A 144,179-nucleotide genomic window follows, 5' to 3' on the forward strand; every position below is an offset into this window, starting at 1 on the left:
AATTTAGGAGTAATTCTTCCAGGCTAATGGAGGGCATCCTACACCCTCAGGCCTCAATGCAAACCAACTTCCCACTCCTCCGGGCCACAAAGTTTGACATTAGGTATCTTTGGTCTATCATAGGGTATGGCTGGTTTGCAAAAGCTCTGGCCTGGATAACCAAGGGGGGTGGGGAGGGGATGGACAGGACTGCCAGGCATGGCGCAGGCTCTTATGCACCCACGGCCACAGTACAAAGAGAAGGGCAAAACCTCCCAGGGAGCAGGCTGACCCAACACTTAGAGACTTGGGTATGATGAAAGAATGGGAGCCAAGCCACGAATGTTCCTGTTCTTGATGATGTTGAGTCACCAGCTCTTTGAGGGCAGGAGCAACTTCTTTATCCCACTCATTGCTTTGTACTCGATACAGGCTGTATAAATATTGGACTGTCCATGCCTTGGCCTAAGGACCTTCTGAAACCTGGGGCAATTTGGCACCTGCCCTTTCATGTGGCAAGTTTGTTTTCCTACACTCCACCTGGTAATGCGATCCCCAGTGGGCTCAGAAACATCTTAAGGCCAAAAGCTTTGCCTAAGAAACTGGCTACATGGGGAGGTGTTGTGGTGGAGGCTTAAAATGACTATTAGAAACTATGGGCTCTAGCAATTCCTCAGTGAGGTAGGGCATTAAAAGTGGTTCAAACCAGGCCCCAGCTCCCCCCTCTCAGCCTGGGACAATGGCAAAGTCACCAAACAGCAGAGATTTTGAGTGAACATTTTGTGAAGGCCTGTTTTGCCAAGCAGTGATCCTAAAACTCAGATTTTCCAAAGATTTGGTGGCACTATGAGCTGTGGTTTTTACATGCCCGCCTTTTTTTTTTCATGTCTGCCTTTTGGGCTAGCATTTGGCCTGTGACCAACTGCCACATGTGATCATGGGATGAAGAGAGTAGAAACCTAAATTATGTGAGAGGGTCACCTGTTGCCCTGGAAGGGCCATGCACATTTTGCTAACATCGGAAGAGGAAAAGCCATGGGCACTGGGGAGAAGGCACCCCTGGATTCAAGTCTCAACTTGGTCATGATCTGGATGAAACCGGGCATTCGATTTCACCCCATGTACCTCAACCACCTCTTCACAGCTCGGGGCTGGTCCTATGCACCTTATAGGGTTGTCTTGAGAGTTAAGTTAAGAGGGAGTTTAAGCACCAGTGACCTGCCTGGAGCTTGGCACAGAGTTCTAACTGTGGTCTTGGGCATTTACTGCGAGCGTAACCTCAGGGGAGTTCTGCATATGCTGTATCAATTGCTCACAGAATGGTGGCCACAGGGCTGGATGCTATAAAGCTAAGTCCTCAGGCAAGGACAGCTAGGGGGAGCCCCCGGCCACCAGGTCCCCCTACTTCCAGCTGCCTGTATAAGTGCCCACCACTGTGGCACATGGAGCCGGAGAGGGGTGTCCTCAGGCCATATAAGTGTCCTGAGCAAAGAACGGTGAACAGAGAGAAACGTGGTTTCAGTACCTTCAGTTCACGTCAGAATAATAATAAAAATAATAAAAATAATAAAAATGCAAGTTCTTTCATTTGCAGGAACACTTTTGCCCACAGAAAGGTGGAAGTAGTCCACTCCCACCCGGCTGACCTTCAGCATGAGGGAATGAGGCCAAAGATAAACCCTTTGGGTGGAAGCAGCAAAAAAACCCATAGCTTTCAGAGCCAGGCATGGAGCCACGTGTACCCTGGTCTTACCCAGCGCCAAGCACGTGGTAGGCGCTCACAAAACACTTGAAAAGGTCAAAGAAAGCAGAGAGAAAATCAGAGAAAAAAAGGCTGAGTTCTGTCTTTTGAAATGTAGTCAAATCCTGCATAACAGCTTCATAAAAGCTGTTTCAGCCAAAGTGGGTCAAAAACTCTGGAAAACATGCTATGGGCTTCGTTCCAAGTGAGGGTACCTCAAAGATGTGGGTGGCCCTCTCCCAGCCTCCCTTCTTCCCGGACTGCTATCCTCCACTACGGTTCTGGGCACAGGGCCATGGGGCAAGTGCACACTGCCAGGAGCACCTCGGGTCCCTGCCCCCAAAATCCTTGGGGATGAGGCTTACACACTACACTGCCTGAGGGAAGGAATAAAGATGCTACTGTGAATCAGAGAACACTCCTTCTCCTGTAGAAGCATCCAGAGCCCATGTGGCCTTGGGGAGAAGGGAGAGCAGAGGAGGGCCATTTACACAGAAATCTTTGGCACTGCAGGCGGACAGTGGGTGTCCCCAGGAAAGCTGGCCCTGCGGTCCCCAAAGCATCACAGCAGGTAAACACTGAGTTGGAGATCTCTGAGCTGGATCCTCTTCCGCAGGGTGGGGTGGGCTGACAAGCGGGTTTGCCCTCTTACCCACCAGGGCAGCCTGGTCCACGGGCAAGAACTCTGGGCTGGGCCGGGAGCCAGAAACCCGGGGTTCTGATTCTAATTCTGCAATGTTGCTGTGCCTCTACCTGCCTTAGTGAACACATCTGTCCAAATGGAAGGGAGATGACAGGGAGAGTGCTCGTATAAAACAGAGAGAAGTACTCTGCGAATCCCAGAGAGGAGCAGGAAGCAGCAGCAGAGAGGGCTGGGAGGTCTCTGCCTGTGGCAATCCAGCTGCTGGTCCTTGGCCATCCACGACATCCCCCACCCCGGCCAACAGGCTGTCATGCGAGACCACCTCAGCTCCACAAGCTTTATCTCCCAGAGGGGGCCCCAGCACAGCAGCAGGAAATGGGGCCCTGTGGCAACTGCCAGAGCCCCAGGCATTCCTCTGCCATGGAGGAGGAGCTGTGGAGGGTGCGGGCAGCCTCCAGTGTCAGCTGCACCAGGTCGGAGGGGTGGTGGGTGTGGGAGCAGCCACTAACGCCCCCCACCCACACCACAAGCAAGCCACTTGGCCACCTGCTTCTGGCAGTTAGCTTCTTCCTGTGCCCCTGCCTGATGAGCCTCCTACGGGTACAGGCATCGAAGTCGGGCCAGTTCAATTCAAATCCTCTTTCCTCTTCTCCTAGCTAGTGTGCCCTTGGCACGTTGAGTTCGAGGTTCTTTGTCCATAAAATAGGCATAATTACACAGGAGAGGATTGATTTGAGGGATAAAACAGGAATGTAAAGGGCCAAGGACAGAGCCTGGCACCTACTAGCTATTCAGCAATGGGATGCTCATGAGGGACATGGATTGTGAGTGGCTCCTTTCTTTCTTTCTTTCTTTTTTTTCTTTTTTGAGTGGCTCCTTTCAAACAAACTTTGAGGTTCTTGCTCTGTGGAGATGAAAGTGGAATGGCCCAAGGTGGGGTGGAGGTTCCTATTTAAAAAGCCCTGCGCAGGTAAATGAAGCACCCCTTTAGGATCTGTCAGGGTCCCAAGACAGACGATGGGAGGCAGAATGGCTCAGTGGACCTTCTGGCCCACTCTTGGGGCAGTTGAGACACTCATGGGCCCAGAGCCTCGAGGAGGACATCTCCCTACGACTGGCGGTAGAGCCAACTTCCAGGGGATGGAGTTCTTTCTGGTACCAACAAGCATTTTGGAAACTCAGGAAATCAAGTCACTGGACTTTGAGAAACATGGAGAGGCTGGAGCCAGCCATCAGGCTGGGTGGGGTGCCGGCAGTGAGACTATTTCTGCAGTTTCCAGACAATGGGTTCTGGTCTTGGAGAGTCATGGTCCCGCTGCAGGGCAGCCTACAGAGGGTGGCAGTGCCACTGGCCTTAAGGCAGGGATGCTGACTTGGAGAGGAAGCAGGAGGTTGGCCTCTGGGCTGCCAGGGGATGCTGTGATGGGAGGGAAGAAACCACAGTATTCCAGACTCTTTCTTCCTTCGAAGCTGCATGAAGGATGATAAATTAAGAGGCATATTAAATACGTGGGTAAGCCAGCAGGGATGTGCGGGACCTCCAGGCAGGGAAGGAGGCTACGGCTTCTTTTTGAGATAGTTGGAAGGGATCCACCCTTCCCAGGAAGGCGCCCCGCTCAGCACTTGGCAGAACCACCAGCCACTGCTGCTCTTTTCCCGGACCTCGAACACCGTCCCCTCCTGGAAGCTGCTGGTATCTTTGTCTCCTTCAAAGTTGGCCACTGCCACGTATAAAGAGTCCTTCGAGCCGTCAGCACTGGGGAAGGGGGCGGCAGCTACTTTCTCCCTGTTTTCTCCTATTTTGCCCACCAGCCATGGTCCCAGACCACCTTTGCCTCGCATGTCATCGTGGCTGCCTGAGGAGTTGGAAAGAAAAGGTTTGGCTTTAGGAGGGACCAGCAGGGCCCGGCCTGGAGCAGGAGCTGCCTTGCCTTCACTCGCTTCCCGCTGTGGCCCTCTGACCTCCGGGAGGGGCCTGGAAGATGAGGTTTTTTTGGGGGGTGGTGGTCTCCGGGGCAGGACCACGGGTCGCTGTGGGGAAGCCTCTTGGAGAGGGGTGGGCACATTCTTAGGCACAGGATCTGCGGTCTTGACCGGCTTCGGAGGGGCTCTGCAGGGCACCTCCTTTGGGCTGAGCCCGTCCTGTTTGCCCGTCCTGTCCTGGGTGCGGCCAGGCCCTTCACCCGGGAGGAAGCTCCGGCTGCAGGCCACATCTTGGCTGCCCTCTCCATCCAGTAAGGGCTTCTCTTGGGACTTGGCAGGTCTCAGCTTACTCCTGAGGTTGCAGATGTCCACTTGGTCTTCACCCTGAGGTGGTTCTGTCCTGGGGGAAGGAGCTGGTTTGGGCCTAACCTGAGGTTTGGATTTCAAGAAGGGATTCTGAGGAATCCCTTCTGGCTTCTCCTCTGGCAGATCAGCTTTGGATTTGGAGATGGGTCGGAGGTTGGGCTTCTTCACTTCTTTGGCCAATACCTTGTGGCCACACTCCAGCCCCATCTCATTTTTCAGCTGGAGCAACTTGCCTTTGTCAGGTTTGGGCTCTGACCTCCTGCCATCCCTGGCTGGGGGTGTGTGTTTGGCTGGAATCATTGGCAAAATCATGCCTGGAGGTTTGGGTGAGGAGCCTCTGAGCTGCTCCATCCTCTGCCGCTCCCTCTCCTGCAGCTCCCCTTCCGACTTGATGATAGATTCTTTCCGGGGGGGGAGGCTGGGTTTTTCCTCCAGGTCAGGGCTTGAGATCTCTTCGTAGCCAGCACATGAGGACATGTCAGAAGACGCCTTCCTCGGGACTTCCTTGCCTCCCTTCCAGTCCTTGGACCATGGCATCCCGGAGTCCATGGCACCATGTGGTGCATCTGGCAGGGGCCGGGAGGGGCCGATGGCTTCGCTGCCCGTGTTGTTCTCCATGGCTGCTGCATCCCCCAGATGGAGCTGGGTCACCTCGTTGGGCAAGGGAGCCAGGAAGTTGGGCCTTGAGGCATTGCTGGTCTTCTTATACTTGTCAATGAAGGTTGCTGGGGCCCATCCTTCCTTATCTTCGATCTGAATGTACCACCAGCCACTCAAGTTCTTTTCTATCACCTGGAGAGGAAGACAGAGGAGAGCACTTAGTAGGTAAGGTCTTGAGGACAGCAGAGGAGAATACTCTGGGAGAACCCACATGTAACTAGATTCCAGAAGCAGGGAGTTTTCACTCAGCAGATTCCCAAACAATGGCTGTGGTGGACCACTTACGGAGATTTTACTGGGTATCAGAAACCTCTTACATGGGGGTAGGTTCTTGACTAATTTCGGATATCCCCCAAAGCAGTCCTGGGGATGTGGATTTGGGTACATGTAATTAATTTGAGAGGTGATTTCAGGAAGTGCAAGTGAGGAAATGGGAAAAGAGAGCCAGTTATGACATTATTGTTCTGGGTTACTGGGGCATAATCTGCCAGGGGACTCATCCCATGCAGACTCATCCCAACTGGGGGATGGAGACATTTATCTCCAGATTCCTAGTCCCTGGCCCCCTTGGGTCATCAATCCCTTGGCCTTTCTGGGCAGGTGCCCTCAGGCAGGTGTAGGAGGTGGGAAGCTGGGGGATACAGGGACCTGCGCCTAGAGATCAACTCAGGTGGGTTGGGGTATAGGGGTACAGGCTGCCAGCACTGTCTGCCACATTTCTAAAGCAGCACAAGGCAAAACCCACATAGCCAAATTAGCCTTGATTGTTGCTTTTTTGGTTGAGCACCAGATGAAGCTGTTGGCTGGTGTTCACAGTCCATGCAGTATAAAAAATGCATACCCTTAAATGTGGGAATTACATTCAGCTTGTGTTTAGATAGAGGGGAACCTCTGCTGATGAAGGTAAAAGAAACTTTCATCTTATCTCCTTCTCCCTCTGGGATACGCACCCATTGACTGGAACAGTGGGTGGAATCACCCATGAAATTTAAGATCCTTGGTTTCCTGTCTCCTCTTTGTTCAGTACTATGGCTGAATTGACTGAATGGTGTGTCTGTTGCATGTTATGGGCTGAACTGTGTCCCCTTCAAATTCATATGTTGAAGCCCTAAGTCCTACATCTTAGCATGTGACTGTATGTGGAGACAGAATCTTTTAAGAGGTAATTAAATTAAAATGAGGTTATAGGCATGAGCTCTGATCTAACATGACCCATGTGCTTATGAGAGGAGATTAGGGCACAGAGTACATACAGAATGAGGGACAACCATGTGTAAACACAGCAAGAAGACAGCTGTCTCTAAGCCAAGGCGAAAGGCCTCTCCAGAAACCAAGCCTGCTGACACTTTGATCTTGGGCTTCTGGCCTCCCAAAGTGTGAGGAACCAAATCTGTTGTTTACACCACCCAGCCTGAGACATTTTGTGATGGCATCACAAACAAATACCCTAGATTCCCTAGCAGGCCCCGGGTGTAGGAGACCTGATTAATGCCTGTAACTGCCTTATGAGATGAGGATTATCATCCCATTTTACAGATGCAGAACCGAGCCTCAGGATACCTGAAGACCTGGAGAGGGTCAGGTGAAAGTTAACAATGGAGGCAGGAATTAAAGGCAGGTTGGTGGGTTCTAGAGTCCGTGCCTTTACCACTACTCAACCATGCCTGGAAAAGGGAAAGAGCCCTGCTTGGGGTAGTTTTGAAAGCGCCAGGGGACAAGGGGGGTTACGGGTACAGTCCTACCCACCACACTCCTCTGCCCAGCCCAGCCCAGTTAGAGAGGAATGGTGGTTACAGACCCCTCAGGAGGCAGAGGCTGGGCTCTGGGGCCTGCATAGGAATCCAGTGTATTAGTTTGTTTATTGCCTGTATGGCCCTGCACAAGCCGCATGCCTTAGATTCTACAGCACGAGATGGGGAGGATGGCGAGAACAATAACACCCACTTGCAGGATTTTTCACAATGACCACATAAGCTAATGTAGACAAAAGCCCTCGGTATATGCTGAAAAGTAAATGTTCCCTATTATGAAATTACAGTGGAGATCATTAACAAGGCAGGATGCGTGTGACAGGTGTATACTTAAGGAGTCCAACTGGTTTCCCAGAAAGGGTACTGATAAATGCAAGCCCTTTATGTGACAGGGAGCAGTGTCTGACCAATACTCGGTAGCTCTGGTAACAATTAAAATTGATTCTGGGCATACAAATCACCGTTGGCACATCCACAAATTCAAAAACTCTAAGTGTGTATGTGAGAAAATTAAAATAGGACAATAATCACGGTGAAATATATGAACGAGGATTTGTTAAGCTTACGCTCTGTGTGAAGTACTATGGCAGAAGCTCTAAACATTTGTGTTCCTGATCACGATTTATGGGAGTGTTCATTTACTAGAGAGAAGCCAAGAGCTATTACAAATAAAAGCAAATGCCAGATCAGAAGAACGGAGGGGAAAGGAAAGAGTCTGGGTTTTATTTTATTTTTTTTTAATTTTTATTTATTTATGATAGTCACACAGAGAGAAAGAGAGGCAGAGACACAGGCAGAGGGAGAAGCAGGCTTCACGCACCGGGAGCCCGACGTGGGACTCGATCCCGGGTCTCCAGGATCGGGCCCTGGGCCAAAGGCAGGCACTAAACCGCTGCGCCACCCAGGGATCCCAGAGTCTGGGTTTTAAAACCAGAGAGACCTGGGTTCAAATTCCAGCTCCACCATTTATTAGCTATAAAATCTTGGGTACCTGACTTATCCTCTCTTTGTCTCAGGTACATCTGTGAAATGGGCTGAGACTACCAACCTCTTAGGACTTCTGTGAAGCCTAGTTAATCAAATAGGTATGGTACCTGGCACAGAGGGTATCTATCGCATCATCATCATCATCATCATCATCATCAGTAACACATGTTTAGAACATGCATAGATCAGGTAGGGAACTACGATGTTCTTAGTAGCTCCACTGCTAGACCACCGTGGCTCCATTAATGAACTCTGAAGGCTTAGATGAGATTGAAATGAACCAGGAAGCAAAAGTGGAAAATATTAGCAAGTACAGAATTGCTCATGAGAAAAGAATACTTGGTTAAGCCAAAAACTTTAGTGGCAGGGCGCCTGGGTGGCTTAGTCGGTTGTCTGCCTTCAGCTCAGGTCATGATCCTGGGATCCTGAAATTGAGCCTCACGTGGTCATCAGGCTCCCTGCTTCTCCCTCTGCCAATTCTTCTGCCACCTGCCCTGCTTGTTTTCTCTCACTCTAGCTCTCTCTCAAATAAATAAGCAAAATCTTAAAAAAAACCCCAAACTTTAGTGGTAATGACTTCCTACTTGGGCCCCTCAAGCTACCACTGGCAGAAACATGCTGACATCATGGAACAATAAGAGAAGTTTCAAGGCTGAGTTATATCTGCACTTTCTGGAAAAGAATGTTGGGTATGTGAGCTTTTTATTGGATCAGCTTTAGCAAAGAGAGATAGGATAAAGCCAGAAATTAAAAACAAAACAAAACAAAACAAAAAAACAACCCAACAAGGAGACTGGTTCTAGTTAAACTGGAAATGGGGCCAGGAGAGAGGCTCCCAACACCCCCAGAAAGCCCCAGGGACCCGTGAACTCTTTGCTGCACGCAGAGTCAGCCCTCAGCTTCAGTGCATCGTCCACCATCCCGAGCTGCCCCTTGGCTGATTTCAGAACATTCTGAGCCAGGGAGTGGTGGTGCCTATCGGCAAATGTTCAGATTGCCAGTATGCTTGAACTGGTGTGTGTTTGTACAAAATGCTGGAAACTCATTGTCTTAAAGGAGGTGATTTTATCATGTTTTTTTCAGTGCTCTGAGGAAAAAAGAACCAAACCTTTATACTATGTAACTTAGACTTCCAATTCCAACATGAGACATGGAGTGAATAGCAGCTTCCTCTTTATGCAACAAAGCCATGGAAATAAATAAATACAAAGCCAAGCTCAGAAGGAGGAGAGGGGGAAGTCAGTGGAATGGGAATTATGAAGACTCACAGATGGATAGAAGCAGCAGAGGGTAGCTGTGGCCCAGGACTACAGTAGGGGTACCTGCTACAAAAGGTAGGAGAGGGCTAAGGGCTGCCAGACTTCCAAGGTGGTGGAACGGAGGAACAGGGAGGTGCAAGACCAAGTGACAGGGAATTAAGAGATACCATTACTGAGAAGTAGCCAGGCTGGTTGGCCTCTTCTGCCCCTTATCCCATCCTTACAAGGCAGGTAGAATAAAGAAGGTGACTGTTCACAAGTGGAAGCAGTGAATGTGGGAGCTTGGCTTAGAGACACCCAACACTGTTCAGTGGCTGGCTCAGAAGTCCCCCACCTTGCGCTGAAACCAATGGCAGGTGTCTGGCCCCTGGTGTACCTACCCCAGCCGGGGCCGCTTGACCATCTGCTTCCTTGTCTTGTGCAGCCCAAGGCAAGTACTAACACCATGAGAAGAAACAAAATGAACACCAACACCATGGGAAAGGGGGCACAACTGAGAAGAGATATGGGCTATAATAATAATAGGACCTTAAACTCAACATGTTTACTATCCTTAGAGAGAGATGTGGAAGGGCATCATGTTCCTAAAAGAACAGGCAGTGCTGAAATAAGAACAGGAGACCAGGAAAAAGAATCAGTAAAGAGCTCTCGGATATGAAAATTACAATGCTGAAATAAAACCAGAGAAGAGCTGAATTGTTAAAGAACAAATGAATGAGCTAGAAGGTGAAGCGGAATGCTCTAGGAATGCAGCACACAGGGATGAAGACAGAAAATGTGAAAGAAAAGTTAAGAAATGTGGAGAATAGGTCCTGAAGGTCACAGAGCAGTATAATAACTGCCCCAGGAGGAAAGAATAGAGAGAGTGGAGAGGATGCAATATTTAAAAAGGTAGAAGTGAGGAATTCTCTGGGAAGATCTCCTGAGGCCTAGATTGAAAAGGCCCACCACCTGCTGAGCAGAATAAAAATAAAGTCACACCTACACACACTTTAGTGAAATTCCAGGATATTAAAGATAATGAACTCTTGCGAGAATCGGATAAATGACAGATAATGAACAAGAGGACAAGAATTAGGTAGGTAGGAGCTTCTGACCAGAAGCGTTAGATGTGAGAAGAGGACAGAGTGATCTGTTCAAAATGCTGAGGGAAGAGGACTTTCAATCTGGAGTACAAAATCCAAATAGTCCTTGAAGAAGGAGAGGAAAACCACACTCACGTCTCATGATGTCAAGAAAGCATGTACAGGGGTGCCTGGGTGGCTCAGTTGGCTAACATCTGCCTTTGGCTCAGGTCATAATCCCAGAGTCCTGGGATTGAGCCCCATGTTGGGCTCCCTGCTCAGTGGGGAGTCTGCATCTCCTTCTCTCTCTGCCTGTCACTAAATCTGCTTGTGTTCTCTCTCTCTCAAATAAATAAAATCTTAAAAAAGCAAAGAAAAGAAAGAAAGCATACATAGAAGTGAGGGACTGCCTTCAGCTAAAGATTGAGACATATGGTCCTAGAGAAGCCATGCAGGGCAGGGAAGGGAAATCAGTATGAATCAGGGGAGGCTTCCCAGAGGAAGCAGGGATTTGAAGAATGAGTTGGATTTTGAGATGCCCAGTTCAGTTAAAAAAATGACCTTGCATGACTTCTATGAGAAGGCAGGTGGAGCTCTAGGAGCTGGGTTAAAGCAAGGTGATTCCTTGCTTTAAGAGAGAGCAAGAGAGCTGGAGAAAGTCCAGCTTGACCAGCAGGGATGACAGAAAAGCAATGGGAACAGGCTTTGTTTGGAGAAAGCCTTGGATGTGAAAAGATGTTAGGAAGAAGGCACAGGTTCCAGGTGAAAATTGGATATATAAGTTTTACAGCAGCAAAATGGAGACCCTGGACATAGAATGATCTTGTAGCACAAGCAAGATGACTTGAGAGTTCTCTCTGTAGATCTGAAGTTGGGAAGAAATGAAAAAAAATGAATGAGTGAAAAAATGAATGAAAAAAATGGGTAGGAGAAATAGCTAAGAAGCCTTTTAGAACTTTGTGGGTAGGGCAGCCCTGGTGGTTCAGTGGTTTAGCACTGCCTTCAGCCCAGGGTGTGATCCTGGAGACCCAGGATTGAGTCCCACATCCGGCTCCCTGCATGGGGTCTGCTTCTCCCTCTGCCTGTGTCTCTGCCTCTATCTCTCTGTGTGTCTCTTGTGAATAAGTGGACTAAAATCTTAAAAAAAAAAAAAAAGAACTTTGTGGGTATTTGTTTTCCCCTCAGTCTGTCTACCTAGATTGGGATTTGCATTTTATAAAAATTAGTTTGAGAGACTAGCTCAGCTTTATTTATTTATTTAAAAAAGATTTTTAATTTATTAATGAGCGACACAGAGAGAGAGAGAGAGAGAGAGAGGCAGAGACACAGGCAGAGGGAGAAGCAGGCTCCATGCAGGGAGCCTGACATGGGACTCGATCCCAGGTCTCCAGGATCAGGCCCCAGGCTGAAGGCAGCGCTAAACTGCTGAGCCACTCGAGCCACCCACTAGTTCAGCTTTAAATATCCCTGCAGAGAGCCCTCCTTCAATGGGTTGAAAGACATTTGGCTTGAGGACAAGCTTCTAGAGAGGCCTGGGCAAAATCAATGGTGCTGAGGCCCAGGACACACATTTAGGAAGCTACCTTCCACTGAGTTGACTGGGCACCTGCTCCAGGGCACGAGAGGAAAGAGAGAGGCAGGAGGTGTTCAGACTGGAGGGAAAACAGTAGGTGCTTTGCAGATCTCCTAGAGAGTGATTAAAGACCCTCAGGGCACACCTCACTTATGCACTGACTTAAAAGTCAGAAATTTACTTTCTTTCCTCTAGTCATCCACCTATTCATTCCTACAACAATGGCTTACTGAGCACCTACTGTGGACTAGCCTCGATGCCAGGGCTATGGGCAAGAATGAAGAAGACACCCCTACTCAGGGTTAAGCAGGAGGCTAGTGGGGAGATAGATTTTCATTGGTTCAACAACATTTTTTGGGGATCCTTGGGTGGCTCGGTGGTTTGGTGCCTGCCTCCAGCCCAGGGTGTGGTCCTGGAGTCCTGGGATCGAGTCCGGCGTCGGGCTCCCTGCGTGGAGCCTGCTTCTCCCTCTGCCTGTGTCTCTGCCTCTCTCTCTCTCTGTCTCATGAATAAATAAATAAATTCTTAAAAAAACAAAACAAAACAAAACAAAACATTTCTTGCAGACCTACCATGTGCCAAGCACTGTGCTAGATATAAGGATATAGGAGTGAAAAACAGTTATGGTCTATACCCTCCCAAATGTCCAGCAGATAAATAACAATAGCATGTTAACATCCTTGGTTCAAATCTGGAGATAGGCATGGGTTCAAATCCTGGCTTTGTCATGTTTTAGCTGTGTGATTTTGGACAGTACCTTTCTTCCTGAGCCAGAGCTTCCTCATCTGAAAAAATGCAGATCGTTAATGGTCCTGCCTCATAAGAGTAAAGGATTAAGAGAAGGACTGTATGTGAAGTGCTTAGTTCAGTGTCTGGCACCTAACTGCTCCACCATTATTTACAGGCTCTCAAGGAAACATGGGAAACAGCTCAAGCTCTAACTTCACAAGGAAAGAAAAGAAACGGAAGGGGGAGAAAGGATTTATGTTGGCCTTTGTGCAGGAACAGAGCAGACAAACAATAGAGTGGGAAGAAAAAGGAGAGAAGCAAGAAGTGATGTAGGTGGTGATAAAAACAGAATACAACACAGTCACTAAAGATCACACAGTGTATGATTCCACTTATATGAAATGTCCCAAACAGGCAAAGCTATAGAGACAGGAAGCAGATTAGTGGTTGCCAGGGCTGGGGGCAGGGGGTACTGGGAGGGATTGGGAGGAAACAGGAAGTGGAAGCAAATGTGTACAGAGTTCCTTTTTTGGGTGATAGAAACGTTCTAATGTTCTGAATGTGGTGATGGATGCACAACTCTGTAAATGTACTAGGAAATATTGGGTTGCATGCTTTAAATCAGTGAATTGTATGGTGTGGATTATATCTCAGCAAAACTGTCACAAGGAAGGGAAGCAAGAAAGAAAAAGGAAGGAAGAAAGATAAAAGGAAAAGAGGGAGGGAAGGAAGGAAGAAAGGAAGAGGAAGGGAGGGAGGAGGGAGGAAGGAGGGAGAAGTAGGTGAGAGGAGAGAAATGAGAGAAGCAGAAAGTGGTGTGATGGCTCAATAATCACAAGTAGGCAGAGGGACACCAGGTCCACTCACCTCGACCTTCAGACCCGCCTGGAAGCTGATGCCATCAGGGATGGTTGTCTGGAATTCGGCAATGGTGTAATACTCTTCCTCCACTTGGGGTGGAACGGGAGGCTTGGGCAGGTGGAGACCTCGAGGCTGGCACAATTAAACACAGAGTTAAGTCCAGTCTGTTACCACTGGCTGAAGGGGGTAGGCGCTAAGGGACTGGGGCACACATTCACCCATGAGGGGCACTGGTGGACTCATTTGGATTCTGAGAGGGCAAAACAGAGAGGATGGCTCAGATTGTCATCTCCCAGATGGGTCATGGACCCGTCAGCTAGAGCAAGGAGAAGAAACATGGCACATTTACCTACAAGTATGAAAATCTAGGGCGAGACAATAGCCTCTGAACTCAAGAGGTAGCGAGGGGATGGAAAGAACAAAGATCTGCAGGGCAGACCCATCTGGGTTGGAAATACTGTTCATGTGTGCTGTGTGCCCTTGGGCAAATCACTTCCCCTTCTCGAGCCTCAGTTTCATCTCCTGTAAAATGGGGATCCACCGGATGGGTCACTGTAAGCATTCAATAAAGTAATGTCATGAAGCACCCAGCACGTTGCACGGCACCCAATGGGTGCTCAATAAATGGGAGAAGGCTCATTTTTCAAAGTATTGGTTAGAAAGGTACCTGAAGAATTAAAAATAGTTTGATAGTAAATTACCAAAATGGCACCACAAAGCATATTTGCGCCTTGTCCCGGCTTTGGTTTCAGGTTACCTTCTTTGAGAAGACTGATCTAAGGTAAAGCAAAGTGGGCTCAAGAAGCAGAGAGCACGTCCTGAGACCCAGCTGTCACAAGGCCATAGGGAACTTGCCTCACCCCCACGACCCTAGTCTTTTCCTCTTTGCTGGGACCAGTACTTGTACAGCCTGTTTGACGAGGCAGCTGTGTGGAGAGGAAAGACAGCATCTCTGGAAAAGGCAAGGTGGCCGGCTGGGGCCAGTTTCAGGTCGGGGGCTGGCTTCCCGGCAGCCAGGGTCCACTTACTATGGTCATATCCCGGCGAGGAGGTGGTCTCTGCCTCATCTTGGGCGATCCTATAAAGAGACGAGAGCTTATTGCACATACGAGCAGAACTCTACAGAGGAAATTCCTGAGGGGGACCCGAGGACAGATCTGTTCTGTTCTGCAGAGGATCACGCATCACGCTTGGGGCAGGCATTAGTGAACCACTGAGACCCTTCTCGTGGGAAAGAACAGCCCGACTGGGAAGGGGCTGCTCAGACTTGGCTCAGGACTCTCAGGACTGCCCGTGGGCCGGAGAGACTGGAAGCTTTCCAGGGAGGCCAAAAAGGGTAGGCTCCAGTACAACACAGTGTGGGCTGCCACCAGTCATCTGACTCTGATCCACAGGCCCCATCTGCAGAAGGGGGATAATGTCTGCCTCTCAGGGGCAGTGGCAGAGATGAAAGTTAACAGTACATACCAGGCTCTTGGCACCTGGAGGGTGTGCAATATTAAGCAACACACAAACAGAACCTAACAAACTGGGGCTGATGATAGCAGGGGTTTTTACTCTGGAATTGGGCTGCCCTTGCTCTGGGTCTCAGGGTCAAGAGGATGACTGCAGTGGTCCAGCCTCCTGGCTCAAGGTGGAACATGGGTCGCCCCTCAAGCTGGCTCAGCACGGGTCCACACAGGGGACTTGTTTGGAGTTGGGATGTGGAGAGCGCTGCTAATCTCTTAAATACCCATCTCCCCCGTCTTCTGTTAGAAATAAAGTGACAGAGTTTTAGGCAGACACTTAGCTGCTTACATAAAGACTGCATTTCTCAAACTCCCTTGCAGCTAGGTATTGCCACGTGACTAAGTTCTGGCCGGTGGGACGTGACACAGTGCAGTGTGTCGCTTCTGAGTCGAGTCCTCTACTTTGCTCTGCCTTCTTCATTGGCTGGACTAGTGGGGCGCCATTTGGACCAGAAAGATGAGGGCAACACAAGAGACAGACTCTTGACTGCATAGAGCTGCCATAGCAGCCCCAGACATAGAGCTGTACCGCTTTTGAGAAAGAAACCAACATCTCAATTATTTAAGGTCCTGTTATTGGGCCAGGGGTGGGGGAGCGTCTTTGCTTGAGCATCTGAACCTATATCCTCACAAAGACGGGGTTTTCAGATTCTCATTTGCTCTAGTGTTAATGGGAATCCTCTGTGCTCTTGTCTGTGACAGAAGCACAGAAAGCTGGGGCTGCCCGGAACCCCCACCATGGCATGTCAGTGTTTTCTTCTGAGAAATCAGCTGAGCAGAGGATTGAGAAATTCTTGAGTTTCAAGAATTCACTGATTTCTAGAGGTTTGCTGAGCCACGATATACAGCTGGAGAAGCCCAGCCAGGGGGAAGGCAGGGGACTTTCCTAGCATTGGGCTTCCTCCTACCCTCTGCCACCAGGACAGGGCCATGTGCCCAAGGCTGGGGTCCTGGGCATGCCGCAGACCATAATGAGGAGCCCTGCTCTCAAGTGTGTTGGGAACATAAGTAGAAACAAATATATGGGAGGTGGGAGGTTTTGGAAAGTAAGATGGGTGAGGAATTGTTGTTCAAGTCAACTCAAGGTCAACTTCTTCCAGCTCAGAAATAAGGCCATGCAGAGAGGGCACGGGCATGGGCCTGGGTTCAAGTCCCAGCCCCACTGTTTATTAGCTGAGTGGCCCTGGGCAAACCACTTTACCTCCCTGGTTCCTAATCTGTAAAACAAAAGTAATTTAGGCCCTCAAAAGTTGTTATAAGGAGCCAATGAATCTAATTATAAGATTCCCAGCACATGTAGGGCTTGAGAAGTAATCTCATGATTACCATGAGATGGTGGAAAAACCATGGTCTGGAATAAGCGACCCAGGGTTTCTGTGCCTGTTCTGTCTGCAGGATGTTGGGCAGCAGGGCTGTTGTGAGGATGAGGGACAACATGTGAGGAGCTCTGAGCATGGAGCCTGGCACACAGTAGGCATGCAGCCCCCCAGAGCTTGGTAGGGTGGTGGGGGCATCACTCACTCTGCTTGACGTCACCATCGGGCACCGGACGGCCTTCAAACCGGCCATCCCTCTGGTTGTTGAGCAGCTCCCTGTCCCGACCCACTGAGCTCTGCTGCCGGGAAAGTCCATCCAGGTCGAGGATGCCAGTGTGGGCAGGCGAGCCGGTGCCCGGCTTCGGGGGTAAGGGCTCCCCACTACTCTTCTTCAGGTAGGAGGCTGGGGCCCAGCCCTCTTTGCCCTGGTACCTGGGAGGAGGAAGGATGTTGAAAAGGCTGCTGTGCCAGGCCTATGGGAAGAAGCTGTGCTCCTGTGCATTATACTTCAAGACCCAGATGGCAGGAATGATTGGCCAGAGGCTGGCACACCCCTCGCTGCCCTCAGCTTGGCATTCAAGGCCTTTCTAATCCAGCCTCTTCCTGCCTCCCCAGTCTCATCTCTCATAGCAACCTCCATGTCCCTCCCATCCCATAAGGCTTTTAGTCTCCCAAATGTACCACCACCTTTCACTCCCCTGGCTTCTGCTCATGATAACCCTGTGTCGGGAAAGCCCCTTCCCACTCTCCTTTCTGCTCTTCTTCCCTAGGTCTGTTTAATTAATGTCTTTTCCATCCCAAGCCTTTCCTGAGGCTCACAGAGAAGGAAGCTTGCCCTCCACGGTGCTCCACTGTCTCCTGCACATACCACCACCCCAGCACCCTATGACACAGAGACACTTGGCTATCTGTGGTGGTTCTGTGTTCCCAGTGAGCACACACACTCCTGGGGTAAAGGTGGCACTCAATTGATCTCTGTATGGCAAGAGCCTCAGTGCCAGTGAATTGAATGAAGAAATAAAAGGACAAGTGGACAAACTACCCAGGGGCCCGGCAAAGGTGAGCAGCCACAAAGCATCTGCTACACTTGCAGTTCTGTTACAGTCATTGCAGTGATGGCAATGATGATGATAACTGGCACTTATTGGGCACCTACTGTGTGCCAGTCTGTTCTAACCACTTTATAGCTGTGGATGTATTTCATCCATCCAACCCTGGGAGGCAGCAGAAACGGATTCAGACCTAGGCAGCTGGCATCAGTCTAGTCTGCTCCTAACCTCGGTATTTCGCTGCTTCTTCCCAGCAGCTCCAGTTTCTGGCACAAAGCCTGGCAGGGGCAGGGTGGGGCTCTCGCATTGGTTAACATGTAGATTAAACATGTTCCTTTCAGAGGGGAATGAAGCCAGTCGGGGGCTGGTTCCAGGGCTTTCTAAGAATCGTCACGGTGACCAAGACCCTGACAGATAGCTCACTGAATTCCACAGGGATTCAGTGAGTGAGACGATCACTTCATTCTCTGCACAACAGAGCTCAGTGAAATAGCATGACTGGAGGGGCCCATCCGGACCAGAGGAGCGCTGGAGCCCACCTGCACCAGCTCGGGAGAGTCTGCTGTGTATGTCTCTTCCAAACTCCAGTTACTGACATGGCAACGGATGGCCTGAAATCACCCAGGGAGAGTATTTATACTATGCCAACTGGCAAACACCACAACTCAAGGGCAGTTTTCCCTCAGAGAACTAGATGTTAACTGTTTACAAGCACCTCACTGGTCTGGCCCACAAAACAGGTATCCACACCTTAGGGGACAGTTGAATAAACCCAAATGGCTAGAGATGACATACAGCAAATCTCTTGTCAAGAATCACTTTACGAACTAAATGGCACTGTGTTTCAATGACAAAAAGCTACTTTGTAACTGGAAGTCAATTTATAGGAAATCGAAATCTGCAGTCTATGTCTTTTGATCTTAAAATACCCTTGGAGCAGGGAGTAAATCTTGTCTGAACTGGAAAATGTCATGCTACATCCAATCCAGGACCTCAGCACAAGACAGTTTACTGTCTTCAGTCAGAGCCATGCGCAGAGCAACACATGCAGATGTGAGTGGGGTCCAAGTTTAAATCTTAGCTCTGTCTCTTGCCAGCTCCAGTTGAACCTTCAGATGATAGCACTCCTCACTGACCTCCTACCACAATCTCATGAGGGGCCCAGTTAAGCCACTCCTGAATTCTAGAGCCACTAAGTTTTGGGATAATTTGTGATACAGCTTATACCATATATACTCAAGATACGTTAGGTGTCACTGCCACTACTCCTGCTTCAAACCTCAGTTCCCTAGTCCCCTCTCAAGAAGCCTTCCTGACCTCTGGGCCAAGGAGCCCCTCTTCTATGCTCCAGATCCCCACGCACCAGTCTGCCCTATAACGGAGCCTGACTTCCTTGCCTGCTGGCAGGAACTACTGTGTCTTTCTCATTGTTGACTCCCCAACTCCCAGAATAGGGCCTGGCCTGGAAAATACTCCTGGTGTGTATTGCTGAGTGAATGAATAAAGTGCCACAGGCCTGGGCCCCATATGAGTGGCTCTAATGCCCTGCCTCACATGGCTGCACAGACACCAGGTCCCCGAGACCTTAGGCTTCTTTCCTTGCCCTAATTTCTTATGGCCACAGTCTGCCTACTAGGATAACCAAGAAGGGGCTCCCAGGACTTTCATTCCCCAAAATGGGAAAGTGCCAGGCAGGCCAGAATGAGTTGGCTACCTATATACTCATGATGTGTTGATTTCACTCTATAGGTGAAAGAGTTGGGACAAAGAGTTTGAAAGCTGGTCTCCTGCTTTTACTATTGGATTCTGTGAGAGGAGGGCACACGATCAGCTCCAGGATGAGTTGCAGTCCCTCTGGTATTCTGCATCATCCTGGTCTCTGAGCAGGGCTGGAGTGGGAAATCACCCACACAGAGCAGCACAGCTTCTCCTTACGAGAAACACATGGAGGTGGAAACCAGTCTTGCTCAATGAGGTTACTACCATCTGTGTGTTTGGAGGTTTTGCTTATTAGGGATTTTTTTAAAATTTATTTTTTTAAAGATTTTATTTATTTATTCATAACACACACACACACACACAGCAGAGACACAGGCAGAGGGAGAAGCAGGCTCCATACAGGGAGCCTGACGTGGGACTCGATCCAGGGTCTCCAGGATCACACCCCAGGCCGAAGGTGGCGCTAAACCGCTGGGCCACCGGGGCTGCCCTTATTAGAGATTTTTAGGGAAGGACCTGGATAGGGTGGGAGGCCAAAGGGCACTGAAGAGAAGCATCCTTTTATGGCTTAGGTTAAAACCTTATACTATCCATCTGTAATCACTTAGAGACCTCTAGGCACCCAGAGACCGTGTGACTTGAAGCCCACCCAGCTGCAGCAGGTACCTGATCTTCCACCAGCCTTCCAGGTTCTTCTGGATGACCTCCACCACGGCTCCTCTCTCTAGATTCATTTCATCCTGGTCACGAGCTGTGTACGGGTAGATGACTGTGTACTTCTCCTCTGCAGGAACAAAGGGATGCTGGGTTAAGTCAAGGACAAGGGAGAGTCCTGGGATGCTGATTGCTGAGGCTATGATCCATGAGATACCCTTGCCCATCAGAGGGAAAGATTTCCTTTAGAAATTTTTGGGGACCCCATAGGCCTTCATTTAGCTTTGGATGACCCTGTGGAAATAGGAACAGGACATAGGACAAAGGTCAGGTCCCAATACCTCTGAAATCCCTGTGTCACACATTTGTCCTCATCTTCCTCAAAGCTGTGTCACCTTCCTTGACCTTTATGCAGTATTCAGACCCATGGCATCCTCGTCCCTCTTACCTAGGTTTATTTTTTGCCCCATACCAGGAATTGCCTTCTAACAAAGCATATAATTTACTTATTTATTGTGTTTTGTGTCTGTGTTCCTTGCTTGAATATAAACGCCATGAAGGTAGGGATTTGTGTCTGTCTCATTCATTCCTCTGACTCTAGCACTGGGTACAGTCCTGGGAATATTGTGTAACTGTTTATTAGTAAATTAGTCAGCGTTTAGGAAATGAAGGGCCTAGTGGGAGCTGTCTTGCTCATACTAGAGGGAGTTAACTCATCTGTCCCTCCTCCACAGTTCTTGCTGGTAGAGGGGTCAGGGATGAGCTGGATTTTTGGCAGCAGATAGTTTCAGGCTGAAATCATTATCAAGGAGGTGAGAGCTAGTAATTTTCTTTCTTTTTCTTTCTTTCTTCCTTCTTTCTTTCCTTCCTTCCTTCCTTATTTTTTTTTTTTGAAGGTTAAACTTTTATTCAGCAAGGCTCAAACAATTACATGCTAATTTCCAGCTAGGCTGCACCAAAAATGACTTAAAAATTTCCTTTTGGGGGGATCCCTGGGTGGCTCAGCAGTTTAGTTAATGCCTGCCTTTGGCCCACGGTGTGATCCTGGAGTTCTGGGATTGAGTCCTGCATTGGGCTCTCTGCATGGAGCCTGTTTCTTCCTCTCTCTCTCTGCCTGTCTCTGCCCCTGCCCCCCCCCCCCCCCCGGCCCCGCCGCGTGTATCTCATGAATAAATAAAAACCTTTAAAAAAATTTCCTTTTGGTATCCTGAAGAACTGGATTCCTGTTATATAAAAGCTTTGTTCTTTCTTTAGACCTACAAAGAAGTATGTACAGTTGACTTCACCAAATGATTTATTCCCTTTTCCCATGTTTAGAAATCCCTTATGATCCCTCAGACAGTTCCTTCTGGAGCAAGTTTTCTCCTTTCCCCCAGCCAGCCCCAGTGGGTTCACCTTTACAGGCTCTGGGACTAGGACAGGAGGTAAGACATGTGACTGTTTCTTCACTGGGACCTTCCTTAATTTTTAAGGAAATTTTCATTACCTAGCTGGTAACTGATCTTTGTTTTTCATTAATTATTTTCAAGCCCCTGGATCCAACCATGCTTGAAGCTTTAATTTTATTTTTAATGTTTTGGCTATTTTATTGAGATATAATTAACATTTAACACTGTCTTAGTTTTAAGTGTGCCACATAATGATTTTATATATAAACATACACACACACACACGCACAATAAAATTACTGCCTGCTTCAATTTTCATTAGTGTAACTGAGGTGCCTTCTACCTCTCTCTCAGTGGTTTCCCCATTCCTTCCCCTCAAAGCTACGGAGCCATTGCTCAGGCTCTGCTGGGAGACTGCTCATTGTCGCACTCTGTTAGGGCCCTCTGGAGAACAAGAGTAGAGCTCCCATGCTCCACACTGTCAGCAGCGACTGCTGAGACAGAACGGGTAAGTGTCCCGGGGGACCCTGGGGAGGACACTTTCCTGTTTTGCTTATGTTCCAGCCCCCAGGGAATGACTGAGCCAGCTGTGGGCTGATGTTGATGGCCAGTGTGTTGGGTCCGACTCTCTCTCTTTGGGAAAACACCACAGGCTGTCTGCGGCCTGTCTGGCTGGTGTTGAGAGAGGTGGCAAGCACACAGGGAGTTTATTTATTGATTGATCTAGCCCACTGACCTGCTCTGCGGGGGTTGAGCTGACTCAAGTTACACATATCCTGTGTATAGCAGACTCAGCTGTTTCCCTCACTCACGTGGCAGCAGGGTGGGGTGTGGGCATTGTGAGGGGTGCAGGAGCTAATTCAAGCCCAAGGAGGCACAGAAGTTCTATCTCGTTGGGTGAGAAGGGGTGCTGCCTGGGTCCTAGACTAAATGCAGTCAGTCCTATGGGCCCTGGACTCCTGTGGGGCCCCATCCTCCTGCTGAATTACACAGGGAGATTCTCTGGCACCCAGAGGCTCTCTCTGGGCTCCGTGAAACACTCAGTGATCCTTAACAAAGCTTAAAATGGGAGACCATGCTGACTGCATGGCAGGTGCCTGCTGACAGTGCCTGCTTAGCATCCATCTGTTCTTCCTCTTCTGGCACTACCAGCCTCTGTCCACACGGTTTGGGGAAGGCTGACCTCACCACTGCCTGGGGGGAAAGGGGGTGCATGACTCTGTCCTGACCAGAGTGCCATATGCATTCCCCTGGCCACTGCTATGGTTCAGGGATAGCACGGGGGCCGTATGCATTCCCCTGGCCACTGCTATGGGTTCAGGGATAGCACGGGACCCAAGCTATCAGAACCAGGGAGAACCAGTCCTAGCACCTGTGTTGAAGGAGAAGCTCTCTCGGTTAGGTATCCCTGAAAGATGCTTAAGATTGCTGTCAGGAGAAAATGGTGTCTGCAAGGCAGAAAGCAGAGCAGGGGTGGGGAGAGTGAGTCTCTCAGGGCCTGACAACATTTTCAAGCCCCCGGATCCATTCATGCTTGAAGCTAGTCCTTCCCCAGACTTTTCAGTGATGAGCTAGTACACTCCCTTTTTACTTAAGACAGTTTGATGTGGGTTTCTTTTCCTTCTAATGTGTCTGATGAAAGAAATAGGTCACTAGCTCAGCATTGTAGAGGCCCCAGGCGTTATTTTTTTAACCTGGGAAGCTTTAGAGCCCCAGGCTGAGAAATACTGCTCAAACCTCCATGCCAACACACACAGGGCACAGACAAGGGCACTGTTTCTCACATGCAACAGGCACGGGCAGTCCTCGAACAGGAAGGCGCATGCAGATGCAGGGCCCCAGCTCCAAACACCGAACATGGAAGAGAACCCCAGGGTAGGCACCTTGACGCCAGCTGATGGCATACAAGTCCCCCAGAGTCCGGCGGCGGCCCACGGGCCGGGGCAAAGACCAATACCTCCATGAGACTGGACAGGCAGCATGTGGAGGTGAAGCGGAGAAGGCATAGGTGAGGAGAAAGCACTTCCAGTGTCTGGAGGCAAAGGGGACATCAAGCACTTGTTCCCATTTAGGAGTAATTATTTCTGAGCCTCTACCAAGCCCCAGGTGTCTCTAAAGGACCAAATCCTTGAAATCCTTGAGTGTTAACCTTGGACTTGGGTGCAGAGGCCACCCAAGCATGAATTTATTCTATTCCTAGCATGATTTATAAAGAGACACTAAGAGAAGCCCTTGTGTTGGGGGAAGAAAAATGTACAGACTTAGGAAAATGTGGTATCTCTCCCATCTTCTAGCTGTGTGACCCCAGGCAAGTGTCTTTACCTTTCTGAGCCTGTCTCATCTGTAAAATGAGGTTAATAATCAATCCCTTACAGAGGGATGCCCGTAAATGGTCATCATTAACTATTTAAGGGAGTTACAATTTCTATACACTATACCTCAACCCCTGCATCTGAGTTGATTCTTTCAGCTGGCCCAACCCCTGGGGCCTGTAGGGCCCCACAAAACACAGAGCAAACCAACAGATGTTTCACTCTGAGGGGTGCTGGCTGTAATAAAACTAAATGCAAAAGCACATAGACATTTTTATTAACCTTTGAGCACAGAAATATCCCCTTTCTTATCTTCCTTTCTGATAAAGTGGTTTTGTGCTTTCCCCAAACAGCTAAAAGCCCCAAATGTTCAACCCTGGGTAAGGCATAGCTATATGATAACTGTTCTAGTTACTTACTGTTTCAGGTTCTTTGCCAAAGGCTTTGCATGTGGAATCCCATTTAATTAAAAAAAATCCATGATACAGACATCATCATTTTCATTTTTAGAGGAGGGGGGTAGGGCAGACAGGGGTCAAGCTGCTGGCCCAACTCAGCCTGTAGTGGCACAGCTGATTCCCATTCAGGTGTGTCTGGCTCTGAAAGCCTTCTGTTTATTAGCTAAGATGAACTTGTCCTCCAGTTTCAGGAATGCTTCTAGTGGGGAACTTGGAGACAGTTGGGTGTTAGTATTTGGGGCATCGCAGAAACCAGCCCCGGGGACACCCGGAAGATAAGTTTCCCCAGTAATGGAAGTGGGTAGGTGGAGAGGGTTGGCCCCTAAAAGCCCCTAAGAAAAGACAGGCTTGCCATCAGCCATAACCCCACGGCCTGGCTTCATGTCCTGAGCCTGTGAGCCACTGAGATTTGGGGGGCAGAGGCTGAAGGGCACTGAGGGAGTAGGCAGGGAGGCCCCCACATGGGTGATGACTGGCACAGGTCTCTGCGACAAATTCAAGGCTCCTGCTCCTTCCTACCTTCTTCAGGCTGTAGGGAAAACTCATCCTGCATACCATCCTGCCCTTCCAGGCAGGTTGCGGGGACCCAGCCTTGCTCTTCGGCTGTGCTGACGAACCACCAACCTGGGAAAATGAGAGTGCAGACTGAAGTTAGTTGGGTCGGGTGTGAAGCCTGGGGGTCAGAATATAACACATTCAGCCACTACAAGAGTCAATGCTTGGGGTACAGCAAAAAAGTCACCATCTTATTGAAACGAACACAACTCCCTGTGTTAGCTGCCTGCTAACTGCTCAGGGCAGCCTAAGGAGAAACCCCACTCCTGAGTCTGCAGGGGAGAGAAAGGTCATCCTGAATGATCAGAGTAAAGAATGTAGCTACCTGCACTAGGGTATGTAACCATTTTACTCACACTATTTTTTTTTTTTTAAGATTTTATTTATTCATGAGAGAGAGAGAGAGAGAGAGAGGGGCAGAGACACAGGCAGAGGGAGAAGCAGGCTCCATGCAGGGAGCCTGAGGTGGGGCCTGATCCCGGGAGCCCAGGATCATGCCCTGGGCCGAAAGGCAGATGCTCAACCGCTCAACCACTGAGCAACCCAGGCGCCTGCACTATTTTTTTTTTTTTTAAGATTTATTTCTTCATTCATTCACTCATTCACTCATTCATTCATTCATGAGAGACAGAGAGGCAGAGACACAGGCAGAGGAATAGGTAGGTTCCCTGCAGGGAGCCTGATGTGGAATTCAATCCCAGGACCCTGGGATCAAGACCTGAGCCAAAGACAGACGCTCAATCACTGAGCCACCCAGGCGCTCCTACTTGTATGTTTTATCTAATCTTCACATTATCATCCCCATTGCATGGGTGAGGAAACTGAGGCCTCAAGAAGCTAATAGACTTATCAAGTTCACATAGCTTAGGGCACAGCTGCTTGTGCACCCAGGACTGTCTGATGCTGAAGCTGCTGCCCTCATGACTTAGCCGAGACACTGATCTTGCATTTGCTCATGTCAGGGTAAATCTGTTTGTGATGTAACTGCCTGAGGGGCCTCTCACCCAGACCCAGGCCCTCCTTCTTTAGAGAGAGGGCTCATATCCTGTGGTAGGCAGAATAATGACTTGCCAAAGGTGTCCATGTCCTAATCTTCAGAACCTATGAGTATGTTAAGTTACGTGGCACAGAGTAATTAAGGTCGCAGCAGTGGGATTAAGGTCACAAAGCAGCCCAGCTGAAATAGGGGGTATCTGGGATCATCTGGGGGGGCCCCCTGTAGTTACAGGGAAAGCAGATGAAGAGTTGGGGGAGATGCAGCTGTGGAGGATTACAAGAGAGGTACAACACTGCTGGCTCTGAAGATGGAGGCAGGGACCTTGGGCCAAGCGATGTGGTGGCCTCTAGAAACTGGAAAAGGCAAAGAAGCACATCCTACCTAGAACCTTGCAGTTCGGAACTCAGCCTTGCCAACACCTTGATTTTAGCCCAGTGGCACCCACCTTGGACTTCTGACCTACATATAGGACTGTGGGATGATTAAATTACACTGTTTGAAGTTCCTAAGTTTGTGGTAATTCGTGGCAACTAGAAATCATCACAGGGCCCAACTGGCTGTGCACAATATAAATGGAGAAAGAGAATCTGTGGGCACCAGCTGACTCTTGATTTCAGCTCAGGTCATGACCTCAGGGTCATGGGAGGGAGCCCTGTGTGGGATTCCATGCTTAGTGGGGAGTCTGCTTCTCTCCCTACCCACCCCTCCCCCCACTCACACAGGTGCTCTCTCTCTGAAATAAATATTTTTTTAAAAAAAAGAAAGAAAAAGAAAAACAAGATCTGCTTCCAAACATCACACACCTCCAAACCCTGGAGACCCCAACAAAGAAGAGAAGGCAGTGGCAGACTACTGAGCAGCCTTCCTGGTCTTACAGCGAAGCCTCTGCTTTTGACCTCCCTGAAATGGAAGTCATCTGCTTTACTCAACTGGACACTCCTTTTAAAATATAATTTTTTGGGGGGTACCAGTTGGTGGCTTAGTCGGTTAAGCTCTTGGTTTTGGCTCAGGTTTGTGATCTCAGGGTCATGGGATCAAACCCTGCATTGGGCTCCATGCTTGGCAGGGAGTCTGTGTGGGATTCTCTCTCTCCCTCTCCCTCTGTCCCTCCCCCTGCTCTCTCTCTCTCTCAAATAAATAAATATTTAAAAAAGAATAAAAAATAAAACACAAGTTTTGGTGGCTGGGAACTGTGTGCATGGGTGTGAGTGAACAGGGTGGACAGATCTGTGGAAATCTAGAAATTAGGAGATATGTTGTAGGTCTTCTTAAGAACTCATATTTGTAGGTATTTGTGTGGGGATTAAGCAAACTTGTCACAATACAACAACAACAGCAACGTGTGCCAGGTTGTCAGCACTTCACATCTACTACTGACTGGCTGGGTCCTCACATGAGCCCTATGAGCTGTGTACTATGACTGCCCTATTCTACAGATGAGGAAGCTGAGGCTCAGAGAGGCAATGACTTGACTAAGGTCACAAAGAAAGCGGCAGAGTCAGGATTCAGTCCTAGGCTGAATCCTGTTCTCACAGTCTCAGCTCGCAAGATCACAAAGAAAGCGGCAGAGTCAGGATTCAGTCCTAGGCTGAATCCTGTCCTCACAGTCTCAGCTTGCAACCATCTGCACTAATGCTTCATTGCTAGAGGGAGAGTAAATTGCCATGGCCAGTTTCGAGGCAGGTCATTTGGCAGTATCTTAAAATTCAAAATATGTGTACCTATGGTCTAGTACTATATCTCATATCTAACCTAAGGAAACACTCACTGGTAAGTGTTCTGCATATGGACAGACTGTTCATGCTAGAGAAAAATATGGTTTATTCAGATCAAATAGTATATAGATGTTGAAGCAGTAAGAAGGGCTAAATGTTGACTAAAAAGCACATTGCAGATCAAAATGATTAAATATATAGAATGATGCCACTGGGGTTAAAAAAACTACAAAATTATATTCACACACAAAATACTGTGTGTGTATATGGTTATGTATCTATGTATGAGTACACACCTGCACACATGCAGAGACACAGGCCACAAATAAACATATACATACATATACACATATACACGCATATGCATGAAGACATGTATACACACATACGCCTATGTACAGGACAGCATATGTGAACACAGGTGTATGTGTGTATACAGTTATTAAGAAGGATTCATAGTAAACTGAAAGAAGGTCTATCTGGGGTTTGGAAACTAAGGTTTGGGACTAAGGTTGAAGCTAATGGAAACAACAGATTATACTTTATTTTATTTATACTTAATTTTATTTATTTATTAAAGATTTTATTTATTTATTCATGAGAGAGAGAGACAGAAAGAGAGAGAGAGAGGCAGAGACATAGGCAGAGAGAAGCAGGCTCCATGCAGGGAGCCCGACGTGGGACTCGATAGCGGGTCTCTAGGATCAGGCCCTGGGCTGAAGGTGGCACTAAACCGCTAAGCCACCCGGGATGCCCCAAAACAACAGATTTTAACTTTATCATTAATGTTTTAAGAAGAATGTGTCCACATATACTTGGGTCAGTAAAATATAATTAAACATAAGTGTTGCCAGTTTGGTGGCCACTGGAAGCCCCCTTCCCCCACTTGCCTCTGCACATACCAGGCTTATTATCCTCAACACCCCATCCTGGCTGCTACTTTCCTCCCGGCAATGTATTCTTCCTGACTTGAGGCACACAGGCTGCTCAGGGGGGTGGGGGCTGCCTTTCTAGTTTCATTGGGGCATCCCAGCCACATCCATAATCTGCATATACTCATTCCCAGGAATTAGAAAGTCACATGCATGGCCTTGGGGCCAGCTGGAATTGGTTTGGAATGCCAGCTTGGTAACCTGTTTTGAGATCTTGGGTGAGTGGTCATGGTACTTGGAGTCTTGTTTCTTTAGCTGTGATGCAGGGATGGCAGTTGCTGTATTGAGTAATTAAAGAATTTAGTGGGCTAATGCTGATCTTATGACTAATAGTAACATGATCCAGATGCTGCTGCAAACACAGCCCTTCCACTCTGTTGGCCTGTATCTAGTCATTGGGGTGTCTCAGAGGTAGGCCTACTAATGATATTGTTAGACAATGTCACATTTTAGCCACAACAAAGCCCAGTGAGTTTATGCCATTTTTTTTCCTGGAAGGGATCTGCTCATCCCCTACTCCTTGCTCTTTGCCTTCAGTGGTGTCAACGGCTGCTCTGTGGCTAAGGAAGGCAAGAGGAAAGCAAACCACATCCTTGAGTACTTACTACGTGCCGGGCATGGGTGTAGGCACACTCTAAGTAGTATCTCATTTAATCCTTGTAACAGCTTTTTGAAGTCGAAGCTTTTTCTATTTTTTAAAAAAGATTTATTTATTTTTCTGGGTGGGGGTAGGGTGGAGGGGCAGAGGGAGAGATAGTACCAAGCACACTGGGCTGAGTGTGGAGCTCAATGTAGGACTTGAATCCACAACCCCGAGACCGCAACCCAAGCCTAAAAACCAGGAGTTAGGTGCCCAACCGACTGTGCCACCCAGGTGCCCTGAAGCTTTTTCTATTTTGCATATGGGAGAATTGAGGGTTAGAGAGAAGCAGCAAGCTGGACTGCTGTATAATGCAGAGTTCAGATGGAAACTGAGGCTAAGTGTTTGATCATACTGCCTTCTGTTCCAGACCTGACCAGTGTACAGGACCAGTGGAAGTTGTGATGATGGGTGGGGCAAGGAGATAGGTGATATGACTGTCCCACCAGAGCCCACAGCTGATGGAGCCTTCATGAAGGGTCCTGTGGTAATCAAAGGCAAATTTCCAGTGGAATGCTAGACTCCATGTCTCCAAGTGCTTTGAAACCAGAAGACAGATTCATGAAATGTGGCCCTCAGAATAAATCGGTAACAAATGACCCAAAAGGATGCTGGTAAGTTGTGACCAAGTTGGATATTTGAGCACTGTGATCAAACAGGGGTAGCTTTCTAAGAGAGTGTCAGCTGGATCTATGGAAACTGCCCAGCTTAGACCAGCTACTGTAGTATCTGTTTTCAAATCTTTCCTGTCCTAGGGGCTTGGTGACAGTGTAGGGCAGGGAGGGAGGTGGCTTCATTACCCTACCTGACTCATTCTTCTCGATGATGTCCACCACCTGCCCCACACTGAGGCTGATCTCCGAGCTCTCCTGCTTCTGGTAGTCTGCTACCACCACGTACTGCTCCAGGACCATGGGGTCCACTGAGGTCAGGTCACCCCCTGTGGATACAAAACCTTATCAGATGTCACAGCTGGCCACCACCCACACATAAAGGAGCAGGAGCCAGGAGGGTAGAGGATGGGTCAGGAGAACATTGCAAAGCCTGAAAGAAGCTATTATAGGGCTTACTTCAAGGGTCACCTCATCTATTCATTCTTTCATTAATTTGCTCAAGCAACCGTCAAAATTTACCAAGTGCCTATTTGATGCAGAAAATGTGCAAGCCACTGGGGATTCAGAGTTGGTCAAGATATGGCACTTGCCCTGAAGAAGCTGATGGCCTAGTGGGAAAGTGCATTCACCCACATCAGTCTTTCCTTCCATTTGTCCCTCTGCCATGACTCACCCATCCATCATCCATCCAACCAAACATCCATTCATCATCCATCCACCCATCCAAAATCACCCATCTATGAATTCATGAGGTCACCAGTGATGTTCCAGACACTCTATTAGATGCTAGGGGGTACTAAACTGAACAAAACAGATATGACTCCCAGCCTCGAGTAACTTAATCTAGTGGGAGAGATAGACACATGGACAAACATAGATAATCATAAGTATACAGGATGATATAAAGTATCAGTATTTGATTGCTGCATTGCTGAAGACAACCAGGATACTGGACGAAGAATAATTGGGAAAGGCGATGCCACATTCAAGGGGGTCCCCTAAGGAGGGGACATGAATTCTCTCTCCCTGAGAGAATGGGGAGAGAATGATGCAGGCAGCCTCTCAGATAGGAAAGGTCCTACAGCTTTCTAGGAATGGGGAGGAGGCTAGAGGGCTGAAGCCCAGTGAGTGAGGATACACAGGTAGGCATGGGTCAGAACAGGAAGTTTTGATTTTTTTTAGCCCTCAAGCAGAAAGCTGCTAAAGAGCTTTAAGAAGGCAACGAAAAATGCAGATTGACATCTTGAGAAAGGTAATTCTGGCTGCCACATGGAGTGTGGATTAGAGGCTGGCAAGAAAGAATGGAGGAGACCAGACTGAGGTCATGGAGTTGTCAGGCAGGAGACAATGGTAGCTTTGGACCAGAGCAGTGGCAGTGAGAAGAGAAGGGTATGGACAGGTGCTCCAGGAGAGGCTGTTCCCACAGGATGCCATGCCCTCCGGAGTTGCATGGTCCTGGTTATGTACTAAGACATATCTGATAAACAGAGAAAGATATCATATAATATGGGTGATGTAGAGGGACATCTGAGTTCAGAGACCCCAAAGAGAAGGGAACAGCCTTTTCAGAGCAGCAGAGTGAATGTGGTGGGAGGGCAGCCTGACATTTGTGGCCACAGGGCCCTGGTTTTGTGAAAGTCCTGATTCACAGTATTCCCTCCTATTGTTTCCATAAACAATTGAAATATCCAGGAAATCCCACATTTCTGTGTTCAAACACACCAAATAATGGAGTGGTGTGTGTGGGTCAGCTCACACTAAGCCGATTCTGTGCTTCCCTTCCCAGCTCTATTGGGTGACGCCTTGCTGGTAGCTTGAAACTGGTCACAGTGGGAGTATTTACACCATGGATATTGGCAAATGCTATAAAGCAGGGCTTTCGATCAGAAAGCTGGTTGTGAAGTGTTTACCAGCATGCCAGTGCGCTCCTGCCTCTAGCATCCAGAAGCAGCACAAAAGCCCTTTGTTAGAACCATGTGCTCTGAATTTGTGATGTGGAAAACCAGAATAGGGCATTGTAGCAGGGTGAAGTGTCACTGCTTCTTGGCTCTTCCTGGCTGAGGGTAATGGAGGGAAACAGGAACCGGGGAGGGTCCCAGGTTGCCCTGGGTAAAGAAAGCATGGGAACAGAGAAAAAGCAGAGGAGAGAGATGGAAATGTAGACCGAAGGATCGGGAGCAGGTCAGGAGGGAAGTAGCCCCCTGAATGCCCATCACAGGCTACACATCATACATAAATTACGCCAACACACCTACCCTGGAAGACGGGTACTGTCACCTCCCCCGCCTTTAGAGACAAAAAAAGAGAGGCTTTGAGACATCAAGTGACTTGCCTCGGGTCCCACAGCTGGATGGTGACAAAGCCAGACTTAAACCAAGTCCACTGGGCTTAGAGGCTCTCCAGTGTGATGGGGCGTGGTGGGGGTAGGTGAGGAAAGAAAAGATGCTAGGGAAGGCAGGATGGTCTGAGGCCCGCTTGCTTTCCTTCCCTGTGGGTCTCCCCACAAGCACTCACTCCCTCAGACCAGTCAGGCTGGGTCTGATTTTCTTGTGTCTCTCTGGGCTATCTTCTCTCATCCTCCGGCACCTTCCCCAAGGTCAGGCTACAGGGCTGGTTTCCTCCAGTACGACAGTCCACCTCAGCCAGCCCAGCTACTTGAGCCTTTCAGTAGCGGCCTTTGGGTAGGCTGGTTACTGCCCCTCCCGCTGGACCCATTAGATAGGGAGCTCTTGACAGCAGAAGGCTTGACAGTGTCCTGAACCACCTGGCACTGTGCTCACAGAGGTCCTATCATGTGAATGAGTGGGGGCAGACGCTGGCCTGCTGGAGGCTCCTGGCTATTGCAAGCTGGGGACAAGTTCTCCAGGGAATGCAACAGGTAGAGACCAGAGTCTATAGTTTTTATCCCAGGATATAGCCTGCCTTACAGATCACAACCCTAGGTATGCAGCTACCTTTCTGTTCTGGCCCTCAGGTGGGCCATATCCAGGCAACTATACTTCCCTGTGCCTCAACCTGAAAGAACTGGAGAGACAGGAGAAAAGCAGTCACTACACAGACAGGTTGGAACCTGTGCCCACTGCTCAGATGAATACCCAGGGATGTGTCCAGGTCTTCCTTGAAGGAGGTCAGGGGGCTGGTAGGGTCAGAGGGGCTATGCTCTTGCCTGGGAGCTCTCTGCTGCCACCTGGAGGTAGGTCTGGATTCTTTCCCACCCAGCCACAGGTTTGATGCGGGTGGATCTTTTTAGCACCCTCTCATCTGACTTCACTTGCATCCTCACTGGGGCCCCATTCTCTGCACCAGGGTCTGAGTGAGGATTCTTGGGGATGGTGGAGGCAGGCGGCTGACACCTGTAACTGGTCTCTATCCTGCCAAACCCTGGCCTAGAATGTGGATGTCTCTTACTAGGCTCAATAAATATCTGAAGGAAAAAAAAAGATTTTTCTAAAACTCACCTTTAAAGGCTCAGAAATTCATTCAGAAATAAATTAAAATGCCTTTCTTTATAGCACCTATAACAGAGTGTTTAACCATCTCTTTTTCCTACCAAACTTCCTACCAAACTAGGAAGAATTCTTCCTACATCTTGTTTACCTTTGCATTCCCTAGGGACCTAGAGCCTTGTCAGGTGTACAGTAGGTACCTAATAAACACTTAATAAGTAACTGTGTCTGTCTTGTTCAGTCAACACTTAGCACAGACACTCAACGGCTATCTGTGGAGTGAATCACCAAAGGACAAAGGGAAACTTCTAGAAACTCTTTTGCTTTTCATGGGTCCAGGCCTCCTCCTAAGAGCACATAATGCTGACAGTTATTGCAGGAACCTGTCCAATTTTATGTGCAACCAAAGACTACTCCTTCTTGCCTATAAGGAGGGACAGAGGTTTGATGAAGTCAAGGTGGAGTTAAGTCTGGTTACTCTGCCCAAAAAGCTAATTGTAGCCACCCAGTTTTGACAACTGATGGTTGTTATCCCAGTTTTTAGGATTCTGATCAATGGACTGATCTATTCATTTCTGCACCAATTCTCTGGAGCAACCAGGCTGCCAAGGGGGCTTGGGAGAATGAAGAGCAATGACAGAAGCAGAAAATCACAAGACTCACTGCAAACAAGACACCAATCCAGGAAATGAGGAGGTCAGGGAGCAAGGTTTAGGACTCCAGGCTGGCAAGAGAAGATCTTCTACTGGCACACGGCTCAGGGAAGCCAGCACATCCTCCAAGACTTGCTCAGGGGTCAGGTCTGTGTCTTACATCTCCTTGTTCTTCTAGGACAGCAGCTTTTACACTGACGTTTCCCTGCCATTCAGTGGTTTGGAAGAGAGTGCATGGGGCTGCTTTTCCAGCACCAGGTCTTCTGTCTTCATTTTACCCAGAGCACTCAGCTTATGAAAATGTCATTCCTTTGACTGGCTAGGATTCTCAAACTAGGCTTCAGGCCAGCTAGGTGTTAGGTGGAGACACCTACTGGTGGACAGCAATATTGTGCCCAAGCTCTATAACACATTGTAACAGCAATCTCTAGAAGCTGATGCCAGTAGCTAACCAAGTATCAGCAACTGCAAGTTTGAAATCTAAGTATTCCTATGTATGGAACACCATTCTTGTGGTCCATCAGGAATAAGAGAAGGAAGAGGTTAGTAGAGAGATTCGACAGTGGAAGGGTGATTTTCACATTAAGCAACGACTATAAAATATTCTCAAGTAGTACAGTGCCCGAGGTACCATAGAATTTTCTAACTGGAATATTTTTATTCACAGATGACATGTCTTGTTTTAAAGATAACTGCCAAGGAGTGAATTTTGTCCCTCCAAAATTCATATGTTGAAGCCTTAACTACTATGAGATGGCATGTGGAGGCGGGCCCTCTGGAGGTAATTAGGTTTAGATGAGGTCATGAGGGTGGGGCCCCCATGATGGGGACAGTGACTTTATTAGAAAAGACACTAGAGACCTTGTTCTTGCTCTCTCTCTGCCATGGAGGACAGAGCGAGAAGTCAGCAGTTTAGAAGCTAGGAAGAGGGCTCTTAATGGAAACTGATGGTGCTGGCACCTTGGTCTCAGACTTCCAGGCTCCAAACTTGTGAGGAAATAAGCTTCTGTTGTTTTAGCCACTAAGTCAATAGTATTTTTGTTATGGCAGCACAAGCTAGACTAATACAGCAAGTAATTTTATCAGTGGGATTTTCTTTCCAGAAATTTACTATACTGCCAGTCTTTTTTTTTTTTTTTTTTTTAAAGATTTTATTTATTCATGAGAGACAGAGAGAGAGAGAGAGAGAGAGAGAGAGAGGCAGAGACACAGGCAGAGGGAGAAGCAGGCTCCATGCAGGGAGCCTGAGGTGGGACCCGATCCCGGGAGCCCAGGATCAGGCCCTGGGCTGAAGGTGGCGCTAAACCCTGGAGCCACCTGGGCTGCCCTATACTGCCAGTTTTGTTGAAAGAACCAGTAAATCAGAGAATGCTTTCATAAGAGTAGAAAAATCAAGAAGAAAGATGCTCTTTAAATAATCTGATGACCTCTTAAGTTATGGTAGGAGGCTTTTTTCCTGCAAGATGAGCAGACATTGAGACCACATTAGCCAAAGTCTGCAGGAGTCAGCTGGCTGGCCATGACTGGCAAATTCTGGAGACAGATGAGCTGTCTCCAGTCCAGAGTTCTGGCACAGAGATCTCAGGGTTTGGGCTGCCAACCTTAAATCCCTTTCACAGCCAATCAAGAAGGCAAGTTCTAACAAAAAGGACGTGTGCAAAGGTCAGATTAAAAAAAATAAAGCTAATCCCAGCACGGGTCCTTAGTTTGAATGAAGAAAGATGCAATTTTCCATCCATGAACTATAAATAAATCCATCCCCCATCATTGCAGGTGAATGGTGTAACAGTCGTCACCACAAATTAGAGCCTCTTCTTTCTTTTCCAGACCAGTCCCCTCATCAAGCCTGTTCTGACCGGACACTTTGGTTTTTGTAGACCAGAGCTGTCTCTTTCCAATCCTTCCTTAGCCGTTCCCTCCAGGAAAGTCTCTGCACCCTGGAAGCCAGAAACTCTGTGACCAGCCCAAGAGTGGCTGTTCGTCTTCTCCTCTCTCTTCTTTTCTAAGAAACCGATCATTATCCTCAGCAATCAAGGACCATGTGCAGCTCTAACAGGATGCCATGGTTCTGGCCAGTAGCTATTAAACTTGAAAGTGGAGCTGTAAACAGACTGGTTGGGGAAAGACGGGCGTTCACTCCAGACGCCCAACTTTGAGGCAAGAGACGCAGCTCCTCTCCATTCTGCCTTGCAAGAACAGTCTGAGCCCTGTAAAGCTGACCACAGGCCTTATACCCAGGGAGCAGTAAAGGGACCAGAGCTGTTAAATTTGGACAGGGACACCCATGTGCTTTGAATTAATGGTGGCAGTATAAAGACTGCAGCAAACATGTCACACTTAAAATATGCCAGGCATTGTTCTAAGTGCTTTATACATACTACTATAAATCCTCTAATAATCCTCCAAGACAGATTACTATTATTATTCTCCTTTTACAGCTGAGGGAACTGAGAGCCATGAAAGGAAGCATCCTTTTTTGCTTCTGGGATCTCTGCTTGGTCCCTCTCTCCCCACATCATTATCAGTACCCTCAATCTTCCCAGAGTCCTGGATGCATAAAAGAACTCAGACTGCTGGAAGCTCTGAAGACCATGCTGGCTCCAGGCATGGTGGTGTGGGCAGGGCATTTTGCAGATATGTGGGGTCAGGGAGCATAATGCTGGGTCACTGGAAGTAAAGGTCACACTGTGTGGATCTAAAGTTATCAACTCCAGGGATGCATGGGTGGCTCAGTGGTTGAGCATCTGTCTTTGGCTCAGGTCATGATCCCACGGTCCTGAGACAGAGTCTCACATCAAGCCTCCCACAGGGAGCCTGCTTCTCTCTCTGTCTATGTCTCTGTCTCTCTTTCTGTGTCTCTCATGAATAAATTTTAAAAAATCTTAAAAAAAAAAAAATAAAGCTATCAACTTTATTTATTGGGCCTATGAGGACTCAGCCATTCCTCTGTGCAAACTTGAATGCCCGCCTTCTCTTTTTACATCGTTGCTCTAGAGAGAAGAACTGTGCCATCCCAGGATGAGAAGGGGTGCTGGGAAGGAAGGGAAAGGATGCTCAGGAGAAGGGAGTGAGTGCCAGAGGTGCTGGAAAGAGTGGCCTGCTACTGCCCAGAATAGCAGCTGACTAACAGAAGCATAGAAGCTTGGTCCAAATGTGAGGCTCCCGCCACCCGCCTGTGTGCCTCTCCTCAGCCTCAACTGCCCTTCACTCTGTGGAAAGCTCCCGCTCGCTCCTCAAGACCCAGCATCCCTTCTCTTTTGAGACTTTACAACACCTGGGAGGATTGCTTTCCGCTGTGAGTCACCACATTCCTCCATCTAAAGCAGATGAGAAGTATTTAGCCCCCCACAGCTGGTCAGGAGATGTCAGGTTCCCCCATTCCTCTGAGGCATTCTCAGGGAAAGACAGCATGTCTTAACCACTCTGTAACTTTTTTTTTTTTAAAGATTTTATTTATTCATGAGAGACACACAGAGAGGCAGAGACATAGGCAGAGGGAGAAGCAGGCTCCCTGAAGGGAGCCCAATACAGGACTCGATCCCAGGACCCCAGGATCACGACCTGAGCTAAAGGCAGATGTTCAACCACTGAGCCAGCCAGGCGTCCCATCCACTCTGCAACTTTTTGGTATAGGATGCAAAAACCTCCAATTGTTTTTTTGAGAAACAGGCTGGAGTATCAACCAATCAATCAAGCATCAGCCCATCCATCCATCCATCCATCCATCCATCCATCCATCCATCCAGCCAGCCACATGCTTATCCCCCAGGCAGTGCCCAGGGCCTCGTGATCACAGGTGTTCAGGAGGGTATGTTGAACGTTAAATGAATAGGAGAAAAAGGAAAATATTCTTACCAGATTTCTTTTTCCCAACATGCTCCCTGCACAGGAAAGAAGGGGGTGGCAGAGAGTAACACATCAGTACTGTTAAACAGCGAGGTGAGTTATTCCATTAAGAAACTGAGATGCTCCATCCTACATCATTTCCAAGGGAATGAATATAATCCAAGTCAGCCCCAGGAACCCAGACTCTTTGAAAAAGAAAGAATTCCTCTTAATTTTCTTACTTTGCCTTGATAAGAGCCCTGGCACCCTGGGCAGGGGTTGATGGAGGGCGGCACATGGGATGAAAACAAGATTAGGCCCCCGTGTTGTACTGAGCCTGATGCTCACCTCATCAGGCACAGCAGAGGCCTTGCCCCACTTCTTAGGGCTGTTCTGCGCTCTACACATGGAGTGTGTAGATGGGATGAGCACTGGGTGTTATTCTATATGTTGGCAAATTGAACACCAATAAAAAAATAAATTAAAAAAAAAAAAGAAAGCTCTTGGGGGTAAGTGGTAAGTGTAATGCACTAAAACTGGGTAGATATCTGGATATCGGTGAATAAAACACATCTCCCTTGTGGTGACATAGAGAACACTGGTGTGGGCTAGAATTCAAACAATGAGTAATGACTCCCTTGTATTTGTCAACCACATCAGAATTTGTACACGCAACTGCATTACAAATCAGGGATTACAAGATACTTTCAAGTAAATTGTCCCATTAGTAAAAAGGTTTCCTATATTATAAAAAGAAAAGGGAGGTGACAGGATGGTTGAGTTGAGACAGATGTTGTGGCAGCAGTAACATTAGCTAATGATTACTACATGTTATTACTCTGTGCCAGTACCCTGCTAAGTACTTTAAGCTCACTTATTTAATACTTATAATAACCCTGGAAATAAATACTCTTTAAATATCTGTTTTATAGATGAGAAAATGAGGCCCAGAGAGGTTGGGTAGCTTGCCTAAGGCTAAACAGGTAGCAAGTAGCAAGCTGAACCCGGATCTACCTAATTTTTAAAAATTAAGCTATACTTCAAAATTAAGCTATGCTATAAAAATTCATTTTTCTAAAGCATAGAATTCACTGGTTTTTAGCATATTCACAAGGCTGTGTAATCATCACTGCTATCTAATTCCAGGAAATACTCATCACTCCAAAGAGAAACCCTGTACCTATAAACAGTCACTTGCTATTCTGACTCCTTCCAACCACTGGCAAATACTCAAATCCTAATTTGCTTCCTGTCTCTAATGATTTGTCTATTCTGGATGTTTTATATGAACGGAATCACACAGTAAAAGGGTTTTTGTGATTGGCTTCTTTCAGGTGGCATGTGTTCAAGGGCCATCCATGTCGTAGCAGTATCAGTATTTTATTCCTTATTATGGCTGGATAAAATCCCATCTTGTTGGTAAACCACACTTCGCTGATGTGTTCATTAGCTGACGGGAATTGCGTTGTTTCTATGTTTTGGCTCTTATGAATCACGCTCCTGTAAACATTTGTACACAAGTTTTTTATATTTTTATTTCTCTTGGTTCTGTATAGGAATGGAATGTAGGTCATATGGTAACACTAGGTAACACTAGGTTTAACTTTCTGAGGAATTGCCAGGCTGTCTTCCACAGCAGCTGTACCATTTTACATTCCCACCAACAGTGCATGATGATTCTCGTTTGTTCACATCTTCAACAAGTAGCTGAAGCACTAGTATTTGCTATCTGCTTTTTGATTCTAGCCATTCTAGTGGGTGTGAGGTGGTGTCTCACTGGGGTTTGGATTCACATTTCCTGATGGCCAATGATGCCGAGCATCTTCTCATATGCTTATTGGCCATTTGTGTATCTTCTTTGGAGAGATGTCAAATTCAGTCTGATTTTACAGTCTGGCTTTTTAACCAGCATGTAATGACCCTGTCACTGTCATTGTGCGTGAGGGGGCTATGCCAATCCGCGGAGCTTGGGGCTGCAGGTTGATCATGATGTTCCCTGGCCCAGCATTACCTCACTGGGGCAAACCTTCATTGCCCCTGTTTAGGGGAGGGTGAGAGCAACAGTGGAATAATCTAGCTCACGTTTACAGGCACTTGCTGTATACAGGGTGCCACTAGTCAGGGTGCTGTATCTGGACTGACCCAGTGAACCCTCACAATAATCCTTGAGGGTTACTCCATTTCACAGATGGAGACACAGAGGTCCAGAGAGGTAAAGCAGCTCACTCAACATCAGAACTCAGGAAGCCCAGCTGGGGCCCACTCTCCTGACCACACCCTGGCCTGGTCCATGGGTGAAGCTCCCTTTTTGGTGGCCAGCTCTAAGACATACCCACAAAGGTCCCTCAAGGCTGCCTCTATGTAAAGCATAATCTGCCTGAGTTGCCATTAGGGCCTGTGACCTGAGCTATGGTCTGGGCTTCCTGAAGTCCTGGGCTCCTGCCTGCCATATATTCCTGCTGGTTGTCTTGCTGTCCTGGCCGGAGCAGGGAGTTAGGGGCAGCAGAGAACTCTTGGAACAGCATGTGTGAGCTCACACAGGCATATTATCTTCTCTGTGTGACATGCTTGGGACGGTCCCGAGTTTACCTATGCATGGCAATAAAAAAACCTTTCTTTTAATAGGACCATTTGGAATCCATGTTCTCTCTCCCTAGAGACTGTTGGAACAACCCCCGGTTTCCATCTTAAGCCCTAACTCAGGTATGAGCTTCAGGATCCTGACCAAGGGACCAGTTGTTTCGCTGCTGTTCATTACTCCCTAAACCAACGATGAAGGCCCACCTGAGACAGCCTGCCTGCTGTGGCCCCAGAGCCATCCCTTGGGCCCTCTGAAACCTTCCCTTCTTCCTTCCATATCAAAGCCTGGCTATCAACAGGAAGGCAATGCCAGGTAAGTTCCTGCCCTGTGCCAGACTCCTTTATAGGCAGGATCATGCTTAATTCTCACAACCAAGATGTGGTCAAGGTTAGCCACGACCACTTTACTGATGAGGAAATAGCAGCTCAGAGAAGTCAAGACACATGTTCAAGGTCATATAGCAGGGAAGGAACAGAGAGATTGGAACCCTTTCCTTCTTTACTGGAAGACTCTTGGAGCAAGATACAACTACTCCAGCAGGATGCTGTTGGCTTATCACAGCTGGTACTCTGTGCTTTCTTTGGTATAGTCCAGGCTATGTTTTGTAGTTTTAGTGGCTGTTCTATTTGCAGGTGTGTACATGTGTGTGCACGTGTGTGTACACCTGTACACATGCTGTCTCTCTAGTCAAAGAGCCTGGCTGGCACTTATCAGCCCTTCCTGACAGGTGCTGGTTCTTGTTCCTGTGACCCCATGACAGCCCTGAACCTGTGAGCTGGTCTCCTCTTGCATACTATGATTGCTCCATTCAACAGAACTCTTCTTTCTACAGACACCCATGGTAGTTTCCTCCATAATAAAACTTTATTTTTTTATTTTTTAATAAAACTTTTTAAAAAGCACTATGTTTATGTCAGTGTTTCAGGCTGGCAGGGCTATTGGTGCCATCAACTCCTGGTATGTCAAGCCAGCAGGCAGGTGGTAAGATTCTATACAGTGTGCCTGGGCTGCTGGGACCCCTGGCTACGCACAGACAGGTGCCTGGGAGGGTTTTCTGTCTGCTGCAGGGGCTGGGGTGAACATTTTGGACAAGCATTAGACCCTGGATGACCAGGATCAAATCCTGGCCCTGGCCCTGTCACTTGCTAGTGCACAGACTTTGAGTAGGTCTTGTCATTCATTCATATCCCTCAAGGTCATGAGCACATTCACCCTTGTGGGCAAGGCACCAAGATGAATCTCCTGCACAGACCCCACCTGAAGGGAGCCCAGCCTTCTGCTCCCACCACTCTCCATGCATGCCTGCTAAGTACAGGTGTGTAGGGGATTCCAGGAGTGACCCTAGGCCAGCTTCCTTCTCCTGGGAGGGCCACATGGAGCCAGGCCCCAAAAGTGCTCAATCGGTGTGGTCAAGTGTAATTTCTCCCTTGGCTTTACACCAATTCTCTTGGGGCCAGCCTGGTAGCAGGGAGGGCCAGGAGGGCACACTCAGAGGAAGTCCACATCCCAACTTACTCTTTGGGGGGATTGAGGTCCTCAGGTCTTGTCTCAAAGAACTGCAGCACCTCATCACACTGAGAGATATAGGGGGGCAGCTGGATCAGGGCCTGCAGAAGAAACACAAATGAGACTGAAGGAAAGAAAGGGGTGTCAGGAAAGCCATGAGTCAGGGGTTCTCAAACTTGGGTATGAGCAGAATCATCTGGGGGGTCGGGGTGGAGAGCTTGTGAAAACAGATGGCTGGGCCCTGGTCCCCGATTTTCTGATTCAGTAGGTCTGGGGTTGGGCCTGAGAATGTGCATATCTGACAAATTCCTTGGTGGTGCTGCTGGTTTGGGGACACACACACACACACACACACACACACACACGTGTGTGTGCACACACAGTGTATATACACACACATGTCCATACACTTTACGGGCATATCTGAACAAATAATATGTATATATTTATCTAAAACACTCAACTGTGGACTTCATACCATGCCATTATTCTTCAATTTCATCTCTATTGGCCATTGAGTGTGTCTCCTGCACAAATGTATCATAACTTCATTGACCAAGCCGCCTACTGGTGCGCGCGCTAAGCTTGTTTCCAACATGCCTGCGTGGATGTCTCAGCTCATGGATCTGCAGTGTTAAAGTGAAGGCACTGCTTTATGATTTGGGAAGAGGTCAGAAGTTCCTGGGTTAATGAGGATTTGGAACATCTGGTATCCCTCATTGCCCCAGTCCATATTAATTTGCCATCCTAGCTCATCCGTTCAAGGAACCTCAAATGTCTGTCAGTGGGCTGGATAAGGAGTGGAGGGAGGGCAGAAAGGGGATGAGGCATCTGTCGTATCAGTTCACTTCCCAACAGGTAGCCATTCAACGATTCAATGGACAATATCTTTGTGCCCAGAACTGCACCGGTTTCTGCGTCCAAAACAAGAGAAGGATGAGGTACATCCTGATCATGAAAGGCTCTGAAAATAAGACAAAGCTCCATAATGAATGAACAGTTCAGTTTAGTAGATCTTTATTTAAGCCCCCTGTGGCTCAGGTCCTGAGGATACAGATTGCAGTGCAGCAGAGCTGTTTTATAAACTTCTGTGTGGGGAGAGCGCCTGCGCACATGCACACATTTAAATAGCACAGCCAGCCATTTCAGCCCACCAGTGCATGCTCTGGAGGGAAGCAGGACTCCCCTCCAGAGAAGGCCTCAGTTCCTGGGTGCCTCTTATGTGCCTCCTTGCCATGCTGAGGGAGTTGGGAGTGGGAAAACCCTCATATCTTCAATTTCCTATGTAACAGGCCTCTAAAAGCTCACTCTCCATTCACCCCCTGCAAAGTGATGCTCTATCCCTGCTATGGGGCTAGGATGGACGAGTATTTTGACTTCTTTTTCAGATTTTTTAAAAAAGTTTTAATTGAGGTAGAATACACATAAAATTCACCATTTTAATAATTTGTTTTTTATTTTTTTAAGTAGGCTCCATGCCCAACGTGAGGCTCAAACTCATGACCCCAAGACCAAGAGTCACATGCTCTACTGACTGAGCCAGCCAGGCACCTTATCATCTTAACTATTTATTTATTTATTTTTTAAAGATTTTATTTATTTATTAATGAGAGAGAGAGAGCGAGAGCGAGCGAGCAGCAGAGACACAGGCAGAGGGAGAAGCAGGCTCCCTGCAGGGAGCCCGATGTGGGACTTGGTCCCAGGACTCCAGAATCACACCCTGAGCCAAAGGCAGACGCTCAACCACTGAGCCACCCAGCGTCCCTCATCTTAACCATTTTTAAGCATACAGTTCAGCTGCATTAAGTACATTCGCCTCATTGTGCAACCATCACACCTATCCATCCCAGAACTCTATTTCGCAAAATTGAAGCCCTGTACCAAAGAAACCATTCTCTCTTCCCCTAGCTCCTGGCAACCATTCTTTCTGTCACCATGAATTTGACTACTCTAAGTACCTCGTGTAAGTGGGATCATACAATATTTGTCCTCTTGTGACAGGCCACCTTCACTTACCTAACAGCCTCAAGGTTCACCTATGCTGTAGCATGTGCTAGAATTTCCCTCCTTTTCAAGGCTGAATAATATTCCACTGTATGGCTATGCCACATTCTGTTTATTCGTTTACCCACCGACGGTCACTTGGGTTGCTGACCCTACGTAGCTTTGGGTCTGGTTCTGACTTTAATACAAATCCCAGGTTCAAGCCATCTCAGATCTAAAGTAGAAGAACACGTGAGGTGGGTGGACATGTTTTAGTAGGGTGATTGCCCTAGTCACTGTCCAAGCTCTATCCTTCTGTGGTGAAGGATGCTGACCATTAAGGGACTGGTATTTGTGGCTCATTGATTTTGTTAGCCTTGAAGTAGCTCCAGCTCAGCAGCAAATCCCCAGGGACTGATCTTTTCCAGGCTGAAGGCAGAGAGCCCAAGAGGGAGAGAGCAGGCACTTTCCTCTCTTACCTCTGACTTCTGACCTCCTTCTCTTTCTGGCTTGGAGTATTCATTCTGCCTGGGATGAGTTGCCATCTTGGGGGCCCCTGTGAGTCTGTCTTTCCTCTGAAATTCTGCAGTTTGTACAGTCAGAACCACATAATGAAGGGGCTGATTATATGCCGGACTGTGGTGTGTCCTGGCTGCTTTGTGTGCAGAAATCCTGTGGCTCTCCCCAGACTGCAATAACACTATTCCCTTATGTTGGCTCAGCATTTGCTGGCTCTCAAAATATGTTCATCTGCTATGTTCCATGTAATCCTGAGAAGGCTGACCCATTTCTGAGATGGGAAAGTGGAAGTTCTGGTGAAGTAGGCAGGACTCAAGAGCCCAGGACTGGCCAACACCAGCTCCTCTACCCCAAATCCACAGAGGGCAGAGGTATGTGGCTGTTCCTCCTACACCTTTCCTACATATCTGAGTAGTGCTGGGGAACCCCTGATACCTGGTGAAAAGTATTTACAGGGGGAGGGGGGACACCCAGATGGCTCAGTTGATTGAGTGTTCGACTCTTGAGTTTAGCTCAGGTCATGATTTGGGGTCCTGAGATCGAGCCTGTCAGGCCCTGTGCTCAGCGGGGAGTCTGCTAGAGATTCTCTCCTTCTCCCTCTCTCTGCTCCTCCCCCTGCTCATGCTCTTGCTCTCTCTCTCAAATAATTAAATAAATCTTTACACTTGATCTTAGCCAAAAGGCAGAGAAGCAATGAAGTTAAAAAAAGAAGAAGAAAAGAAAGTATTCACTGGATCAATGACTCGAGGGAAAGGCCTGGATGTGGCCACCTGGTCTGTTTGGGGGAGCAGGGTGGGCCCTGAGGTGGCTGTGGCTTCCATTTACAGGGTGGGGGGTGGGAGGGCTCCCAGGGTGCTCCTTGCTGAAATGAGCAGAGGCTCTGAAAGGACCAGTGAGGGAAGAGACGACGAGGCCCATGGAAACCTCCTGACAATGCCAAGTTCCCTTTTGGTTTTGAGCAATTCCTAGGAAGTAAAAGCCAACCCCCAAACCATAAAATACAGCCAAGTTACTAATAAAAGGCAGCACTGAACGCTTTGATGTTTGTCCCTTTCATTTTGGAAGGACAGGCTAACAGTAAAAACATGACCTGGGGCAAAGAAATAATTCTGCTTCTGAAATACTCCAGAATTGTCTTGTGTTCGGTCAGTAAAAACAGAGAACCATAGTTCCAGGAAAACTCAGTTCTGTCCCGGATAGAATCCTGGCCCTTTGGATAGATGTGGCTGGTTGATGCAGGGTCCAGAGGAGAGGTGAGCAGGAGCCCTGTTTGCTGAGAGTCATGATAGAAGGTCAGATAGATCCATTTCCTGATTCTGGCTCTGGCCCAGACATCCCATCACCTGAGCCTCAGCTTGCTCATGTGTAAAATGGAAACCACGAACACCCACCTTGGAAGGTTGTGTTACAGAATAAGTGAGGAAATGGCTTTAAGATTTCCATCATATACTAGTTGCTTGATAACACTAAGTTAACTCTTTGTCTCTCGGTACTGTATCAAGTACAGCAGTGTGGTGGTGCTCGGAGGTGATTCTAGAACCAGTGTGATGGCTCTGCTAAACAACAACGCCTTGCCTAGTAAGGGAGATGAGTTTTCTCAGTTCTTTCAACCCTCTGGAACTTCAAAACGAATGCCCCAGAAAATTAGCACTTCTCTCTCTTTATATTTTTGTAATTTTATTTTAGTGTGGTAAGAACACTCACCAAGAGATCTACCTTCATAACAATTTTAAGCACGCAATACAGTATTGTTGGCATTGTATAGTAGTAGATCTCTAGAGCTTATTCATCTTGTTTGACTGAAACTTTACATCTGTAGGTCAGTAACTTCCCATTTTTCTGTCCCTCCAGCCCCTGGCAAACCATCATTTTGCTCTATGATTGAGGTTTGACTATTTCAGATCATGTAAGTGGAATCATGTGGTATTTTATCTTTCTGTGGCTGGCTTACTTTGCCTAGCGTCCTTAAGGTTCATCCACATTGTGACATATTGCAGAATATCCTTCTTTTAAAAGGCGGCATAGTAGTCTGTGGTATGTATATACCACGTTCAGGCTGTTTCCACATCTTGGCTATTAGGAACAGTGCTACGACCGGCGCGGGAATGCTAATATCTCTTCCAGATCCTGACTTCAATTTCTTTGGATATGTACTCAGAATTGGGATTGCTGGATCATATGGTAGCACTATTCTTGATTTTTTGAGGAACTTTCATACTGTTTTCATAGTGGCTGCATTTCGCATTCCCACCAACAGTGTAGGAGTGTTCCAATTTCTCCATATCCTTACCAAGACTTGTTTTTTGTTTTTGTTTTTTTATAATAGCCATCCTGACAGATGTGAGGTGATATTACATTGTGGTTTTGATTCACATTTCCCTGTTGATGAGTGACACATTAAGCAGTTTTTCATATACAAGTTGGTCATTTGTGTCTCTTCTTTGGAGAAATTTCTTTTCAAGGTCTTAACCTATATATATATATATATATATATATATATATATATATATATATATTTATTTATTTATGGCAGAGAGAGAGAGAGAGAGAGAGAGAGAGAAGAGAGGCAGAGACACAGGAGGAGGGAGAAGCAGGCTCCATGCCGGGAGCCCGACACAGGACTTGATCCCGGGTCTCCAGGATCACGCCCTGGGCCAGAGGCAGGTGCTAAACCACTGAGCCACCCAGGGATCCCCTTAACCCATTTTTATTTTTATTTATTTTTTATTTTTTTAAAATTTTTATTTATTTATGATAGTCACACACACACACACACACACACACAGAGAGAGAGAGAGAGAGAGAGAGAGAGAGAGAGGCAGAGACACAGGCAGAGGGAGAAGCAGGCTCCATGCACCGGGAGCCCGACGTAGGATTCGATCCGGAGTCTCCAGGATTGCGCCCTGGGCCAAAGGCAGGCGCCAAACCGCTGCGCCACCCAGGGATCCCTTAACCCATTTTTAAATAAGGTTCTTAGCTTTTTTGCTATTGGAGTTCATTATATACTTTGGAGATTGACAAATCATATACCTTGACAGGTATATGATTTGCAAATGTTTTCTCCCATTTTTTTAAAGTTTTATTTATTCATTCATGAGAGACACACAGAGAGAGGCAGAAACATAGGCAGAGGGAGAAGAGGGGAGCCCAATGCAGGACTCAATCTCAGGACCTTGGGATCACGACCTGAGCCAAAGGCAGACGCTCAATTGATGAGCCACCCAGGCATCCCTATTTTCTCCCATTTTGTAGGTCACTTCTTTACTGTTATTTCCTTTGTTGTGCAACTTTTTATTTTATTTTTATTTTTTTGCTGCAAAAAGCTTTATTGTCTCCATTTGGTCCACGTTTTGGGAAAGGGCTCCAGAATGGTTAAAAAGCTGCCTAGTGGCTGCATGGGAAAAGGTTCAGGCACAAGCCCTGGCACCGGGGGGGTTGCCAGAGGAGCCCCTCAAAGGCTGCTGGTCTCCAGAGGATCCTAGTCGTGCTTGAGAGTGAGCCTTTCGAAAAGATACTCGCCCAGCCCAGCCTGGGGGGTGGCCAGCCTGCGGAGGTTAGTCAGGTGGTCGCCCATCTTCTTGATGAGTTTGACCTCCTCATCTAGGAAGTGGTTCTCCAGGAAGTCACAGAGATGAGGATCCGCGCGAGCAGAACCCAGGGCATGCAGATCCAGAAGGGCCTGGTTCAGGCTCTTCTCCAGAAGCAGGGCGGCTTCCATGGCGTCCAGGGTCTTCCCCCACTCATCTTGGGACGGTTTCTGCACGTCCTGGAAGAGGGCGCGGCCGCCGCGCTGGTTTTGCATCTTCAAGAAACGCTTGGCGCCCTCGCGCTTCTCTTCAGCCAACTCGCGGAAGAAGTGGCCCACACCCTCCAGAGCCACATCGTCACGGTCGAAATAGAAGCCCAGAGAGAGGTAGGTGTAGGAGGCCCGCAGGTGCATGCTGACCAGGCGGTTGACGGCGGCCTCCACCTCGGTAGAATAATTCTGACGAATCTGGGAGCTCATGGTTGATCCTGGACAAGGAGTTAAATTCAAACTTGGGTGTTCGCTGCCGGTGGCAGAAGATGGCCAGGAAGATGGCTCCGAAGGTTGCGACTGGAAAAAAGGTTGGAGGGTGGCCGTTGGCTGGTAGAAGGGGCGTCCCTGGGTCTGTTCCGTCCAAACACTGTTGAAGCAAGAGACAGATCCGCAGGACCACCGAAAGCACCGCTGTTGTGCAACTTTTTAGTTTGATGTAGTCCCATTTGTTTATTTTTGTTGCCTCTGCTTTTGATATTATATTCATGATATCACTGGCAAGAGCTCCCAAAACAATCCATGCACATGGGCCCCTGGTTTTTGACAAAGGCACCAAGAATATACAATGGGGAAGGGGGACAGTCTCTTCGACAAATGGTGCTGGGAGAACAATATCCACTTGGAAAACAATAACACGGGGCCCTTATCTTACACCACACGCAAAAATCTACTCCAAGTGGATTAAAGACTTAAACATAAGACCTAAAAACTGGCAAATTCTTGGAAGGAAAAGGTTTCTTTCTTTCTCTCTCTTTCTTTCTTCATTCAAGATTTTACTTATTTATTCATGAGAGACACAGAGAGAGACACAGAAACCTCATGAGTTAAGGGGATCCCTGGGTGGCTCAGCGGCAAGTCCACTCTCCAGAATGGTGCATTGGGTCTAGGACCCTGAATCCTTTGTGTTCTGTCTCTTCTAGGGAATTTACTGTCAGACCAGGGGGGTCAGCTAGTCCCGGCACTGGGGTATCATTCCATTTGTCCCAAGGAAATGTCCATGCAAAGTCTGCCAGACAGACAGCTGGTATTTTAATGAGCTTACAGAACAACTTGAGAGGCTATCTGGGGAGCTGCTTGAAAATAAATGCTTGTATATGTGGCAGACTTTGGTCAAGTCTTATTTTCACTGTGTTCTTCAATGAACAGAGGTTCTGAAACTTAATATCGTTGAATAAATTAATCTTTTTATGGCTCTTTTTTATCTATGGTACTTTGTATCTTTAGAAATCCCTCTATATCTAAAGATTATGAAGGTTCCCCCTACCCTATTTTTATCTTCTAAAACTTTTTATAGTATTGCCTCTTATATCTAGGTCTTTAATTTCCTCAGAAACGATTATATGTGTGGTGTGAGGCAGGGGTTAGTTATCTTTGTTTTTTTTTTCCATAAAAATTCCCCCTTACTGAGGAATCCAACCTTTCCTCAATGACTTGCAAGGCTGCCTTTGTCAGTATTCAAGTGTCCAAATATACACGGGTCTGTTTTCTGTCTTCTCTATTTTGTTCCAAGGTTTGTCTATCCTTGTGCCAACACCTTACTATGTTACTTACTACAACTTTATAATATATCTAGCAGAGCAGAAAGTTTTTTCCTATGGAATTAGGTTTGGGATACTTACAGCCTTAGTCTATCTTTACCTATTGGAGACTAACAATTTCTACTAAAATAAAGCTAATAGTTATAGATTCAATTGGCTTAAGTCAGCTCACAACAGTGTCAATAACAGATACTCAAATGTTAAATAAGAGTCTTGTAGTCTGTAAAAGATTTTGCAGACCTTGTGAATAGTTTCATCTCCTTCCAGGAGGGCAGTTACCTTGAAGCCAAGCTGAGGAATTTGGCCAACCAAAGCCCCAAAATATCTGCTCTGCTCTGCTTCTTATGAATTATTAATAGCAGGGAGTGTAACTTCATGTGGCTCATATGACAAAGCAGTTTTTTCCCTATGGCTAATCCAGGTGAATTCATGATGCCCATACCATTCCAAGCATGAGCCAGTTGCAGGCAGCTGCTATCTTTTTTCATTTCAGGATTAAAAAAAAAAAAAAAAGATTTCTTTCTTTATTTGGGGGGGAGGGGCAGGAGGAGAGGGAGAGAGATCCTCAAGCAGACTCCCTGCTGAGCACAGAGCCCAACACAGGGCTCGATTTCATGACCCCGAGATCACAACCTGAGTAGAAATCAAGAGTGGGATGCCCAACCAAGCCACTCAGGTGCCCCTCATTTTAGGATTTTAAATCTCCTTTTCCAAATCAAATGTCCATGGGTTTGTGAAGCCCTGGGTATGAGCAAAGTATGACTCTGGAGAGAAGTTGTGTGTGCTGGGGAAGAAGCAGGATAGCAACACTTTGGACTGAGAGATTAACAGTTGCTATGGAAGGTACCAGCTAGAAATCCCCAGCTGGACAAGGTGACCTCAGAGGTCCAAAGTGCTTGCCAGCAAGGCCTGGACAATGGACGTTTAAGCTCTAGAAATTTGAAGACACAAAGAGGAGAAAATTCAAACTTTCATCTAAGAGCTGGGAGACAGTAGTAGTATCTTTGTGCCTAGGTGACCTTCCCTGCCCTTTACTCCCCAATCCCTTTCTAAGGATATCCTTAGGAGAGAAAGAGAGAGGCTGTAAGTGGTATGTGAATGTCAAGTCCTAAAAGACCAGTGTTCAACCATCAAATCTTCCAATACTATTGCTGGAAGTAACTCTATTGGGCCTCTGTTTCCTCGTGTACATAATAGGAATAATAAAACCAACTTTCCAAGATTACTGGAGGGATGAAACAAGGTCATGCCTGGCCAAGAGAAGATAGGAGTGATCAGGAGTGATTTTCTGTTCTTCCATGACATCTGCCAAGCTGAGGGTCATCTATCCCCACACTACCCCCCTTTCATTTTCTTTTTTACAGATGTATTGAAGTATAATTTATGTACCATAAAATCCATGCACTATAAATACACAACTCAACGATACTTAGTAAATTACAGAGTTGTGCAACCATTACCACATTCCAGTTTTAGAACTTTTCCATCGCCTCAAAAATTTCCCCCACCTAATGGGTGGTCCATCTCTGCCTGCACTGTCCTCAGGCCTAGGAAACCACTGTTCTGTTTTGTCTCTATAAAGTTGCCTTTTCTGCACATTTCATGTAGATCGAATCATGTAACACGTCATCTTTTGCATCTGGCTTCTTTTGCATCATGTGTTTGAGATTCATCCAAGTTGCAGCATTTATCAGGATGTCATGGCATTTTATTGTTGAAAAATATTCCATTGCATGGGTATTCCATATTTTCTTTATCTATGCACCTAATGATGGACATTTGGATTGCTTCCAGTTTTTGGCTATTATGAATTGGTATTGCTATGAACATGTACATCCAAGTCTTTGTCTGGAGTAGACAGGTACCCAAGAGTGGTCATACAGGAAATTTCACTTGTGGAAGAAAGTGCCGAATTATTTTCCAAAGTGGTTTCCCATTATGTGTTCCCACCAGAATGAGGGCTCCAGTTTCCCCATATCCTCACCAGCTCTTGGGTTTGTCTGTCTTGTGGGGTACAGCTGTTCCAGTTGCTGTGCAGGTTTCTCATTATGGTTTTATTTTGCATTACCTAATGATTAATGAAGCTGAACACCTTTTCCTGTGCTTATTAACCATTGTGCATCTTCTTGGGTGAAATCCCGATTCAAATCTTTTGTCTATTTTAAAACTGGGCTATCTTTATTGTTGAGTTGTAAGAAATCTTTATACAGATTCAATACAAGTCCCTTGTCAGAGATATGATTTACAAATTTTTTTTGTAATCTGTGGCATATCTTTTCATTTTCTTCACAGGATCCTTTTGAAGTACAGAATTTGGAAGTTTAATGAAGTCCAATTCATCAATTTTTTGCTTTTGGTGTCATAACTAGGAACTCTCTGCCTACACATGGTTATGAAGATTTTCTCCTCTGTTTTCTTCTGGAAGTTTTATAATTTTAGCTTTTATGTTTAGGTCTGTGATCCATTTTGAGTTGATTTTTGGACATGGTGCAAGGTAAGGATCCAACTTAATTTTTTCCTTTTTTTTTTTTTTTTGGCATATGGATGTCCTATTGTCCCACACTGTTAAAGAGATTATACTTTTCCTATTGAATTTCTTAGAACCATTGCTGAGAATCAACTGACCATAAATTTCACAAAAGTTTATTTCTAGGCTGTCACTTCTGTTCCACTGATCTGTATGTCTCTCCTTATGCTAGTACCACACTGTCTTGATTACTGTAGCTTTTGTAGGAAGTTTTGAAAATGGGTGCTACAAGCCCCTAATTTTGTCCTTTTTTTTCATAATTGTTTTAGCTATTTTGGGTTCCTTGCATTTCTCCATATAATTTAGGATCAGCTTGTTAATTCTACAAAAAAGCTTACTAGGATTTTGGCAGAGGTATGTTGAATCTATAGATCAGTTGGGGAAGAGCTGCCATTTTATTATTATTTTTTAAAGGTTTTATTATTTACTTGAGAGAGAGAGAGAGAAAGCGCGTGCACAAGTAGGCAGAGTGGCAGGCAGAGGGAAAAGGGGAAGCAGGATCCCCATAGAGCAGGGAGCCCAATGCACGGCTTGATTCCAGGACCCCGAGATCATAACCTGAGCTGAAGGCAAACGCTTAACTGACTGAGCCACCCAGGTGTCCCTATTTATTATTTTTTGCTATTATTTGTCATTGGGATTTTTTTTTTTTTTTTTGTATTTCCATTCTTGTCCTTTGCCCATTTTTCCTGTATGGTTGTTTGTTTTTTTCATATAAATTTCTACAACTTCTACATATATAATACACACACACACACACACACACACACACACACCATGTTGTCCTTGTTAAGAAATTCACCTTACCCTTAAATTCTAATTTACTCTCCTAGATTTTTTTTAAAGTTTTAATTTAAATTCCAGTCAGTCAACATACACTGTAATGTTAGTTTCAGGTGTACAATATAGTGATTCAACACTTCCATACAACACTGGGTGGTTCATCACAGCAAGTGCACTCCTTAATACCCAGCACTATTTCACCCATCTCCCCACCTCCCCCTCTGGTAACCATCAGTTTGTTCTCTATAGTTAAGGCTCCGTTTCTTTGTTTGCCTCTCATTTTTTCCCCCTTTGATCATTTGTTTTGTTTCTTAAATTCCACATATGAGTGAAATCATATGGCATTTGTCTTTCTCTGACTGACTTGTTTCACTTAGCACAAAATTCTCTAGTTCCCTCTATGTCATTGGAAATGGCAAGATTTCATTTTTTTTTTTACACCTGAGTAATAAGAATTATCACTTTAACACTATTGAGTTTTCTAATTCAGGGGGATGGAATGTCTCTCCATTAATTTAAAGCTGATTTAATTTCTCTCAATAGTGTTCTGTAGTTTCAATGTATAAGCCTTGTATTTCTTTTATTAAATTTATTCCTAAGTATTTTATTATTTTTGATGTTATTGTAAGTGGAATTTTCTTATTTTTTATAAGGAAAGATTTTTATTTTTTCTTTATTTTTTAAAGTAGGCTCCACGTCCAATGTGGGGCTTGAACTTACAACCCTGAGATCAAGTCTTACACTCCACACCACCTGAGCCAGCCAGGTGCCTCTACAACTGATTTTTGATATTGATCTTGTATCCTGTGGTCTTATAAACTCGTTTATTAGTTCTAGCAGTTTTTTTAATGGATCCCTTATGATTTTCTACAATGGAATCATGTCATCTGTAAATCAAGGCAGTTTTACTTCTTCCTTTTTGAACTGTATGCCTTTTATTTTATTTTATTTTATTTTGCCTGCTTCCACTGGCTAGAACATCCAGGAAAATGTAGAATAGAAGTGAGAAGAACAAATATACTTGCTTTGTTTCCAGTCTTTGGGAGAGAGAGCATTTGCTGCTCCATTGTTTTCTTTTTTTTTTTTTTAAAGATTTTTAATTTTTATTTATTCATGTGTGAGAGAGAGAGAGCAAGAGAGAGAGAGGCAGAGACATAGGCAGAGGCAGGCTCCACGCAGGGAGCCCAATGTGGGACTCGTTCCGGGGACTCCAGGATCACACCCTGGGCTGAAGGCAGATGCTCAACTGTTGAGCCACCCAGGCGTCCCTGCTGCTCTGCTCCATTGTTTGCTTGTTTATTTATTTTTATTTGTTTATGATAATCACACACACACACACACACACACACACACACACAGAGGCAGAAACACAGGCAGAGGGAAAAGCAGGCTCCATGCTTTGGGAGCCCGACGTGGGATTCGATCCCGGGTCTCCAGGATCGCGCCCTGGGCCAAAGGCAGGCGCTAAACCGCTGCGCCACCCAGGGATCCCCATCTGCTCCATTGTTAAAGCATTTCTTGCTACTCCCACCCTTCTCCAGTCAGAGCTGCTATTGATTTTAAGTTAGAGAAATAAATACTAAGGGTAGGAAAAGTGTACTTCTTTCCCAACCACAGCCTCAAATCAAATGAGATACAGCCAAAAAGCAGGCTCCTTGTGGTTTAGAACATTCAAGGGATTGGAAGCCAGCTGCGTTGTCCAATGACAGGAACTAAATAACTTTTGGAACATTCACACACAATGGAATACTACGCAGCCATTTAAAGTAGGCTCAAAAAGATGTTGTAATAGTATGGGGAAATTCTTACTATCACAATATTAAAAAAGAAAGAGCAACAAAAATAACACATATGGGATGGTGTCAACACCATAAAGAAATGCATTGTGAGAGAAAAGAGAAACATGTAGAGGCCTTAATAATTGTTGCCTCTGAGTAGAGGACTCACAGGTGATTGTTTTTCTGGTTTTACATTTTTTGCACCTGCAGATTGCTTGCAATGACTATTTTGTAGCCAGAAAGGGAAAAGAAGAAAAAAACACAACCCAGAGGGAAGACATGAGACACAGGGAAGTGTTAGCATTTCTTAGACTTACCTTACAGTACTCATCAATCGGTATCAGGCGTTTGACCGCCACATCCCGGATGTGGCTTCGTCGGAAGAGAATTTTGCCTGCAGGAGATGAGAGCACATGTGGTACTGTAAGGGGGCAATGACAAGCTCTCAGCAACCCTGGAGGGTGCAGGTGTGGCACTGGTAGGTCTGAGGGGTACCTAAATTCCTCCCCTAATCATCTGTTTGTAACAGAAAGGATCCAAGCCTTCCTAACTCATCAGAAACTAAGTGAGAATCTACTACTTGCTTGGTGATATCCCCAGCACTGGATGTAGTACCAGGACTTCCTGTGTGACATGTGGGCAGGTCACAAACAAAGACAAGTATGTAAACGATGCCACTGAGGATGTCTGGAAATATCCAAGATGCTATAATGTTCTGGATGAGGTTTCTTTAAAGCAAACTGGTGAGTTTCCATGAGCCTAATAGGGGAGAGTCATGGGGAGGTGGTGGCCAAGTGCATGCACTAACTATTAAGATGGCTTGGCCTCATGTTCTAGACCTGTCATAGAGGCAGGGGACGGGCAAAATCAGAAATAAGACACTGAGGGGGGCCAAAGAGATGGGTGATGGGGACAAGCCCCTCTGCCAAGCTTACGTAGAGTGCCAGGAGATCTCCATGGGGAGGTCAAAGAAGAGGGCACAGGGAGACCACAGCTTTTCAGACAGCAGAGTATAGAGAGCTACAAGAGAGCTTCACCTACTTCTGGTCTGAGAAGGCAAGTCAAGGAGAGGAATCTGGGTCACAAGGCTCGCAGGGCAAGGAGGGATCAACCAGTGCTCCAACATGGCTCTGGGGAGGCTGCAATCTCCACAGATCTAGCTTGGGTGAGCAGGAACAGGATAGTAGGAAAGGTCCAAACGAGTTTTCATGAGACAGAACCGAAATGAATGAGAAGAGCCTATTGACTCCAAGATTTGCAATGCAAGCTGGTAAGGGAGATTTGTGCCCCAAAAGCCAATGTGGTTAATCTAACATTTAAAATAATCTGACCACCTGAGTTTAGCAGAGGGGCACAATTAGGAAATTAGGTATATATAGTCAACCTAATGGTGAGGTTTCCCCCTTCCCTAATTTCTACCAATTAAAAAGAAAACAATAACCCACAGTGAGATAAAATATATACTCCTCATATTCTTTAATAACAGGGAATTGCATTTGTTTATTATGGTGATCGTTTTAATTCTGATGAGTCAGTCAAACTTCTGACACACCATGTTTCTAGAAAAGGAAAATCTAGAACAAAATGCATCATGCAGGATTCAAAGTGGTTGTCTCCAAGGGGCAGAAGACAGAGCCTTTTTGTTTTCTTTTTTGACTTTCCCCAAATTTCCTACCATAAACATGTATTGCTTCTGGAATCAGAAAATGTTCATGTTGTTTACCATAAAAAAGCAGATGATGCAGCCAAGTGGGGAGAGTTTACAACCTGGTATTCCTGTTTCCATTCAGTTGATAGGTACACTCTAGCTACTGTCTCTCTGGGAGCCCTCCATGGGCCTGCGTAGGGGGCTGCCCTCTTGGCATTGACAGTCAGTGTTCCCCAACAGGAAGGGACCCTGTTGACATTTTGGGTGGGGCAATCCTTCCCTGTGTGGGAGTGTCCCCCACCCTGCAGGATGTTTAGGATCCCTGGCCCATCCCCATTCCACCCTGAGTCATTGTGATAATCAAATTACCACCCTCATGGGTGGGACTGTTTGCAGTTTAGAATCCCTAGGAGAATCCCAAGCCTTTAGGAAAATTAGGAATGCCTGCCTGAAGAGAAACCTCCCACAGTAAATGTTTCCTGCCTCTAATCTGTTTCTCAGAATTGGAAAGGAGTCCCTACCAAAGCCATTTTGGTCCCATTTTGATAAAATGTTCCCTCTGTAAACCAGAGGAAGGGTGGGGAGTGGGGTGTTCAGGCTTCTTACTGGGGAGGTTGTGACCCAACTCAAACAATTCACAATATGCATGGTGCAAGCACTGGCCCAGGGGAACAGTATAGGCTGATTTTGAGAGAGAAGGATGGAGAACTCCGGCATCTTCAATGTCTCCAGGGGGTGTGACACAGCAACAAAAGCACCACCCCTCTTCCTGCGTGGCCTCAATAGGACAGGAGTCTCTGGACATACGGCAGGTACCCTGCCAGCGAGGGGGACAGGAAGCCCTGTGGCAGCTGCTGGGGAGGCCACAGGCTCTGTGGTTAGCCAATCCAGGATGACTGTGCTGCCTTGGGAAATGCATTTACCTCCCAGAGCCTCAGTTTTCTCATCTGTAAAATGGGACTGAAGCTCCTATTTCTTAGTAGTAGCCTCCATGACACACCCACTAACAGGGCTTGGCCCTTCCTAGGTGCTCACAAGAGTAATCACTTTTTTCTTTCATGGGTTAGATGATACTGCCTCATACTCTGAGCACATGTTCTTTTCTCAACCTGCAGCTTGGTTTTTTAAGATCTGCCTCTGATGAGTTAGTTCATCATCTATCCGCAGCAGAACTGGAACCCGGCTCAGGCCCCGGGCTGTGGGGCAGAACCATGTGGTCTGGACCTCCTTGGCCAGTGGCTCTGAGTGAAATGGGGCAACGGCCCCTTATCTGCACCTAATGTGCTTCTGCGTGAATTTTGGGGAAGGAGAGTGGAGCCCTGCCTGGCAGGCTAGCCTTACTGGAGTGGAAAGGGTTGCTCAGCAGAGAGCCCAGCCTTTGGTGGGAATGGGCAGGCTTTTGTTTTCCACAGTGATGGAAGGCCAAACTGTAAGTCTTATTTTTCAAGCTGCATGCTCTGCCAAGTTGGCTTCCCCAGCTCTTGCTGGGATGGAAAATTGTACAGGGCTGCTTTCCCCTCCCCCTGCCTTTGTGCTAACAAGAGACTTGCTTTTGTCCTGCTGACGTGGCAGTCTTGGCAGAAAACTGACCCCTAGGAGAGGGCATGTGCCTCCCATGTATCCCTGCCCTTGGCCTTGGCCTCAGGGAAGAGCGAAGAGGCGGGCCACGAAGGGATGCTCTAGGGATCCTGGGGCCCAACCACACCTCTCCAAGCAGCAAGTGGGTGTCCCAAGCAGGGATAATGGGGCTGAGTCTCTGAGAACAGCATTTTCATAAATTCATGGGTGGAAATGGATTCCATAACCACGAAAGCTTTCAGGGGCTTAGGAGAGGGTCAGCTCAAGTTCTCCCCTGTCCTGGGAAGTTTTTTCACAGCTGGTTCTGCCTTTCATCCAGTAAAGAGTTACAATTCCCTGCTTTTCTTTCCTTCCTTGAAGGAAGGGCCTACATTTGGAATCTAATTCAACTTGAATCTTCAGACTGATCATTTAAGTATGACTCTAAAACGTGAATTCTAAGAAATTCAAAGGAGTGCCCCAGGATCCTGTTTCTTTCTTTTATAGAGAACCCACTAGGTGCCAGGGAGAGAAGCTTTGTAAAGCAGGAGGGCATTGTCCCATTTTACAAATAAATAAATAAACTGAGGCTCTGGGGCAGGGGGTTGTCACCTGCTTGAGGTCACAGAACTGCCTCTGAAGCACATGCTCTGGAGCAGCGCTAGTTGGCTGTTGGCAGTTGGTACACTGGGTTTTCTCCAATAGGAAACAAAAATTCCAGTGTGATTGCACACTTTCTCCGTGGAAGAGCTACACATTAGTTTTTTTTAGGCAAATGATTCTCCCAGGAGACGGGACCTGGCAAATACATCCACGCTGTCTCTAAATCCACTCAGTGATGCTAATATCTGGAAGAACCACTGGATGTGCTAACTGCAGAACCATGGAGTAGGGAGGGCAGGGTGAGCTCCTGTGTGACCCAGGGAGTCCCCTGCATCTCTAGGCCTGCCTGCTTCCTTGTCTGCAACATGGAAAGGATCCTAAGGGAACCTTCCAGCTCTCTAAACATTTGTGATTTAAGGAGACTATCAATTCACTGATTATCACTAATCTTCACAATAACTATCACTTAACTAACATTATTATCTCCAATTTGCAAATGAAGAATGAAACTCTGTGTGCTAAAATAATTTACCAAAGGATAATAACAGTGGATCATGGGGCCAGCCAAAACCATGTCTGAATCCCAGCTCTGCTATTTGTGAAGACAATTATAATTTCTCTGAGTTTCAACTTCCTCATCTGTAAAATGGGCACAGGGTTATTCTGAACACTAAACAAGGTAACGAATGTAGACCGCTTAGCCCCGTGACTGGCCTATGGTAGACATCCAATATTATTACTCGAAGCAATAATTCTGGTTTGGGTAGCCCATTTTTTTTGAGCAGAAGCCTTAATGCTATTCCTTTGGTAAGGAATTTTTTTGGGGGAAAAGGAACACTTAATACCTTAAGGGCAGAGATCAGCCTAAGTGTGTCAACTCCCCCACAGTGCCTGGAGCACTGCCTAGCACTCAGAAGGGGCCTGGTAGCTGTGGCAGATAGGCCGGCAGAATTTCTAGAAAGGACTCCCAATGATGTTCTATCCTAATCCCCAAGCCCCAGAGCCAGCAAGGAAACAGGTATTTTACTTTTATAGCTGCAAAGAATTGAATGCTGTCAACAACTTGAATGAGGCTGGAAGTGGATTCTCCCCCAATCCTCCAGATGTGGATTCTCCCCCAATCCTCCAGATAAGAGCCCAGCCTGGCCAAAATGATGACTTCTGCTTTGTGAGGCTTTAAACAGAGAACCCAGCAGCACCTGCCTGGACTTCCAACCAACTGAACTGTGAGATAATAAATGACTGTGGTTTTAAGCTGCTACATTGGTATGAATTCATTACACAACAAAAGCATAATAAAGATGCCACTCACTACAAAAACTTCATGAGATCTAATTATTCTCATTTTAGAGACAGAAAAAACTGAGGATCCTGGAGGTGAAGTATCTTGCCTAAGTAGATGGTGTAGCAACTAACCCCAAAGGCCGTATTCTTAGGCACTAATTTCTACAACGACTGGGGCTCTGGCCATTAGGACAGTGCCCCAGAAAGCTGAGCTGAGAGATGTGGGGGTTGTCCTGGATCCCCTGGAGGCCCCTGCTAGACACCATGTGTCTCACCTACCTGGCAGAAAGGGAATGATCCGCTGTTTGGGGTCCTTCTGCCCTCCTTCCATGGGAAATTTGTCCAACATCTGCATCTAAACAGGGAGAGAATAGCAAAAACAGAAGCCTTTAATATGATAAATTGCACCTCTGACATTTTAAGGGAATTATGTGAAACATGTGATTTGATATATAAAGGCTCACTGTGTTCAGCTTTTCAGAAACCCAGACTAATGGGGAAAGCAAAGTCAATTGGACCTAGGACCTCCATGAAAACAATTCTCGATGTCCATCGCTGCCATATTAGCAAAAGCTCAGAGCTGAGACCATTCTCAGTTTTTTGGGGGGGTCTCTAGCCACAGGAACTGAAATATGAACAATACCCCCAGAGCCACCAGAATTCTACTGACAGTAGGTCAATCTGTTTCCTAAGGATTGCAGGTTTTATTAGGGACAGACCACTGAGACTCAATTAATCTGGTTAGGTCTATGCCTGTGAGATCATTATGATCCCCTACTACACACTAAGATTCCCCAGGCCAGTCCAACAGATAGATCTGTGCCTGGCTCTGTGCTAGGCACATGGGGTTTGGAGATGAAAAGACTCATAGCCTAGAGAGATTGAAAAGGAAATGGATCATTACAGGGTGGTGTAGGAAGCACCTTCAGAAGGAGGGGCAGGCTGCTGTAGGGGAGAAAGAACAGGGGCAGAGTACCCAAGTTGGAAACCGTTACTAGTGCAATAAATGCCTCTCTGATTGGATATACAGAATCCCAAGGACCTGTTGCTTGTGGTCTTGGGGAAGTAACATACCTTGGGTCTCATCATTAAGTTGGCCACAATGATACAAACTTGCAGTATTACTTTATGGATTAAAGCCAGGCAGGCCATGGTAGTGACTAAGACTGTCATCAGATTTCTGGTTCTTCTCCTGAGCACATGGTAGATTTGTACTTTCCCATCCCCTTACAGTGGGATGTGGCCAGTTCAATGTGAGCAGAAGAGGTATGTGTCACTTTGGGGTGGGAGAGTTATGAGTGGTGCGTGATTCATTGCCTCCACTTCTTTCTGCTGTGTGACTGGTCATACTCCAGGCAGTGGCTTCTCTGCCACTGAGGGTCAGGTGCCCCCAATGATCTCCAATGGACATGCAGCCCGAGTGAGAGATGACCCCTTGTTGTATAGAGAGGTCTGTCATAGTAGCAGAACCACCCTATTGGTACCTGGGCCCAGGATTCAAGCAGAGCAAAAGGGAGTCTTGAGCCTCCTAAGTGATGGCTGGAAGGTTAAAAAGTCTGCTCATCATTTCACCTCAAGGAGAAAGTCACCCTGGCATTCAAGATGCCCCTCTGATAGAATGAAATAAGCTCTGAATAGCCCTTGAGAAATAAGCAGGGCTCTTACGTAGGGGGAGGGAGGAGAGGTTGGAAGAGTAAGAGAAACAGGTTATCTGTGCCAAGCATGGACTAGATTCTTTAGACACATGCTCTCACTAAATCTTCAGAATATTCCTTCAAGGTAGAGATGATTAGCCAGGAAACTGAAGCCCAGAGAATGAAGAAATCTGCCATGGGCCTGTAGCCAGCAAGTGATGCGGCCAGAGAATAAAGCCCGTGGCTTCTCTGCAGTCATACCAGCTGCCTCTACGATGCAGTGAGAACAACAAAAATGCACTGCTCTGCAGGCCTGGGAAACAGGCTGGGGCTCCCTGCCCCCTTGGTGCAGCCTTCTGTGATACCCCCGGGTAGGTGGGGCTGCCTCAGCTAGGCCAGCACCCTGAAGGGCTGCCCAGAGGCTATGGTCTTATTTGTGGTTTCCCACTGACCCTAACTGCTGCGTGGCGACGGGAAATGCTTGGTCCACTGTCATTCAGTCACTGGTGAGGTCATGGCAGACCTGCTGGCAAACGCAGGCTTCTTTCTTTGAATTCGAGAGCTTTTCGATGCCAGCACAAAATAGGCATTCAGTAAAAACTGACTAAAGCAATGAAAGCAAATGAGTGGAACACTTTAGGGACAGCTTCACATGTTTGCTAAGTGCCCTTGGTTAATACTATTCATATTGCTAATATTAAATAATAATCAGTCACCACTACTGACATTTGTTTGTCAGTTTACAGTCAGCAAGCCTTTCCACGCATGATTTTATCTGACCTTTACAGTAACTCTGTGACATAAATGTACACTTCCTATGTCCCAGCTAGGAGAAACCGGGGAGCAGAGAGAGGGACAGCTGCCTGAAGTCGCTCAGCTGAGTGGTGGTCCAGCGGGTTCAAGGACCTTCATCTAAATCCCACTCTCTTTCCCTAAGACCACTCTTGTAGGTGGCTTTGGAGTGTCACGCAAGCGTGAAAAATCAGCCTGAGATGAAGTAAGTTTAATATTCTTTGCACAAGTGAACGACACGCTTTCTTTTTTTTAATTAATTAATTAATTAATTTATTTTTTAACAACACGCTTTCTTTTGAAAAGCAGGGTGATCAATCAGTCTCAGTCGCAGAGTCTTTTAGAGATTATTGGTTTTGCCTAATACCATCTTTTTTGTCCTTCTCAATTTTACGTTAAGAAAATGCTGGAATACCAATAAAGGGAACTCAGGAAAAAAGAAAAGGTATGGACCAGTTATCCATCCACCCTCCCATGCCCATTCTCCATTCTCCCAGCTTCCGAGCCTCCATCTGAAGGAGGCCCACTAAAGAGGTCTCCCTCCGTGCTGCCTGTGGTCTGAGACAGTCTGTCTTAGGAAGTTACTCTCTCATCCCTTGTCCTAACTTGCTTTTGCCCACACAAGCATGGCCCAAAGAGCTGAAGTGTCTCCCTAAGTGTTATTAATTTGAGGCAGCAGACTTGGGTTTAAGGCTGTAAAGTCTAACCACAGATAGTACTCCTGGGGACCAGACAGTCCTGGGGTTAAATCCTAATGCATCCTCACACCAGCTGTGTGTCAGGGGCCAGACTCCTCACCCAGGGAGCCTGCCTGATTCACCATCTGGGGAATGAGGACCACAGCTGGGTTGGCAGGGTCGTTTATCCGCGAATGCTGAATGTGAACCCTTTAGGGTCATAGAGGTGCTCAACAGCAGATCCCCCTCCTTGCACTCTGCCCATAAAGAATACATTATTATGAAAGTTATTTAGGAATAATTTTTAGTAGTCTGTGAGGCTTTGTGTTTTTAGAAATTGTGTTAAATGGACTTAACATGAACCTTGCCATGTTGACCATTTTAAATATACGATGAGTGCCATTAAGCATGTTAGCATTGTTGTGTACCCGTCACCACCATCCATCTCCAGAACTTCTTCATCAGCTTAAACTGAAACCCTGTCCCCATTAAACACTAACTCCCTATTCTCCTCCCTCAGCCCCTGGCAACCACCACTCCACTTTCTATCTGTACAAATCTACCTGTTCTAGGTACTGCATGTAATGGAATCATGCAGTATTTGTCCTTTGGCGTCTGGCTTATTTCACTCAGCACCATGTCCCTGAGGTTCATCCATGTGGTAGCAGGTGTCAGAATGTCCTTTCTTCTTAAAGCTTAATAACATTCCATCATGAGGCTGTGTTTTAAGGATGGCAAAACCCCTCAGACTATCCAAGTACCCTCAGTAGCCAGAGATCGAGAACTTTCAGCAATAATGGAAATGTTCTGTATCTATCTGCCCAGTCCCTACCTGTATCCACTAGCCCTAGACTGAACTCCAAGGCTGAGCACCTTAAACACAGCTCTGATGACTGAAGAATCAAATTTTTAATTTTATTTAATTCTTAATAATGTAAATAGCCTCACATGACTAGTGCCATCATCACCAACAGTGCAGGGCTAGACTCTACCACCCACTCTCCTCATTGAGCCATATCTGGTTTTATTTTACTTTCTTCATTACTCTGTCAATGGTTAATGACAATCTAAGACGACTATTTGCAAGGACAGGAGATCTCAGGCCTGTGAGCTATTTTGCTTTTGGTCTTAGTGTGCCCAAATTCACAAGCCACAAGCTGCATCTATCCAGAGAACTGTCATACTTGGCACCCACAGGCCACATTCCAGACACTCTGTGGGGACCCCCAGACCCAGGCTGTCTGCAACAGCAGGACCAGAGGCACGCCAGGCTAAGTCCAGCGGTAGACTGCTATCCTTGGAAACTAGAAAATCCCATGCTCCTCCCCTCAGATAATAAAAGGAAGTGGTGCTCGGGGTGAGGAGGACTGGAAACTGAGGAGGAAAATGAGTCAGTCTGGGGGGCAGGGAAGGAGAGGGAGCCACGTCAAGTGGCCACATTGCAAGCCTCCAAGGGGGATGAGAGAACACTCCATCAGCAGTTTTCAAGACTGCTTGTGGTAGAGAGAAAGGAGACATGCTGTCCAAGGAAAACAGTGTGGAAACTGGCGTGGAGGGCCACACGTGGTTTGTGTTAGTGGCAGACTGGACTTGGAGGGGTTTATTCCCTCAGCATCACAAAGCCTCACATCCCAGAAGAGCCAGAGCAGGCCAAGGAGACTCATGCACAGCTGCCGGCTGGACAGAAGCCAGGTAGTCCTCAAAGCAGGACAACATATGTGGACCTGCCTGATGGCTCATTGTCTCTGGGGATTCTATCCCCTTGAGAAGCCAGTCTGGTTAAATGTTAGCATGCTCTGGTATCCGGTGGACATTCCACGTGGGGCCTGCCTCCCCTCCCAGCTATCCACCTTGCTCTTCTCCCTGCTGTCCCTTGGTGTAGGCCAGCATGTCCTACTCTGACTTCCTTACTGGTCTGCCTGCCCTAGCACTTCCTCACTGGTATGTGCTAGAGACCCGGCATACAATTGTGTAAAGAATGAATGAATGAATGAATGAATGAGTAAAAAAAAAGTGGTTATTTGGTTTGGTCAGCCACTGTCTAGGAGAGGAGAAATTAGGTTCCAGGTGGCAGCAACAGGACTTGGACTAGGATTCAGAGGCAACTGACCAACACAATCTTCCTTCTTTCTATTTTAGAAATAAAGAACTGCTAACTACGTGGGAAAGAGTGGCTACGGTACTGCCTCAGCTACACTCCGCTGAGATGGCCACAGCTTTTCAGATGGAAGGGAAGGAAGATTCCATCAAGTGTGTACAACATGTGGGAGGCACTGCAATTTCAGAAGATAATGTCTGTGGAAAAGAGTGTGTCTAAGGACCTAGCAAAGGCAGTACTTGCATAAATATGGCTGGCGGACTGAGGCCAGCTGTTGGCTAGGATCTTGCTGGAAGCCTGCCCGGCTGGGCCAGGGAGTGGGAACTCTTTGGTTTGGTCACCCCTATACCCCCGGAAAAGATGAGAAAATACTCCCTTCCCTTTGGCCTCTGGGGTGGAGCATGGGGGCTTCTGGGCAGACACTTCCCCAAGCTCAGAAGTGCACGTGGGGCTGTAAAACTCTCATGGGGGGGCGGGGGACAGGTCATTCCTGTCTCAATTACGATTGGAAACAAATGACTTTTGCTCTGTGCATTGGGGCAGCCTCTCCTATCTCTGGATCTCAGTTCCCTTCTCTGGGGAGAAACGAAGGCGCAGATCAAGATGCTGCCTCCAATCTGCCTTTAGCTCTGGGATGTGCTGCTTCTAGGGAACAGCTCCCCCTGAAAGCCCCTGTCCCTACAAACAGCTCTCTCTGGGTCCCCACAGACGGAGTGTCCCTGTGTATAGGACACATGTGATGGTGCTTCTCCTAAGAGCTCCCTGCTGGGCAGAGCGACCCAGCTGGCTCCATGTTCTCCGCCACTGGAATTCTGTAAGATGCCCAGCTAAAAATCCTGCCTCTACACCTTTGCACATGCAATTTCCGCTTCATGGAAGCCCTTCCCTATTCTGCCAGCAGGTAGAACTCCTCACTTTTTGTCAAGGCCTGGCTCAGACGTCAGCTCCGCCAGGAAGCAAGCTCTGCCTAGGCTTGTTTGGGACAGAGGTCCCTCTCTGAACACCTGGGGTCTGGCTCAGCATGTATTTAACTGTGCCTTCCGTGAGGGAGGCCCGTGATGTTGGCCTGGGGAGGCACCATGAGCCAGTGGGAAAACTCGAGGGCAAAGGTCGCCTGGCACAGCGTAAAGTGGACCCCTCACACATCAGAGGCCATTTGTGAAGGGCTCCTGTTCTGCTCAGAGCAGCCTCTGCAAGAGAGGCTCTGCCCGCATCTGAGAGGAAGGGCCAAATGGGCCTCTGAAGGCCCGCAACAGGCCGAACTCTGAGGTAAACCTATCTTTGAGCAGACAGACGTGGAGGCAAGACTAGGCCTCAAGAAGGCCATGGGGCTCAGTGTTTAGGAGCATGGGCTTCAGACTCAGCCACGCCTGGGCCTGGCTGCTTCTCGGCATAGAAAATGGGTACCTGGCATATTGCAGTAAATGCTCGCTGACACTGTCACTGTGTCGCTCAACCAAACCCTGTTTCCTCTAGGCACGGCCCTCAACTGGGCATTCGGGCCATCCCCAGTCCCCTGCTCACAGGCCAGCTCCCTCTGTCACGCTCTGATGGATTCTCCAGCGTGGGCCCCAGTCAGGGCAGAAAGGGAGGTTCAGAGAGGCTGAGTGGCCTGCCCAAGGCCACACAGGCAGTAAAACAGAGGGCTGGGACCTGACACCAGGTCTTCCCATTCTGAGCGCAGGGCTCCATCGCCTGCACCCTTGTGTGAATGAGACATGTGGCCGGATGTCAACTAGATGTGGCAGGCATGACGATCAGGGTCTGGCTGTTTTAAGCACAAGAGGGTTAGGAAATCACTGTGGAAGGTGAACTGTCATAAAGGGGACACTCTTGCTGGTGACCATGGTCTCTTTTCCCACAGAAGAGCCTGAGTCATGTTTTCCCTTTTAACCCCAGGGAGCCTCTCTGCAGACTATTTCCTCTGCCTGAATGTCCTGCCCCAACCAGGAGGATCATTTGTTTTCTTTTATCTACAGGCTATTTCCCCTTCCCTGGCAGCCACTGTCTGATTTCTCCTGGGGAATCTCCTAATCCTTAATTTACATGCATTCTGGGATGCCTGGGTGGTGTGAGTGGTTGAGTGTCTGCCTTTGGCTCAGGTCATGATCCTGGGGTCCTGAGTTTGAGTCCCGCATCGGGCTGCCTGCATGGAGCCTGCTTCTCCCTCTGCCTGTGTCTCTGCTTCTCTGTGTGTGTCTCTTATGAGTAGATAAATAAAACCTTAAAAAAAAATCTACACACATTCTACTCCAGTCCCTAGGCTGGCTCTGACCAGCCCAGCTCCTGATCCAAGATGAACCAATGAGACTTTTGCTTAGATTGCTAGGGGTGTTCTTTTTCCTGAAGCCACTGAGCTGACCTGTTGGATACAGGTTGGAGCTGTGGCCACCACTGTGCCATACACCACCCTGCTTGGACATGAAGAACGCTAAGAACTGGAGGAAGGCAGGTCCTCACTGACATTCTTGTCCCTGGATCCAGCCACACCTGAAGCCAAGAATGCTTAGACATCTGTTACATTTAGCTAATCAATGTTCTTTTTGAGTAATCCATTTTGACTGGGATTCTGTCATCTGCAACTAAAACAGTTCTGACTAAAACAAGATCTCACAGCCAGTAAGTGGCAGCATTTGGATCAAAGCCCAGGATCTTAACCACTCTATTAAACTGGCATCTTCTCTTCCTCTTATCTTTATACCGGTTCCTAGAAGCAACCCACGCCCATCAATAATCCCAACAGCTGACATTTGCTCAGGGCTTGACAGCCCAGAAACTCACACACATCATCACTTTAAAAAAAAAAAAGCAATTGAGATATACTTCATATACCATAAAATTTACCCTTTTGAAGGGTACAATTCAGTGGTTTTTAGTATATCCACAAGGCTGTGCAACCATGACTATCATCTAATTCCAGAACATTTTTATCACCCCCAAAGGATACCCAGTACCCACTAACAGCCTCTTCCCCTCTTCCCCTCCCCCCGGCTCTTGGCAACTACTAATCTGCTGTCTCTGTGGCTCTACCTGTTCTGGACACACATCAGCACTTCTAACTCCATATAAACCTTGTGAAGTAGCCACTAGAGAGAGAGGGGCACTAGAAGCACAGTGGCTAAGAATGTGGTATCTGGTGTCACCTGCCCAGTTTCAAATCCAAGTTGTGACGCTCACTAGCTGTGTGGCCTTGTGCAAATGATGTATCTTCTCTGAGCCTAAGATTCTACATCTTTGTAATTTAATAAGCTTAACATGAAGATTAAATTAGTCATTATACCTAGATGCTTAGCAGTCAGTGCTCCAGAAATGCCAGCTGTTTCTATTGTCATTACCTCATGTTACTGACAAGGACAATCAGGCCACAAAGGGGTTAAGGGACGTGCCCAAGGCCACACAGCACAGGTGGCTGGGCCCCAAGTCTCCTGACTGAGTCCTCTGCTTTTTCCATTACGCCACACTGGCCTAGCTGTTCCTCCACGAAAGCTTGGCCCTTCTCATACTCTTTTGTGCCAAGTTACTTTTGGAAAAGCCAAGGCTACTCGCCAGACGGGAGGAAGGGGAGGGTGGGATCATGATATCATCTCACTTTAGGGTATCACAGCCCCATGCTGGCCGGCCCCCTTGCTTGGTCCTTGGAAACAGCTGAATTTGGCTGGTGGGGTCCTCCTCTAGGATGTAGGGGGTGGATAGCAGGCTGTTTCTAGGACAGCAGGACCCTCTGGAGTTCCATGACTTTTTCATTCCAGCCACCCATCGGGACTCTTTAAGGCTGGCTGAGGCACTGCCTTTAGACTAATAGGGAGGGGAGTCTGAGGCAGCTGTTTATGTTATAGCAAACCCCCAATTATTGCCAATTATGCTGAGTGGGGAAGAAAACCTCACTTTTAAGTTCTGGTAGAAATAAGAAAGTTGAGTCAGAACAGAAGAGTTGAGGGAGGACAGGCTTTGAGCCAGGGAGGCTCGTGATTATACTCTGGCTCAAGTGTTCCCAAATGATGTCACCTCGGGCAAGTCTCATCTGAACAAGAGGGACAGCTAATAACAGCTAATGTGGTTACTGAGACAGGCACGTCTTGATTGACTGCCACAATGAATGCGTGAGGAAAGTGCTTTCATTCTTAACATGCAGATGGGGAAACTGAGTGAGTCTCAGAAACATACAGAGGTGAACCAAGCTGAGACCTGAAAGGTAAAGCTGAGATTTGAACCCAGTCTGTCTAACCCCAGAAGTCAAGGTCTAAAGCTCTGGGTATGATGCCTCACTGGCTGCAGAACAGCAGCACTGAACATTTCCATATGTACTTCCAAGGCTTCACCCCCGCCCCCCACCCCTGCCTGTCCTTGTCCAGACCTGCTCCTCCAGATGATGCTGGACCAAACCCCCTGACCCCTGCGGCTATAGCTGACAGGCTCGGAGGTGGACCTAGGACCCCTGGGACAAACAGATTCTCTCTCTCTCCTGGAGACTGGACTCAGTACCTAAAAGGCCAGAGTGCTGACTACAGGGAAGGATACCTCACCTGGGGAAATGAAATGCTACCTGGGGGATGTGGGGCAATGGGTTGGGGGAGGAAGCTGGTACAGAGGGGCTGGCAGGAAAACAAAGTCAGCTTCATGGGAGACTCTGTGGCCACAGTGACAGATGGCTGAAGAGCTGATAGGCCTCCGAGGGTCATTCAGTTGCTGGTTCTGGGGCCCTGTGAGGCCAGCTGCATTTCCTGCTCTGGGCTCAGTGGGGCACACTTGCCTCCTCCCATAAATCTACCCCACTCCTCTCTTCCTGCCTGAGCTGCCCAGGAGGTATTTTCTCAGTGTGGATGTCCCTAATCCTCAGGATAGCATTCCTGATCATCATTGCCACAGTTCTATCATCTCGCTGTTCTCTGCCCACTGTTATCCTTTTGGAGGTGTTAGGCAAGCAAGAGGCATCTTGGAAGCAAATTCAGGTAGTCCTCTCTATACAGACTGTGCGTGAAAAGTCAGTGTAGAAACTTGCAAAGGTGTTTACCCAACATTCAATCTCTGACCTGAAGACCCGCTGTAATACATCTGCATAGATCACCCCTGCTTCTGGGTAAGACGGTGTGGATCTCAGTCATTCTCAGACAGGACTGTAGCCCCTGTTTATCGTGTTCATCTTCCTTGCCTTTCCGCCAGGGTTCGGCCTCTTCTTGGTCCCTATGCTGCTCCTGCCAAGTCTGTTTTAGATAGTATCTTAGCATCTTTAACATATAGTCTCTTTGTGTATTTACATGTTCACTGTAGACCAGAAGGAAAATATAATTTACATATGGTACTGTTTGATTTTGTTGCATTTTGTGAACACAAAACATAACGAGTTCAGTGCATTTTAATAATTAGGTAACTGGTGTCTCAGTTGGTTTACATTACGCAATGACTCTTGGCAGTTTGTTATGTAGGCGTTTGAGATTGTTTTAGTGATACTGGGGAACTGGTTAGAAGCACATTATTATCTCGCCTCCCCCCTTAAAATAATGAAATACAGATTCTGAAAATTCTTTATCCAACATTTTTAGGAATGGATTAGTTCCATACAACCAAGGCTGTGGTTAATATCACTCAACCTTCTGAAAGAACATGTGAGGTCAGAAGATAGGATGGTGTGCAGAGGACACTGTGTTCACTGGGGCTTCTGGGAAGCGACCTTTTATTCCTTCCTGCTGAGTATAAGGCCAGAGGATTTTGTAACCCTGTGGGATCTGAGGATAAAGCCAACACCACAAAAGCAGGATGCAAGGAAGGAGCTGGGTGAGGTGGTACTGTGGAAACCCTGGATCAAGCTGTGCCTGAAGCCCAGCAGGTTTTTTCTCCTGGGAAGTCAAACATGTGCTCCACAAATTTGTGGGTCATTCTTGCATAGGAACCATGTTAATTTCTGTATCATTTCAATTTCAATACCTGTGCTGCTGAAGTGAGCAGCACATGACATCATTTTTAAGTATGGGAAATAAAAAGGAACACTATGTGTCCACTATGGGTGAGGGTCTAGGCTTTGATATCAAAATGGAAAGTTAGTCCAATTAAATTTTTTCCTACACTGCAGTTCATTGGACACTCCAAATCCTTACCTGGAGGTCAAAGAACTTGCTGTAGCGCCGGTAAATGGCCTCTGTGGAGCCGCTGGACCACGTAACCCGGATGATATAGACCTACAGAGAGAGAAAAAGCAGATGGGCATTAACACCAAGGGAGCCCTTCCATTTCCAGGACTCTGGAGCAAAGCACAGGGTTGTGTCAGAAAGACCTGGATCTGAGTCTGAGCTCTGCTGCCATCCAGCCATATGGCTTTAGACAAGTCATTTGCTCTCTCTGGGCCTCAGCTTCCTTCTCAATAATATGGGTATAACCTCCACCTCTGAGAACTATACAAAGGATTAAGTGAAATCAAGAATGGGAAAGCATTAGCACCCTGCTCATCTCAGATGATGGTGTTATTTGCAGCACTGTAGGGATTTCCTGCCTTCCATTCAATCCAGAGAGCCGCAGGGCTGGCTATTTTTTGTCATTCTTAAAGCTTTGCCTTTTGTCAGAAGTCACAGAGACTGGCAGTGCTTAGCCCTCTCATAGTTCTCATAAGCTAAGCCATCAGACCTCTTCCACCAGGCAAGGCCCAGGCCAGGTCACTTCTCCCTCCAAGTCAGTTTCTGCATCTGTGAACTGGGCTGACAGCATCTGCTTAGTGTGACAGTGTGAGGATCTCATGTGACTGAGGACGGGGAAGCACTTCACAAGACACAGCCCACACAAAACACAATGTATGATGACAAATTTGGGCAGAGTGACGTAGCAGTAGGTGGTGGCTCCTGTCAGAGGTGGTGTCTAATGCGGCTCTCTGCACACCACTGTTCACTGGGGATGAGAAATCAGCCCATGCATAACCCATTCTTGACTTGCACAAATGATCTGTGGCTGCAGGGCTGTTTTGACAATTAAAAAGTATATATGTGAAAGCTCTTTGGAAACGCAGAAAATGCTGTATAAATATGAGGGGTTCAGTGTTGTCAGAGGCCATGAGCTAAGGACTGGCTGGAGAGACACCACTTAATAGGTGAAGAACCCCCCTCCCACAGCACACAGCACTGTGTGTTAGATGCCAAGTGCCATTAACTATCCATGGTGATTGGTTGCGAAATGAGCACATGACCTGTACTGAACCAATCAGAGCCAGTAAAAGTCAGTTCTGGGGCTTTTGCTCCAACCCTTGAGAACCACCACTTCTCTTTTCTTTGAAATTGCTGGGCTGTCAGGATGGGAATCTGGAGCTGCTGGGGGCTGTCTCATCACTGCTTAGAAGGAACCTGTCTGAGAATGAGGCCAGCATCAGTAGATTTCTGTAAGAGTCTGACCCTGAGGTCCAGCTCTGCTTGAAGCTCAATCTACTCCTGGTCTGTCAAGTTTCCTGAGCTAATAAATGTTGGGCCAAACCTATCTTCTCAAATTGTTTTTGAAGCCGGTTTAAGTTGGGTTTCTGACACAAGTAATCTAGTCCTGACCGATGCAGGATGAGAGGTGGGGAGAGCTCTCTGAAGCCTGGAATCATCACTGTGCACTTTGAAGGACCTGGAAACTTTACTAGGAAACTTCATTCAAAATGCGACAAGGTGGAGCAACTATGGGGGGCTGGGGCCAGAGACCAGTGTGAATGCCAGGGACTTGTGGGAGAAGGTTCTCCAGGTGAGAAGACATGAATAATGGGAACAAATATTAGGACAAGATGGGAAGGGCCCTTGAATGCCAAGCCAAGTTCACCAAGCAGCGCTGAGTGAACATGCATTTTCTTTCAAAGAAGCTTGATAGAGGGGAAAAAACATGGGCTCTAGAGTCAAGAAGCTCTAAACTCATACAATTTCCTAACCCTCAGAGCCACAGCTTCCTTAACCAAAAAATGGTATCAGCAAGTCTATCTCATACCAAATTGTGATGACTATTGGAGGTCAAGCTCTGAGCTCTTTGCCTAGCAGAAAGGAAAAGTTCAAGAACTTTTAGTACCCTGTACTCATATTCTCCAATGCCTGCCCCACCCCTCTTCATAAAAACAAGCTATTTCAACATCAGGGATTTGGGCATCTGGGCTCACTGCCCCACCTCCCTTGTTTGTGCTCCCCGGTCCTGGAGGCCTCACAGAGCCAAAGAACAACAGGTCAAGGCATCCTTTAGGAATCACCTTAGAAAGGTGATTTTCTGACCAAGAACTGTGTCTCCAAAGCCACCTGGGTAGTTGTCATTTTTAAGACTTAAATTCTGCTTCAAGACTCCAGCATAGAGAGAGATTTTGAATGGCTACCATTTGTCATTCGTTTTTTCAGTGTACAACATTTATTAAGTACCTCTTGCATGCCAGGTGCTCTGCTGGGTGCTGGGATATGAGGAGCAAGACAGACCTAGACTTTGCCCTTGGAGGGTGGGAAGATGAGCAACAGACCAGCCGACAAGCAAGCATGTATGTAACTTACACGTATGTAAGTTACAGTCAGTGCTTCTGAAGGACTGAAGGACGCCAGCACCTGCTGTGAGCGCACCATGGGGGAAGGCAGGGCAGCTGGGTGTCCTTGGAAGGGAAGGCCTATCTGAGGAAGCCAGCATTGAACAGAGACCTGAAGGATGAGGAGCTGGCCAGGAGAAGAGCCGAGAACAGAGTATTCCAGGCATTGAGAAGAGGATGAATAAGGATACAGAGGATAGGAAATGCTGGACATGTCTGAGGTGTAGGAAGACTGTCACAGCAAGCAGAGCTGGTGAGACGAGGCAGTGGCATCACGAAGGGCTTGCAGGCTACAGGGAGGAGATGGGATTTTGTTCTAATAAAGAGTTTCAAGGTGTGTGTGTGTGTGTGTGTGTGTGTGTGTTTGACATGATTTAAAATCATGTTTTTTAAAACATGATTTTTTTTATTTTTTATTTTTATTTTTTTTTAAAACATGATTTAAAAAAAAATATTTTCCTATATATCCTTCTGGCCACTGTGCGAAAAATGGTTTGACGAAGAGCAGGGACATTACTAAGGAGGCTTTTCCATCACTGAAAGGGACTCAGCCAATCTTAGGGCCCTAACATCTAGATGAGTAAATTGAGGCCCAGAGAAGACCATACCAACAGTCCTGTCACTAGGGGTTGCTTAAGCAAAGTCTTGATGACTATCTGTCAAGAACAATGCTAATACAGATGAAAAAAACAAAAGACTGATCATGAAAGTTTCATTGTTTTCCTGAAACCAAAATGGAAAAAAAAATTCTTACACAATTCATTCTCGATCACTTGTTTATAGTTTTTAAAGTTCTGTACATATGGTACAAGGACTCTGCAGTAGTCCTAATTGGTTTATTGGAATCAACTTCTGAGCACAATTTGATGTCTGCATTTTTAGGCACAGATAACTTTTTAATGAGAATTGTCCCAATGTAGTCCTTATCCAGGATTTAGGGGTGGGTGAAAGGGCACACCCACTGGATTCTGACGCCAGCCCTGCTGCTGGGGGAGACTTACAGGCACCAACCTCTTTGGCCACAGTATCCTTCTCTTGAAAAGAGGGTTAGTAATTTCCCTTGAGGATTCACTGCAATTGCTAATATATTTGCCCAATGCCTGACACACAGGAGGTATGCAAAGTTAGTAGCAGTTGTCCGATATGCCTGCTTATCTGGTACTCCCTTTCTTGTCTTGGTAATTGCACCTAATTTCCTTTGGAATGTCACCCCTCTCCCTCCCCTAGTCTTTGTGATACAGAGTGGGCCCGTGTCCTGGGTTTGGCCAACCAGACTGTTGCTTATCCCTGGTCACAGCAGTGGTTCAGGGATGGGCATGTGACCCAAGCCAGGCCAATGAAACTCAATTCTTGGACTTTTGATGGCATGATCAGGGAAGAACCACTTTTCCCCACCTCAAGAGCTAACTGGGAAGAAAACTATGTGAAAAATATCTGTCACACAGGAGCAAGCAGCCAGGAGGGAGAGAAGGGGCCTGAGTCCTGTGACATCATTTGAACCCCCAGATCCAACATCCTGGACATCACTGACATAAGCCAAAACCTTCACTTTCTTGTTTAAGCCAGTTTTATTTCTGTTACTTGTAACCAAAGCAATTTGAACACATTCGACCTTGACTTTTAGATTATATCCCAAGCCCAGTTAACACTAATTGCCCTGACATTAAGGAATTAAAAGCAGACTTCTTCATGGCAGCATTATTCACAATAGCCAAATGATGAACAAAATGTGTTGTATACACACAATGGAATATTATTCAGCATTGAAAAGGGCATTCTGACTCATGCTATAACATGGATGAACTCTAAGGACGTTATGCTAAGTGAAATAAGCCAGTCACGAAACACAAATACTATATGACTCCACTTACGTGAGGTACCTAAAATAGTCAAATTCATAGAAACAGAAAGTAGAGTGGTGGTGACCAGGGGATGGCGAGAGGGATAGGGAGTTAGGTGTTTAATGGGTATAGAGTTTCAGTTTGGAAAGATAATAAAAGTTCTGGAGATGGACAGCAGTGATTGCATAACGGTGTGAATATACTTAATGCCACTGACCTGTACACTTAAGAATGGCTGCATTGGTACAATTTACATTATATGTATTTTATCACAGTTAAAAAAATAATTTCTAACAAAAGTAGATTTCCTGCAGATTTATGTAGTCCATGTCATGTTCCCCTGGAAATGACACTGAAACTTTCTCCATAGAATAGCCCTCAAGACATGTGCTGCATATCCAGGAAAAGATTTATATTCAGAACATATTTTTTACAAAAAAAAACTCTCAAAACTCAACAGTAAGGAAACAACCAACACGATCACAAGATGAACAAGAGATCTGAACAGACCCTTCAAAGAGGAGATACGGATGGCAAATAAGTACACAAGATGTTCGACATCATTAGCCAACAGAGAAAGACAAACTGAAACCATGATGAGATATTACCACATATCTCTTAGAATGGCTAGATTAAAAAAACTGACAAACAAAAACAAGTGCTGACAAAAATGTGGGGTCACTGGAACTCTCATCCATTGGAGGGAAAGCAAAATGGCACCACCACTCTGGATGGATGGGAACTACTAGGTGAAAGGCTGTTGATAAGGATAGTCACACTGTGTGAGAGTATCACCCCATGGATTACTTTCCTAGCAAAGGGAAGAATGTACCTTTTCAATGGAGATCTGGTGTTTAAACTCCAATGAGGTGATCAAAGCTAGCATCACCAAGAGAGACAAGCAAGTATCCCAAGGTGATACAACATGAAATATGCAAAATCTTCTATCAAGTATTGTTGCTAAAATGTTTAACCTGAATCTCAAGCCTCTTGACCTAAGTTCCAATTTATAGAAAGTAAAGGAGGAAGAGGAACAAGCTAAATGACACCATAAGGAAACAATCAGACAAATTCAGAATGTGGAATATTCTAGAAGTCTACTAACAGGGCATAGTTCAAGTGCTCTTCTCTGACTGCTCCCTTCCTACTAATATTAGGTTGGGTCTCCCTGCTGCATGTCTCCTTGGCACCCACTTCCCCATCACAAAGTCAATTATACTTTACTGCAATTGCTAGGTATCTGTTTTCACACTCGGCTCTAAGTTTTGTGAGAGGAGGGACAGTGCCTATCTCATTCACTGAATGCTGTATGCCCAGTGCTGGGCATGATGGGAAATCTACGCTTTGTGAAAAAATCTGAAAGAAACTGAGATGCTAGGAGGTCAAGTGTTGCAGATAGCAATGCCTATGGGAGGCAGGCCTGAGGTCTATGGGAAGGGTGCTTAGCCCAGCTGTGTCTCTCAAATGTTCTCACAGGTTTGCCTATCCTCTCTGCTCTGTGCCCTGCTTTGCAACCCCTCCCACTGGCACATCTGCTCAGAGAGTCTCAGGGAGCAGCTGGGACTCCTTTCCTCTGGGAATGAGGAAGCAGATACCACACTGGTGTCTGAAGGTCCCAGAGGGTTTCCTCTGGCTCCTGCCTTAAATCGGAATTAACCACCATGGCAATCCCTTCTTACTCAACCTCAGCAGCCTGGCCTGTGTGATTTACAAAGCCCAGACTCCCCAGGCCTGGGTTCCCATCAGGCTCAGTGTCATCAGGGCCAGAAGTGCTGGATTTCCTCACTTCCTCTAAGTCAGTACAGAGACGAACTAGTGGAAGTGGGGGCTGCGGGGTGGGGTATACGACAACCAGGGTGCTTGGGGTGGAGGTGGGCAGATGGCTGGGCCGTGGAATCTCCCAAATTCCCAAGAGCCTGGAGGTGAAGCTAACACACCTCACATTTTCCTAGCCAGGAATGGAGGTGAAGAAGTGCAGTGACCTGCCTGAGGTCACAATCTCTATAAAGTTCAGAATGAGGGCTGCGATTCAGGCTACCTCTAACCCTGATGGCCTTGCTACACCAGGCAATCATGCCTCCACCCCATCTGTCTGTAGGCAGATGCATGCTCATTCTCCTGTTTTTGAGAGCCCACCAGGAGGCTGTGGAGTTCAGGAGTTCAGATGGCCTTGATTCACCTCTGTTTTTGTTTCCAACTAGCTATGTGGTCTTGAGAAAGTGGTTTAAACTTTCTGTGACTCAGCTTCCTCTCTGTAAAAAACAGGAATCACTAAAGTATCAACATCAGAATTGGGGTGATGATTACATGAGAATGTACATGCAGAGTGCCTTGCATGGTGCCTGCGTGAGGTAAAAGCTATCATCATCATCATCATCATTACTAGAAGTCAAGCACAGGGACATAAAGCTGAGGGAGACCTGGTCTCTGCTCACTACCTCTGTAGATGCTCTTCCCACAGCCCACCCACCTGTCCCTACTCCCCCATCCCCAGGGCCCTGCCTCTTTCTCTGTCTTCTCCAGGGCCCATGGGGGTCAGAGGGACTGCCTCTGCATGGCCTGGGAATACAGGCCTCGCTCACCTGAGCCTGGGACACACATTTCCTAGCTGTCAGATGAGTCAGGGCCCTGTCCCCTCCCTATGAGTGTCTGGAGGGAAGGAACTACCACCTCCCACCCCCACCCCTACCCCCAGGCCTCAGCCTCAGCCTCAGTGGAGGGGAGCTCTGTGTCTGGTCCAAATTCAGGGCTGCCACAGTGCCAGGGCTTCACCTACCCTGGGCTTTCCTCCTCTGCCAAGAATTGAAGACTGTTCCAGAGCCCTAGGTCAGTCTGACCTTGCCAGGAGGTACCATGGTGACCCCTGTCTTCTGAGGATTACTCTGTCTTGAGGCCTCTGGAAGCTACTTTTCCTTAATTTAGACTACTTTCAGGAGACAAAAAAGTAAAGCCCTTTGGCAGAGGCTAAGAATTCCTCTTGGACAACCACCTCCCCACCCCTCGCACTTGAGAAGTGCTACCTTTCCCTCCTGTCTCATGGCCACAACTGACTGCTCAGGGTGGGCCCATCAGCTTCTCTCAGGAAGCTGGAATCAGACCAGATGTCAGCTCCAGCCAGAGCCACCTCCACACTTTGAGACAGACATCTGGCATGCAGAAAAGGACAAATGAAGGAGAGGCACAGAGAGGAGAGGCAGGGAAGAGCCCTGCTTGGCTCCTGCCAGCACTCCAGTTCCTGCTTCCAGGGACTGCCTGCCCACCCATGGCTTCTGCGATGCATGACAGGGACCTGGGCCTTCCAGTTAATTCCCCTTTTGGTGTGAAGAGGGTTTTTACACAACTCAAAGAATTCTATGATACAGAGAAGAAAGTTCAGCCACTATCTTAGGTAAAAAGAAAAGGCTAAAAAAAAAAAAATTGTAATCTCAATCTCAAAAAAGTTATACATACTGTATATAAATATATGTGTGTGCACGTACCTACATAATATCTGGTAGCTATGTTGTATTAAGTCTTTGTGAACACCGATTTAGCAAAGACTGAGCCACTGTTCCTGGGGGAAATACACGGTTAGGGTCCTGCAAGCCTCTGATCACAACATTTTCATTAACCGACCAATACATAGCTTGGCTGTTTTTGTTTAAAGAAACCTTATTTGATGTATATTGTAAATGCATTAACAATGAACTCCGGGGGCAGCCCCGGTGGCTCAGTGGTTTAGCATCTCCTGCAGCCCAGGGCCTGATCCTGGGGACCTGGGATCGAGTCCCACGTTGGGCTCCCTGCAGGGAGCCTGCTTCTCCCTCTGTCTGTGTCTCTGCCTCTCTCTCTCTCTCTCTCCCCCTGTGTCTCATGAATAAATAAATAAAATAAAAAACAAAACAAAACAAAAACAATGGACTCCAGGCCAGAAACACTGTAACTCACGCCTAAATGAAGCTTCTCTAACACACGTGTCTGCCCCATGAAGACACATCACAGCCCTTCTGAGCTTAGGAACGCCAGACAGCATGTCAGCACTCTGTATCAGGTCATTTCAAACAGTTTGTCTACGAATGAAGATTTAAATCAGAACAAAGCTTAGAGGTCTTTGAAACATGCCAGGAGCTGGGTCGGGGGAAAGCTAAGTGGTGCGCCTGAAACAGGCCAAGCGCCTCCGTAGCCCCCAGGAGCCCTAGTAAGCTGACATCCCTGTCTCTGCATACCCACTGGCCAGATCTCTGCCCAGGGCTGCAGCTCTTGGAAAGGCCCCAGCACTCCATCCGCATGCCGTATGCTGTCCCCAGTGCAGCAGGATTATGAGACAGCTGCCGCCCCACCTCACGAGTGCTCTGATTTCATACATTCTCATCATATGAACTAAAAAACACAAGAAGGTGTTTCTGCCCCGTGAATAAAATCTCTGAGCGCAGGGGGGAATGTCCTCCAATATCACTTCGCTTTGCAAATCTATTTAGTGGGGTTTCTAGGATTAGCAAAGAACCCAGCTGATACCATTTAGAAGGGCTGGGGCTGTTGCTGTAGTCGCGACAAAGTGATTACATTCTGGTCTGGGTGGCAATGGCCAGAACTTTAATTTTTGGGGAACAATTGCAGGTGTAGGTGGGGAAAGGTCTGGTCCAAGGGCCTTCCAAAGTGACATTCTTTCCTAAGATCACTGTGTCTCAAGGGACGCGGGAACCCGGGGTACACGAGCTGCTGGCAGCTGATACAGGATCTCGGCACTCAACTGCAGAGAATCCCAGAGAGACAGTTAGTCTCTGCCATTCCCTTCCCTCCAGGAGCCTGGCAATAGTGGCTTCGTAACACTCTCTCCGACATTTGTTGGTCTCTCTTCCTAGAGGGGACTGAAGACATCAGGGCAGGCTGCATGGCCAGGGAGAACGTGAACACACCGACTTCCCTTTTCCTTTCTATTTAGTTTCCCTCTAGTTCTAGCAAGTGCTACTGGTTTTCCACTTATGGGAGACAGCAAAAGCTTCACCTTTAAAAATAATTTAAGAAAAACAGTGGAGTCAATTCGAAGAAGAATACAGAGTTAATACGTAGCACCAGGGGTTTGTGGCTATGTCAGACGCTTCGACGGTGCCCGCGGGAGGATGGAGAATGAGAGCAGTGCTGTTTTAATGGAATCCTGAGCCCATTCTCACTCTATCTGCACTTGTGGTTCGCAGGCCAATGGGCCTACAACATTTCTCAAGTGGGAAGCCTTCTCCTGGCTCTGCAGTGCTGGTGGGCTGTCTGGAATGACCTGGGAGATGGAAGAAAGTATCTCTAGAGAGGGCACGAGTGGGGCAGAGGGGGCTAAGGCTGTTTTCCCACAGAGGCTATGAGAAAGGTGTGTCGGCAAAACAGACATTTGTGGTCCATTAGCAATGTCTGCCACAGGCACGGGGATCGGAGGATGTACATATGCAGCATCCCTAATCTGGATCAACCCCTCCATTTACAAATGGGGATACGGATGGGCCAAGAGGTGCAGCGACCTGCCAAGGGTTACACTCTCAGCCATGGGCTCCTTCCACTTCCACAGCCATGTCCGCATTTCTATGCAAGATCCTTGGGCCCCCTGGGCCTCCCACACAATGGCTTGTCCAGAGAACTTTAGAACTGATTAAGCCAGTGGTTGAAGCCACTGGGATCCTGGTGAGGTGGCTGGGTCTCTGGGCTCTCCATCCTGGTTTCCACTAGGCAGCACCACTTTAGGCTCTTCTATATATGGAGGAGGGTGTAATCCAGCAGCTTGCAGGCCCAGCTGCCAGAATTTGGGGGTCCATACTGCCACCAGGCAACCATCCATGCAGGTTCTGACAGGGCCTGGGCTCTTCCATCACCCACAGCCCTCCTTTGCCTGCTTCAGGATGACAGGAGGGGCTTCCAGTACTTGAAAATATTTGAAAACCCTGTTCCAGGCCATCCCTTATTTTATAGTTGGGGTTATGAGGTCAGAGAGGGGAGGGGAGTTGCCCATGCTACACAGAGAACAGACAGGACAGTTGGAACCACACCCGGGGCTCCTCCTGGGAGGTGCTGAGGATGCTGGAGCTCTGCTCCAAAATGCTGTTTCTCAGAGTTGAGGGGCAGCAGAACCCTTTTTAGATGGAGGGAGGAAAAACTGTCTCTCACGCAGCACAATGAGGAGCTCTGGCTTCTACTTGCAGGCCACATATTTGTGTGGCGAGGCCTGAGCCCAGGGTAACGGAAGCTGTCCTATGTGGCAACCTGAACTACAAAAGTAGCACATGCAGCCCTGAAATCAAGCAGCGGCATTAGTTTCCAGATCCAAGTGAACCCACTTCCAGCAGAGAAGGCTCCTGGGAATATGCCTAAGGGCACCGGAGAGATGACAGATCCTGGTTTAAGAAACCAACTTTAAAGGATGGGTGTGACTCCCTCTTCCATACTAATTGGGTCTCTGGGTTGGCAGATCCCAGGCACAGCCTGGTAAGGACGGGCTGGGCTCCAGATCCATCATTCTGGTGATACGCCGCCCTGGCCTAAAGTGGAGGAGCCCAGTGTGCGGGGGGTGGGAGAGAATGAGAGAAGGGTGGAGGAGAGAGGGAGAGAGGGAGAGAGGGAGAGAGGGAGAGAGCAGAGGCAGTTGGATGGGCTCCGAGGACTTAACTAATGGGAAACATGATTCTGCTGCTCCCCTGGAGACCACGAGTTCCCTCTGGTTCTGATCTGTCGGCTCTCCACAGCTGTCTGCCCAACATCTGGCCTATGTAGGTCAACACTCCCAACCTCTTTTTTGGAATTGCAACAGCCTGCAGTTTGTCTGATTGCCCAACACCCCAGAGCAGCATCGTCCGCCGGAAGGGCTGAAGACTGTGTATTTATCTTTTCAGAGTAAGTACATTAAGTCTATTCCTAGAGAAATGCTGCCAAGTGTGGCAATGCCCTAGAGACCCAGGAGGCGATCACTGAGTGTTACGGTAGGCTGGGACCAAGAGGAGTGGGGGGGCCCAAGACAAGATCACTGACCACATAGGGGATGGTGCTGGTGTGCATCGGTGCTAAGTGCTTTGCAAACACAGTGTGCAGTCCTCAGGAACTGCCTGCCAGGAGGGTAGAGCCACCCTCAGGGCTGAGGAGGAAACCTAGGCCCAGAGCAGTGACATGGCACACCTGAGGTCACACAGCTGGGAAGAGCAGCTGACATCAGATAGAATCCCAGCCCCTTCAGCCTCTGAGGTCCTGTCTCCTCCAAAGGCCAGCCCTCAGGTGTCCTGGCCCCAGGCCAGAACTTTTCTGTCCTCATCATCAGGAATCACCAAGCCCAGGCTTCACGGCAAGTGACACATGGGGAGCAATCGTCTGCCAGTTTTTCATTTTTTCCTAATTTTTTCAATTAAATGAATGCTTGGAATGGGGCCCAAATACAAGTGCTGGTGGTGCTGGCTGTGGGTAAGATGTTCTGGTTTAGGGTTGGGTACCCACCATTCCTCATCCGTAGGGTACACAGTGAATGTGCAGGGGGAGCTGAGGGTCTCTGTCTCCCTGTGCGCAGAGGGGTGCCAGGCTGGGAGGCGGGAGAGCGGAGTGCTCTCTCCAGTCAACATCTAATTGTGTCTCTCTTCTCTGTTTCAAACACTTCAGCTTGTTCATCCACTCTTGCATTCAGCAAATACAGAGTGCCTACTGGGTACCAGGCTCCCTTCCAAGGGCTGTGGCTGTGGCCATGAACAAGACAGAAGCCCCTGCCCTTCTGGAGCTTTCAGCCTTGTCAAGGAAGGCGACAATAGCATGGTGTGGGGTTTAGGGGGCCTCCTCCCATGGTGACCCAGCCAGGCTCTCCCTTGCCTCCTGGCCCTGCACATGCCATGGCCTTTGGCAGAACATCTCTCCCTTTGTTTGTCTAGCACCTCTTTAGTTCTCAGATGGCAGCTGAGGAAGCCTCTGGAGACCCTAAATCTGGCTCTGGTCCCATTCTCTGGGTTCCCACAACCACTGGGGCTGCCCTCTCTCAGTACACATGCCTCTGAGCATGCTGGTCTGTCCCCTTCTCTCCCCTGGGAGTCCTGGAGGGGCAGGGGTCACCTCTGTCTGGTGCACCATGGTCCTGTCAGTGCCTGGTTACATTTGGCTCTTGGGAAATACCTGGTAAAAGACAAAAAGGCACATGGACAGATAGGCAAGCAGGCAACGAGACAAAAAGCCAACACAGGGCCACACAGTCATAAATCAAGGTGACCTCACTCAAGGCTCTCTGTGTCTGGAGAGTAACAATGCTCTCGAAGTGGCTGAATGGACAGCTCAACTGCCAAGGGTACTGGAAACAGAACCAGCTTTGTGACAGAGGAGAATGCAGGCATGGGGCCCGATCCCAGAAGAGAAGTCCACATCTCACCCCTAGGCTTCTCAGAACAGGCAACAGAGAAAAAGAGAACACCACAGATGCAAGTTCAAGTGCAAGTGGAAGCATCTGCCACTGAATTCAAGAGTCAGGTCAGCCTGAGGGAGGGGATGATGGAATTGTTCTGTATCCTGTCTGTGGTGGTGGTCACAAGAAACCACACATGCATAAAAACTCAGAATGTTATACCAAGAAGGGAATTTTACTGCACACAAGTAAAAATTAAAAATAAACACACACCCCAATCACTCCTTAATGTTACTAAAAACAGACAGGCACTGGCTTTAGACTACTCTATAGCTTGAAGCTGCTGCATGATTTTGTAAATCAATGCATGGCTCCGGGCCTCCATTTTCTCATCTGTAAAATGGAGAGAACAGTATCTACTTTCAAAGGTTGGCTAAGGATCACAGGAACTAATGCACGACAGGCGCCTGACACATGGCCTGACCATATGCAGCTTCCAGTGCTGTCACGGATAACCCCATTATAGAGATGAGGCACTGGAGGCTCAGACAGTCTGTCTCCCCTGGGCCAACTCAAATCTTTCGAGGTAAGCTATGTTAAATGGAAAAGGCAGGGGGATCCCTGGGTGGCGCAGCGGTTTGGCGCCTGCCTTTGGCCCAGGGCGCGATCCTGGAGACCCGGGATCGAATCCCACGTCAGGCTCCCGGTGCATGGAGCCTGCTTCTCCCTCTGCCTGTATCTCTGCCTCTCTCTCTCTCTCTGTGACTATCATAAATAAATAAGAAAAAAAAATTTAAAAAAAAAAAAAAAAAAAAAAAAAAAAGGAAAAGGCAGGAATGTTATGCTTTAAAACCCAATCAGCTGTCCCCTACTTGTGTGCCCACACACAGAACTGCCCACCCTGGGAGCCTGTCTTCTTGTTACTGCCAGAGTCTTATCCAGATGGTGGGCAGCAGAATCCACTTCCAGGCTGGCCCGGCCACCTCAATTCTTCTACACTGAGACAAAGAACTGGTGGAAACACTCGCCGGCCTGGGTGTGCAGCTCCAGCCTGGGCCTCTGGCTGCCAACACACGTCCTCGCACACATCTGGCCCGAAGCAGCATGGGGAACTTTCCAATGGCAAGCAGAGGTGCTGGCAGCTGGAGCCTAGGCTTGCTGAAACCAACCTGAAGGCTGGCTTTCTAGGAAAGCCTCCAGGGCAGGCACTTAGGGCTTGTGGGGATCTCCCTGGCTGCCAGGCGTCAGAGGAGCCCAGAGGCCATACAGGAAACAGAGCTGAGAGATTTCAAGTTGGGGCCTCTCCTGTGTTAACAGGGCCGCCTAGAGAGAACTGGGCAGTCCAACGTGAGCACCCACTCTGTGTGAGGTATACAGACAGGAGGGGTAAAGCTGCCCAAGTAATGAAAAATAATCAAAATTATTATTTTGATTGGGCTGATCAGCGATGTGCCAAGTACTTCATTTATGTTATGTTATGAGATCTGGACTTGGAAGGGGTATCTGGCTTACCCAAGGTCACAGAATCATCATGTAACAGAGCCAAGATCTAAACCCTAGCTGCGTGACGTGGTGGGAAAAGACCAGTGCACATGGTTAGATAGTTCTCAGCTCTTACCTAAAGGGTCCAGCACAGTGCTTGGCACATAGGGGGTTCTTAATAGAGAAGACATTAGTAGAATCTTCTCATGGCCACACCCCCCCTAAGAAGTACTCTGTAGCCACTGTAGGGGCACAGGGGAGAAAAGGGCCCATTCTGCAGAGGGCACTTAGAGGCTTTCCAGATGAAAAAAACAATTGCACTGGATCTTAAGGATGAGTAGGAGTTTTCTGAATGAGGACCAACACCGAATCTTACTAAATCTCCAACACTCTGCTCTCAGGAAATCCTACAGAATGAACCCCATCATTCACCCATTTCATGGCAGAGAAAACTGACATTCAAAGACGTTAGGTCACTGGCCCAAACCCATGTAGCTAGTTAAGGAGGATGCCAATTTTTTTTTTTTTTTTTTGGATTTTAACGTATGATGGATGCCAAAATTTGAACTCAGTTTTATTTTACTTCAGAATGCCCATTCCTACCCAAGATGACCACGTGAAAGATGAGCATGTGGACCATAAGCGACTGTGTTTACTTCCCCTGGCTCCTAAGAACAGCAGAGCCGAGAATCCTGCCTCTACCACTTACCAGCCAGGTGACTGACTTCAGTCAGTAACTGTTGTGATAAGTAAATGCAGCCATACATGGGAAGCCAAAGACAATGCTGTGAGCAGTAGGAGCTCTTATCGTAGAGATTAAATGAGCTCATAAACCAGTGTATGACCCAATCATGCTTACCATCCCTGACAGGTTCTCAAACCTGGTTGCACAGTACACTTGGCGGTGCTTGTTAAAACTTCAGAGTTTAACCCAAGCCAGCCCCTCCCACTGCCTGGGTTCAAACTGTGGCCCTGTGACTTCCTAGCTGCATGGGCCTGGGCAAGTCCTATCTCAGCCTGCTTCTCCATCTGTAAAAGGGGAGTAATAGCGGTGCCTACCTCATGGGGCGACAGTAAGGATCAAGTGATTCAATGCATGCAAAGCTCTAGCTAGGCACAGCACCAGGCACATAGTAGCTACTCAATAAAAACGGTTTTTGTTACATTTCCCCCAGTCTAGAGTCAGTGGGTACAAAGACGATGAAATGTGTGCAGAGGCCTGGCTATTCCTGATCCTACCAGGCAGAGATCGGAAGACCCCCCAAATCTGGACCTTCTAAAAACAAGGTCAAATGGACTTGGAACTTCTAAGACGGGAAGGATCTCAGAAGAGAATGAGGTGGGAGCTAGGGTGGCTGGAAAGGTATAGGAGAGAGGCCAGAGCAAGGAGTCTAGCAGCCAGCTCTCCTCCTGGGTCCTCCCTTCCCCACTGGCTCATGCTGCCTCCTCACTGGCTATCTCCTCTACCACATAGCCCCAGCTCATTTTGGGCCACCTCATTTTGGATGCCAGCGGCTGTTCTCACAAGGTCCTCCTGTCCCTCTGCTCACCCCAAAAGAGAGATTTCTAAAACACAGCATCTGACTAGATTCCCTTCCTCCTTAGAATCTCTCAGTGGTTCCCTCTTAATGAAAAACAGTAAAACAACACCGATTCACATTTAATGAGCACTTCCTTACTTCTAGCCATGCTACTGGGCTTTGTTCCTTTATGGGCAGGACTTACTGTCATCCCCATTTTATAGACGGGGTAACTGAGTCTAAAGAAGCCGATGGCCTTGTTCAATTTAGACCAACACAATCACCAGCCTGAGTTTCTGCAATGGCTCCCTGCCTGGTCTTCTGCCTCTAGTGGCCATTTGGCTCTGTCTGTTTGGGGCTGTAGACAAGGGCTGGACCAGGGGACTCCAGGCCCAGGTCCAGAGTCTGGATACCAGGACCTGGATTGAACAAGTGAACAGGAAGGCTTGGGAAGAACACTCCCAAAGTCTGGAAAGATAACTGACACCAAACCTTCCTGTCACCCTCTAGGCCCCCAACCAAAGCCAAAGACACTGCAGCAGAATACCACAGGAGCTGACTGCCTAAACTAGGGCCAGAAATGTGGGGTTCCACTGGCAGCCTCTCAGGGAGTCTCAGTCTACAGCTCCCAGCTGCTGGGCCAGGGGCCCCAGGGAATGCTGGGAGCTCTCCCAGCCCCGCAGCGAGGCCCCATACCACACAGAACAGGCAGCCCAGCCTCAAGACAGCAAGAGTGCCAACCACACAGATTCTGAGCTGGACTGATGTGGGTTCTAATCCTGGCTCTAACACTTCCTTGAACAAGCTACTCACTCAGGGGCCTCAATTTTCCCCCCTGTAAAACAGGAATGCTAATAGTATTTCCTGTCTCTCAGGGCTGTTGAAGGGGATAATGGGATGTCAGTAAGATGCCTGGTCTAGAGGTGGACATCAAAACCCCTTCCACATAAGGAGACTGGGTTCCTTAGGCCCCAATCAAAACCAGATCATTAGGGTGAACCAAGTTTAACTGTTATTTGTACGGGTAACAAATTGACAAATTTCATGTGGTTCAACCTAATAGCATTCCAGAGGCCTGGAGGAGTCCTTCTGTTTCCAGTGGACTAGACTAAGAATCATGATTACTTTATTATGTGTCATGTACTGGGATGACTCCTCCATTTATAGATGAAGAAGATACAGAGGTTCTGAGAGGTTAAGTAACCCACCCAAAATTGCATAACTAGAAAGTGACACAACCACAATTCACATCCAGGTCTGGCTGCCTCCAAAGCGTGTGCTTCAACAACTATGACACAATGCTCAGTCTGGTGCCAACAAGAGGTCATCACGAGGAATCTGTCTTAGCTGAACGATGTCAGTGGCTATCACCCTAGAATCACGGGATCTTGGGATAGAGAGGGCCTACCTAGGCAGTCATGGTTTCATTCAAGGAGCATACTTGGCATCTGTTCTGAGTCAGGCCCTGGACTATGAGGGATTCAGGCCTGGTGGGAGAGAAGACAAGTCAACAGAGGACTAGCCCCAGTGTATGGCCACCGCAATGGGGTTGGGAAACTGGGAGGCCCCACATCAAAGTTGAGTGCCCTGGTTCGGTGACAGGTAGAAAGAGATGAACCAGTCCAGGATGCTCCCCGAACAACGGCCTCTACCCTTAAGCCCAGCCTCATCTTGTCCTACTGGGCTTGGGGATATGGAGGAGAAAAGAACAAGATGAGAATGTGGCCCCTCAGACCCTGAGGATGGCCACCTGTTAGACGTGTCATAAGGCAAGAGGGATTCCTACACCAGAAGTAGGGTGGCTGCAGAAGTGGGTTCCAAGCTTCGTATACCCAAGGAGCCTCTATTCCTGCAAAAAGTGTATGTGATTCTGAATGGTCAGGTTCTGGGAGTGTCCTTGGCCATCCCTGTGTCCACGTCCTGCTGGGCTCACCTGGCAGAGTATTCTGCCCAGCCTCAATTGGAGTCCCTATGTAGACATTTTCTGCCAGCTTCTCGTGCTTCACACACAAGTCCCTGAGATAGGACAAAAGAAAACAAGAGACTCAGGCTCTCCTCCTTCTCCCTCCCTCCTGGAAGCTTTCCTGTCTCTACTATACTACACTGTCCTCTCCCCTCTAGAGAAACATGAGATAATACACAAAAATATAATGCAATATAAAACAATAAACTTCCTCACAGCAGCCAACAGTCTAGATGTAATTCCTAGGAGGCTGCCTTATACTGCTGCTCCCATTCTGCTCCCATTCCCTATGCTTTATTCTGGAGCGAATAAAGCATAGGGAGGCCAAGTAACTTGTTCTGTCTGGCTGGTAAAAAGTAGTCTTAAAACTGTCCACATTTCACCACCAGAAGCCATGTTTTGGGCATACGGTTTTCCTAGACTCTTTCCTATACATTGAAGTACTTTTTGAAATTAAGATCCCATTGTATACATTAAGTTGTCTTTTTCACTTGCATTATATGGTGAGCATTTCCCATTTCATGAAAAACTCTTTGAACAAACCATCTCTAAAGGACCCTCCACAGCCCACTGCAGGTCATAGATCATTTATCTAATCATACCTCCAATGAGAAACGTCAAGGTTCTTTTCAATATTGTTTAATTACCGTACTGCTGAATATCCAAATGTATAAATATTTTGGGAAGATTGCTTTAAATTTCATGGGGCGCACCCTGAGCTAGTCCATTTTGAGCATCTTTCTCTATGTGTGGTCATGCCAGACCACCTAAGTCATATCATTTGAGTTCCTTATCATGGCAAGTAGGGTTGAGAGGGATGATGATAAAGATAATACTAGTGGGTAACTATCCAGCACTTTCATGTGCTAGGCACTTCTCTAAACCCTTTATGTGACACAACCCATGGTAGGTACTATCCTTCCTCTCATTTTTACAGATTAAGAAACTGAGGTGTATAGAAGCTAAGATGCTCACTCAAGGTCATGCCCCTGGTAACAGCAGAGCCAGGTCAAACTCACGCCATCTGGCTTCCAAACCCAAGGTTGGAAACTTCTACCCAGAAGTCTTTCTTTCTTTCTTTTTTGGTGCCACAGACCTCTTGACAACCTCATGAAACCTATGGACCACTTCTCAGAATGATTTAAAATTAATAAAATAAAGCATGCAGGATTCTAAATGAAACATTATACTGAATTATAATAAAAATGTTTCAGAAACGAAATGGTGAATATAAGTATCCCTTTATTAATGCAATAATGAAATCTAGCGGTAGGTTGAGTAGCATCACAGTTCTGAACTAGTAAATGATCTACTTACTACTAGCAGATGATAAATGAGCTTTGGGACCCATGCCATAGCTGTAAGGTGATATAAAAATAGAGCAGAATTTCTTTTTTTAAAAAATTTTAATTTAAATTCAATTTAGTTAACATACAGTGTATTATTAGTTTCTGGGGTGGAATGTACTGATTCATCAGTTGCATACAACATGCAGTGCTCATTCCATCAAGTGCCCTCTTTAATGCCCATCACCCAGTGACCCCATCCCCCCACCCCCCGCAACAGAGGGGAATTTCTATTGGTGACAAAGTCTCAGGTATTATGAATATCACTAAGGGTTGTTGCCCTCATTCACAATGGAAGGCAATGCTAAATTACAGTCAGCGGTTGATGAAAATAAAGCTGAACTTTTCCCCTTCCAAGTTCAGGGCCCTCTGAACTCTACCCATGTTGAGAACTCCACTACTAGTTTGCATTCCCTCTCCAGAGCATACCTCTCTGTCCCAGTGAGGAAGGGGCAGCCCAGGTCTCAGACCCCTACCTGTTCCCAGAGCCCCACGCCAGGCCTCATTATGGCCCTATTGCTGTGACGCCTTCCAAACAGATGGTGATCTCCACAGGGACAAAAGCTGCCTGGCTATCTTAGCCTCTCTCCAGCTTGGGGCCAGGCTTGGCCTGGGGCAGACAGTAAACCCACATCTGTGCAACGGACTGCCAGCCAAGGGTGGCCCGAAGCCAAAGGCTGCTGATTCACACCTTGGCCGGGGAGGAGGAAACGGTGACGCCGCTGCGTGGGTTTCTGGCTTTCTTTGCCAATGCAGTGGCCAAGGGGTCCATGCAATTCTGCTTAATTAAGCAGACTAGAAAATATTATCCTTATGTGCCTTATGGCCATGGTTTCCTTTACCCCCAGGGAGATAGCTTCTATAAGCTTCTAGTCAATGAGAGGCAGAGAAGTGGGTGTGATTGTGGGCAAATTAGTCCACCTTTCCAAGCCTCGGTTTCCCTACTTGCAAAATGGGCTAATAACAGGACCCACATAGCAGACATTGATTGCTTCCACCTGCTCTTTCTTCCAGCAACAGTACCCTGGATCTCCAGTGACTATCTCTCCCACTACATGCAACCTAGGGGGACTACCTATCCCAATACCTGGCACTTGCCGGGCCAAAGGATGGTAGGGGGATCTGGCTGCACCAATCAGACTCTCTCTTCCTAGAACTGAACTCTTGAGGGACCCAAGGACAGAGGGATGGAGCAGCTGCTCACCTTTGGTGATGCTCTGATGCCTCCTGGCAGCTCCTCTGCCCTGGCTCCAGCTGGCCAAGTCATTTCCCCACCCCTATTCTGCCCAGAGTCAGCTTTCCATATGTTCCCTGTGGCTTAAATTAGCGAGGGTCATTTCTGTCATTTGCATCTCACAGAGGTGCTGAGCAGATTCAGGGATCCAAAGTATGGAAAGCCTTGAGCACATAAGAAGCATTCAGATAAATTATACCCATTCTAGAAGAGTCATAGTAAATTATTATTAAGCTTTGAGAACAAGATAGGTCTGGAGTTACTTAATCCTTCCCAAACTTCAGAACTCCTACTGGCTCTCCCAGTCCCCTCCTTCTCTCTTACCTCTCCTGCCCCAGCTTCATCTTTGTCTGCACGCAGCCCTTCTGTGGACAGGCGCTCTCTCCCTCCAGCCTCCCACACTTTGTCTGTGCTCCACCCCCCTCTGTTTTCCTGTGGAAGGCCCGCCAGCGGGAGGGCCCCAGGTACTAGCTCTCCAACTACTCCAGGACTTCTCTTGGACACTTCTGGGCCCCAGCCCCGGCCCCTGTGCACGGAAGCTGTGACGTTCCTGAGGGTAGGGTCCATACTTTCTATTCTGTGGCTGTCGGCCCACTCCGGAGCTCCTGGCCCCCACACATCAGGCTTCATTTCCATCACTCAAACCACTCCTGCTTCTTTCAAACATACCACATATTGGGGTTTCCACTTCTTTGCCCTCCTGTTCTCGGCCTGAAATTCCCTTCCCTCTCCACTTGCAGCATCCCTCCTCAGTTTTGTGATCAGCTTTGGCTCACCTCCACCGCATGCTGACCTTGTCCAAGTCCAACTTCCCCAGAACCCAAGTGCACAGGCTTCTCCTTATTCCCCAAGTTCCAGGCTAGCTCTGAAACACCCTGCCTGTGTCTCTCAGGACACTGACCTCCTTTGAAGGCTGAATTCCTGGTTTGTGTATCTGCAGATCATCCCTGTGCTTCCAAGTGCCTGGCCCCTGGAGGGATTTGTATTTGTTCAGTGAATTCTCAGGAAACGTTGTCACTATTACAAAGTCCAAAGGTTTCTTGGTTGTGGTTGTTGTTGTTGTTGAAAGTGGTGGTTCTGGTAGAATTGCCAAAGTACAGGATGCCCAGTGAAATTTGAATTTCAAATAAGCAATGAATAATTTCAGAGTATGTCTCAAATATCACATGTTTATCTGAAATTCAAATTTAACTGGGTGTCCTGTTAAATTTGGTAAATCTGGCAACCCTAAGCCCTGGGATGGTCTGAAATAGGCCTGCAGAAGCAGGTGGTAGAGCTCTGCCCACCTGCACACAAGATGCACCACCAGTCCCTTCTCCCTTCAGTACCTGAAGATGGTCCTGGGCGTGGGCTCCCTGCCCACCTGTAGGCTTGCATCTGAGCCAGCAAGCCCAGGAGGAAAACACTCTGCAGTTTGGAGAAGAGGGTGGAGGAATGACAGGCATATGATAAAGCTGGGCCCTGTGGGCTCCCAGGAGAGCCCCAGAGGAGTGAGCCACACCAGCCCCTGCCCATGACGCACTGTGAGACACTGGGCTTCCCGGGTCTATTACATCAGGCAGCTCCCATGTCAGGCGGGGGCAGCGAAGCCAGTTCCACCCAGCGTCTGGCTAAGCCTGCCTACCAGCGCTCCAGGGAAGGGACCGCAGGGCCCCAGTTTCTGGGCCTTACCCCAAGCTGGGAAGCTCCAAGGACAACTGTCCCAGCAGCACTGTCCTCAGGCATTCTGCACACAAGCTCATTTAATTTGCAAAGCCACCAAAGCCACCCACTTCCCAGAGGAGAAGGGTCAGTGCCAAGAGCAAGTGAATGACAGAATCAGCCTAGAACCCAGCGCAGAAGCCACACTCACAACCCTCCAGACACACAGCCTTCTTAATAAGCCTCGTCTTCTCTCCTTCAGCCAGGGATGGTTGCCTATGACTCACTGCTTGCACCCACCATGCTGACAGGATCACTTGGCTAGTGGCTCTCTCCTTCTTGCAGCTACAGTGACCCACAGCTGGCCTTCATCTCCAAGGGGAAGGAAAAAAATGGAGTCACACAAAACAAGACTGTTCCCCATGCCGCAGCCCTTTCTCCCAGGAAAAAAGCACACACCACTTGCCATCAGGATATGAGTGTTCTAGATGTTCACAAGTACAATGAATGGTCTGGTCCTTTAGTACTTTTCTGGCAGTGTGATGACTAACTGTACTTGGAGCTGACCCTTGTGCACCTCTGGGCGGGCTAAGGTGAATGTATAAACACCCAGGGAGCGGGGTGTGGGGCCTAACTCTAATCTGGATGACCTTTCTCGTGTCCTGTGGCCTCAGTGCAGGCCACAGGACTCAGGCCTGCAATTCTTTCCAACCCTCCTCAGCTGCAGGCATTGTGGGAAGAAGACCTGGACCTGCTGAGCAAGCAGCATTTTAACTAGAAAAGCATCTGCCCAGGCCTTCCCTCGAGGTATTTTAAACTCATTTCTTTCCACTTCTTGGGCTCTCACACTGGAAAGCTGCATCCAGAGACCTCCCTCTACAGCAGGAGTGGGGGAGGTCTTTGAGGCCAGCGCCTACATCAGAAGGACAGGCTCTCCGAGGAGCTGGAGAATCCCACTGCTTCGGGACAGGATGGGGCAGCAGGATGTGGGAACCTGGCTGGAGCCACCCACAGCTTGGCACCGCTTCTTTCTTTAAAATGAGCATTTGCTGTTTTTTTATTTTCACTAAAAACAGGAATATGTGTTCACTGCAGAACATTTGGAAAACAGAAAGCACAGACGAGAAAAAAAAAAGGAAAAGAAAAGTGACATATTTTATCAGCTATCTTTCTATGCTTATACAGACGCATATTTTCATCCTTCATTTGTAATCAGGTGGGAATCAGCCTGAGCATGTTGTTTTGCAACCAGCTTTTACTATTTAATATTTCCATGACAGAAGATAGAATCAATTTTTACCATCTTGATGGTATCCTCGCATGTGGATATAGTGCATTTTATTTATCTTGTTCTCCACTGATGGGAGTTTAAGTGGTTACTGACTTTTTACTACCATAAACGATACTATGTTTGTATGTTCCTAATACAGCTCATGGTGAAGGAGCCCTTACTTTATGATAGGTCCATTTAATCCTCCCATCAGTCCTATGAAATGGGAACTGTTACTATTCCCATTTTATAGAGGTGCAGAGAGTGTAAGTCATTTGTCTGAAGTCACATTGCCGGTAGGTGACAGACCAGGGATTTGAACCCAGACTGTCTGGTATACTTTCTCTGCTCACCAGAAGCATGGAATAACAAAGATTTAAAGTCTGAACTAAAGTAACATGTAAGTGATCTGAAGATATGATAGCTCCACCTGCCTTGATCTTGACACAGCTGCAGGAGCCCAGAGTGTAAGAAGCAGGCTGATATCTCCTGCATCCAAGGGCCAGAGGGATCAAAATGGTACAAGGCAACTGATAAAGTCCACTGTTTTTCACTCAAAGAAAGCAACAGTCATTAAAACAAACAAACAAAACCCACCTTACCCGAGGGGCCTTAATGCCTACCTAGTGCACTACTCTATGACAGGGTGCATGAGAAGAACCCACTGGCAGATAGATAGGAAGGCTCAGCCTTGCTCGAGGGCCTATGCCAGCAGCTGCAGGGTGTCCAGCCTGGAGCTGGCACCCTATAAGTGCCTCCTGAATCAAAGAGCATGGAGAACACATAGCATGGCCTCACAGCAGCAGGTAGGAAAGAGGCATAGATTTGGATCATGGCTATTATTATTGCCAATATTATTTTTCAAGACTACTACCATTGATGAAGGGCCTTTTCTACATGATGCACGAGGCTGAGTATCGGGTGACCTGAATTAACCTTCACCATTGCCCTACACTTATAGATAAGTACTGTTGCACCCTTCTGCTCCCTTTTTATCAACCCTCAGGTGGTTCGTCTACAAGGTCACCCAGCTCAGAAGTGCTTGAGGAGGACTCAGAGCCAGGTCTTTTCATCATGAAAGAAATGTGCTAGTAGCTGGCATTTATCCCTCTGGCAGAAGGCACGGAGTACAGATCGAGTGTATACATTATCTAAAAAGCACACAACAGTCTGAGAAGACACGACTCATTCTACAGATGCTGAAACTAAGACTGGGGGTTGAGTCAGCCAAGGCCATGTTTATCCCTAATGCCCAAGTTTGTTGCCCTGTCCTGTGTGTTTCTGCAAAAGAAGGGGTGCAAGGTAACTGGTAGCTGGAAAGAGAATGCAGCTAATCTGGGTAGCAGGTTCACACTTTGTTCCAGACCACTGAGCTCGCCAGCCAGAGGCTTCCCATAGACTGATATGAGCATGCTGGTAATACCTGATAAGGGTGTGATCTACCTTGCAAAACTCAATGGCTCAGAATAGCGACCCCTGGGGCTTAGTGGAAGGAGGTTTCAAGGCTGGTGGCACAGGGTCTATCACCCCATCACTCCGGGGGCACAATCAACTCAGAGCTTCCCGGGGTGAGAATGATAAGGGCTGGAGGCTGCCTGTGCTGCATCCTTCTAGGCTGAGGGAGCAGTGAGATGAGTAAAGGGCCAGGACGGGGAAACTAGGATCCAGAAGGTAGGTGATACACCTGAGGCTGCTTGGTGCAGGGGTGGAATCACAGGGCTGCCACCTCTCCCAGACCATGTATGCATCTGGCTCCATCCCTATGCCACCACTCCTTGCTGTGTGACCTCAGGTACAAGCCTTCCTCTCTCTGAGCCTCCAATCTTAAGGGAAGAGTGGAAGAGCTAAGGTAACTGGCTAAAGCATTAGGATCTTGCCTGTGTAAAGCATTAGGATCTTGCCTGGCTAAAGCATTAGGATCTTGCCTGTGTAAAATCGTACCAATTACTAGAAGACAAATAACTCAATATACTGAGAAAGGAGCAAAAGATAAAACAGGCAATTCACAGAAGAGGAAATGTTAATGGCCCATGGAGGTAGGAAAAGATGCTCAACCTGGCCAGTGAGCCGGGAGATGCGAACACCACCAAGAGATCCTACTCTGCACCCAGCAGATTGGCCAAAACGAAAAGTCCGACCATTCAGGATGTTAGCAAGGACACACAGCAAAGGGATGCACAGACACTGCTCCATGGCCTATAAATGTAAAGGGGACAACGCACGAACCCCTAGACCCAGCAACCCCATCATAGGTACATGTGCAGGAAGCAGCTGCATGGGTCTGTAGCGCTGAGGACACCCTGAAAGTCCCCAACAGAAACTAGGATAAATAGTAGTATATATAAATGGAATATTAAATAGCACTTAAAATGAACTGGGGCCACATGTATCAGCATAGATCTCAAAAGGATAATGTCTTTATATAGTTTTAAAACACGCAATACATGATTTGGGGCAGTGCTAAAAAGGTAAAAACATTAAAAAGTGTGTAGGGCTGGGGTGGGATGGGGATTGATTGCAGACAAGTCCCAGGGATCTCTTTGGGGGTGATACAAAGGTTATACAATTGGAATGTAGTGGTGGTCATACAGCTCTATAAATTCACGAAAACAGAGATGCCTGGGTGACTCAGTGATTGAGCATCTGCCTTTGGCTCAGGTCATGATCCCGAGGTCCTGGGATCGAGTCCCACATCGGGTTCCCCAGAGGGAGCCTGCTTCTCCCTCTGCCTATGTCTCTGCCTCTGTCTCTCATGAATAAATAAAATAAAAATCTTAAAAAAAAAATTCACTAAAACAATCAGCAAACCATACACTTAACAGGAGTGAATTTTATGGCATGTACATTATACCTCAATAAAGCTGTTGGAAGAAAAAAAAGCCTATCTAGTAGATCTAATAACCTATTTTTGAAAATGCATGGGAATGATAAACACCAAATGCAGGACACTGGTTCATTTTGGGGTGGGGGGAGAGTTAGGGAGGATACACAGGGGCTTTGCATCTGCCATGTTTTATTTCTAAAAAACAAAAAATAATGATCTGAAACATGGCAAAATGTGAACACCTGACAGAGCTGGATGGTGGATAGTTATTTGATTTTATGTATTTGTATACCTGAAGTAGTGTATTAATATAGTGAAAAAAGACTTATTTTAAAGGACTGTTGTGCCAACTAAATTATACAGAGAGCTTAATCCAGTGCCTGGCCCACAACAACTGATCAAATTTCAGCCATTATGATTACTGCTGCTGTAACTACTACTACCATCTTGCTCCTCCTAATGTCGAAAGATCTCAAGACAGAGCAAGCGAGCATCTCTTGGCTCCTGCAGCCAGGGACTCTCTTCTAAATCCAAGGCTTCTGTATATCCCACTCCAGTACAGGAAATGGGGTGATCCTGCAAAACCTACAGAGAGCAAGCACTTCCTTCTCTCTTCAAGCCAGAAGATAACCCAGCCAGGGAGGGTCTCCCCAGGCCATCACACTTGAAAGCCCCCTTTCCATTCATTCAGAAAGCCCTGGGCTCTGGGAAAGGAAAGGTGCTAGCATAAAAGGGGAACAGCTCCCTGAGCCTTCAATCTTCCTGCCTCTGATAGAAGGCGGCGGCTCCAGGGGAGCCTCTCCAAATCATATTATCATCTACAATAACCCTTACCCAACTGTTGGGATCTCGGAGGTCCTGGGAATGTTTAACCCTGCCTTCTTCAGACCTGGCCTGTGCCTCTGCCCTTGGGCCCACTGACGATGTCTATGCCCACAGGTGAAGGAGGGTGGGGCTGGCATGGAGAATATGCAACCCTGATCATGGAGAAGATATCATTTCAGGGGGAACAGGTGACTCAGCCCTGAGCTCAGGTGCAGTTCTCCATGACATCTATAGTACCTGTGACCTGTTCCTTCTAAGGCAGCTGAGTGATGAACAGGCGGTAGACAAGGTAGCTGCAAATGGGGAGGGGGTAGTGGAAAACTAGGGGGCATGGTTAACAGAATTCTCCTGTCATGGATCTGTATATTCTTACTCAGTGGTTCCGGCACCGGGCATGGGGTGGAGGGTAGAGATGTGTGATTTTGCTGCTGGGGGACATGTCTGGAGATAATTTTGGTTGTCACAATTCAGGAGGGGGATGCTACTGGCACCTAGTGGGTAGAAGCCAGAGATGTTGCTAAACATTCTACAATGCTCAGGACAGCCCCGCATAGCAAAGAATGATCTGGCTCAGAATGTCAACAGTGTTGAGGCTGAGAAATTCTGCCCCGGAGGGAAGGAACAACATTTACAACTTGAAGATTATAAAAGATGGAGTTCAGAGAGATATATCAACCTGCCTAACGTCACACAGCAGGAAATGGCAGAGCTCAGGACTGTCTCACTCCCCTCGCCATGCTCTCTCTCCAGGGTGGCTGGGCCAGGTTCAGAGGAAGGGATATCAATTGGGATGGAAGTCTAGGCACACACCAACAGTGACCTCCATTTCTTCCAGAGTGGTGGGCTGGATATGTCTCGAGAACAAGAGAAGGAGGCACTGGCAGCTTCTAGTGGGTTCAGGTCCTCTGCCATCATGGCATGAAATCTGCCCCGTTCCTATGGATGCCTCAGGCTTCAGTTCAACCCATCGCCCCTCTTCATCTGATGAAACCAAACGGCTGGATACAAGGGAGAGAGCCCCCATGAGTCACAAGGATAACTAAACCCACATGCAGAAAAACAAGTTTTTGGTGAAATCTCTCCACATGGGACTTTGGCACATTCCCAATCCAAGTGACATGGAAGCCATGGAGCAGAGAGGCAGGCTCTAACAGCTAAGGCACAACAACAGCCCTGGTGTCATGTGGTCCCTCCTTCTAGGAAGTGGGCACCATCACCCCCAGGTACAGATGAGAAAACTGAGGCTCGGAAAGGCTACACAGCTACCAAGTGGAGGCCAAGACTTCAACCCAAATCTTTATTTTAATTTGTTTCAAGGGGCCCCTAAAAAGTGATGGAAAGCTAAGCAAGATGCCCCTTAAAGCTGCAGAACCTTCAAACAGCTGGCAGGGATGAATCTGACTAAGCAGAGAATGAAAAGCCACAGGGTGATCACAAATGATGTCAGACTTCCTGGTTCTTAAGGGGACTTTGCTTAAGGAAACTATGAAGGTATGGGATCTAGGAAGTGGCAGGGTCTAGTGGAACCCCACTTTTTGGGGTCCAAAAGACTTGGTTTGACATCTTTGCTCTGTCCGGGACTGTGATCCCAGGCATAGGACCTCACTTTCCTCAGCCTCGGTTTCCTCATCTGTCAAATGGGCTCAAGAACCTCAGTCTCATACGTGTGTGTTGGGAACGGGCAGGAGAGAGTTAGTGGATGATGATGCCCAGTTTGTGGTGGCTGTATCTATTCTGGTTCTGCCCACTCACAGATTGGGTGGGAGGAGGCATGGAGAATTTTAGACTCATCTTGTTGCCATGTTGGTGAAAACTGTCTTCATACCAAAAAGGCAACTCAGTTACACACTCAACAAGCTCAAACAAGAAACCAAGATTTGGCAGCATTCGAAACAGTTAACAACAAAAAAAGACGATTTAGCTCTGCTGTGGAATCAAGGGAAACTTCACTCTATTTAAAGATGCCACAGGTCCAGGAAATAGCTTCCCACCGCCTGGCTAAGGGCTGAATAACTGGCTGTGCAGCCAATAACAATACGGACTCACACAGCACACCCTTTCTCGTGGAGAGTGCAGAGTGGATTCCGGTTATCTCCTTTCAGGTTTTATAGGCTATTCACCGAGGGCATGTAGATCTGCTTTATAAGAATGAGGCTCATAAGAAAATAGATCCAGAGGAGACTTGCAGGGAGGCCAAGGAGCTGAATTTAGCCAGCCAACGCCCTTTGCTATTCATTGTTCTACACTTCTTTGTTAGGATTTTTTCCCTCCCTCTTGCTCTTTTTTTCCTTCCTGGTTAACTTCTCTGCAGCTAGGCGCTGCCACTGCCCCCTTCTCACCACCAGAGACACCATAGTCCCCTTCCCTCCAGTAAGGAGGCCTCCCCAAGGCCTCACCTGGGCCCAACATCCCACAGACCCATTATCCCTCCACCCAAAATCTCTAAGGTGATCCCAGGGCCCCCTGAACCCAGATTCAGGTCCTAAACTGCTGCAGAATCCACTTCCCAAGTGGGGGTTACCGCCCCCCTGGAACACGTTCCAGAGGCACGGAAGGCCTGAATGCAGCTCCCATGTTCTAGAACCTGCAGCTTCTTTGAGCCTCAGCCTTCCCATCTGCAAAATGAGGGTACTGGCCCATTTTCTCAAGTCCTCACCAGCTCTAAACAAGATTCTCATTTTACAGAGGGAGGTACCAGGAGAAAACTTTCCTACATTTTTAAACAGAAGTTATTGGAGCAAGAGGGCAGGGACTTTTTTTTTTTTTTTAATCTTTTCACGGTGCCGGCACTCAAAGGATCCATTCTCTGAGATCGCTCAGCCTGGATGCTCCAAAGGGACGACGCCAAACTCGGCGATCCCTCGAGGGGCTACCTGTGGCTAGGCGCCGCGGGCCTGGGTGCCTCTGGGCAGGAGCAAGGGGCGGGTGGCGGACAACAGCAGCTTCTCTCGGTCTCTCTGCCCCCCTCCCCCTCTTTCCGTCTCACTGTCCCCTACACTGGCTGGGGCCAGACTTTTCCACAGATGGGCAGGAGGAGTGGGGGCACAGGGGGACACGGGGAGGAGGAGAGCAGCTGCCAAGGGACGAGCGTGGGGGGGCCGAGGCGGGAGGACGGGAAGGAGCGGAGGAGAACCGGGCAAGAGAGGAGGGGGAGGGGGAGGAGCTGGGAGAGACCCGGCGCGCCGCAGCGGGGCGAGGGGGGAGGGGAGGGGGGAGGGGGAGGGGAGGGGGCAGGCGGCCGCGAAGTTTCCGGAGCCGGGGGGCTCTCGGCCGGCCCGGGCGGGGCGCGGGCTGGCGGGGGCGCGGGGGCCGCGGGGCACTCACATAATGCTTGTTGGGCACCCGCCGCTTCTGCACGTCCAGCACCTTCACCTCCACGATGCTGCGCCGCGGCGGCATGGCCGTCGTCCGCGGGGCCCGGCGCGGGGCGGGGCGGGGCGGGGGCGGCCGCCGCGGGCCGGGAGCGGGGGCCGAGCGCTATCCGGAGCCCCGCGCGGGCGAGCACCGACCGAGCACGAGCCGCCGCCGCCGCCGCCGCCGCCCTGCGCTCCGCTCCGCGCGCCCTCGGCCCGGCCCGCCGCCCCCGCCCCCGGCCCGCCCCCGGCCCGCCCCCCGCGCCGCCGCCCCGCCCCCCTTAAAGGGCCCGGCCCGGCTCCCGCCCCGGCGGCCGCCCCCGGGGGCCCGCGTCCGGCCGCGCCGCGCCTTTGTCCCCGCGCCCCGCCCCGGCGGCCCGGGCCAGCCCCTGACCCACCGGCACACTCGCCCCCGCACTCGCCGGCTCGGGAGCCGGATCTGAATCCCGGGGTCAGATTCCGACTCTCCCGCAGTCTATTCCGTGGCCCGGGGCAAGTCGCTTTAACCTCTCCGGCCTCAGTTGCTTCATCTGTGAAATGGGCCTGGAAAGCCTGCCTGCCGCGTGAAGATGCGTGGGAAGCCGTTGGCACTGTCTGGCCGCCGTATAGATGCTGGCAGTTTTAAACTCAGACCCCAGCCTTGGGGATTCAGGGAGTAGCGAGAGGCCAGCAGCTTCCTTTCCTAGGTGTACAGTCTGAGAGATGGGGAGAGAGGGAGACAGAAGTCGCAACAAAGGCAAGTCCAATATAATCGACGTCGCCGAACCGCGTAATAGGGCGGTGGATACGAGCGTGGGGCAAATGGGTGCTTGGTAACAGAGCCATTGATTCCCAAATGTGGGCCAAGGACTCCTTTGCACGTGCAGTGCCTTCTGCTTTTCTGAAATGTTCCCTGTGAATCCTCAAGACAACTCTGGGAGGAACCGGTGGTTGGCCCATGCTACAGAGGAGGTGACTGAGAGCAGGCTCCAGACTCACAGAACTGGTGGAAAGAACCCATCACTGTCTGGCTCTCGGCATATTTTGCAAGCTAAGGTGGCTGGGGCTGCTCCACGTTTCTTCATCTAGTGCCTCCTTGTCCTGGCTTGGCTGGGAGTAGTTTTCAGGTGTTGGTTGAACAAACATCTGAACGAATGTACGCATTCATCCTGGGATAGAAGCCTGGCCCATGCTGTCACTCTAGTAAGTGGGGGCTTTTTCCAACAAACTGCATAGCTCCCCTGTAGGCCTGAAAGAGCCCTGGGCTCCTTCCCACCCTGGGGGCAAGGTCACCCTTTGAATGATGGTAGGGGTCATCCAGGGAAGGATGCTTCCCAGCAGCCCTGGCCAAATCCCTGGATAGTTTAGTGCAGATTCACTTTGGATCCACCCTACCATTTGTCTCTCCAACTTCCTTCCTTTTTTTAAAAAAAAGATTTTTTAAAAAGATTTTATTTATTTATTCACGATATATATATATATATATATATATACACACACACATATATATATATATATATAGAGAGAGAGAGAGAGAGGCAGAGATACAGGCAGAGGGTGAAGCAGGCTCCATGCCAGGAGCCTGACGCGGGACTCGATCTCGGGACTCCAGGATCGCGCCCTGGGCCAAAGGCAGGCGCCAAACCGCTGAGGCACCCAGGGATACCCTCCAACTTCCTTCCTTCTCCTCTAACCACCTTGCCCTGGCCCCAGAGGATGGCCTGTGCTGATTTCACCCATGGGCTCCTTGTACTCAGCTTCCTGGTGGGCTTGGCCAATGGGAGGCCCTGGCAGGAGATTGAGCAGAAGAAAAGAGAGGTCTGGGTATTAATTTCCTGAGTTCTCTTCCTGCACAGTTGTGCTTACCAAAGGTGGCTTTGCACGTACCTTCTCCCTTAGGGTTCCCGGAACCACTTTTAACCCGCTAAGCGTGTTAAGAGTTCCACTTAGTGGGAAAGAGCTCTGGACACTGCACTATCTCCTCATGGTTCCCCAAGCTCTGCCCACACCTTTGTAAGTGGACCCTTAGGTAAACGTCCCCCGGTGGCCCTGTTGAGAGAAGCACCCATTTAACACCAGGACTTTCACTGATACCATTTCTGTAAGGGACATTCTTGTGAAGCATAATTGCAAGTCACATCCTTGGAAATGTCCAGTACGTTAAAGGCCTGGCTTTTCTGTTCCTTTTACCTCATCCTCTGAATGAGCCAAGCCTTCCTAATAAGGCAGAACCACAGAAGGCAGCTGCTAGAGGAAATCTGTGAATCAGCCAGCTTCCTCGGTTTTCCCAGAAAGGCAATGCGACCTGGCTGAGTCGCACACTGAATGGCGAAGTTGGGACCTCAGCCCTCCTGTGCTTGCTTACCTCTTCTGCTGTGGCAGGCCTGGCCTGGGAAGACAGACTTTCCTCTTACCTGCCTGTAGCAGAAGGTGCGATACTTGCATCTTTCCCTGCGTTTCCTTTGTCTCTCTTTTCTTCTTCTTTATTGTAGTAAAATGTAGGTGACACAAAATTTTCACCATTTGTAAGTCTTCCATTCTGTGGCATTAAGTACATTCACATTGTTGTGCCACTGTCACCAACATCCATCTCTAGGATTTTTTTGATCTTCCCAAATTGAAACTCTGTGCCCTTGAAGCAAGTATTCCTCATTCCTCCTCCCTCAGCACCTGGCAACCACCATTTACCAATTATGTGACTTTGGGCAAGTCACGTGACCTCTCTCTACTCTATCTCCTGATCTGTAAGATGGCTTGTTCATTGGGGGTCTAAGTGAGATAATACACATAAAGTACATGTATTTTTGTTATTTTGCTATTAGCTGATCTGAGACTGCTAAACATCTCCCTTTAAGTGCATCCAAATCTCAATCCTAATTTACTTACTTATTTATTTATTTATTGAAAAGATTTATTTATTTATTCATGAGAGAGACAGAGACATAGGCAGAGGGAGAAGCAGGCTCCTCACAGGGAGCCCGACATGGGACTCGATTCCTGATCCCAGGATCACACCCTGAGCTGAAGACAGACACTCAACCACTGAGCCACCCAGGCGTCCCTCAATCCTAATTTATTTATTTATTTATAGATTTTATTTATTTATTCATAGAGACACAGCTAGAGAGAGAGGCAGAGACACAGACAGAGGGAGAAGCAGGCTCCATGCAGGAAGCCCGATGTGGGACTCGATCCCGGGTCTCCAGGATCACGCCCCGGGCTGAAGGCGGCGCTAAACCACCGGGGCTGCCCTCAATCCTTTTTATTTTTTTTTTATTTTGTTTATTTTTTATTTTATTTTTTTTTATGATAGTCACACACAGAGAGAGAGAGAGAGAGAGGCAGAGACACAGGCAGAGGGAGAAGCAGGCTCCATGTACCGGAAGCCCGACGTGGGATTTGATCCCGGGTCTCCAGGATCGCGCCCTGGGCCAAAGGCAGGCGCTAAACCGCTGCGCCACCCAGGGATCCCCTCAATCCTAATTTAATACCAACTTTGCTGTGAACTACATCTACTCTTTCCTAGTCCTGATCCTCTTTTTCGCCCCTGATTTTATGTCCAGTCTCATCTCCTACCAGTTGCCTCTGTTTTCCCTATATCCCCCAAATAGAAATGACTTGTGATTTTCAGAAGGAAATATATTCTGTTTTTTCCTCCTAGTATACCTTAGTGTAAGCGATTCGTTTCCCTACCCTGTCTGCTAGTGACCTCTTATTCAGCCTTCAAAGCCCAGCTTGGACGTCACTTCCTCCAGGAAGCCCTTCATCCCAGATGTATAATTGCTTCCCCACCATCCTCCCTCCAGCTATCATCATGCCTTGTCACAGCCATTATTGCCTTCTTATAGATCTGATTCCTTTGCCAGACTCTGAGCCCCCAAGGAGCTGGAATGTGTCTTATTTGTCTCAATTCCCCCAGCATCTGGCACAGACTAGCATTGAGAGGCCCTGAGGAAATGCCTGTGAGAAGAATAAATCCATCTCCATCTCTTTAACCTAAATTCTCTCCTGGGCTGGGCTTACTTTTGTCCCTACTCACTCCCCAGAGACCTCTTCCACCAAGCTTCACTGTGTCCATACTCCTGGGAACACTGCATTTTCCCTGATTGGGGTGTGAAGAGAACAGAGCAGAGAAAAAGGTAAATTTGCCGCTTAGCTGACTTAATTCTTTAAAATTTCTGTTCTAGAAGTGCATTTTGCAAGCTCAAGAGCTGTAGACCATAGAAAATCAATGCTGAAGCTGACAGACCACAGAATTCCATATGGTGGGTGTATTTGGGAGGAGGGCTACACATTGGAGGGGCATGGAGTCCATCAACCCGAATTAGGTTCTGGTCTTTTTGTGATTTTTGTTATCTACCTGGATGTCAGGCTGTACTCCCAAATCCCAAGTCCCCAGGATGGACAGCCAGGCCCAGGGAGCTGAGGCCCTGCTCCTTTTCTCTCCCACACCCCCCATCAACTGTCTGAGATGGAATCAGGCCTCTTTTAAGAACAAAGGCAGGGAGAGATTCTTTCCCTCTGAGACTGTCATCTGATTGACTAGCACAGCAAGATGCTCATAACAAACACAGCCAAACCTACAAATGCTCAGTGGCCAGGCACACGTGGTCCTGGGAAATAGATCATGGGCTGTAAGGAAGTGAGCCTTAAAGCAAAGTTCCAGGTGCCCAGGCTGCAGGGCAGAGCCTTGGAGGTGGTGAGGAGCTTGAGTAAAGTTACATTTCAGAGTCTGAAGAAGGAAAGCACACTTTCCTTCCATCTTCTCTCTTCTCCTGGCTGCCATAATTATCTTCTTCCTAAAAGGAAGCTCTGTCCATAATCCTCCCCTGCTCAGAAACCCTCACTGGCTCCCACTGCTCATAGATGTTCATGTGCTATAGATTGGCATTCAAGGCCTCCAGACCTGGATCCTTTAGTACTGCTTTCAGCCCTACCTACTTTGTGTTCATAAATTGTGCCTATATCTGTCTTTTCCTCACTTTGTAAAGGGATGTGTGTGTAAAGTGACACATGTGTGTCTGATCATGGACCAGGTACTATATATAGCACCAGACATTCCCTACCCAATTCCCTATCTAATTTGTCAAAGAAACTCATGGTGTGTTATTTTTCCCATTTTCAAGTGAGAAAAGCAAAGCTCAGAGAAGTTGCCCAGTGTCATAGCACAGAAAAGTGATGAAGCTGGGATCTGAATTCAGACCTGTTAGGTGCCTAACCCATGTTCAGTAAGACCTCACTTGAGGATAGGACTGATGTTTTCTTAATATTCATACCCTCTCCTCTTCATTCAGTAGATATCTTTCTGCTACAGAGTGAATATTTGTGTCTTCAGATCCATGCTGAAATCTGATTCCCAATTTGATGTTATTTGGAGGTGGGAGTCTCTAGGAGGTGATTAGGTCACAAGGATGGAGATTTCATGAAATGAGATGAGTGCCCTTATAAAAGAGATTCCAGAGCGCTCCCTCACTCCTTCTGTCTTCATGGAGGACACAGTGAAAAGGCTGCTGTTTATGAACTACGATGTGGGCTCTCACCAGACTCCAAATCAACACCTTGGTCTTGGAATTCCTGGCTCCCAGAATGGTAAGAAATGACTTTCTGTTGTTTATAAGCCAACCAATCTATAGTATTGTTATTGTAGCCCAAATGGACCGACACCCCAAAAGCCACTGTCTCCAGCCAGATGGGTCTTTAGAAAAGTTGTTAGATAATATCTATAAAGATCAAGGCCTCACTATAGCCAAACCCCCACCAGGTTCCCCCCATATTGACTTTGTCTCATCCCCTCTCCCTGGCACACTACCCTCTAGCCATTCTGGCCTTCTCTCCATTCTAGAATACACACCATTTTGCACATGCTGTTCCCTCCTCCTGGGATGCTTTCCCCTCCACTGGCCCATTCCTATTTTTCAGGCCTCAGTTTAAATATCATCTATTATAAAAAAATAAATATCATCTATTCTTTTTTAAAATAAATATATTTTATTTAATTTCAATTCGCAAATATATAATAGCCTGTGTTCATCACATCAAATGTCATCTGTTCTGATATCTTCCCTACTAAAGTAGCCCGCCTCATCTCTCTCCTCCATGCATTTCCTTCACAGCGCCTATCACTGTTTCATGCTTTTATTTATCTGTCAATAGAACATCAGGTTCATTAGGTCAGTTCAGCTGTCTCATCATTGGTTATTATCTACAATGCCAGCACAACGCTTGTGGGCTTGTAGTATGTAAATCGCTGTCGAATAAATGAGTGACTTTCTTCCCCACGAGAAAGGCAGGGCCTCTCTCTTCTTCCCCTGAGTCTGGACCCCTGGCAACTGCCCAGCAAATATTTGTTGAAGGAATGAACAGATAAACAAATGGATGTGTGAGAGATCGTGTTGATTGCAGAAAGAGTTTGGGCTACATTTCAGGTCAATGGACACATATACCGGAGACCTCTGAGGGGACCACGCCTGTGACACCCATCACAGAGTCTAGAGAAACTTGCAGAGAGATATTAAAAGGTAGAGGTTACCTGTCCTTGAACAGCTTCGCTAAATCAGACTGGGTGCATTTCCTCATCCAGCCACCAGGTGGCAGCCAGCTTGTCGCCGCTGCCAGCGCATCCTCCCTCTCCTGCTCCTGGGGGAACAATTGCTGTTTGATCATCCCCAGTGCTACCTAGGGCCCAACTGCCAGGTAAGTCTGTTTGGTCACCCTAGAAGTTTGTTGCATTGAATATGAAGGTTATGGTTCAGCTTTGCCCCTTAAGATAAAGCGTGTCAGAGCATGATCCCAAAGCACAGGTAGCTCAGGGAGCCCACGTATATATTCACTGGTATTTATTTATTGCTCATATATAAGTATTTATCACTTGCACACACAGAACTTATTGGGTCCCTAATATGTGCCAGGCATTGCCTGAGATGCTTGGGATACATCATTGAATGAAACAGGTAAAGATCCTTTTTCTTGTGGCACCGACATTCTAGCAATAAACATAAGAAATAGGGAAATTGTATAGCATGTTAGAAGGTAAAAAGTGTTAGGAGCAAAATAAAAGTAGGGCAGGCTAATAGGAACTAAGAGGTTGGGCATCAGGAGAGCAGGAGGCAATTTTCAATAGGGTGGAACAGGTAGGCTTCATTGAGGAGGCGATTTTGAGTACAGACTTGAAGGTGAGGCAGTGAGCCATGCCTGTGCTTGGAGGAAGAACCCTCCAAAAGGAAGGAACAGCCAGTGCAAAGGCAGGAGCATGGCACGAATGCCTAAGAACAGAAAGGAAGTCAGCATAGTTGGAAGGGAGCAGGGAAAGGAAGGAGAAGCAGGATGCATGGAGTCAGAGAGGTAATGGGGTGCTGACTTCCAGAGGGCCTTGTCAGGACCATGGAATCCTGGTTTTGACCCTGAGGGGCAGCAGGACCTGATGTATGTTTTACAGAGTCCGCTCTGTCTGCCAGAATGAGAATATGGCTTGGATTGCAGTCCTCCACCCACTATTCAGAGTGGGTTATGAGACTTGCTTGGCCATTGCGATGTGAACAGAAGCAAAGCGTGTCACTTCCAGGCAGAAGGGAGAGTAGTCAAGTTCACCTCTACTCTGTGCCTGGCAATGCCCCAGATGGTGGCTGCTCTGCCAGCTTGGATCCTGGAGAGACTATGATGATGCTACAATCTCAATGTGACCCCTGCACCCCAAGTTCATATGTTGAAACCTAGCCCCCAAGGTAATGATATTAGGTAGGGAGGCCTTTGGGAGGCAGAGCCTTCATGAATGGGATTAATGCCTTTGTAAGACTTGAGAGAGCTCCCTTACCCCTCCCACCATGTGAAGACCCAATGAGATGTCTGCTGGCTGCCCTGAGGAGGTCATGTTTAAGTGGAGAAGTGATGGATAAATAGGACTCACCTAATCACAGGATTGGGTGCAGACCACAGATCCAGAGATCAAACAGTCAAGGAATGGTGAGAAGGCATTTGAGATGCTTTCCCTTCCTTCCCCCAGAATGATGACTCCTCAGCTGGGCCTGTGGGATCAAGCAACCAGTCACTTGAAGCTCTGGCCACTTGGTGACACATCTTTGAATGGCTCCCCCTCCTGGGCCTCCCTCCTGCTCCCTGAATCCCAGTCTCCAGTGCTTCCCTTGACATCAAGCTCTGCTTTCCTGGGACCCCAGCCTGGACATTTTGGAGCTGTGAGGTGGCATCTCCTGCTGGGGCACTGAATGGTGGGTCACGTGAAATGGAAGAAAAGGATCAGACTGACCTGTGGAGAGAAGCAGGGATGGGAGGTGAACATGGAGTCCTGGCTTCCTTTCAGGTCGGGGTTCAGAGTTTTCTGGAGGCCGGACTTATCTCTGCCCTGTAGTTAATCAAGACATCGGTGTCCCATTAGTCCACCTTTGTACTTAATCCAGTGTAGCTGGTACAAAACTCAGGCCACAGATGTAGGTATCCAAGAAAGACCTAGTTTCTTAATTTTCTTAAATCAACTAGTTGTTGACTGTCTGTAACCTGGTGGGTTGTTGGGTAAATTAATCTCAGCCACTCTCAAGGAAGGAAACCCCTCCCCTAGGCTCTAATAGGCAGTTTATCTCCGGTTGTTGTGTCTAGCCATTCTTGCGAAGCTGCTCATGGCTCTAGCCCACATGGTTCTTTCATGTGCCCTGCTCAGCACATTCACACTCAGCTAGGGGTGCAGAATCTCTGGGGGCATTTAGGGGGCACTGAAGGTCAGGATGCAGCCCCTCTGGTAATCCTCAGGGTCTCTGCAGACCTCCCATCCTTTCTCAAGCAGTAGCTCTAGAGCAGACAGAGATCCCTTCTATGGATTCAGATCTGGGGAGGAGGGTTCTTTTTGTCCTGGGGGAAACCCCTTGGTGATGCCCATCAGCCAAGGAGCCCAGGCACATATCCGTGGGCAAACAGAGTTGGGTGTACCACCTGTCCCATCGAGTGGGACACACACCATGGAGAGCCGTGGCATCTGGTAAGAGAGGTTAGGGGGCTTATAGAGAGTTGGGGTCTGTATTAGGGGATGTGGGGGTTTGTTTTGGCCTGGGTGCTTTTGAGAAGTGGGGCAATTAGGTGATTGGGTAATACTTTGTGCCTAGCAGGTGGGAGGAATGGGGGAACTAAGGAGTGGTCTTTTTTTGTCCCATTCCATTACTGGCACAAAATATCCTCCTCTGACATTGGTGTTCTGGGAGATAGTGTATATTCAGGATGGACCAGCATAGCCTGGCCGGGAGCAAGAAACCATCAGAACTGCTTCTTTCTTTTCCATCCTCTTCTTAAAGCCTGTTCTTATTTGGGGAACTCTGTTCTTGCTTGGATTGGGGAAGGAAAAAAGCCCTGCTTCAATTCTTCCAAGAAGCAAGGGAGCCCAGAGCCTATTACTCACTTGAGTTGGAGAGAAAAAGCATGTCTATAGGGAGGAAGTAGGAATTCATTTCTAGACACATGTTTCTGGTCTCATGGGCTTGAAGTTTCTGCTGAGCCTAACCATGGTCCTAGTGGCAGGAAGAGGACTTGTGCTTTATAGAACCAGAGTTTGGAGAAGGGAAATGTGGGGTCTCAGATATATAGCCAGCAAGGGGTAGTAAACCTGGATTCTAAAAAGTAGTTATTTAGTTGTAGACGGTCATTTCATGTTGAGAAAGAGGTCCAATTTGAATTGATAGAATGAGTCCTAGGCCGTGATTGCAGAAAAATAGATAAAGCAGAATAAAAAGAAACTCCATTGCAGCAAAATAGATAAAACAGAATAGAAAGAAATAGAAAGAAGCTCAAGACAAGAGGAGCATGTTACGACACCCATCTCCATCTTTGGTAAACCAAACAGACAAAAAAGTACATACGGACACAGAACAGCGATTCTTGACCTTTTTGGAGAATCTAATGAGCTCAGTGAACCCTGGCTTCAGAAAAATGCACATCTGCACATATGCTGGCATTTTTCACATAACTGGGGGGCTCATTATGTCCCCTAGGAGCTCCTGAGCCCCTGATAGGGAAGAGTTCAATCATAAGCTAGCCTAAGCTTAGCAATCAGACTTAATTTGAATCTCAGCCCCACACCTCTCATTTTGTGACTGTATACAAGTTATGGAACCCCTCTAAGCCCTAGTTTTCCCGTCAGTAAGGTCGAGGATCACAACAGACATTTTTTACAGGGTGCTGGGGGATTACATGAGCAAATGTGTGGAAAGGGCACGGCACAGAGCCTGACAAGTCCTTAATGGAGGGTGGCCCTTATCATCGGTACCATGGACACACCTGGAACTTTGTCTTTTGCAAATAAAGAGTATACCTTCTTTATGATGTCCATGCACCAACTACAAAAATAGATCCTACCTATAGCCGCTAAGAACAGTTAAATTAAGCACAAAAGACAGATAACGTATTACCCACATGTTTTGCCTACAAGGCAATAAAACAAAGACCTAAGTGACACTAATTTAAACTAAAAGAAAAAACTCAAACTACTTAGAAATAGGAAAAATAAAAGCAAAAGGCATTCTCCTGAGTAGATCTTGTACCCAGGAGAAAATGAATGAAATGTGCCCTGATTGTGATTGAGAAGCTGTTAGCATTTCTGCTGGGGTACCTCAGTTTCCCAGTGTCTGGCAGCCCCCAGGGCCATGTTATTTTCTCAGCAGAGCTAGGGACAGGCAGTGGAGGTTCCTGTAGGCGCTGAGAGGCTTGGGAGGACTTGGGGATACAGGCCAGGGTAGACGAGCCTCCTGTAAGTGGAGCCAGGATCCACGATGGCTTTGAATGTGGCAAAAGCCACAGTGACTGGGTGTGAAGTTAATCATAAGGGAAGGGGATTCAGGAAAGTGGAATCTTGACAAATAGATACATTAAAGGGCACTGGGGACAATCGGGAAGTACCCATGGAATGGAGATCAGTATATGTTGCTTTGAACTAAACAGGCAAGGAAGCTAGAGGGTAGAATATCAAGATTCTGAGTGGAAAGCAAGTAAAAATAACAGAAAATAGAAGAAAAAGCATTAATATGTTATGGAGTAAGAAAGGAAAAAGGAACAATTCAACGAAAGAAAGATTAATAATTGAGCTGTATTTAAAAGCCAGCTAGTCCGGGGAGGGGCTGGAACCAATGGAAGGAAGAGCTCGTTGATGGATGGCTCGAGGTCGGAAGATTCTAAGTCAGGAGGGAGGAGGATCTGCCCTGTGCTCCTGAGGTTTCTGCTCTGACAGAAGACGTACAACAGAAGACTGCTTTTTGTAAATGTCCTTTGTGAATTACTAGCGTGACCATGACAAAGAAGCAAGATGATGAAGGCAAAGGTGACAGGAGTGATTGAGATGCATTTGTTACTGGTCCAAGGAGGGGGTCCTGGAGGCTTGGAGAGTATGCTGGGGAAATGATAAGATGTGATCATGGACAAAGATGAGTGGAGTTTTGCAAGAAGGCAGAATGGTCTGAGTGAGGAACCTTTCTATCCTTTGTAAAGGAACTGTGAGATTAAAAAGAATAGATGATTTGTTTTAAATATAAGAGCACCACCGAGCCCATTATATATTGTAGATGATTTTTTTAAGATTATTTATTTATTCATGATATTCACAGAGAGAGGAGAGAGAGGCAGAGACACAGGCAGAGGGAGAAGCAGGCTCCACGCCAGGAGCCCGACATGGGACTCGATCCCGTGACTCCGGGATCGCGCCCTGGGCCAAAGGCAGGCACTAAACCGCTGAGCCACCCAGGGATCCCTATATTGTAGATGATTATGGGAAAATCCTGCTTGATGTGAAGATGGTAAGAGGTGCCACCAAGCATGCAGTGACTATTGCAGTATTCATTTAACAGCCAACATCAACTGCGTGCTCCCTATGTCCCAGGCACTGTTTTCATAAGGACAGCTAATACTCACCTTACACTTCTGAGCTCTGGTCTAATCTCTGTACATGTATTAGTTTATTTAATCCTTGCAGCAACATTGAGAGGGAGGTGCTATTGTTCTTTCCATTTTACAGAAGAGGAACTTAGGCATAAAGTAATTAAATAATTTCACAAGGCAAGGCAAGGACTGTGGTGAGCTGAGTGAAGCACTCATTTCAGATGCAAAATTGAAAGGGGGTGCTCCAAACCCCTCAGTAATAAAGGTAAATAATGTGTTCATGAAATGTTTATTAAACACCAAAATTAGTGCAAAAATGTGATAAAGGAAGTACCAGAATCTTAAAGGCAAGATCAACAAGGTCACACGTGTAGCTCCTAAGAAGCAGAACCAGGATCTGAACCCAGGCAACAACTGGCTGTTGAATTCACGCTATTTACTACCCGATACTGCATTTAGAATCGACCAGCAGACCACATCTGTCTTTCCCTCCCCTCTATGCTCAGTGTCTCACCCAAGCCTAGCATATAGTAGGTCTGCACTTAATATTTGTTGAAAGAACGTTAAGTGAAGACATGGGCCCTGTTCTTAGAAGCACCCATACTCACCACGCAACTGTCCTAGGGTCATGCGAAGGTGTCTGTCACAGACACTACACATACCTTATATAGTACTCCCATTATAATTAGTTTATCAGGATGAAAGCTATAGTTAAGGATAAGTCATTGGCAGCAGGAGCACAGGACTAGGAAGGATGACTTCTGTCCTGTAACGCCGTGGCAGGCTTTAAGAGGGTGTGATATTTGAGCTGGGCCTTCAGGAGGTGAAGGATTTCTTTAGATAGGGAAAGTGGGACGCTACCTGGAGACATGACTGAATAATCATGCGTTGTTCAGTCAAGAAAGCCGGTCTGCAGAGTCATGTTTATAATGTGATACCATCTATGGAGAGAAACCTTTTCCAAGTGTGCACATGCTGCATGGATGCATGGGGAAGGGTTTGGGGGGAGGAACACCAAACTCTGGGGATGGCTTGCATGAGGGTGTGGGAGACTGGGGAAATATTGAGAGAGCCTTCAGCCTTGTAGGCTTTGCTTAAAAAAAAAATTAATTCATTTATTTGAGAGAGAGAGAGCACATGATCTGGGGAGGGGGTCACCTTTTTCATCATTTGGGTTTTTTTTTCATTTTTATTATTTCTGCCTTACTTTTCCCATGTTCCATTTTTACAAAACAAAAAAGGACAAATACATATAGCTATGTATGCATACATATATGTATGCATATTCTTATTTCTCTTTCTTACAAACAGATCACATACTGTAAGTACTTTCTGGCACTTTGCTTTTTTTCACTTAAAAATACATCTTATAAGCTACTCCATATGAGTTCCTAGAGATCCTCCTCAATCTATTTGAAAAATTAATTTTTAATTACTCGAGCAATAATAGCTCTCTTCTTGTTCATTAAAAGCAGAGCCTGGGGGGTGCCTGGGTGACTCAGAAGGTTAAGTGTCTGCCTTCAGCTCAGGTCATGATCCCAGGGTTCCGGGGATCAAGCCCCACATCAGGCTCCCTGCTCAGCAGGGAGTCTGCTTCTCCCTCTGCCCCTCCCTCCCCAAAAGACAAGATGTAACAGGTGTTGGCAAGGATGGGGAGGAAAGGAAACCCTTGGGCACCGTTGGTGGGAATTCATATTGGTGCAGCCAATGTGGGGAAGGCTATAGAGGTTCCTCAAAAATTAAAAGTAGAACCATATGACCCAGCAGTTCCACTTCTGCACATATACCAAAAGGAAAAGCAATTGCTATCTCGAAGGGATTTCCATACCCCCGTGTTTACTGCAGCATTACTCACAGTAGCCAAGACATGGAAACAACTGCTTATTAAGATGGATGATTGGATAAAGAAAATGTGATATATATTTCTCTCTCTCTCTCTCTCTCTTTCTCTCTACCTATGTAGATAGATAGTGTAGGTAAACACACATAGGAATATTATTCAGTCATAAAAAAGAAAGAAATCCTGCCATTTCTGATAGCATGAATGGAACTTAAGGGCATTGTGTTAGGTGAAATAAGTCAGACTGAGAAAGACAAATACTGTATGATCTCACTTGTACATGGAGTGGAAAAACCTGAACTCATAGAATAAGAGAATAGATTGGTGATTGTCATGAGCTTGCAGATGGGGGAAATGGGTGTAGGTGGTTAAAAGGCACACATTTCCAGTTACAAGATGAATAAGACCTGGGGATGTAACGTACAGCCTGTTGACTCTAGTTAACAATACTGTATTGTATGCTTGAAAGTTGCTAAGAGAATAGATCTTAAAAGTTCTTATCACACACACACACACACACACACAAATGGTAACTACATAAGGTAATGTGTTAACTAACCTTACTGTGCTAATAATTTTGCAATATATATGTATATCAAATCAACATTTTGTACACTCTAAACTCACACCATGTTATATGTCAGTTATATCTCAATATATCTGGGGGCGGGTAAGAAAGGCAATCTCTTCAAGCTGTTTAATGAGGTGCTCTTTTCACCTTCTATGTCAGTACATTTAGTGCATTTATGTGCACGATCTCACCTAATCCTCGTGAGGTAGGTCGTGCTATCATTCCTGTGGCAAACCGAAGTGATGCCTTTCTGTTGTTCAAAGCCACCATATTCATGGTGGTTGGCTTAGCAGCCATAGGAAACTAATGTGATTCCCCATTTTAGTTGAGGGAATTAAGAATAACTTACAAAGGTTATGCAACCTGCTCCACCAATGTATTGGTCAGAAAGGGCTAAGCTCTGCTGTGGTAACAACCAACCCCTAGATCTCACCAACAAGAATTCATTTCTCACTCACCTAAGGCTGGCTATGTATCTTAGCAATTCTCCAAGGCTGCTCTTCTCTGCGTGATGACTCAGTGATTGGGCAAATTGGATCTCAAGTCTTTTTAAAATCTCCACATGAGCTTTATTGGTGGCCATGGAAGGGAAGGGGGCAAGGGGAGAATTGCCTATGTGCTTTTCACTGTTTTAGCTTGATGGTTACCTCTGACATTTCCATTCACATGTCACTGGCCAGACTGGCCATGTGACTCTGCCTCACTTCAGGGGGCTGAGGAATATAAGGAAGAAAATGGAATATTTGATGAGTCATCCTATCCTCACCATAATCAGTAATGGTGGAACTGAATTTTAATTAAAATAACAATAGCTAGCATTTTCCTAGCACTTTCTACGAGCCAGGCCCTATACTAGGTGTTTGGCACATATCATCCTAAACAACCTTGTGACAAATGTAGTGTTGTCCCTAAAGATGAGGAAAATGAAGCCCAGAAAGGTTTAATAACGGGACCAAGGTCACCCAGCTGGTAAGTGGCAGAGCTGAGACTTGAACTTGGGTGATCTGGCTTAGCACTGCACTCTTAGCCAGTGTGCTATTCTGATGCAAACGGCAGCCTGGTTACTAACCCTGAGGGATGAGCAGTGACAGTGAGGGGCTGTGAGACGTGTGGAGGATGATGAAGCACGAGCGCCATCATCAGGGATCATCAGGGGGCTGAGATTTTGATCCGAAGGTTACTGTGGGGACCCCATAGGCGCTGTGCAATGAGGCATACTTAGATTGGCATATCTGCAGCTGTGGGATGGAAAGCAGATCAGAGTGGGGTGGTGGGGTGGCGAGGAGACCGGCAAAGAGTAAGAACAGTCATTCAGGACGGGGTGGGGATGCCTAGTTTAAGATGCATCCTGTGGGGATGGAGGGAAAGGAGGACCTTCCAGGTCCAGGGCTGATTCACTGTCCCAGCCACTGTGCCTGGCTCTGGCAGGGAGTCGGCTGCCACCTTCTGAAATGATCTGAATTCCGATGGAGTCAGTGGGGCTGGCTAAGGGCTTGGATGAGAGGCTGAGGGAGCAGGGAGCGTCAAGAATGGTGCATGAACCCCTGGTGACCACAGGTTCATCTCTGGAATGGGAGTCAGGAGCCATGGCCCCAGGATGGCTGAATGTGGCAGTGAGTGCTCCTCTGAGAGGGAGCAGACCAGGGAGGTTACACGCTCAGGCTTCAAGCCCAGCTTACCTCTGTGTGACCCTGGGTAGGTTACTTATCCCCCGTGCTTCTCATATAAACTGGGAATACAAATATTTCAGGGGGTATCATGAAGGTTAAATTAGTTAGTTTGGGGAACGCTCCTACAACAGTACAGGGGTGAGTACATGGTAAGTGTTGGCAGCTCTTATCATAAGGAAGCCACTCTGCCTGGGACACAGATGATGCTCAGTAAATGTTATTTTCACTCTTTTCCTCTCTTCTTCCCCAGCTGGCAAATAGAGCCTGGACTTTGGGACTCGTGGGTCTGGATTGGACTTTGGATCTGCTACTGGATACTTGAGTGACCTTGGTCAGAGCAGCAAACTTCGGGAAGCCTCAGTTTTCTCTTCTGTAAGATGGGAACTGGAAGGGTTACTGAGGATTCTATGGGATGGCTTATGAGGAGAACTTGGCACATAGTAGCTGTGCACTAAAAGGTAACTTTTACTAACCATCATGTCAGCTTGGGGCCCTATAGGCTCTTAGGTCTTAAATCATGAGTTCTATAGTCCGACTCCCTCCAGATGGGGGCACTCACTGCTTTGTTATTCCTTACGTGTTCAGGGAGGACCTCCTCCAGCATCAGGCTGACTCACCACCAGAGGGCTTTGTCACTTCTCAAAAGCAGCCCCTGGGTGGACAGAGTCCTGGAGGAAAGGCAAACCCATCAGACTCTAATTTGTTTTTCAATTGATTGTTTCCTCAAGTAAAATAAGGGGTCGAGGTGCCTGGGTGGCTCAGTCTGTTAAGCGTCTGCCTTGGGCTTAGGTCATGATCCCAGAGTCCAAGGACTGAGCCCCAGGTCCATCTTCCTGCTCAGCAGGGAGTCTGCTTCTCCCTCTGCCCCTCACCCCACTCGTGCTCACGCGCGCACACGCTCTCTCTCTCTCTCTCCCTATCCCTCAAATAAATAAATAAAATCTTAAAAAAAATAAAATGAGTGGTCAGAGAGCCCATCACTCTAAGCTCTGTATGGTTGAGACCAGCACTCCCATTGCAGGTGCCCTGCTGGGTCCCAGTCTTCTAGAAAGAACATGCCCCAGGCACACAGGTGAGCCCCTTCTAGATCCTCCATGGAAAGGGGAGTCAGCTGGTGGTGGTGCTGTGCTGGAGCTGCAGAGCCAAAGATGTGTACGCAGCCCATTCATCTGCCTTCTGCTGCTTGAGCCCCCACAGATGCGGAAGGTGCAGGGAATGATTCAGCTCCAGCTTTTGTAAGCGAGTTTTCACTCATTCACAATTTATTATGGTTTCACATAGGGGGCTGGGATGACGCTTAAAGTTATTCTACAAGGCTTGCTTCTGCAAGAGGGAGGCAGGGATAGGAGATGCTTCTTCATGGAATCCTACCTGCCCAATGCAATGCTAAGGGCTCTTCGAGGATCAGAGGGAGCGAGTGACTTGCCCAAAGTCACACAGCTAGAGGGGGCAAAGCGGATTCGAACCCTAGCTATTGGGCTCCAAGAAACCTCCATGTGCCTCTATTCCGCATTCAGTCCCCAAATGGGGATTGTGGAGGGTCTGCCCTGTGCCTAGGCCTCTGCAGGCATCTCTGGAAGACCCAGGGATAGTGGCCACTCTTGCTGGCAAGATAGGGCACGTTTATTGCTATTATTATTTATTATGACCTTCTGAAACCCTGAGCCTAAGAGAAAAGAGAAGCAGGAAGGATGAAGAGGAGCAGCAGTTCTCCTCCTACCCCTACCAAATTGCTGATTAAAAGAAAATAAATTTTCCTTTGGTATTTCAGTTTAGGCCTCTTAAAACTGTTCCCTTTTAGTGGTTTAACTAAATATACCTTTCTGTGAACATTTGCAGATTCTTGGTTGTCTTGTTATTTTTCCCCTAATGACTGGTGTGGTCAGAGCCTCAGCTGGAGTTATGCTGACCTAGTTTTCAATTCTGACTGTGCCCAAACAAGCTGTGTAACCTTGGACAAGTAACTTAACCTCTCTGTCCTATCTCCTTCATCTGCGAAACAGGAAAATTAGCATATCTTTCTCACAAGGTTCTTTGGAGAGCTTTCAAAATCTAATTTTCATTATGAAACATTTCAAACATGGAGATTAATACAACTAAAAACATGAGGAATAAAACAATTTTGAAATCCCATGTGCACAATGATCTTTGACCTCTGGCCACTCGTTTCATTAATTCTTTCACCATACTACTGCCTTCCCACTGGATTATTTTGAAGCAAATACCCTTCATCATGGCAGTTTATTTGTAGTGTATATTGCAATATATATCTGTAAAAGATAAGCCTTCTTTTTTAAACATAATTTTAGAGAGGTTTTATGGAGCCTTTTCTCTGTGGCCAGGATTTTCTGTAAAATTTCCCCTATGTGATGTAACTCCCTGCCATTAGAACTCTTTAGTAATAATTATAATAAATATTCCAAATGCTTTTACTTATTGGCTGCTGCTGGATTTTTTTAATGCATCCATGTGTAGTATTGGATTGTGAGTCCACAGTGTTATGTACTAACACTGTATGTACTATGTACTATGGAATTATATCCCTGGTGATCATTCATTAAGGAGTAGTATTTACTGAACTATATGGTTTTACAAAATTTGAGGTAAGAATGACTAACTTCATCTGTAAGCGGGGAAAAAAGAGGCATAGAGAGGTGAAGGATTTTTTTCCAGGTCACACAGCAGTAAGCAATAGAGGAGTTTGAAATTAAAGCCTGCCTGACTCTAGAGCCCATGCTTTTTCCTCTGTCCTGTGCTGATGCCTTTGGAATTCTGGTTGGCTTCTCTGTTTGGATTGTAAATTCTTTAAGTTAAGTGCTCTACCTTAGATTTCTGTTTCCATAGTCCCCAGCTGTTTGATGATTGACTAATAGAAAGTCCTGCTTAGTCCCTGCAAGTGCAAAAGTCGTGCAAGTGCAAAGCCTATCATCCCCACCACCATCATCACTGGTTTGCACAAACAACAGTGCTTGTGAAAAATCTCTATATAGGCCTGTACTCAGACCCCGTGGAAGGTACAAGACACAGACCCTGCCTTCAAAGTTGCTTATGCAGTCTGCCAGATGTCAATTTGAACATAATGGCAACAAGATAGGGAAATGGGTTGGGTATCTTACGGCCTCTGGGGGTGATTCCTCATCTGTTGATGTGGCCTCGTGCTCCATGTGAAGGCAAAGATGTGGGTAAGAGCTGAACAAATAATTATCTGTATGCCCTTTGGGCTATGGGCGGTACTGGGATCTGGAGAGATAGTAGGAAATATGACAATGGGGCAGACAGATAATAATATAGACAGACAGGCAGTATACAGCAAATGAAGAAATCTACATGATCTTTCAAGATCGTGGTAAGTGCTAGAAGGAAATAAGGAGGCTGATGTGACAGAAAGTAGCAGGGGTCAGGGAAACCTACGCTGGCCTGGGGTGGTCAGGAAGGCATCTGTGAGAAGGTGACATCTGAGCTACCACCTGAAGCTTGAGCCATAGGCAGCCAAGTAAAAAGCCACACAAGGCTCATTCCAGGCAGAGGGAATTGAACATGCACAGGCCCAAACACGAAGCAGAGCCTGGTGTCCTGCTTTCATCCTGCCTCACTGCCCAGAGCTCAGAGGACAATTTCTTTCCTGTAGCCAAGAGGAAAAGCTTTCTCAAGAGCCTCTCAGTTTCCCTTGGCCAGGATTGGGTCATCTGTGCATTCGAAACCAACTCCAGATGAGGAATTTGGGGTTACCTGATTAACTCAAACCAATCAATTTCTCTCCTTGGAGCTATGGAGGGATCATCTGATTGAAATTGAAGTTTAAATAGCAAAGAGGAAATGGAGGAAAGGGTATTACTTAGCATATAGCCTCCAAGATGGCCCTGGTGATCCCTCCTGCTGCCATTCACACTCTCGTGTAGTCTCCTCTTAGGTTGTCCTGGCTGGTCTGTGTGACCAATAGCATAGTGCAGAAGTGATGGCATCTCACTCCTGAGATTAGGTTACAGAAAACCGTGGTTTCTTTCATGGCTGGTCTATTGGTCACGTGCATACTCTTTCCTTCTCCTGGACCACGAGCTCTGGGGAAGCCATGTCATGAGCAGCCCTGTGGAGAGGCCCACATAATCAAGAGCTGAAGCCTCCAGCCAAACGGCCTCGTGAGTGTGCTTGGAAGCAGACACCCCAGTCCCTTCAGAGACTGCACCCCCGTGAGAGGCTTGGAGCTACCAGCTAAGCTGCTCCTGCCCCTATCGATTCCTGACCCTTGGAAACTCTGTGAGATAGTTACTGTTTGTTGTTTCAGGCTGCTAAGTTTTGGGGTAATTTGTTATGTCGGTACGTTACTAATATAGCCAGGGCACAACAGTGGCTACCGAGGTGCCCCCACTCAAGTGGCTCTTGCCCTGTGTCCTGTGAATCCCAGAGCACCATCTCTTAATCTGTGTCTCCGCCCCCCCACACGCTTGTGAATGTCTTGGTTATACTCAGGGGGTCTAGAGTGTGTGTGTGTGTGTGTGTGTGTGTGTGTTTATGTGTGTGAGGTGCAGTCCAGTAGCCAATCTTCTCCTCCACGGCTCCTTCTGATCAGGCTCTCCCTGGACTCAGACATGGTTTGTTTGCAATGTGTGTCTCTGCCCTGGCACGGGCCTGGGCACAGAGTGGCCTCAGGGAATACAGAGGGAATCCATGACATTACCAGGCTGCTGGGGCAGGCAAGAGCCCAGTTGGCTGCCATGACAACCACAGCACAGAGAACTCAGAGCAGTCTGGGCCCTGCTGGGGAGTTGGGAGGGTTAGCAGTAATTTCTCTGTGAAATGGCATGGGGAGGCAAATGGCGGTTTCTGTTGTCACCATCTTGGAAAGAGGGCACCCAGAGCATGGGATGGGGCTGGGGGAGGCAGGTGAGTACCCTTTCTGGCTCAGTGCACACTCCTAGGCACAAAGCCCTCCCATTTCGTGTCCTCAGTGGCATCTCACCATTACTCTTCCAAGTCTGCCTTTTGTTTACTGAAGACCCACCATATGCCAGTCTCTTGGCTGAGCATTTTCTGCCCAGCTCTGGTCTATAAGCCTCACAATGGCAGATGCTGTGTCTGTCTTGTTGATACCATAGTGCCTGGCACATAGTAGGCTTGTGATACATATTTTGTGAGTGAATGAATGATTGAGTAAGTGACTCTAGCTGACTCCTCACATAAAAAGATAAAAGGTTGGTCATGGGAAGAGTTAGGTAAAGGAAGGGTAGATGGAAGGATGGGTAGAATGAGAAGAATATTCCAGGCACAGAAAATAGCATGTGCAAAGGTCCTGGGGTGAGAAAAAAAAAGGTCACAATTGGGACCCATGCCTCCTTGGCTCCATAAATAGATCTTCCATTATATCCTATGGAATAAGGGCTCTGGGGTAAGTCCTTTTGCTATCACCACTCTCAATTTGAAAAGTTCTTCCCATCCCCTTCAAAGGGGTGAGGTCATGGGGAGTATAGGGTGTCCCAATTTGAAGAACAGACTGCTTGGGCCTGGCTCTCCCACTAAGTAGCTGTGCTTACCTGGGGTCCTTGCCTCAGTCTCCTCACCTGCTGGGGATAATACCAGAACCTACCTCATAGGGTTCTTGTGTTACTTAACGAGTTTATGGATGTAAAGTATCTAGAATATATCAGATATTATCTTGTGGGGAACAGAGCTGTGCAAAGGCAAACCCAATCTGGGTACCTTAGGAGGGCAGCCCTCTTAGGGGGCAGCCAGGATAAGGGGAGGGTTGACCACCCCTGCTGGAAGTGGAACATAGTTAGGCCCATTTGAGTCCCCCTGTTCTACCTGAGTCCCCCACTCCTCTGCAGTGATCAGAAAGGACTTTTGGTGCAAAAGATTTGTCCTTGGCGCAAGGCCCCTAGCTTCTGAGAGTTGGAAATGATATTCAGGGCCCATTGTCTCCATTTCCAGACAGTTCTAGACAAACCAAGCGCGACTGCTTCAGAAGAGCATAGGAGTGAGACAAACCTACTATTTTAAGGCAGTGGCAGGAGCTCTGAGGGTGCTGTGTGTGTTCTCTTGTCACAGGCTTGTCGGAGGAGCTGGAGTGAGCCTGACAAACCAGGCTGCCAGGGCAGGTGAGGGGACACCCCCATCCCCCACCAGCTTGGCTGACTCACAGAGAGACCCCGAGAAAGCCAAGGTCAAAGAGGAAACCAGGCACAGCAGGGAGACTCTCAAGGAGGGCAGAGGAAATGTTTGAAATCACAGGTTGTGCAACTGCCCTTAGAGATCATTGAGGCCCATGTCTCTGTTTTACTGAGGTGCAGAGGTGTGGGGGGTGTGATGAGGGGCAGAGGTTTCCTTCTTTGTAAATTGATATGAGTTTTTTGTTTTAAATATCACCATATTAAATACTTAAATAATGCACAGCATCTCAATACTATGGTTCTTTGTGGCATTTAAGAACAAAACCCATCTATATGCTGACTTAGATCTCTAAGGCTTGTTAACAGAAAAGAAAAAGTTGCAGAAGGATAGGTACAGCATGTTGCTAATGACTGAGAAACAAAGCCAATCCAGGGTGACATATTTCAATACATTTATGTATTAAACGTTCTCAAGGAAGTTCTGGAAGGATGATCACCAGGTCAAGTAGGATGGCCACTTTCCATGGGGACTGGATGGGGAATGTGGGGCAGAGGGAACCTCAGCTTCATCAAGATTGTTTGGATTATTAAGAGAATATTTTCATACATTTCTTGTGTAATTAGAACACAGATTTCAAAATATTTTTAAAAAAATTATAAAAGGCTTATTTGGCCCTGGGCTCGGATTTGTCCAGGAAACATTTCTCTTCTGGGTATCAGATCTAATGAAACCTTGACCTCTGCTCTCTGAAGCTTTATCCCCCCACACCCCACCATGTGTGAGATTTAGTAAAATATAGAAAAATGATGAAAATGCTAATTAAAAGACACTCACCCACTCCCTTTGCCCAAAGGCCGTGAGAAGATGGGAAGATGCTTTTTCTCAGGATGCCTCAGGCTTCCAGGAAATTCCCAAGCCCCGGGGGCAAGGCCAAAGGGGGTGCACTCCCCAACAGTGGTTAGAAGTGGGGAAGGGGAAGCCCCTGGGCTCTGTCTCCAGCCTGCTCTGTGTTTCCTCCACTCTTTGCCTTGAGATGAGCAGTCAGCACCCTGGGTGCTCTTCCCAGAGAGAGGCAGTTATCATAATTTAACTGTGTTCACGTATTTGATTTTTTTTTTCAAAGAAGTTTCATTTATTTTTAAATTTCTGCTGCATTTCTAAATATTAACCACAAGTTGACAATATTGACTGATATATTTTTTGTATTCTTATTTTTTAATTTAAATTCAATTAATTAACATATAGTGTATTATTAGTTTCAGAGGTAGAGGTCAATGATTCATTAGTTGCATATAACACCCAGTGCTCATGACACACATGAGCCCAGCCCCCTAACGCCCTCCCCTCCAGCGGCCCTCAGTTTGTTTCCTCTGATTAAGAGTCTCTTAGGGTTTGTCTCCCTCTTTGACTTCATCTTGGTTTTTTTTTTTTTAAGTTAATTTTTAAGAGCACAAATCAAACGAGAGTACATTCTCCTCTGGGGACAAGGGCTGTAGATGGTGCTCAAGTCCCTTTGAACAACACCCCACCCATCTCCAAGGTACACACGATTAGAGTTGGATGTGGATCCTCACAGGGGATTTGCTCTGCATTTCTATCTAGTTGTTTGTACTTGTGAAACTATATTTCATGTTGCTGGGTGTGTGTGCATGTGTGTGAGCATGTGACAGTTGTTAAGTGTCCCTGGAGCAGGCTGTGCACATCGGGTAGCTATTATTTGATGTCACTAGACTGACACCATGAGGTGACACTGCTTTTGTCCTGTTCCTACTTTCCCCCCTGGGGTGCACAGTAGGCATTCACAAGAGCCCCTAACTTCAAACTCGGGCACTTTCTCCTGCCTGGGTACTTGGGGGCCGCCTCCAGAGCCCCAACTCAGCTGGTGTTCCTAACTGTGCCTTGAGAGGGAGGCTCATGGGTGTCTTGCCTGGGGAGTGGCCAGTCAGAGCCATGCTGGAGGGAGGGACGGCTCAGGAGGTCCAAGCTTGCCCAGGCCTCCCAGGGAGAACATAGTAGGAGCAGGATCTGTGGAAAAGTGAGATGGGAGAGAAAAGGCTCTCCACGGGGTTCTTGAGGATGAGCAGCAGTTTTGATGTCAGGGTGCAGTCAGCCCCTGAGGGTGCTCAGTGGGAAGGCCTGTGCTGGGGGTTCGGGTCATGGCTACCAGGTGGCTGGAAGAGAAGGCCATCACATGTGTGGACTATGTCAAAGAACTAGATCTGGAGGCCTCTGGGAGGGAAAAAGAGACCTCCCTTCCATAAGAAGTAGGCCCTTGACCAAAAATAGGACAGCCCACTTCCCTTACTTCTGTGAAATTAATAATCAGATCAACTGGGCCCAAGTCCTGGCCAAGCCATTTTCCAACTCACATTTTGAGACAGGGCTTCACTTTCCCTATCTGCCTGTGTTCTGTCCCTGGCACATGGTGCGTTCTCGACTAGCCTCAGGTTATATTTACTGACACTAAAGGCCCTATGATGACTAGAATTGTGGTCGTGAGCACTGAAATAAAATTCAATTGAATAAACATGTATTGATTGTCAACTGTGTGCCAGTATCAGTTAGGCTTCTTTGGTTGCAAGTGACAGAGAAGCTCATGTGACAGAGCAGCCCCAGGGAGCACTCAATCCAAGACTACTTGGTTTCTTTCCCCCTACTGTGTGGGTTGGCTCCCTCTGTGAGGCCTCTGCCCTCAGGCTGACCTTCCATCTGTGGCCAGCAGCACCCAGAGATGTATGGTCTTCATTCACATCACCCAGGGAAGGATAAACACATTTCTGGCATTTTCAGGAAAACCCTGAAATTCATTCCACCAGGTCATCTTAGATTCCAGGCCTTCCCTCAATGGGTCAGGTCTATGGACACTTTAAGTGGATGTGCTGGTCACCAGTCAACCCTAGTATTGGGTCAGTTAGCTTCTCTGATTGCCCTGTGGACTGAGGGTTGAGGAGGATGCTGGGTGGCAAAACCCCAGTGCTCCTGAGGCAACAGGAACGTTGCATCTTTGCTCTGGGCCGGAAAGGTTGGATGATGGAGGGCATTTCGGTAGAATGTAGGCGAGGATGGAGGTGCCTATGTCCATACACATGGGAGCTGGCCCGCCTGTCTTGGAAGAATAGGTGCAATGCCACAGGGCTTTAAAAAATCACCTGTGAGGATTGCAGCTTCTAGAACCTGGATTTCTCAATAGAGAGCAACAAGATCTATTATTATCTATTATTTAATGAATGAGGAGACAGGAAAGTCATGACCTGCCCATCAGACAGAAGCTCTGTGGCAGAGCTCACGGGAGAATTTAGGATTTTGACTCCCAGGGCAGTACTCAGTCAGGTGTGTCATTCGTTGCACTGGAGGTCACATCCCTGAAGATGGAGGTGGTGAGTAAATGATGCTAAGTGGAGGTGAGTAGGGGGTGTGCTGTGGGGGATCACCCAGGGAATGTCTTTTCATTGTCCTGGTGGGTTGGGGGAGGGAGGGTGCCTGGAGCAGGCTGGATCTCTTTAGTCTGATGTGTCTCCAGGCCCCGGCTTGATAGATTTCTGTTTATTTCCTTGGTGGGGAATCCTAGAAGCTCTCCCTAAATTCTTGCTGTTGTCTTTCGGTGTCATAGAGAGAATGTGCACACAAAGCCAGACACACCAGTCACTTGCTAGTGTGTGTGACCTTAGGCAAGTTATTTCACTTCTCTGTTGCCTCCTTAGCTATGTAATGAGATCAACCACTATTATCTCTCCAGAGGGATGTGGGGAAGGAATGAGATAAGACTCAGGATGTGTCCAGCATAATGCCTGCCCTTGGCCAGTGTCCAATGATATGCATGACCAATAGGGCTAACCTGTGGAGCACAGACAGTCCACCCCTGGGCACATGCTTGCCCTCAGAGTAGCTCTAGGCTTAATATTAGGGCTGAATCCAAAGATTCTGAGGGAGGAATGGGGATTTCGCCTGGCATTTGCAGGTGTGTTGAAATTTCTTCTAGAATGATCTAGGCCAGCTTGAGTGCACCAATCCTGCCCATTGACCGCCTACACTTCCCAGCCCTGCCTCGGGGGCTCTGAGGAGAGGCCTCTGGCCACCTGCCAAGATGAGCTGCAGGGTTAAGATTGTGTGACTCATCCACAGAGAGGGAGGCCAAGTCAGGGGATCTAAACAAGACAGAGAAAGACTTCTTTTTCCCCCAGTGATTATGAGAAGCTCCGAAAGGGACCCAGGCATCATCAATTATTCATGGGGCCTAAAGGAACCCATGCAAGGAGCCCAGCTGAGAAGCAGGGTCGGGTGATGGAGTAATAAGTGGGAGGGAGATGCTTCATCCCATGCCAGCCTGGGATAAGCTGAGCTGGAGCATTCTGGGGTGGCACGTGCTGGTTTCCTAGAGGATTTGCCCTAGGAGGGGCAAGCAGTAGCAGGCCTTTCACAACTGCTGTATTATGGCAGTCTCGCTGCACTGGGTAGCAGGGGAGGTTAGCCCTATTGTACAGTTGAGCAAATGAGGGGCAGAGAGATGAAGTGATTTGCCCAGGGTCACATTGCTGTGAAGTGACTGAACTGGAAATTAATGAAAGGGACTTGCTCCTATGAAAAGGGGATCAATATTTTTTCAGCATCTGCTGTGTGCCAGGCACTGTTCTGGGTGCTGGGGGTACAGCAGTGAACACAACAAAGTCTCTTCCCATGGGGCTTGTATTTTATTTGTGAGGGGACATGCAACAAACAAGAAATAAAGGAATGTATGAAATAATTTTAAGTAAGCATAAGTGCTATGAAAAAAACATGTGGGTAAGCAAATAGAATGAGAGACAGGATGGTGTGCAGGGATGACCTGCTATATATGATGGAGTGACCAAGGAAGGACTTTCTGAGGAAGTGACATTGAGACTGGGGCCTGAATAAGGCAAGGAAATGGACTCTGCAATGATCCAGAAAAGCATGCCAGGTAGGGAGAACAGCAAGTGCAAAGACCCTGGGGCCGGGAACTTGATGTGTTCAAAACACTATAAGAATGCTGGTGTGTGGGATCCCTGGGTGGCGCAGCGGTTTGGCGCCTGCCTTTGGCCCAGGGCGCGATCTTGGAGACCCGGGATCGAATCCCACATCGGGCTCCCGGTGCATGGAGCCTGCTTCTCCCTCTGCCTATGTCTCTGCCTCTCTCTCTCTCTGTGACTATCATAAAAAAAAAAAAAAATGCTGGTGTGGTATAGGGAGGGGAAGGTAGTAGGAGAAGGGGCAGAGGAGAGTAGGGGCTGGAACGTGGAGGACCTCAGAGGCCATGGTAGGTAGAGGTCCTTATGGAGGAGCATGAGGTACTATGGCCCCTGAATGGGCAAATTTCTACTGTGCACATTTGGTTTCCTTTCTTCCTGGGTCAGGTCAGTCCAGGTTTCTTGGCTTCTTTCCCTTCAGAAGCACCACAAAGGGACAGAGAACACTCAGCCTGCAGAAGATGAGGATTCAGAGTGTACAAGTGTGTCATCACACACCAGGAGAGCTGCTCCCACCATCCCCGCCTCATACCTACCCTTCTTTTAGTGTAGCTGCCCAGTGCCAGGCCTGAAAGATGTGTACCTTATCTTGTTGAATGTATGCTTCAAGGTAACCCTGGGGGAGGGGGGTGTAATCCCTATGTTACAGATGAGAAAACTGAGGCTCGGTGAGGACAGACTTACTCAAGGCCACATAGCTGGAAGTAGAGCTGATTTGAGCCCAGGCATCAGAGACAATGTACTTACCCTAGGGCAGGTCTTTGAAGATCCTGGCTCTGCTTCTGGAGCCCCTCCAGACTACAAGCCTCACCACTCCTCCCTGCAGAAGCAGAGGTGCACTTACATCTCTAGCTTCCCTCTCTCAGGCTTCCTCCAGCGACCCTGGACACTCCATTAGCCATTAGCATTATCAGCCTCTGATAGGGAACCACAGACCCTGCTGACCAGGGAATTTCTGGCGAGAAATGCCATCCCAGGGCCTTCTTGACCCATTACTAGGTGAATAGCTGTGACAATGGAAAGCAGGAATTCTGTTAGAGTGGTAATGAGGCTGGAGCCTTGTAGAAGTAGGTGCAAAAGCCTTAAAATGTTCACTTATCCTTTGGGCCACCCAGAAATTCCACTTCTTGAAATGTATCCGGGGGAAATCATAGGATGTGTGCAAAGATAAAATTACACACAGTGGGGACACGTTGTGCAGACAAACGAGCCATTTAGGACGACTGCCCATTCCAACTGGTTGGTGTCCAAGCCCAGACCATCCCAGTTGTTAGATCCCAGTTGTTAGATATTTTGAAAGTCACTCTTGCACCTAAAGATGTTGCCTCCCTAGTGTCGATAGGGAGAAACTGGAAAGAACCTAAGTATCCAATAAGAGGGGATTGGTGGGATCCCTGGGTGGCGCAGCGGTTTAGTGCCTGCCTTTGGCCCAGGGCGCGATCCTGGAGACCCAGGATCGAATCCCATGTTGGGCTCCCGGTGCATGGAGCCTGCTTCTCCCTCTGCCTGTGTCTCTGCCTCTCTCTCTCTCCCTCTCTCTGTGACTATCATAAGTAAATTTAAAAAAAAAAATTTTAAGAGGGGATTGGTTAAATAAATGAGTGTTATGTTCATTCATTGACTACTGTGCAGTAATTAAAAGTTATGCTTCTAAAGAACATATAAGTTTACAGGAAAATAATTATAACCCAAAGAAAAAGGGTTATAAAACAGCATACTCCTAGTCTAGAAGACATAATATAAATTTTCCTGATTTTGGCAACATGGCAAATTGATATGACACTTCTCCTTCCTTGCCACAACCAAAGAAATATCTAGAATTCCTGGGTAAAATAAAACCAAGGTATTGAAAACCCTTAGCTGAACTTCAAATAAATAAAGAGAAATCCCCATGTGGTGGGAGACAGGTAGAACAGATACTCGCAAGGCATCTCCTTTGGAGTAGTTGCTCATGTTGTTCACCAAATATTTCCAGAGCATTTAAATGTGTGTGCAGGTTGTCCAAACAGGGAATGTTCAAGAGAACGGCTGCTCCATCAGCCTGGCTCCCTGAGTGAGGATGCATGGAATAGACTTCTTAACCGATTCCTGATGGACATAGAATAAAAGAACTAAATCACTTGTAGTGTTAAGCTTCTGAAAGCTTTGGGCTCATTACTGTGATATAACCTTGCCTTTCCTGACTGCCATAGCCCCCCATGAAAGGTGGGGCTTAGGGAAATCTCATCCAAAATATGGTCTCAAGTTTAGGCTCTGGGCAGAAATGAAAATGTACCTTTTGAGAATTTGAAATCTCAAGCCTGTACCATGTGAGTGAGTAGAGATTGAATTCCCACTGTTCAACTGGTGTAGTAATCCCAGACCAAGAAAACATTGTAAAAATTGGTCACGACCAGCAAAAACTCAGGTGCACCAAAAAACACAAATGTAAAGCTGATTTTCAAAGACATTTCTCTACCTCAGGGCAGAGAACCCTCAGAGAAACCACAGCCCTTGGAAAAGAGGATATTACCATAAAACTATAAACTACACAGGAAAATGATCAACCATTGGGCAGAGTCAGCAAACAGAACAAGTTAGGAAGATGTGTCTCCCAGTACCATGGAGAGCAGGACGGTCCAGAAAGAGACTAACATATATACTCTCTTTTACAAGGAGGATTGAAAAATGTAGCCTTCAATTATTTTATGTAATGGAATCAAAAGCATGAAGTTAGAGACATGATGAACTCCTTTGATCAACTTTTAGCCTGAAAACATTAATATACTTACCCTATGATTCATACATTACCAGGAATCCATAACTTCCTGACATTTCTATTTAAGGTTTCAGGTTTGTACTACTCATAATATTCTTTTCACATCCATGCAAAAATCCCTCTTGATTGTGGGAGGACAAACCAAATAAATGTATCTAAATGTTCATATGTGTTTGCAAGTACCTAGCAAACATCTAGATATATGTACACCTGACTATATATACGTATGTGGGTATATATGTAAATGTGTATGTGTATTATTCACTGACAAATAATATACAATATTGTGACATTTTTAATCATCGTTAAGTGTGTAGCTCATACATACTTTAAAAATGACTTAAAAAATAAAAATGATTTTAGATGGTGACTTTAAGAATAAAAGAGAAACCACTAGGGGTAAGAAAAACCGAGACACCCTGAAAGCACAGTCTTCGGCATGGAAAAAAGACTAGACTCTCTCTCTGTGTCTCTCATGAATTAAAAAAAAAAAAAAAAAGACTAGAAAGAAATTTATTTTATTTATTTATTTATTTATTTTTTAAGAAATATATTTTAATTCAAATATTATCTCTGGGTGGTGGGAAAACAGGTGATTTTAATTTTCTTTGATTTTCTTTATTGCTCAAATTTTCTATTGTGACTAAAATAGATTTTTTTCAGTTTGCATTAAAAACTAGCTTTGTTTAACCATTCAGGTAATACATATGTACAATTAAAATAATACATTTAAAAAGAAGTTAAAGTAAAATATAGATAAGAGAACAAAATTACTTCTGTACTTAGGACAAATAACTTTTTAAAATCCAGGGACATTACCTTTTCATTTTCCATTGTTTTTGGAAGGGGATTAAGGGAGATTCTCTTTGGCTTAAGCCACACTCAGGCTCCTAAGAAAGGACCCCCATTTGTTTTGGGGCTCTGGAGAACGGGCAGTTAGGTACTCAAAGTGTGTGAGAAACCCCACACCTCCTGCATGTTCCAACAGGAACAGAGGATTTGGGAATCAACAGTCATGCCATATTTTTTAAGGACTCCTTAGCTTACTTAGAAAAAAATCAAGCAATACATGTTTATTGTAGAAAATGAGGAAATTGACAAAAAACATAAAGATGACACTAGGAATGGCTGAGGGTCACACCATCCAGGGACTCCCGTGTTACTCCATTTCTCAAACGTGTACCCGGGGGCCTGCTCTGTGCCAGGCACAAGAAGATACAAGGAGTGTGAGACAAGGTTCTAGCCATAAGGATCTTATCACCAGCTGGGGAGACGCAGTCTGTTCTTTGGTTGCAAGCAACAGAAATAGACTGTCCAACTTCAGCACAAAGAAATGTACTGCAAAAATATGGTGTGGCTTCCAGACTTCACTGAGAAGCCAGAGGCTTTAGAAAGGGCAGGGGTTCTGGGGGTACAGGCAGCAGGAATGAATGGGCACTCTTCCAGGGATGAGTCAGCAACTTGGTCATATGTACAATGTCCCTCTGCTAGAGACGAGGTGTGAGTGGCCTGGCTGGGTGAGGGATGGGTGAGGCACCTTGATTGACAGCTCCACTGGACTATATGTATGGGGGGGCTACACCCACAGGACACCAGGCTGCTGGTTCCAGGAGGAGGGGAGTAGAGGCAGAGGAAGATCACACCCAGCTTCTTCCACCTGGTCTGAACCCAGGCTGAAACTCAGTAGCCATGCGGTCTGGCAGGCTGCTTGGTCCTGCGGGCCCTTCGCTTATCTCTTAAAGTGGGGATGATGGCACAGGGTTGCAATGAGGAGAGAATGAAGTACAGTTAGTCAGTCTGTGCAGTGAATTGAGCCCAAGACGGATGGTGCATTGGAAACCTAGAGCAGATATGGAAGGAGAGTGACAGAGGAGCCCCTAAACCCAGGCTGAGTTGCAAACTAGAGGTCTGAAGACCACAATTGTCTCAAGCTCTAGCCATTTCTCAGATGCGGGAGCTCAAACAAGTCATGTCTCCTCTTTGGGCCTCAGTTTCTGTATCTACAAAGTGGTGGTAATCTGTGCTGCCCACCTCCACGAGGTGGCTGTGAGGATCCAAAGAGAAGGACAGCTTTGTGAATGGTGCCCATGGGGGTGAGTGGTCAGGGAAGACGAAAGAGGACATGCCCTGTAGGGACACCAGCCGGAGCAAGAGATGGAATGCACCTGCTCCTGTCCCCAGGTTGGTGGGTGCTAATATGCTAATAACAGCATCTGTTTCCTGAACTCCTGCCCTGTGCCAGGCTCTAGATGAGGTACTGGGGCTATAGGGACAAAAGAAGGGACATAGCTCCTGGCCACATGGCGCCTGGGGGTGGGATTGGAACTCAAATAATCAGAGAGGTGCTTTGAGGGGGCACTTGTTTCTGCCAGAGCAGTAATGGGGTTCTGAGCTGGTGTGAAGTCAGGGAAGGCTTCCTGGAGGAGGTGACCTGAATTGACAACTGACCATCAAGGAACTCACTGGGCCTGTAAGTGGGAGAAAAGCACTCTGAGCAGTGGGGACAGCGCTGCAAAAGCCCTTTGGGAGGAGGGAGGAAGGTGTGCTGGGGAAACTAGTACAGGCTGAGGAAGCGAATGCTGAGGTTGCTGAAGGAGCTCAGCTGCTCTGAGGAACACACTGGGAAGTAGGAACAGTGCTACCTGGGGACACTGTTGTTAGGGCCCAAAGACAAGCCAATGAAATGGAGGTTCTTGCTTTCTGTGGGCTCTGGCTCTCCAGGACTTTGAGCACCTTGTCCAACAGCATTCAACCTAGGTAGAGTACAGCCAAAAGAGGACTCAGATTCTAGGGAATATGGCACAGAATGGACCTGAGAACGAAGAGAGTACTGTTGGAAGGCTGAGGAAAACATATTCCTTTGGGCTATAGGGAGCTGTAGAGGTCTTACAGCACAGCAATTTCTTGGTACCCCCAGTAGCAATTTAGCTCCTTGTGGGAAGGCTGAAGACAATTGCTGGGGACAATGTGCCACGGGCTCCATGCCACATGCCATGTTTAGTCACGGCCAGCAGCAACCATCAGTGCTCTTTTGAGGCTGTAAGTCATGGTGGTAAGGGGGTAGGAGTTTATTTATTTATTTATTTATTTATTTATTTATTTATTTTAAATTTAGGGGTAGGAGTTTAATTGGTGGTTGTTGCTATGGCCCCTTTGTTCTTTGGAGGAGGGGAGGCCAGTTTCTTCCTGTGAGATCTATCTTTCTGGGAGAGCGAGGCCAGAGAGAGGAGCACCTACTGTGCACCAACCCAGGACATCCCATATGTGCTTGAAAGGAGGAGACAAGATGCCCTGACAGTCCCCGACCTGGCCTTAGAGAACCCAGACTAGTGTTGGGAAGGAGTGGGAAGTGCACCTGAGGCAGGCAGATTGGTAGAAGTGTGTCTTTAACATTTTGACACCCATTTGCAGGTGCAGAGCCTTGCTTTGGCTTCACTGCATAAATACCTTCTATTTATGGCAAACGTGTCTGGTTTTCTTTTTAAGGTGGTGATAAGTGAGTTTCAGTAAATTGCTGATAAATATATCTGAATGATATATTATGATCCATTTAAAGAAAAAAAACTATTAGCGAATAATGCAGGGGAGATGTGGGGTGCTAAAATTTGGCTCTGCAACACAGGAATGATGGAAGTGTGGGCCATTCCCTCCCATGATCCTCATGATAGCTCTGTGGTGGGGCTTGCCAACCCCATTTACAGCTGGGAAAGCTGAGTTCTGAGAAATTCACTTTCCCTTGCCCCACTGCTAGTGAGGCCCAAGCCAGTTCTGGAACATGGGTGTCCCCTGGCACCCTGCCTCACTCTACCCCAGCCCCAGATTCAGCATGTCTAGCTATGGAATGCCTTCCCCACTTCTCTGGGGTTCTCTTTGGCATTCAGGCCCTGACTCCACCACTTACTAACCAGTGGCCTGAGCAGAATGTCTGACTTCCCCTCTGCCTACTTACTCATCTGTAATATGGGGACAATGCTTGTGCCTCCGAGGACTGTTCAAGAGGTTTCATGAGATGATGTCTTTTATTATTCCCAACTTAAAAGTGAGACAGTAGAGCCAAGGAAGCTCTACTTGTCCAATCTCACACAGGTGAAAGGGGAGGAGCTAGACACGAATTTAGTTCGATCGGGTTTCCAAACTGCTGGTTTTAACGACTGCATGTGGAAGGACGCTGTGGAAGGACGCTCTGTCCCTGTGTTGGAAGAAGCTGAGAGGGTCTACAGTGCATAAAAGATACCTGAATGGCATGTCCATGGGGAGGGGACTCGGTTTTCCTTAGGCAGGAGCCGGAGGACTCTGCCAAGATCCCCAGAAGCATGCAGGGTCAGGAGTGAGGGAGGCCACTTTCCTGTGGGAAAATGTAGGGCGTTTCCACTTATAGCCTGATAACTGGGCCCAGTGAGGTCCAGAGCGCAGATGATGTCATTCATCCTCTGTGGCCTTTGGGGCTTAGGAAGCCTCCAGGGAAAGCGGGTGGGGGCGGAAGGGCTAGAGGGCAGAGAATCTGGAAAGAAAGGCTGACAAAAACAGGAATCGGGGTTTTGGGTGCGTGGATTGTGGCCAAGGGAGCTTTGGAGCCATTGCGGCAGGAGTAGGGGACACATACAGGAATCAGAGATAGATGCTGGGGGAGACAGGATGAATGAGCCGTGCCTGTGTAGATTTAAAGGGGCGCTCCATGCAGAACACAGCCTGGCAGGTGCCCCATGGACACTGCCGAGAGGGTGGCAGACTCCCACCCCCAGGGCAAGGTGTAGGTCCCCTCTTCAGCACTCCTGTTGCTATCTGCCCCTGACCCCCTTTGGCTGTCCTCATCGCCCCAGATGCAACCAACCCGGCCTGCCCCCTCCACCTAGTCACCCCAGCAGCCCTCCCTGGTCTCCTGGAGACTATGTCACCCCCTGTAGGCTCCGGGGCTAGCTGTCCAGACTTGGATCTCAGCCCACCGCTTCCACTATGTGACTGAAAATCCCCTAACCTGGTCACAGCGCCCACCTGCCCTGACAGCTGGGAGGGTACACAGCAGTAATTCAGGCGCGGTGCTAGCATGCAACCAGTGCTCATCCAAGTCACCCTGATCGTGGGCAGGAAGGCCCCCAATACCCCTTGTGCTGGGTCACCCTCTTCTCCTGCCCCAGCACTGGGGGCCCCCCACCCCACGCATGTCCCTGCCTCTCGCACACCTCTAAACCTTTGTGCTGGCTGGCCCTAGCCTGGAATGTTCCTTTGCCCTTCTGCCTGCTTTTCTCACTTGGCTAATTTCGCTTTAACATTTAAGACAAATTACTTTTGTCACCTTCTCCAGGAAGTCTTCCCTCGCTCCCCCCTTCGGGCTTCCACAGCCTTCTGTATCCCGTCTGGTAGAGGCATTTTTGCAATCTTATTGTCTGCATTTCTGTCTCCACAGCCCCTGGTCTGGGAGCTCTTTAAGAGCATGGCCTCATCATCTTTATGTCCCCAGGGCCTGGCTCAGGTGGCCCGGCGCTATCTGCTTTGTGTCCTCTAGCATTGAGACACCTGCAGTGGCCCAGCTGATGATACTGACAGCTAACCCGTATTTAGCATTTACTATGTCAAGTTTTCTCTCAGCTTTCTCTCACGTGGGCTCTGACCATTGGCACGATTCCTTTCATGTGCCCACTTGGCGGCTGGGGTGCCCAGCTGTTAGGCAAACAGAACTAGATAATGCTGTGACGATATTTTCTAGATGTGGTTAGGACCTACAATCAGTTGACTCTAAGTAAAAGAGAGTACCCTCCCTAATGTGGGTGGGCCTCATCCAATCAACTGAAGGCCTTCAGAGCAAAAACTGAGGTTTCCCAAAGAAGTAGGAATTTTTGCCTTGACTGTAGTATAGGAATCCTGCTTGCATTTCCAGTCTGCTGTTGGCCTGACTTGTGGATTCTGCCTTTATATAGATCTCTCTCTCTCTCTCTGATATGTCACCTATTGGCTCTATCCCTCTGGAGAACCTTGACTAATACAACGATTATCCCCATTTTACAGATAAGGAAGCCGAGGCTCAGAGAGGTTAAGTCTTATGGTCAAGGTTGAGAACTGCTCAATGGCAGGGCCAGAACTAGGACTCAGACAGGCTCTCCAGGTCCAATATTCCTGACCACTGAGGTGATGCTGGGATCCAGGGTCTGATCCTTCCTCAGACATTTCTTAGTACCTGGAGACAGGTTCCTGAGCCAAAGGATTTGGCAGTGAATGAGGCCCTTCTTGTATAGCCAGGATAGTTTACAACTCTTCTCTACTTTCTGTTTTCCAGGGACATGTAGTGAAACTTCTCTAGGTATAAGAAAAAAAGAGAAGGGGAGGACCTAGAAACAAATTCTTCCTTCCACTTCCTGGCTATGTGACCTTGGGCAAGTTTCGTCCCTGCTCTGGGTGTCAGTTTCCACAACCTAAAATTCCCTTGACAGGGGACTGGTTAGATACATTATGATACCCCCATTCAATAGAACAAAGTCAGGAAATCCTCTGTGTATTGTATAGAAAAATCTTCAAGATAAATTGTAGGGTGAAAGGAACGAAGTGTAGGACAGTATGACATACGTGTGTGTGTGTGTGTGTGTGTGTGTGTGTTTTGTATAAGAAAAAGGGGGTTTAAGGATATATTCTTATACTTACATAAATAAATCCTGGAAAGATACACCAGAAACTATTAAAATTGATTCCTTGAGGGAGGGGTGGGCAGGGATAGAGATGAAATGAGACTTCTCATTTATTTAAAAAACTAAAAGTAATGATTTTAAAATAGTGATAATGAGAGTATTTCCTTTAAAATGTTGTAGTCTGGGTTAAATTAGAAAATATACTTAAAATGCAAAGCATACAGGAGGTGCTCAAAAAGTGGAAGCTTATCTTTTACCATGCCTTTTTGGGGCATTCCTGAGGAAAGGGGGAGATGATCATAATAATAGCTTCACTTGCCACTGCAGCTCCCTTGCTGAATGGAGCACTTTGGCTGCAAAGGAAATATGCCACACAGGCTTTGGTTCCCAGGATTTAGTAATCTACCTGAGGGACATGGGTTAACATGGGTCCTTGGATGAGGTAGTGCTCAGCATTCATTCACTAAAGCATCAAAAGGAAACTCATTCGTGGAGGGTAGGAATGCAAAACGGTATAGCCACTTTGGAAGACAACTTGGCAGTTTCTTACAAAACTAAAACATACTCTCACCATACCAACCAGAAATTGTGCTCCTTGGTATTTACCCAAAGAATTGAAAACTTCTGTCTACACAGAAATCTGAACGTAGGTGTTTATTTTATTTTATTTTATTTTAATTTTTATTTATTTATGATAGTCACAGAGAGAGAAAGAGAGAGAGGCAGAGACATAGGCAGAGGGAGAAGCAGGCTCCATGCACTGGAAGCCTGACGTGGGATTCGATCCCGGGTCTCCAGGATCGCGCCCTGGGCCAAAGGCCGGCGCCAAACTGCTGCGCCACCCAGGGATCCCTGAACATAGGTGTTTAGATTGGCTTTATTCATAATTGCCAAGACCTGGAAGCAATCAGGAAGCTCTTCATCAGTAGGTGAAGGGATGATCAAACTGTGGCGCATCCAGACAATGAAATATTATTCAGCCCTAAAAAGAAATGAGCTATCAAACCAGGAAAAGACACAGAAGAAACTTAAATGCATATTATTAAATGAAAGAAACCAATCTTGTCTACATGTGATTCCAACTGTATGATGTTCTGAAGAAGGCAGAAGTACACAGAGGCAAAGGATCAGCGGGTGCCAGCAGGGGGCCAGTGGGGAGAGGTGAAGAGGCAGCGCACAGAGGATTGAAGGACAGTGAAAACATTGTAGAATGTTCTAACGAGGGACACATGTCACGATACATTTGTTCAAACCTGCAGACTGTACACCACCAAGAAAGAACCCTAGGGTCAACTGTGGACTTTCGGATGGTTATGATGTGCCAGTGGAGGCTCATTCTTGGTAAAAGTGTGCCCTTCTGGTGAGTGCTGTTAATGACAAGGGAGGCTGTGCACGTGTGGGAAATCTCTGTATTTCCCTCTCAATTTTATTGTAAACCTAAAACTGCTCTAAAAAAAATAGTCTTAGAAGAAAAAAATTAAAAGGGAAAGAAGTTTCACCGGTAAGCAAAAGAAAAGGTCTTTATGGGATGGTAACAAACATTCATTGAGTGGTACCAGACGTTCTCTCTTGTAATCCTCCTAACAACTGTGGGAGGAACGGTGATTTTACAGGAAAGGAAACTAAGCCTCAGAGAGCTGAGCTAATCTGTCCGAGAACACACAGCTAGACGTCGGCAGGCAGGCTCTGACCCCATGTCTCCCTAACGGCAAGTATCCTCGTTGTCCCCTACATTGGCCAGATTCTTTTTGGGTTGAGTAAGTGAAACAGAGAGTAGGTGGTAAGATGGGGATGGATCAAGGTGAATAGTAATAGCAGCATGAGAGTGACCCCGAGGCCCATTTCAAAAATCCTTTACACTGGACAACGATCCTAGTAGATAGGCAGAGGTAATAGTGTTATCTTCCCCCTTCCCTTCTTTTATTCATTCAATTCTCCATTTAGCCAACTATTAGCATTTTAGTGAGAATGAGTCCTTACCAGGCCTTATAATGGGAATGAGGGACACCAAAATGAATGAGGCATGGTGTTGGCACCCAAGGAGATTATTCTCCAGCAGGAGAGAAAGACCCACAGACTAATGTAGATAATTCAATCCTGAGTTTAGGATGAATATAAAGTAGTTAGCGGCAGAGGTCTTGGAAAAGAGTGTGTAGGAGTTTGCCATGTGTGAGGTGGGGCTCAGAGGGACCAAGGGAGCACAATGCTCAGTGAGTTTGGAGAACTAAGAGCTCAGTTTTGAGGGGGTTTGTGTGTGCAGGGTGGGAAGAGGAGGAGGATAGAGAAATGGCTTGGGAAGAGGTCAGACCCTGATATACTGTGATAGAGTATGGATATCATGCTATAGGCCACAGAGGGGTAAGCAGAGTTACAGAGTAGGTAGGCAAATTGGGGCTTTGGAGCAACCACTGTGGGGGCCTGAGGGCAGAGACTGGGGACAGGGGCCCAGGGTCCATCCTGGGCCATCTTCCAGTGTCTTGGGTTCCTCTAGAGTTTCTCCTTTGCCACTGCCCCCTGTTTTATTGACATTTTTATTGAAATAATATTAGATTCACATGAAATTGCTGAAAATATTTCAGAAATCCCTTGTATATTTACCCATTTTCTCTCAACGGTAACTTTTTGCAAAATTATTCCTTTGCCTCATTTCATATAGAAGGTGGATACTGTGATGGAGGCACCAGTATATTGAAGGACAGATGCCCGGAGAAGTCTGGTGAGTATATGCCTTCTTTCCCATCAGCTACCCTCCCTTCATGAGCCAAGACCATTTTATTGATATGCCATGGGACAAGCTTGGGAAGCCTTGCAACAAAACTCACCAGTTCATCATTATAAGCCTCTTACAGATCCTTTTTTATCTCCCCACAGACCAGGGCATCACCCTTGACATGGCCACACCCAACACACAGTGGGTGTAGCTATGATGAGCTCACCAAGCAGGGCTCCAATTTCTCTTGCATTGTATGGTGCAGTACTGGGAAGTACCTGCCTAGCCTGGAACTAGGTCTCCCAACAGTCCTTGCTGGTCAAGTGACTAGTTCGCATAATGTAGTATGAGCAGAAGGGAGGCACAGCACTTCATGATGAGGTGCTAAGTAGTGGCTATGCCATCTTTTTTTTCTTCTCTCACTCTGCTGTTTAGATGACTCCAGAATGATCTTGAGACCACAAGATGGCAGAGGAGCCACAAGATGGAACAGCTTGTGTCCTGCAGCAACCATTGGAAGGAAGCCACCCAGGAGAGCTAGGAGCTGGGAGTGTGAGCATTAGATTTTGGGTGAGTGAGAAATAAACATGCATAAATGTTTCAAGTATACAAAAGAAGTAGAGAGCATAGTATAATAACCCACTTTAGCCATCCATCATTCAGCTTCAAAAAGTATCAACATTTTTCTACTCTTCTTTCATTCACCTGCTCTACCCTACTTATTTTTTTTAAGATTTTATATATGTATGTATGTATGTATGTATTTGAGAGAGAGAAAGAGAGAGAAAGAGCTCATGAGCAAGAGGGAGGAGCAGAGGGAGAGGGAGAAGCAGACTCCTCCCTGAGTATGGGGCCCCACCCAGGCTCAATTTCATGACCTTGAGATAATAACCTGAGCCGAAATCAAGAGTCAGATGCTCAACTGACTGAGCCACCCAGGCGCCCCTGCTCCACCCTTCTTTTAAATTGTTTGCTGGAGTTTTAAAAAGTAATTCCCAGGAAAAATGCAGAAAAACCAAAACAAAACAAAAATCTAAACATACTTTATCATGCTAAGCCACCAAGATGAGGGGCCATTTGTCACAGTAGTTAGCCAGCCTTGACTAATGCAGTGGACACTTAGTACCTAACTATTGAATTGAACGTAAGTGACCTGTTTTTCTAGGCAGTGCAGCATGAGGAGGAATGTGTCCGGGCCTAAGGCAGCAAGAATGCCAAGCCTTCCAGCTCTCTGAGAAGTAGTTCCCTCTGTTCTTCTGGCCCAGCTGCACCCAGCTGCACCCAGCCGCACCTAGCCGCACCCACCCACCCTACTGGCCCCTACCTCCCACTTCTTCCTTTTTCTAGGCCCTGGGCTGATGAGGGAGAAGCAGACCTAAGGTGGGAGCAGGAATAGAGGGTTTTCAGGGCCCGGTCTCAGCTTGGGCTGGGCTGGGTGTGGTGGGGTGAAGCTGGAACAGAGAGCAGGCACAAGGGATGGATGTTGGAAACCCACAGCTTAGCAGCAGGGTCTGGGGCCAGGGGAGCAAAACCTTTGTGTCTTTCAGCTTGGTCTGTGTTCATGACCCTGAAGCATAGTCAGGATGAAGCTTTGTGGTCAGGCCCTCGGGTGGGCTTGAGTCCGTTCGAAGAGTCATTGTTCCTGAGTACAGGTTGGGCAGCCCTATGCCTGGCTCTGGCATGCATGGTGGTGGGCCAGATCCTGGTTTCGCTACTCCCCAGCTGCATGACCTTGGGCAGGTTCCTTTACTCCCTGAGCCTCAGACTCCCCATATTGAAAACAAGGATGGAAATATCAATCTTACCAGGGAAATTGGTCATGATGTATGGAGAAAGCCTGGCATGCAGTAGGCTCTTGATGACTCACAGAGATTGCTATTGACTTTTGTGAACAGCAGCTAGGAGTACGGAGAGGGCGTGCAGGCACCCATCCAAGGAGTAGATCGGGGCTGGGGGATGCTGAGCCCCGCCCTGTTCGGAGCTGTTTTCAGAGAAGGAGAAACATGGAATGCAGGGAGCCAAAGAGTTTTTTCTGGGAGCAGTCAGGTCTAATTTTGCATGTCAGAGGAGGTGGGTGGGTGGAATCCTGCAATTCAGGGGCTCTTTCCTGGAAGCGACTGGAGAGGCAACAAAATGCTTCCTCCCTTGGAGACAGCCTCACAGCTGTCAGGAAAAAACAGCTGCATGGCTTCCCTTCAAAGAGGTGAGACCTCAGTCTGTGGGGGAGCAGGGCAAGATGTGACAGCAAACAGGAACTCCAAGGCAGATTTTCTCAGGGAGGATGGACCAGGTTCAAAGGCTAGTCCTGCTTCCTGGCTGTATGACCTTGGGCAAGTCACTTCACCTCTCCCGAGCTTTAGGAGTGACATGCTTTAAATGATTCATCTCACAAGGCTAGTGTGAAAAGAAAAGATAAATGCATCTAAAATGCCTTGTGGTGTGCCTGGTATACCAGAAGCACTCAATAAATGGTCCTTGTACATCACCCACCCCTCAGGATAAAATGAAACTCCCTTTCTTCTCCCAAGTGACTCGTAAATGTGGAGGCACCTGTCACCTCTTCTTTTCCCCACGTGGACTTGCTGCATGGCCTTGTTCACTTCTGCAGCATCAAACCCCACCTCCGTGACATCAGCTCTGCAAATGGCATTTGAAGATACAGGGCCCTTGCTATTATTGGTCACAGCCTCCTGATGTTCCTCCTAAACCCCCCCACCCAGGCCTTCCCTGCAACTCAGCAGACAGGTCTTGATTATTCTCTCTCCCTCGGTCCCCAAGTCCTACCCATCAGCAAGTCCCCATGCCCCTACCTTCAGAATATATTTGTACTCCTTCACCTTCTCCACCGCAGTCCACGCCACCATCTGGCTCCTGCTCTGCTGACAGCCCCTCCTCACGCTCCCTGCTCCCACCTTGCCCTACCTGCAGCCTATGCAGCCTGACCTTTGTCTTTTAACTGCTTATTCCCACATAAATCCTAGATTTACAGAACAATTGTAAGGACAGTACAAAGACTTCCTGTACACTGTTCCTTCAGTTCCCTACATTAACTTATCTCACACACACACACACACACACACACACACACACACACACAGACACGTTTTTTCTAAAACATTTGAGAGTAGGTTGCAAACATGATGCCCCCCTGACCCCTTAGCAGTCCAGTGAGTATTTCCTATAAATAAGGGCACTCTCTTGCATAACCACAGAATGATAATTAAAAACAGTACTATTAGCTAATTTACAGACTTTATTTATGTTCTGTCCTATTGCCCCCAAAGAAAAGTCTGGAGCATGCATCACACTCTATCGTGAACTTTTAGTCTCTTTAAGTTGGAATAGTTCCTTGGTCTGTCCTCTTCTGTCATGGTGGTGGCATTTGGATAAGTACAGTCCAGTTATTCTGTAGCATGTCCCTCAAGTTGGGCTCGTCTGATATTTCCTCTCACAGAAAAAGCTTTTAAGAAGTCAAGGCGATCTCTCCACAAGTGGCTCTCAACCCCACGATGGCTGTCCATTCCCCACAGAGAAAGCATGGATGCCCCCGTGGCTCTTCCTCTGTCTGCTCTCCTCCAGCACTCTGACCTCCATGCTCAGACACATCTCCTCCTTCTAGATGAACCCCCACCTCCACCATGTTGTTCTCTGTCCCTCATCATGCTATATTCTTTTTTTTAAAAAAATATTTTATTTATTTATTCATGAGAGACCCAGAGAGAGAGGTAGAGACATAGGCAGAGTGGGGAGCCCAATCTGAGATTCGATCCCAGGACCCTGGGGCCATGACCTGACCCAAAGGCAGACCCTCAACCACTGGGCCACCCAGGTGTCCCCAAAATGCTATATTCTTCTTCATGATACCACCTGCCATGAGGTGATACATTGAGTTTCCTGCCCTGAATGGAGGTCCTGAAACAGCAGGGATCTGGCTTGTTTGTGTCCTGCCACAGTATGCCCAGCATCACAGTAGTGCCCTGGTCCTGACACTCTCTCTGAGGGCTTTTGGAAGGCCTAGAGGGTCCCTGTCTCTTTGCTTCTTGCTGACCCCTGACCCATGTGAATGCCCCTCTTCTCCAATAAAGTGTCTTCCTTCACCCATTCCACGTGATGTTGTAGGATCCATCCTAAGCCCTGGTGTATGACGGGGGAGACCCAGGAGGGATTCTTTTGCATGACACAGACAGACATGGAGTCCAATCCCCTTGTGCTACTTCCTAGCTGTGTGGTTTAGGCAAGTTGTTGAACATCTCCGAGCCTCTATTTTTTCACCTGGAAAGAAGACTAAGGAGCAAGAATACTTAGCTGTGAGACATTGGATAAAGAGTTGAGA

The 144,179-nt window shown here is 47.4% G+C and overlaps 2 protein-coding genes and 2 non-coding genes across 4 annotated transcripts; all 4 read right to left on the reverse strand.

The window, feature by feature from the left end:
* Positions 1-3,198: 3,198 nt before the first annotated feature.
* On the reverse strand, positions 3,199-100,846 carry SH3PXD2B (SH3 and PX domains 2B). Its single transcript, XM_041749351.1, has 13 exons — positions 100,724-100,846; positions 70,717-70,797; positions 59,703-59,778; positions 54,649-54,725; positions 41,414-41,505; positions 37,348-37,373; positions 29,585-29,719; positions 24,460-24,564; positions 19,795-19,912; positions 16,566-16,792; positions 14,565-14,614; positions 13,543-13,668; positions 3,199-5,444 (listed from the first exon to the last, which is right to left on the reverse strand). Exons 1-13 carry the CDS (start codon positions 100,796-100,798, stop codon positions 3,921-3,923), a joined length of 2,712 nt encoding a protein of 903 aa, XP_041605285.1. The 5' UTR covers positions 100,799-100,846; the 3' UTR covers positions 3,199-3,920.
* On the reverse strand, positions 21,112-21,236 carry LOC121488529. Its single transcript, XR_005987144.1, has one exon. It is a non-coding gene; the product is annotated as a small nucleolar RNA SNORD22 (small nucleolar RNA).
* Positions 47,212-48,121, reverse strand: LOC121487526 (ferritin light chain-like). Its single transcript, XM_041749352.1, has one exon. The coding sequence runs from the start codon at positions 47,910-47,912 to the stop codon at positions 47,385-47,387; it is 528 nt and encodes a 175-aa protein (XP_041605286.1). The 5' UTR covers positions 47,913-48,121; the 3' UTR covers positions 47,212-47,384.
* On the reverse strand, positions 70,464-70,570 carry LOC121488526. The gene has a single exon (XR_005987141.1). It is a non-coding gene; the product is annotated as a U6 spliceosomal RNA (small nuclear RNA).
* Positions 100,847-144,179: the final 43,333 nt, after the last annotated feature.

The sequence above is a fragment of the Vulpes lagopus genome, chromosome 3 (assembly GCF_018345385.1).
Source record: "Vulpes lagopus strain Blue_001 chromosome 3, ASM1834538v1, whole genome shotgun sequence".
NCBI classification, from domain to species: domain Eukaryota; kingdom Metazoa; phylum Chordata; class Mammalia; order Carnivora; family Canidae; genus Vulpes; species Vulpes lagopus.

Excerpts from the sequence above, each read along its gene's own strand:
- LOC121487526 (XM_041749352.1), bottom strand. The coding sequence starts at position 47,912 with ATGAGCTCCCAGATTCGTCAGAATTATTCTACCGAGGTGGAGGCCGCC.
- SH3PXD2B (XM_041749351.1), bottom strand. The coding sequence starts at position 100,798 with ATGCCGCCGCGGCGCAGCATCGTGGAGGTGAAGGTGCTGGACGTGCAG. Across the intron at positions 19,913-24,459 it reads TTCCCTACAGCCTGAAGAAG|AGGAGAAGTACACAGTCATC; the intron begins GTAGGAAGGAGC and ends TTGTTCCTGCAG. Across the intron at positions 14,615-16,565 it reads CGATGGTGACGTCAAGCAGA|GATCGCCCAAGATGAGGCAG; the intron begins GTGAGTGATGCC and ends GTCTCTTTATAG.